At 42.8% G+C, this 144,179-nt stretch overlaps 6 protein-coding genes, 1 long non-coding RNA gene and 1 pseudogene across 11 annotated transcripts; all 8 read left to right on the forward strand.

Moving 5' to 3' along the window:
• The first annotated feature begins 25,325 nt into the window (after positions 1–25,325).
• Positions 25,326–27,600, forward strand: LOC306942705 (gap junction beta-4 protein-like; annotated as a pseudogene). Its single transcript, XR_013792576.1, has 2 exons — positions 25,326–25,455; positions 26,161–27,600. The product of XR_013792576.1 is annotated as a gap junction beta-4 protein-like (transcript).
• Positions 27,601–27,716: 116 nt separating this feature from the next.
• LOC306942695 (beclin 1-associated autophagy-related key regulator-like) lies at positions 27,717–37,282 on the forward strand (the record flags this gene model as incomplete). The annotated part of the gene is made up of 7 exons (XM_079528704.1): positions 27,717–27,733; positions 28,245–28,477; positions 31,363–31,480; positions 32,557–32,640; positions 35,203–35,374; positions 36,293–36,398; positions 36,915–37,282. 7 exons carry the CDS (start codon positions 27,717–27,719, stop codon positions 36,965–36,967), a joined length of 783 nt encoding a protein of 260 aa, XP_079384830.1. The 3' UTR covers positions 36,968–37,282.
• Positions 37,283–38,802: 1,520 nt separating this feature from the next.
• Positions 38,803–46,771, forward strand: LOC306942059 (targeting protein for Xklp2-B-like). 4 transcript variants are annotated; one of them, XM_079527757.1, is made up of 16 exons: positions 38,803–38,937; positions 39,200–39,310; positions 40,092–40,179; positions 41,123–41,254; positions 41,337–41,446; positions 41,542–41,690; positions 42,059–42,230; positions 42,456–42,721; positions 43,359–43,505; positions 43,655–43,769; positions 44,208–44,392; positions 44,611–44,680; positions 44,910–45,175; positions 45,816–45,962; positions 46,112–46,226; positions 46,574–46,771. In XM_079527757.1, exons 2-16 carry the CDS (start codon positions 39,229–39,231, stop codon positions 46,579–46,581), a joined length of 2,052 nt encoding a protein of 683 aa, XP_079383883.1. In that variant the 5' UTR covers positions 38,803–38,937; positions 39,200–39,228; the 3' UTR covers positions 46,582–46,771. The 4 variants fall into 4 exon arrangements, with proteins under 4 accessions (XP_079383883.1, XP_079383885.1, XP_079383884.1 ...); XM_079527759.1 differs by having other exon boundaries at positions 44,614–44,680; XM_079527758.1 differs by having other exon boundaries at positions 41,126–41,254.
• Positions 46,772–49,427: 2,656 nt separating this feature from the next.
• Positions 49,428–51,219, forward strand: LOC306942295. Its single transcript, XR_013792273.1, has 3 exons — positions 49,428–49,520; positions 50,721–50,860; positions 51,098–51,219. It is a non-coding gene; the product is annotated as an uncharacterized lncRNA (long non-coding RNA).
• Positions 51,220–64,101: 12,882 nt separating this feature from the next.
• Positions 64,102–65,807, forward strand: LOC306942696 (gap junction beta-4 protein-like; the record flags this gene model as incomplete). Its single annotated transcript, XM_079528705.1, has 2 exons — positions 64,102–64,286; positions 64,975–65,807. The coding sequence occupies exon 2, from the start codon at positions 65,016–65,018 to the stop codon at positions 65,805–65,807; it is 792 nt and encodes a 263-aa protein (XP_079384831.1). The 5' UTR covers positions 64,102–64,286; positions 64,975–65,015.
• Positions 65,808–66,596: 789 nt separating this feature from the next.
• On the forward strand, positions 66,597–76,955 carry LOC306942697 (beclin 1-associated autophagy-related key regulator-like; the record flags this gene model as incomplete). The annotated part of the gene is made up of 7 exons (XM_079528706.1): positions 66,597–66,613; positions 67,070–67,356; positions 68,282–68,399; positions 70,977–71,067; positions 71,862–71,947; positions 73,795–73,966; positions 74,834–76,955. The coding sequence occupies 7 exons, from the start codon at positions 66,597–66,599 to the stop codon at positions 74,957–74,959; spliced, it is 897 nt and encodes a 298-aa protein (XP_079384832.1). The 3' UTR covers positions 74,960–76,955.
• Positions 76,956–79,644: 2,689 nt separating this feature from the next.
• Positions 79,645–87,184, forward strand: LOC306942698 (uncharacterized protein; the record flags this gene model as incomplete). The annotated part of the gene is made up of 5 exons (XM_079528707.1): positions 79,645–79,665; positions 84,233–84,614; positions 84,779–84,877; positions 86,981–87,014; positions 87,163–87,184. Coding segments are annotated over exons 1-5 (543 nt in total), but the record flags the coding sequence as incomplete, so codon positions are not given.
• LOC306942700 (peptidyl-prolyl cis-trans isomerase E-like) lies at positions 87,144–97,107 on the forward strand (the record flags this gene model as incomplete). Its single annotated transcript, XM_079528708.1, has 8 exons — positions 87,144–87,189; positions 87,632–87,713; positions 88,012–88,115; positions 90,243–90,366; positions 93,448–93,633; positions 94,536–94,678; positions 95,585–95,931; positions 97,098–97,107. Exons 1-8 carry the CDS (start codon positions 87,187–87,189, stop codon positions 97,105–97,107), a joined length of 999 nt encoding a protein of 332 aa, XP_079384834.1. The 5' UTR covers positions 87,144–87,186.
• Between the last annotated feature and the right edge of the window lie 47,072 nt (positions 97,108–144,179).

Here is a 144,179-nt window from a genome sequence, read left to right on the forward strand (position 1 = left end):
GGGTTGGGTTAGGCCACTGTATAGCCCACTGTGTTTGATTACTACCCGAGGTGTTGACAACACACACGGAAGAATATTTCACAACTAACTGGCTTAACACAGGCTAAAGCTCCAACAGTGCCACTTTTTGTCCATGAAAATGTATATCTCAATACTTTGCATCATCTAGACTCTAGATGATGAAAAGACAGCCGATTCTGATAGTTGATTTTCTAAATTGTACCCGAGATAATAAAAGAAAATGCATTTACGTGTCAGGGTCCTCCTCGAACGAGGGCTCAATCATGGGTCTGGAAACACACACACACACACACACACACACACACACAAAGTTTTTTTTTCTAATTTCAAGATATTTCCAGGAATGGGAACCCTGAGTTTCATCATCCCCTGTCACATGTACAGGGGATGAAATAAAATAACTGCTCCGTTGTGCCCACATGAGTCAAGGACCAGAAATAAAATCTTACCTGCTGAGCTGTTTGGCTTTCCATTATCTGAGGGGAGAGAGAGAGAACAGGGTTGGGTTTGAAACAATACACACAAACAAAAAACAAAAAAATTTGGGGGTTCAAACCCCACAGTACCCCTGAAATGCATGGAAAACTGCTTTCTTTTTAATACTGTGCCAATAACATTTGGGGTTCAAACCCCACAGTAGCCTACCCCTATATAATATCAGGAATTTCATAATATTATTATTATTACTACCTGTGCTTGGTGCTGGTCCTGCTGCCACTTCTGCCTCCTCCTCCCCAGCTGTCTCACTCTCTGTGTCATGCAACAAACTAACTTTGTCTTTAATGAGATTATCTTCTTCAACTCTTTCCTTTCTCTTAAAGAGCTGAGCTAATGTTGGTTGCATTGCCATTTTGCTTATATATATATATATATATATATTTTTTTTTTAGCGCATTCTGACTTTTTAGTTTACTTCTCAAAACAGTTGCCGCCGGCATTTCATTATTAGTTTCCCGTTTTCTTTTTTATGAACCAATCAGAACTAAGTATTGCGTTGTGCCAGTTTTGTCCATAGATATATTGTCAGCCAACCAGAAACATGGTTTGAATGTTGGTGGATTCGTCGTAGTAGAGCCCGCCTTCTATATCCGGTCATTTGCACGTATACCTTAGGCAGACAAACGTCCGTTTCCGTATCCACTCTCTAGCGAATTTCCAACCTGCAAAGTGAACTGGTACTGCCTGCACTTTTTATTTTGATTGTTTTCCTCTTGGACATGCGTTTTGGCAGGTTATTTAATAATATAGTATTTTGATAGCTCCGGTGCGCTCCGGCCGGTCATGTCTTACCGGGTCGGAGCTCCGGACCGTCCCGGCCCACTTTCACCCCTGTAAATGCATGAAGTGCAAACAAAACGGCTCGAAGTTCCGCCATGACGTCCTCCTCCTCCGACACAAACAAGCATTTAAAGTTTAAATCACTCTTAAACGTCTAAAACCACATAAATCTCCGACGTTATCTACCGTTTGATTGATTGATTGAAGAATTTATTAACAGTTTGCAGAATTACAGTACATTTCAAGCACAAACTCAATACAAAGGCTGTTAACTGTGAGTGGACGACCCAATTAAGCATTACACTTGTTTCCAATAGGGTCCACCATGTTCAAATCATCAAAACATTTAGATTGCCATAGTGTTGCCCTATCCAAACTGTCGAAAGCTTTCTCAAAGTCAATGAAGTTGATGTACAAGGACGTGTTCCATTCAATAGACTGTTCAATGATGATGCGTAGTGTTGCTATTTGGTCTGTGCATGAGCGATCTTTTCTGAAACCAGCTTGCTGGTCCCTTAGCCTCTTGTCTACAGCTTCCTGGAGACGGTTAAGGATGACCCGATTGAAGATCTTACTGGGCACACAAAGTAAGGTAATCCCTCTGTAGTTGTTGCATTTCCTTAGGTCACCTTTCTTTGGCAGTTTCACTATGTGATCACAGAATGCAGTGTTCAATTTACAATCAACCATCAATATGTTTACTGATGAGCCATGTCATGGCACTCCTAGTTTTAGCTACAAATGCTGTGTTGGCTCTAAATGTCTGAGGCCTCATGGATGCGGAGCTTCCTTGGTAACACTTTCAGGGGGAGGGACATGTAGGTCCCAAATGTTGGAAAGACAATATCGGTGAAAGTGTGTCTGAAGGTGTGTAGGTGTGTGTGTTAGAATCAAGGTCAAAGAAGGACAGCATTCCTTTGAGCCAGTCTAGCTGGACCCTGATCCTCTGGACCTTCTGCTTAACAGAGAGTTTAGTGGACACTGCTCCTGTTGAGCTTGCTTTGTAATTGCCATCACGAAACCCTATTATCCAACATCTACCGTGCAACTTCCTCGGGTAACTCTCTTCTGACACGCCAAGTTTCCAGGATGTATGGTCACCAACCTCAACCTCCCAACTGTGAGTCCCTGACTTAAAGCCATCAGAACCTTGGACATAGAGATTGCCACACCTCTCAGGGTTATCAGGAAGCTGCTGTGGTAAACAAAGTTTCACACAGGTCAGGTCTTCAGACAGGCTGAGTCTATCATGGGCAGTGTTTGGATCCAGAATAACAGGAGTCCAAGAGATAATATTCTGCATCTTGGCCCAGACATGGTAGGTCAGGTTGCCCAGGTGTTGGGCAACATCCATCAGTACTCCTGGGACTTGCGGTGGGTTCGGCAGCTTGACTGTGAGCTGGACATTTTCCACTGTGGCCCTGTAGTTCTGCAGGAATAAAATGTCATTGTTGACTTTGGCTGGCTCCTGGCTTGCTCTGGGGACGCTTGCACTGGGGAGGGGGAGGGGAGGTTGCTACAGGTCATACTTACAGGCCTTGGGGGTACAGGTCCTGTACATGTTTTGAATTGGACCTTTTTTGGAGCTGGCTCCTGGCTTGCACAGGTCATGCTTAAGAGTGGTACCTGCTGGCTGCTGGCGCTACTGCTGCTACTGCTGCTGCTGCTGGCGCTTGCTGTTACAGGAACTCTAAATATAGGTTGTGTAGATTTTTCAACTGGACCTTTTTCGGTCCAGCTGGCTCCTGGCTTGCACTGGGGACGCTTGCACTGGGGAGGGGGGTACAGGTCATACTTACAGGCCTTGGGGGTACAGGTTGTGTAGATCTTTTTAACTGGACCTTTTTGGGTCCAGCTGGCTCCTGGCTTGCACTGGGGACGCTTGCACTGGGGAGGGGGGGGGGGGGGGGTACAGGTCATACTTACAGAGTTTGGGTTTGACCCGGGACAACACTTTGACCATATGCTCTTTGATCAGACGCCGGAGGGTCTGCCGGGTGTAGCAAAGAGCTCTGTGGCCACGCCCATGACTCTTAAGGGGGAGGTCTTGTAGCTGCAGTACGGCAAATCCCTGATTTTCCTAGTGGTTAGGATTGGGGGGGGGGGGGGGATTCCAGGTATGACATCAGCTTGAGACAAGCAACATAATGACAACAAAACAGCTCCAGCTTCAACAACAGCTCAATTTTATTTGCATTTTATTTCACTTTTCATTAGCAGCAGCGGCTGCTAATGAAAAGTGGTACAATTTGGGAATCTACATAGCCGTAAATGTGCTGATTCCAGCCTGGTTAAAAAAAACGTACTCAAAAACATGCTTACAGGCCTTGGGGTGCAGGCTGAGTTGCTTTCTTGAAGCGGACAACCTTTTTTGCACTGGAGACACACCAATATTAAACAGTGCAGTTGCAGGTGTTCAATGGTCATTTTAACTTTTTTATAACAATATTGCTATGGTAAATACTTTAACATCATCAACACATCAATTTAACTTGAACAACCAATGTCAATTTGAAGCTATGATTCCCTGCTTTAATATGACATGAAAAATAAAATCCAATGGCAGTCCTTCAGTCAAAGCAAGTGCAGTCCCAACATAGTCCTTTAAGTAAGTAACCCTCAGCTACACACTCCATCCCCCGGGCACAATCCCAACGCCACCGGCTTGTTGGACTCCATGTTGATGTTGGGTAAGGAACCTTTGAATTGAATCTATGTGACCCATTAAAGGGATAGTTGATTTTCTAAATTGTACCCGAGATAATAAAAGAAAATGCATTGACGTGTCAGGGTCCTCATCCTCCGAGGACTCTGATATTACAGGAGCTCTTTTGGCCCCACGGGGTAAAACGTACATCCTGAGGGGAGAGAGAGAACAGGGTTGGGTTAGGCCACTGTATAGCCCACTGTGTTTGATTACTACCCGAGGTGTTGACAACACACACGGAAGAATATTTCACAACTAACTGGCTTAACACAGGCTAAAGCTCCAACAGTGCCACTTTTTGTCCATGAAAATGTATATCTCAATACTTTGCATCATCTAGACTCTAGATGATGAAAAGACAGCCGATTCTGATAGTTGATTTTCTAAATTGTACCCGAGATAATAAAAGAAAATGCATTTACGTGTCAGGGTCCTCCTCGAACGAGGGCTCAATCATGGGTCTGGAAACACACACACACACACACAAAGTTTTTTTTTCTAATTTCAAGATATTTCCAGGAATGGGAACCCTGAGTTTCATCATCCCCTGTCACATGTACAGGGGATGAAATAAAATAACTGCTCCGTTGTGCCCACATGAGTCAAGGACCAGAAATAAAATCTTACCTGCTGAGCTGTTTGGCTTTCCATTATCTGAGGGGAGAGAGAGAGAACAGGGTTGGGTTTGAAACAATACACACAAACAAAAAACAAAAAAATTTGGGGGTTCAAACCCCACAGTACCCCTGAAATGCATGGAAAACTGCTTTCTTTTTAATACTGTGCCAATAACATTTGGGGTTCAAACCCCACAGTAGCCTACCCCTATATAATATCAGGAATTTCATAATATTATTATTATTACTACCTGTGCTTGGTGCTGGTCCTGCTGCCACTTCTGCCTCCTCCTCCCCAGCTGTCTCACTCTCTGTGTCATGCAACAAACTAACTTTGTCTTTAATGAGATTATCTTCTTCAACTCTTTCCTTTCTCTTAAAGAGCTGAGCTAATGTTGGTTGCATTGCCATTTTGCTTATATATATATATATATATATATATTTTTTTTTTAGCGCATTCTGACTTTTTAGTTTACTTCTCAAAACAGTTGCCGCCGGCATTTCATTATTAGTTTCCCGTTTTCTTTTTTATGAACCAATCAGAACTAAGTATTGCGTTGTGCCAGTTTTGTCCATAGATATATTGTCAGCCAACCAGAAACATGGTTTGAATGTTGGTGGATTCGTCGTAGTAGAGCCCGCCTTCTATATCCGGTCATTTGCACGTATACCTTAGGCAGACAAACGTCCGTTTCCGTATCCACTCTCTAGCGAATTTCCAACCTGCAAAGTGAACTGGTACTGCCTGCACTTTTTATTTTGATTGTTTTCCTCTTGGACATGCGTTTTGGCAGGTTATTTAATAATATAGTATTTTGATAGCTCCGGTGCGCTCCGGCCGGTCATGTCTTACCGGGTCGGAGCTCCGGACCGTCCCGGCCCACTTTCACCCCTGTAAATGCATGAAGTGCAAACAAAACGGCTCGAAGTTCCGCCATGACGTCCTCCTCCTCCGACACAAACAAGCATTTAAAGTTTAAATCACTCTTAAACGTCTAAAACCACATAAATCTCCGACGTTATCTACCGTTTGATTGATTGATTGAAGAATTTATTAACAGTTTGCAGAATTACAGTACATTTCAAGCACAAACTCAATACAAAGGCTGTTAACTGTGAGTGGACGACCCAATTAAGCATTACACTTGTTTCCAATAGGGTCCACCATGTTCAAATCATCAAAACATTTAGAGACGTACAAATAGACACTTCTATAGACAGAACAGGAATTCATCAAAAAGGAGGTAAAAAGGGAAAAGAAATATATACAGTGAGGGGAAAAAAGGGGGGGGGCGCGGGGGGGGGGGATTCAGATTTTACGGGGGCCAGTTTCGAATTGCAGCCATCCGTAGGTGCCCTTTGAGAGCGGTTTTGAAGGAGTCAAGGGATTCGCATGTCTTAATGACAGTTGGTAGGGCGTTCCACATTTTGGTGGCATAGGAGCGAAAATAATTTAGTCCCTTGTTTGTGCCGAATCTGGGTTGTACATGGTTCGTTGCACTCCCTCTGGTGTTGTGGGTGTGGACTTCGTTAACATTAAGGAAGTATCTAGACAGGTACATGGGTATCTTGGTGGTGTATCGAATCTTGTGGACCAGACCCATTGCAAGATGCTGTACTCTGTCGTCGACCCTAAGCCATTCCAGCCTGTCGAAGTGGGCAGGGGTGAGGTGGGTTCGGGGGGCTAGATCAAGTAGGAGCCTGACCAGTTTGTTTTGGGAAGTCTGGAGCCTGGTTTTAAGGGCCTTTGAGGTGCTGTGGTACCAGGAGGTGCATGCATAGTCAAAGAAAGCCTGTACAAGGGCTCCTGTTAAGGTCTTCAAGGTGTTTTTGTTGACCAGTGAGGAGATCCTGTAGAGGAATCTTGTTCTATGGTTGACTTTTTTGATTACGTTGGTGGCCATTTTATCACCGGAAAGATTAGCCTCCAGGATGGAACCTAGGTAGGTAATTTCATCTTTACGTGTGATAACATTGTCACCCACTCTAACCAAGAAGCCATTTGCCTTGCTGAGATTACTAATAGAGCCAAAGAGAATGGATTCAGTTTTTCCCAGGTGTAAAGATAGTTTGTTATCAGCGAGCCAGGTGCAGATTCTACCGAGTTCAGAGCTGAGGGCATTTTCAACCTGCAGTTTGTCCCTGTCCGAGACCAGCAGTGCTGAGTCATCTGCGAACAGGAACAAGTTGCAGTCACAGGCTGAAGTCATGTCGTTTACATATATTGGGAACAGTAGAGGCCCTAGTATGCTTCCTTGTGGAACGCCACAGCTCACTGGGAGGGGGGGGGGACAGTGTTCCGTTCACTTCCACCATCTGTTCTCTCCCCTCCAGGTAGGATTGCATCCAGCTCACTGATGTGCTATCGAAACCAATTGCTTTTAGCTTGTTAACCAGTATGGAGTGGTTCACGGTGTCGAAAGCCTTTTGGAGGTCCAGCATGACCATGCCGCAGTATTTGCCAGCGTCCACCTCTTGTTTGATGTGGTCGCTCAAATAGAGAAGGCATGTGTCAGTGGAGTGGGATGTTCTGAAGCCAGATTGGAACTCGTACAATAATTTATTAGTGGCAAGATACTTTTCAACCTGTTCATAGACTATTTTTTCCATCACTTTCGAGATGGAACTAAGAATAGAAATAGGGCGGTAGTTGCCGGGGTCTAATTTACTCCCTTTCTTGTGCAAGGGGGTTACTTTGGCCAGTTTGAAATCTTGGGGGACCTGTCCCTGTTTGATGGAGAGGTTTACTATGTGGGTGATGATTGGAGCTATAGAGATGGCTGAGTCTCTGAGAAATTTGGAGGTAATGTTGTCATGGCCTGTGGCCTTGTGGGGTTGGAGGGCACTCAGTTTCTTAATTACCTCATCAGTTGTTACCATAACTAGTTTAAAATCGTCTTTACAAACACCTAGGTTTTTGTAGAAGGTTGTAATGTGCTCTACACCAAAGTCGGCAATTCCTGTTCTGTTCTAGCCCAAACATTTAGACTCTCGTAGGTTTTTTTCGATTCTGACGAATCTCTCAACGAGAGTCTAAACGACTGAAAACTACGGTCGCTACGGAAGTAATTGTTTTCCGAACACCCGCCGGACATGTGGGGCAATCTTGATTATTTTTAGATTTTGCATTTGTACAAGGTAAGAGTGATTTTGAGGCAGAAAATCTTAAAGGGGACCTAGTCATTTAGACTCTCGTTGAGAGATTAGTCAGAATCGAAAAAAAACCTCTACGAGAGTCTAAATGTTTGGGCTAGTTCTGTTCTTTGCCTGTATAGAAGTGTCTATTTGTACGTCTCTAAATGTTTTGATGAATTGAACATGGTGGACCCTCTTGTAAACAAGTGTAATGCTTAATTGGGCCGTCCACTCACAGTTAACAGTCTTTGTATTGAGTTTGTGCTTGAAATGTACTGTAATTCTGCAAACTGTTAATACATATTTCAATCAATAAAAAACCGTGTGCTCTCCACCCTTTAGATGCTGCTATATGCCTACTGCATACGTGTACTGAGCACTAGCCTCGGAGCGGCGTTTAAAGTTTAAAACCCTTCAATATTAATTAAACCTTACGTAACATTATAGAACACAACCAACCCGTGTGGACAGCTAACATCCGTGGCTTCGGGTTTTAACACTTTAATTAAGGATAGAACTACAAAGTACAAACCCAGTTAGCGGCTAAAACCCAGTGTAGTTTAAGGTTTAAACTTTAGGACAACACCATCTATTTGGAACAGATGTTTGTTGGCAGCGGTGGCCGAACGGATAGCGGCGTGGTCTTGATACCGGAAGGTTCCTAGTTCGAATCAGCCGTCCGACACGTTAAAATTACCACCGCTGAAGTGCCCTTGAACAAGGCATTGAACCACTACGATGAAATGTGTTCTATTAGCAGGGCCTGGCTGGAAACAAGTTCTTGAGCTTAGCCCAGATACCCTGGGTAAATATAGATTTCATTTAATTTCATTTCATTTCATCAAGACTGAGCATGTGTTTTATCGAGTAAGCCCTATGCCTTTTACTTCGATAGATATAGGCTATTGGTGTATAAAAGGTTTAATAGTGTTAAAGATTTGAGTATAAAACATGTCATATTGATATAAAATCAGCATTTACCTCATGTGGCGTGGTGCGTTTCATTCCAAACGGTTCAAACCAACATGCAGTGTTTTTCAATCAAGTCTGATCATCTGCACTCTGTCACACACACGCACGTCACGCACGCGCGTGCGCGCACGCACAACGCACAAGTGAAGACGTGTCGCCGGAACAGTAGACAGCTCGCCGAGATATAAATATGAGAGAAGACTTACTAAAATTAGTGTGTGAATGTGTCTCACAATCTAATGAACTGTGTGAACCAAAAATGTCTCACATGCTAATGTCTTGATGGAAGTAGCCTATTAGACATCATAATTTACCCCAGGCCTATTTGCACCAAAAAAGTCTCACATTTGTAACAGTTTGCAGCAGCAGAATTACAGTACATTTCAAGCACAACTCAATACAAAGACTCTTAACTGTGAGTGGACGACCCAATAAAGAATTACACTTGTTTACAAGAGGGTCCACCTTGTTCAATTCATCAAAACATTTAGAGACGTACAAATAGACACTACTATAGCCAAAGAACAGAACAGGAATTCATCATAAAGGAGGTAAAAAGGGAAAGAACAACTATACAGTGTATATATGATGGAAGATAGAAAATAGCCTAGAAATGAGATGGCTAGTGGTGGAACTTTTTATATTTAATTACATTATAATAAATACAATAAACGTTATGGGGTTTTTAAGTAAAAGTAGCGATACATGATGTAAACATAGCCCATATACCATACGTAAAAGTCTATCTATTTTAATTTTGCTTGGGTTAAAATAATAATAATGCAAAAAAATAAATGTTTTTGGACATCCATCATTCAGCAATGATGTGAGTCTTCTTATAGCAATTCTAGGCTTCATACATTTTTCAATGGTGCATAATGAGACGATTTACATATTTGAATACATTGTCTATTTTAAAACCAGTATGGACACAATGGATGTTTAATAGCAGACATTGTATTGAACTGTACATGTAGTGTCTACTGATGGACACTAGATGGCGTCCAAACAGTTCACACAACTTATAACATAATTTAGTCCAACTATCTGAATGAGCCCACATGAGTCAAGGACCAGAAATAAAATCTTACCTGCTGAGCTGTTTGGCTTTCCATTATCTCCTGTGTGTGCCGCACATACCTCGTTCTCACTAGAGCTGCGATACCCGACCGAAACAAAAGATAATTAGATAATAGGCCTATGTATGGAATTAATGAATAATGCTACGATAATATATTGTTTAATACTAGTGGTATGATCTATATAAGTATTTTATATTATCTATATATTATCTACATCCTCTATATAATCTATCTAATTTCCAGTTAATATATTGGAACAGGTCTAGTCTATATAATACTACAATAATATATTGTGTAATACTTGTGGTATAATCTATATAATACTACAATAATATATCGTGTAATACTTGTGGTATAATCTATATAATACTACAATAATATATTGTATAATACTAGTGGTATAATCTATATAATTATTTTCAATGAGATCTATATTATCTACATCGTCAGCCAGCTCACTCCACAGTGAGGGGGCGGTGTATTGTGTAGCAGGATGGGACCCATTAGAGGGATAGTTGATTTTCTAAATTGTACCCGTCATATATATATATATATATATATATATATATATATATATATATATATATATATATATATATATATATATATATATATATATATAATACATTTACCTGTCCTCAAACGGTTCACGATGTGGCGGCGTCTCCGGATCCGGTGGGACGGCACCGCCGGAGGGTCTGCCGGGTGTAGCGAAGAGCTCTGTGGCCACGCCCATGACTCTTAAGGGGGAGGAGTCTTGTAGCTGCAGTACGGCCAATCCCTGATTGTCCTAGCGGTTAGTATTGCGGGGCCAGGCTGGTTGGCTGACCAGAGAGGCCTGGCCTATGTGGGTCCTCAAACTTTGAAGGGGGCGGGAGATGATAGCTGGGGAAGAAAGATAACTCAAGTAAAGTTAAAAAGCTCCCGCTGGACTCCAGCATTTGAAGACTTAGCCTCTCACTACTAACAATGTTAATGTAGTTACAACAATGACCGGCCGCATAAAAACATTATGTTGGCCCAATACCCTCTACTCTGGCCACAGAGTGGCCACAGAGCTCTTCGGGCCTGGCTGGAAACAAGTTCTTGAGCTTAGCCCAGATACCCTGGGTAAAATATAGATTTCATTTCATTTCTCTACTTTAGTTACACATGATCTCTGATGACGTGGCAATGTAATTGGCTAGCACAACCATAGGGGGCGCCACATATGCAAAGAAAATTAACCGTTAATGATTTTGGGTTGTGTCAGCCATGTCAACATTGACATGGCTTTGTTGCGTAAGATCGAGTAGTATTGGCTTGCAAGATGTGGCAGTATCGGTGTGTTTGTCCAAGTGGAGTACCTTCTGGAAAACCAGTTTGAGCTGGCCCAGCTGTATTTGTTGTATTTTTTGTTTCTGGGTCTGGCAGCTGGCTCCTGGCTTGCACTGGGGACGCTTGCACTGGGGAGGGGGGTACAGGTCATACTTACAGGCCTTGGGGGTACAGGTTGTGTAGATTTTTTTAACTGGACCTTTTTGGGTCCAGCTGGCTCCTGGCTTGCACTGGGGACGCTTGCACTGGGGAGGGGGGGGGGGGGGGTACAGGTCATACTTACAGAGTTTGGGTTTGACCCGGCACAACACTTTGACCATACGCTCTTTGATCAGACGCCGGAGGGTCTGCCGGGTGTAGCAAAGAGCGCTGTGGCCACGCCCATGACTCTTAAGGGGTAGGCGTCTTGTAGCTGCAGTACGGCAAATCCCTGATTTTCCTAGTGGTTAGGATTGGGGGGGGGGGGGGGATTCCAGGTATGACATCAGCTTGAGACAAGCAACATAATGACAACAAAACAGCTCCAGCTTCAACAACAGCTCAATTTAATTTGCATTTTCTTTCACACTGCTGCTAATGAAAAGTGGTACAATTTGGGAATCTACATAGCCGTAAATGTGCTGATTCCAGCCTGGTTAAAAAAACGTACTCAAAAACATACTTACAGGCCTTGGGGGTGCAGGCTGAGTTGCTTTCTTGAAGCGGACGACCTTTTTTGCACTGGAGACAATCTATTTGGAACAGATGTTTGTTTGACTACCATACGTGTTTTATCGAGTAAGCTATGACTTTTACTTCGATAGATATAGGCTATTGGTGTATAAAAGGTTTAATAGTGTTAAAGATATTGATATAAAATAAAATAAATCAAACATCAGCATTTACCTCCTGTGGGGTTGTGCGTTTCATGTTGCATGCAAAGTAAAACCAACCTGCAGACTGAAATTCAATCAAGACTGATTAGACTGATCATCTGCAGTCTCTGCACGCACACGTGTGACGTCACGCACGCACACTCCTGTGCATCTCGCCGGGGCGAAACGTGGAGAGCACTCGCTGCGAATACGAGACCGGTGCTGGTCCCAGCTACAGAAGCAGCAGCAGCAGCAGCGCCAAAAGCATCAGCAGAAGCAGAAGCAGAAGCAGCAGGGATTAAGTAATTTCTGGAGTTCCACTTTGAGCTCTAATGTGGCCTCATCAATGGGTCTAAACCTGTGATTGTTGTGTTTTTTAGAATCCCGACACACGAGACACGTAGGAACTTTGTCTTCCATACAGAAAAGCCTGAGTTTCTGGCCATGTGCAACGCAGACACCGTCCGACCTCTCTGACAAAGCACTATGTCTCTCTTGAACTGGACCTTTTTGGGTCCAGCTGGCTCCTGGCTTGCACTGGGGACGCTTGCACTGGGGAGGGAGGGGGAGGGGGGGGGGGGGGTACAGGTCATACTACAGAGTTTGGGTTTGACCCGGGACAACACTTTGACCATACGCTCTTTGATCAGACGCCGGAGGGTCTGCCGGGTGTAGCAAAGAGCTCTGTGGCCACGCCCATGACTCTTAAGGGGGAGGCGTCTTGTAGCTGCAGTACGGCAAATCCCTGATTTTCCTAGTGGTTAGGATTGGGGGGGGTACAGGCCTTGGGGGTACAGGCTTCATGGCTTTCTGGATCTGGAAGGCTTTATGGATCTGGAAGTGGACCTTTTTTGGATTGGGGGGGGGGGGGTACAGGCCTTGGGGGTACAGGCTTCATGGCTTTCTGGATCTGGAAGGCTTTATGGATCTGGAAGCGGACCTTTTTTGGATTGGGGGGGGTACAGGCCTTGGGGGTACAGGCTTCATGGCTTTCTGGATCTGGAAGGCTTTATGGATCTGGAAGCGGACCTTTTTTGGATTGGGGGGGTACAGGCCTTGGGGGTACAGGCTTCATGGCTTTCTGGATCTGGAAGGCTTTATGGATCTGGAAGCGGACCTTTTTTGGATTGGGGGGGTACAGGCCTTGGGGGTACAGGCTTCATGGCTTTCTGGATCTGGAAGGCTTTATGGATCTGGAAGCGGACCTTTTTTGGATTGGGGGGGGTACAGGCCTTGGGGGTACAGGCTTCATGGCTTTCTGGATCTGGAAGGCTTTATGGATCTGGAAGCTGACCTTTTTTTGATTGGGGGGGTACAGGCCTTGGGGGTACAGGCTTCATGGCTTTCTGGATCTGGAAGGCTTTATGGATCTGGAAGCGGACCTTTTTTGGTATAATTAGATAATAGGCCTATGTATGGAATGAATGAATAATGCTACGATAATATATTGTATAATACTAGTGGTATGATCTATATAAGTATTTTATATTATCTATATATATTATCTACATCCTCTATATAATCTATATAATTTTATATAATCTATATATCTACATCCTCAGCCAACTCACTCCACGGTAACACTGGCTTGCACAGGTCATACTTAAGAGTGGTACCTGCTGGCTGCTGCTGGCGCTTGCTGTTACAGGAACTCTAAATATAGGTCGTGTAGATTTTTCAACTGGACCTTTTTCGGTCCAGCTGGCTCCTGGCTTCCACTGGGGACGCTTGCACTGGGGAGGGGGGTACAGGTCATACCTACAGGCCTTGGGGGTACAGGTTGTGTAGATTTTTTTCAACTGGACCTTTTTGGGTCCAGCTGGCTCCTGGCTTGCACTGGGGACGCTTGCACTGGGAAAGGGGGGGGGGGGGGTACAGGTCATACTTACAGAGTTTGGGTTTGACCCGGGACAACACTTTGACCATACGCTCTTTGATCAGACGCCGGAGGGTCTGCCGGGTGTAGCAAAGAGCTCTGTGGCCACGCCCATGACTCTTAAGGGGGAGGCGTCTTGTAGCTGCAGTACGGCAAATCCCTGATTTTCCTAGTGGTTAGGATTGGGGGGGGGGGGGATTCCAGGTATGACATCAGCTTGAGACGAGCAACATAATGACAACAAAACAGCTGCCGTTGCGGCTGGTGCTGTTGCAGTTACTGGAGTGGTTTGTTCAGACTCTACGTGTACAGGTCGTGTAGATTTTTTGAACTGGACCTTTTTGTGTCCAGCTGGCTCCTGGCTTGCACTGGGGAGGGGGGAGGGGGGGGGTACAGGTCATACTTACAGGCCTTGGGGGTACAGGTCCTGTACATGTTTTGAATTGGACCTTTTTTTTGGAGCTGGCTCCTGGCTTGCACTGGGGACGCTTTCACTGGGGGGGGGGGGGGGGGGGGTACAGGTCATACTTACAGGCCTTGGGGGTACAGGTCGTGTAGATTTTTCAACTGGACCTTTTTCGGTCCAGCTGGCTCCTGGCTTGCACTGGGGACGCTTGCACTGGGGAGGGGGGTACAGGTCATACTTAAGAGTGGTACCTGCTGGCTGCTGACGCTGCTGCTGCTGGCTGCTGCTGGCGCTTGCTGTTACAGGAACTCTAAATATAGGTCGTGTAGATTTTTCAACTGGACCTTTTTGGGCCCAGCTGGCTCCTGGCTTGCACTGGGGACGCTTGCACTGGGGAGGGGGGGGGGGGGGGTACAGGTCATACTTACAGAGTTTGGGTTTGACCCGGGACAACACTTTGACCATACGCTCTTTGATCAGACGCTGGAGGGTCTGCCGGGTGTAGCAAAGAGCTCTGTGGCCACGCCCATGACTCTTAAGGGGGAGGCGTCTTGTAGCTGCAGTACGGCAAATCCCTGATTTTCCTAGTGGTTAGGATTGGGGGGGGTACAGGCCTTGGGGGTACAGTCTTCATGGCTTTCTGGATCTGGAAGGCTTTATGGATCTGGAAGCGGACCTTTTTTGGATTGGGGGGGGGGTACAGTTCTTGGGGGGTACAGGCTTCATGGCTTTCTGGATCTGGAAGGCTTTATGGATCTGGAAGCGGACCTTTTTTGGATTGGGGGGGGTACAGGCCTTGGGGGTACAGGCTTCATGGCTTTCTGGATCTGGAAGGCTTTCTGGATCTGGAAGCGGACCTTTTTTGGATTGGGGGGGGGGTACAGGCCTTGGGGGTACAGGCTTCATGGCTTTCTGGATCTGGAAGGCTTTATGGATCTGGAAGCGGACCTTTTTTGGATTGGGGGGGGTACAGGCCTTGGGGGTACAGGCTTCATGGCTTTCTGGATCTGGAAGGCTTTATGGATCTGGAAGCGGACCTTTTTTGGTATAATTAGATAATAGGCCTATGTATGGAATGAATGAATAATGCTACGATAATATATTGTATAATACTAGTGGTATGATCTATATAAGTATTTTATATTATCTATATATTATCTACATCCTCTATATAATCTATATAATTTTATATAATCTATATATCTACATCCTCAGCCAACTCACTCCACGGTAACACTGGTTTGCACAGGTCATACTTAAGAGTGGTACCTGCTGGCGCTGCTGCTGCTGCTGCTGGCGCTTGCTGTTACAGGAACTCTAAATATAGGTTGTGTAGATTTTTCAACTGGACCTTTTTCGGTCCAGCTGGCTCCTGGCTTGCACTGGGGACGCTTGCACTGGGGAGGGGGGTACAGGTCATACTTACAGGCCTTGGGGGTACAGGTTGTGTAGATTTTTTTCAACTGGACCTTTTTGGGTCCAGCTGGCTCCTGGCTTGCACTGGGGAGGGGGGGGGGGGTACAGGTCATACTTACAGGCCTTGGGGGTACAGGTCCTGTACATGTTTTGAATTGGACCTTTTTTGGAGCTGGCTCCTGGCTTGCACTGGGGACGCTTGCACTGGGGGGGTAGGGGGGTACAGGTAATACTTACAGGCCTTGGGGGTACAGGTCGTGTAGATTTTTCAACTGGACCTTTTTCGGTCAAGCTGGCTCCTGGCTTGCACAGGTCATACTTAAGAGTGGTACCTGCTGGCTGCTGACGCTGCTGCTGCTGGCTGCTGCTGGCGCTTGCTGTTACAGGAACTCTAAATATAGGTCGTGTAGATTTTTCAACTGGACCTTTTTGGGTCCAGCTGGCTCCTGGCTTGCACTGGGGACGCTTGCACTGGGGAGGGGGGGGGGGGGGGGGTACAGGTCATACTTACAGAGTTTGGGTTTGACCCGGGACAACACTTTGACCATACGCTCTTTGATCAGACGCTGGAGGGTCTGCCGGGTGTAGCAAAGAGCTCTGTGGCCACGCCCATGACTATTAAGGGGGAGGCGTCTTGTAGCTGCAGTACGGCAAATCCCTGATTTTCCTAGTGGTTAGGATTGAGGGGGGGTACAGGCCTTGGGGGTACAGGCTTCATGGCTTTCTGGATCTGGAAGGCTTTATGGATCTGGAAGCGGACCTTTTTTGGATTGGGGGGGGTACAGGCCTTGGGGGTATAGGCTTCATGGCTTTCTGGATCTGGAAGGCTTTATGGATCTGGAAGCGGACCTTTTTTGGATTGGGGGGGGTACAGGCCTTGGGGGTACAGGCTTCATGGCTTTCTGTATCTGGAAGGCTTTATGGATCTGGAAGCGGACCTTTTTTGGTATAATTAGATAATTAGATAATAGGCCTATGTATGGAATGAATGAATAATGCTACGATAATATATTGTATAATACTAGTGGTATGATCTATATAAGTATTTTATATTATCTATATATTATCTACATCCTCTATATAATCTATATTATCTACATCCTCAGCCAACTCACTCCACGGTAACACTTGGTTGCTAGTGCCAACATGCACAATTTTGCCCATGATTGTTTCGGTTTGGGATCCACCTGTGTACGTTCTGAATATAGCAGATCTACAAGCTTGTGAGCTTGTAGATCGGCTATTTTCAGCATGCAACCAAGTGTACAATCTGCCATTGCGATGCCATCAAGGCCATTCTAAAATCTTATGGTATTATTTAGTCAACTAAAATATGACAAACTCAAAGGAAGTTTATTCAAAAGACTGACTAAAACCTTTTATTTCAGCAGCCCTGCAGGGGAATTTTACTGAAATCCACCGACAGATTTCTTGTGTCGTCATTTCCCTTTCCCCTACGGCAACCTGAATCATTTTAGTGATCGTGGGACGTGACGTGAACAACACGGTCGCCTACCACTTCTCTCCTGCTTCTTTCTACCGCCGCTGCAATCTACAAAGCCATGCCAGTTATTTGCAACGTTTAAACTGCTAGAACGTTACTCGACTTTGAACTACACGCGGAATGAGCGGCTCCATTTAGCTACACTCCCAAAGTTAGGCCTACATTTCTGTGACAATGACCACCGTGCCGTCAGTCAAATTAAATTATAAATACATACAGATGCAATGACAGTTACTGACAGATATCCATCTATCTATGACTATCTATCTATCTTATATAATATTAATTTTTGTGCCCAAGTTCAACCCAACTTCGCAAAATCATCCGTTAACAATTCCCTCCCAATCAATGTGATCTATTATCGCATTACCCACACTGTACATAATTTCCAGTTAATATATTGGAACAGGTCTAGTCTATATAATACTACAATAATATATTGTGTAATACTTGTGGTATAATCTATATAATACTACAATAATATATTGTGTAATACTTGTGGTATAATCTATATAATACTACAATAATATATTGTATAATAGTGGTATAATCTATATAATTATTTTCAATGAGATCTATATTATCTACATCGTCAGCCAGCTCACTCCACAGTGACACTCTGCAAGAGGAAACGCATGAATTTGAGGGTAGTTTGGACCAGCGGCTGCCCAAAGTCCAATGAGTTTCTTAGGTTATAGTAGCGCTCTTTATCTGGAAATCTCTTTTGTACATTGGTTGGAAGTTATATTTTGCTCTGTTCATGATTTGGGCTGTTTTGAATTTGACTAGATCTGGGAACATTAGGATGCGGGAATTATAGAAGAGAATGTTCGCATGTTCACGGTACCCAGTATTGTGTCTGACTCAGGCCTGACTTTTGTAGGATGGAAAGTGAGTGAATTTCTGTCTTGTATGCCCATACTAATACACCAGGGGTGCCCAAAAGGTAGATCATGATCTACCAGTAGATCACATGATGCCCCTAAAAATATATAATTTAACTAGAATTGCAGTGCAAGTAGGCAACTGTAGTGCCTACTTGCTTGTTGCACACACTAGTGCGCAAGCAGAGCGTGCAACTACTGTAGACCGCTACAAACTTTCAAATCTCAGCCTCTCTGTGAAGGAACGTTTGCAATATTGAATTACTAGGTTTAGCTATTTGCTACGTACCTTGCTTTTGGAGGAGAAAAAGTAGTATTTTGAAGTATGGTAATGATTACTTATGCCTGTTATGGCAGTGGTGTCAGATTACATACATGTATACATAGGGGCATTACCTTTAGTCCACCCGACACTGAAACATGTCATAGTTACGTCACCATCGATAACCAATTATACCCTGGCATTGGTACATATATTCATCACGTCATATGCTATGTATATGTCATTTCTGAGTTGATTAGTGGTATAATGTGGTTACTCGGGTGGTTTGATGCATATGTCCCTTTTTTTTTTTAATCCACCCGACACTGAAACATATCATTACGTCACCATCGTAAACCAATTATACCCTGGCATTGGTACATATCTTCATCACGTCATGGGACATACGCGGAAAACATACCTGCACGGTCTGCTTCCGTATGTCCCGTGCCAGCATTTGACGTCATATATTTTGCTGCTAAGGGACATTGGTACATATCTTCATCACATCATGGGACATACGCTTCGTAGCATGACGTAAAACATACCGGCACGGTCTTCTTTGTGCCAGCATATGACGTCATATCATATGCTGCTAAGGGACATACGCATCGTAGCACCTGACTGATAACATTACTTGCACGCTCTGCTTGCGCAAGTAATTATAAAAAGGCATCTGCCACTTGAATTAAGGCGATTTGACTTGATTGATTGACATAAAAAAGGGCATGTCATCTCAAACCCACAATGCAATGTCTTTGTTTTCAACAGTGTTGCGCACAAATATCAGCATTACAAAGTTATGTACCAAAAGGAAGAAAACAATTCCATTTTTACTCTTCTATTGTATGTAACATCAGCGCCACTAATCCAAAGGTACATTTTTTTTTAAACTATTTTCAGCAATGGAATAAAAAAAAATTGGTGGGTATATCTCGTTTAGCTGGACATTTTGAAAGTAGCTCTGAATTCAAAAAAGTGTGGGCGCACATGTTCTACACAATAGGAGAGGTATGGTAATATCATGGTGCAGTACAGGATATGTAGTGATTTGGGATTGAGGATGTGTTTTGCCTTGTTAACAGAAATGCTCTTTGCTATCTTGACTCCCACAAGCCTTATGTGAGATCTGCAGCAGATTTTGTCGTTCAAAACGGCACCTAATGTACTATTTTCATAAACACGCTATGTCAATGTTGTCCATCTTTAGCTTGAGTTCTGGTGATTCTTTGCATGGTTGCCAAAGACCATGAACTTTGTTTTGTTAAGTTTAAAGATGTATTGTTGTCGAACCACTGTTTATATTTACTTTATTCTGTTATGGTTTGCAAATGCTGCTGGATAGAGGGACAGCGAGTGCATTTTCCGGCAGTGGCAGGCGGTAGTGTTTCACGCGGCAGGACACTCTAATCCAAACCCTCACCATAACCGCAAGCACGGCGCAACGAATGTGCAACGGCATGAGCCGAGGAACACCCTTACCGTAACCAAACCCTTACCTTAACCGCAAGCACGGCGCAACGAATGTCTTCACCGCCGCGGTTGTTGGCGGCAGTTAGCGGCAGTTTACCAGCTACTGCCGAACAGACCGAAACCCCCCGCAGCAGCTGCCCCCCCCCCCCCCCCCTGGCACCGCCGCGGTTGTTAGCGGCAGTTTACCGCTACCGAGATGAAGCGGCAATGGAGTGACAAATCCCCCGCGGCAACTGCCACTGCCACACTCATTTTGATCAATGACATGCTCATGTCGTTACAATCTGATACCTTATTTTTTAATTTGGCCACCATTTCAAGGACGTCCTGCTCCTCCACATCTCTCAAGTATATTGAACGTGGATTAGTAAAGCCTAGGTCTATCTGCCGTCCACTGTTATCAGGTTGTGTTGTGATTTTGTCTGCAAGTTCAGGTCCTATATTTACAAAAAAAACTGAAACAGTTTGCAATATCTTTCATGCTATCTATTTTTCGTTCTTGGTCAATTAATTGCTTTGGAAAGCCTGTTTGGGTTGAATTTTTCCTTATGATCCCATTTAATATATTCTATAGTCCTTTGGTGTTCTTTTTTTCTAGGATGATGTTAGTTATTTTTACTGGCTCATAATAGTTATTAACTTTTTGTATAATTTATAAAAAATGTCAGTATTTATAGTCCTATTGTTTATAAATTGCTTATCTAAATTATTTTTTTACAAACGTTTTTTTGTCCCTTTGTCATCCAGGGTTTAGTTGTTTCAGGCTTATTATCTTTATATTTTCTAACGGGGCAATTCTTATTATATACACTACTGAGTATTTGAGTATTTAAGAATGTGTTGTGTGCTTTTTTACGACCCTTTCATTCAGTACACTGCTCCAATTCTGCCTAGCGAGATCCCTTCTGAGGGCTTTGATGGAGTTTTCAGTGATTAAGCGTTTGAATGTGCATGTTTTTGTGTCTGTCCTCTCTCAATGTTGCCTTAAATATTATTTGTAATATTAAATGCCAATTAAGGTCACTGTGTTCCTTGTTATTCTACTAGGTTTGGATATTAAACGGAATAAATTCATACTATACATTCTATTTATGAAGTCATCTGTTTATTTGAGTTTGTGTGGATTCAAAAGATCTTGGTTGAAGTCGCCACAAATGCATATCATCATCATATACTACTTATAAATATAGTTTCCCTGGTAGCAGAGTACAAATCCAGCTTGCAGCATGCTACAGCTACATACTTTAAAGGAGAATTCCATACTAAAAGGCTTTCTTACCTTTCTTTGTAGTTGTTACGTCCCCACCAAAGAGGTCCAGGTGTTATTTTGTGCAAAATCTCCTTGCCTATTTCCCCTAATAAGCACTAAATGAATTGCATTGAATTGAATGGGGCTATGGGGTGTTGTGCTAATTTGCTTATTTCCTTCGCTCAAAATAATTTTTTTGTATATATCCTCTCTTCATAATGTAAATAATATCCCAAGCGGCACACTTTACTACTTATTTCGATGGAAATAAGCGAATTAGCACAACACCCCATAGCCCCATTCAATTCCCATTCAATACAATTCATTGAGGGCTTATGTTAGGGGAAATGGCCAATAAGGAGTTTTTGCACAAAACACCTGGACCTCTTTGGGGACGTAACGACTACAAAGAAAGCTAAGAAAGCCTTCTAGCATGGAATTCTCCTTTAATCTCTCACTCTCATAATGGCAAATTGATTAGCAGGTGAAAAGAAGAGTCACCTTCACGACAAACTGTACATTTCTGTCGACTAAGGTTTTTGATATTTTGTCGACTAAGACTAGACTATAAGACAATCATTTCAGAAGACTAAAGACTAAATGTGTGTTCAAAAGACTGTTTTTTGAGTATTGTTGGTTGAATTACTTGAACATAAGTACAGTTCATTGAAACTAGGGATGCACGATTATGAAATTATGACCGATATCGAAAAGCGTAGCTACGTTATCCAGGGGTTTATATTCTTTAATCCATGTTTTGATCCGATCTCATCTTTAGCCACAGTTCATTAGCAAAACAGTCAAAGTGGGACAGTGGCCATGGCCATTTTGAAAATGCGCGCGCATCATTAGTCTAGATGGAACGGGGGGTTCATGCACATAGGGTCGATTTTTTAACGCCACCTGTTTTCTCGGAATCCTTGAAGGGTCTATTTTAAGATTCTGCCAGGTAACAAGAAAAATATTGTCCAAAGGGGTTAATTTTTAACCCTTTCTTACACATACCCTACCTAAATGAAGAGACAAGAGAAAACAGCATAACTATTGACAAACAACCTACAGGGACAAATGAATGTACCTATACTTTGAATGAATGTTTCCATACAATTAGGACCCAAGGAATTCAAAAAAATGGTTATTATGAAGATTCAAACACATCTTGACTATTTCAGGGCAAAAACTGCACAAAAATAGCTGAAAATGTTAGGATCTATATTTCTTTGTACTAAATTCTTAGGTGGATTTTTATGTTCCAACAGTTATTTTCTCAATCCTTGAAGGGTGTATTTTAAGATTCTGCCAGGTAACCGGCAAGAAAAAATGTCCCATGGAGTTAATTTTTAACCCTTTCTTACACAATCCTACCCAAATCCGAAAATGGAAAAAAACAAAACAGTAACTTTTGAAGGAAACAACCTACTGAGACAAATTAACCAACTTTTCTATACAGTTTGGACCAAAGGAATTAATTAAAGTGGTTATTATTAAGATTCAAGCACATCTTGACTCTATTGTAGGACAAACTGCAAAAGTATTGCTGAAAACGTTCAGATCAGATCTACACTTCTCTTTACACTAACTTTTTGGAGTGGACTTTTTGACATAACCTGTTTTTTCTTAATCCTTGAAGGGTGTATTTTAAGATTCTGCCAGGTAACCGGCTAAAAAAAGGTCCCATGGGGTTCATTTTTAACCCTTTGTTACACAATCCTACCCAAATCCGAAAATGGAGAAAACAGCATAACTATTGAAATAAACAAACTACAGGGACAAATTAACACATGTGTCGATACAATTAGGATCCAAGGAATACATATAAATGGTTATTATTAAGATTCAAGCACATCTTGCCTCTATTACAGGACAAAAACTGCCAAAAGATTAGCTGAAAACGTTCAGATCACATCTATACTGTTTTCCTTATTCTGCCGTGAACCCCTTTTGGTGTTTTACCCCTTCAGGCCGGGAACCCATTTTGGGGTTCTGTACGGTATGTACAGTATATTTTTCAGAAAACTTAGATTTAGAGGCGATTTTAGAATCGGCCTCAGGCCTAAATGGGTTAAGTGTGTATTTTAAAATTCTGCCAGGTACCAAGCTGAAATAATGTCCCATGGGGTTCCTTTTTAACCATTTCTTACATTGTTCCAGTCTCTGGAACAGTGGAGGTAGTCACTGTGAAGGCTTTCGGTCACCTCAGTTTTTTAGGCTGGTGATTGGCACAACCAGCAGCACATTCACACACCGATGGCGGAGGAAACCATGCAAGGCAGCAACCAGCACATCAGGAGCAATTAGGGGTTCAGAGTCTTGCTGAAGGACACTTTGACACTAACTCTGGGGGAGCCCGGGTTCGAACTGGCAACCATGGTTACCATCCGGCCACTCTACCCCTGAGCCACCACCGCCCCACTGTAGAGCATCTGTGTGCAACTGTGCATGGACCTCTTGGATGAACTTTGTTCATTGTCACGCTAATGACAGGCTCTGGTGCCACATGTGCCGGGCCGGTGATTCACTGCACTTATTGGTAGACATTGCCTCACCCAACTCTTTTGTTTCTGATGGTATAAACCGATGTAACACCCAGTCCCATTCAGGTATGTGGTTAGGCGCAAGCTTGGCTCAGGGAGGAGGACGCCCCTGCCATGCAGAGTCCAAGGCACTTTGGATAATAACATCATATCCTCTGTTTGTAAAACAGAGTTAAAGATTTATCTGGGGACCATCTGGAACCCCCTCAAGGACCACTGTTGTAACCACTGTTGTACTGGTACTAATGCAATTTTTCCTATATTTGTCTCCACCAGGCCGAAGGCATGGGGAGAGAGTAGTGACCACTGACCACTACGTGACACTGAAGACCATTTCCATTACTTTTTTGCTGGACTTTGAAACTAACCATGACCCTATGACACTGAACTTTTTTTTTCTTCTAGTATTGAAGTAGCGTTTTATATATATTTTTTGTTCAACTTTTTTTAAAGTGGCGTCTGTATATATTAACTTGACCTGTTAATTTTTTCACTCAAATAAATGGTTACATTTCTACAGTTGATCTGTTGTAGTAACGACCCAGCACAATCAAATAAAAGGGGCTGATGACCCCCCCTTGGGCCCCCTCCACTCACTATAGCTAGACACTTTACCTCCTCCTCTGTCTAGCCCCCAAAAGTACAGGTAAAAATCTCTCTCTCTCTCTCTGTTTAAAAGTACAGGAAAAATGTTACCTCGAATACAACGGTTTTACGGGGCGACTTGTCCGGACTTTTGGGGGCGACTTCGCCGGAGATTTTTAGCGTGGTCGGGGTGACCGTTCTTCGCGGTTTGGGGCAAGCAGTTTTGTATTCATATGTAAAACTGGGAGAATGCAAAACAAATTTTCAAAACATCACGTGTGGAGTACCGCAGGGATCAATTCTGGGACCGAAACTATTGATCATGTATATCAATGACCTGTGTACAGTATCAAATATAACAATGTACTTTTTACAGATGACAAACACCTGTACAGCAGCATGTGCAAACCATGACAACAGAATTAATTAAATATAAACACTGCTTCGACAACAATAAACTATCTTTAAACTTAACAAAAACAAAGTGCATGGTCTTTGGCAACCTTGCAATCACCACAGAACTCAAGCTTAAGATTGACAACATTGACATGGAGCGTGTTTACGAAGGGGAAAAAAGTAGATGTTGTCTTGGACCACACAATCTGCTGGAGACCTCGCATGTTGCAACATATATGGCTTCTTGGTTTACTGTATGTGCTTCGGACAGTTGGCCAACTTGCCCTACTACTCTTCAACCAGTAGGTGTCCTACCCGGCCGTCACCACAATGTCTCAGTGGATGATCAAGGGAGAGTAGTCAGCTCCGTGATCACCTCCACCATGGCATGATGCCAGCGGCAGCCACTACTTTTACTTTACCATGACTGCCGATGCGCTGCTAGACTAGTTATATTATATTAACATATAAGTACGCTACAAAGCTTTAATGGACAGGATTTGTATAAGCCCCAATATGTTCCCTCAGTCCCTACGCTCATTCTGTAGATGATCGAGCGTAGGAACATATTGGGGCTAGATTTGTATGAACAGAACGGCATGAACATTGAACAGTCAGTGGAGACTACTGGTCACTGCGTGGAGAGTACTAGACCTGCAGGCATGTTGCCACAATGCCACACCTGGACAGGTCCGTACGAAGAACTAAACATGCCTGGCTGGATGGATTTGCATCAACTCCACCCACCCACTGTCTGCGCCTCCTCCGTTCGTTCGTTGTTGACTGAGAAACTCCTGAGATTCCCCACGGATCGGATTCGGTCTGCTGCCCGTTCCTCCGCTTCCTTCCACGCAGATCGGAACGAAAGAGCGTCTTTTGTTAGTTTTGTAAGTATATTAAAGGAAATCTACATCGGCTGTTGTGTATTATATCGTTTTGTTGTTATTTGCAACATTTCGGCAACGTTGATTTATGGATACGCGCTATTACGCATGGAATATAGCCTATTGTAAAAGCCAGTAAGCCTATGATTATCTCTAGCACAGCATTTGCTAGTGGCTGAAAAAGCTGTTTGATTGTTTGTTCGTACTTCGTAAGTTCGTAGGCCTAATATATGTTTGTTTGTTTGTATCTTATCATGTGTGAATCTTGTGTGAATGAAAGTTAGTCAACCACGGTTTTCTTTACTAAAAAATGTTTAAACGATATTGGGGGAGCGGAGCCCGCTGGACAAGTGGTTGTGGTCCAGGCGTCATGCTCTGGCCAGACAGCGCGTCGCGTGTTCGAGTCCCCTTCATGCTCCGTCCGTCCTTTATGTCTCTCCCCTTCTCTCTCTCCCACTTTCCTGTCTGTCAACTATCAATAAAGGCCAAATGACAAAAACAAATCTTTAAAAAAAAGCTAATTGCATGTTTAAATAATTTTATACTAATTTCTTAGTTTTTTGAGGAGATATGTAACATAACTGCAATGCATGTATCCAGTCCTATCTAACATTACTTACCCGTTTATTTCTTGTCTTAGCTTTATTAAACACAAGAGGTTTGACTGTCAGGTTAATAAATTGTTACTGTATTCCATCTGTCTTCCAGAAGAGGGAAGGCAGTCTAGTCTGTGAGTCCAGCTCACCACCATGAACTGGGCATTCCTCCAGGGCCTCCTCAGTGGGGTGAACAAGTACTCCACGGCCTTCGGACGCGTGTGGCTCTCCATAGTGTTCCTCTTCAGGGTGATGGTGTTCGTGGTGGCCGCGGAGAAGGTCTGGGTGACGAGCAGAAGGACTTCAAGTGCAACACGGCTCAGCCGGGCTGCCACAACGTCTGCTACGACCACTTCCCCGTGTCTCACGTGCGGCTGTGGGCCCTGCAGCTCATCTTCGTCACCTGTCCCTCGTTCCTGGTGGTGATGCACGTGGCCTACCGGGAGGACCGCGAGCGCAAGAACCGCCTCAAGCACGGCGAGAACTGTCGCCGCCTCTACAAGAACACGGGGAAGAAGCGCGGCGGCCTATGGTGGACCTACGTTCTCACCCTGGTCTTCAAAATCGCAGTGGACGTCACCTTCGTCTACCTGCTGTACCGCATCTACGAGGGCTACGACTTCCCCTCGCTCATCAAGTGCGAGCAGAAGCCGTGTCCCAACCAGGTGGACTGCTTCATCGCCCGGCCCACCGAGAAGAGGATCTTCACCATCTTCATGGTGGTCACCAGCCTGGTGTGCGTCCTGCTCTCCTGCTTCGAGATCATCTACCTTGTCGGCAAGCGCTGCCGCGAGTGCTTCACCGCCATCCACCACTCGCGACACGTCATGGCGACGGCCAGCGGGCAGACTGGAAGCCTCGTGGAGGCCAACACGCTCAGGCTGACGGGGAAAGGTATCCCCGAAACACCGGCCCCTTCGTACAGCGTGGCCATCGCTTAATACCACCCCCCGACGGTGGGGCAAAGACTTTACGAAACTTCATGAGGAGCGAAAGGGAAGGCCGTGTTGATCGGCCTATGGAGATGACAGACATCGTCTTTCTCCAACCTCACGGGCACTTCTCTTTGAGACATACTGTACAGTATAGTGTGTCTGTTCAAAGACTGAACTAATGAATAGATTTGCTATAATCACTATTGCTTTATAATAGTGTTTATTGCCACATGGTTTAACCAAATGAACCCTACCGTCCCTATTCTGGGGCAACCATTTGGCAAAAATAGCAGATCTACAAGCTCACGTTGCGTTGTGAGCTTGTAGATCAGCTTGTTTTTGCCCAATAGATATGGTAGAGGCTGGGATATTGTGGGAACTACCGGATCAAGTATAGAGCCCTGTGGAACCTCGTTTATAGGGTTTAAGTTCTCAGTTCAGCCCATTAAAAAAGAAAAGCAAGTAGATGTGATGCATTGAGTGTGAGAACACCTCAAACTGTGTCACTGTGTTTTGTAAATTATTTGTTCAACTTTGACCATGGCTTGAAACTCGCAGGACTTTGGACTTGTTGCTATTTTTGAACATTTTGGAAAAATCTTGAAAGTTTGAATAATTTTGAAATAATTTAGAAGGCGTTTGTAGAATTAGCCTCAGGTCTTAATGGGTTAAAGGTTAACATCATGTCCATCAGATGTCCACAATTGAACCATTATTAGGCCTTTTCATAGTCATGTTGTCAGTGAAGAGGTGACCACCAAAACGGTGGTTAGTAAAAACAGACGTGTTGTGTGAGCGGTGACCACCGCAGCATGACGTCATGTTGTAGTTTTCGGTGGTCACCTCTTCACGGAAAAATGGAATATGAATAGGCCTTAAGACCTGAGGACCTGTTTCTACAAATGTCTAACAGTTTTCTGAAAAACCTATGTCAGTCGTTCTCAAACGTTTTCATGTTAAGGACCCGCAGAATTATGTGAATTTGGCCGCGGTCCGCATCTGAAAATGTTGTTCCAGGGACCCCCAGAAGCAAAGATTTGACATAAAAATGTTTGCTGTGAAAGAATATGATTTGTGACACATCTTCACAATCTTTCACAAACAGAAGATCTACATGCTCATATCAGCTTAGTTTTTATTTAGTTTTTATTTCGTTTTTGTCAGTGGAAAAAAGGTAGTCGACGAACATTTTTCGTCATAGTTTTAGTCGACGAAAACAACACTGCGTAATACGTCCCCGTCCACTCTTCCTGTCCCTCAGAGACCCCGCGGACGTGCTGGCGGAGTGCGACCCGGCGCTGACCTCCAGCACGGTCAGCGAGCTGGCGGAGGCTCGTCGGACCACGTACCTGTCTGGCCGCTGGGTCTGGGACGACCAGAACGGAGAGACCAGCATCAGCATCACGGGGACCCCCGTCACCCTGCCCAGCAACGGGGACTGCTCCACCTACTACAGCTGGGTGGAGGAGAAGAGCAGCAGCCAACAAGGACCAGGTGACGACACCCGACCCACCGTCCGTCCTACACAGCACGAGGGCTGTCTTTAACCCATTTTTTCATGACCCCCATTTTCATGTCAAGGACCCCCAAAAAGATATGTAATTGGCCGTCGACACCCCCCTCCCCCCCATCTGAAAATATGTTGTTCCAGAACGTTTGCTCTGAAAGAATATATAGTCAAAGATTTGCACCACATTTTCATGATTTTTCAAAAATAGCAGATCTACAAGCTCGTAGCGCAGCACTCGGTGCCGCACTATGAGCTTGTAGATCTGCTATTTTTCAATAGCTAATATATAACGTATATTAACTGAATGGGTTAACTTCATGCTGGCCTGTCACGATGATCACATGATCGTCTAATCGCAATCATTGGAGATAATTTGCAATTATTGCATAATCGTCTAAATAAAATAAAAAGCAGAAATAGCAGATCTATAAGCTTATATGCCAGATAATTGTTTTGGAAGTATAACATTATTAAATGTCATTTATTTGTATATTTATATATATATATATTTCAACCAAGATTTATGTTTTAGGTTAGAGGGAAAGTAAAAGAGGAGTGTTCATTTTCTATTTTTAGCTATTTTTGACAGGGGGGGTGGGGGCATTCGAACATGGGGCTAAATATGTATTTGTTTACAAAATGACCCCAGAAATTGCATCTGGCCACAAAAGATTCAGGATCTAGTGAATTTGAAGGGGGGTACTGTAGGGGGATGCCATGCTGTATTGTAGGTTCAATATGTCAGTTTGTCATCTCCTTCTCATTCAATAGATCCTGTGATCTTTTGTGGCCAGATATAATTTCCTGGGGTCTAGTAGGACTATAGTAAATAATAAATAAATAAATTGCTATAAAAGTTTGTAAAACAAAATATATAATTTTAGCCCCATGTTTCAATGCCCCCGCCCCCCTGTCAAAAATAAGCTAAAATCGCTAAAACGAGAAGAAAGCAGCAAATGAAAATACATGAACACTCATCTTTTACTTTCTCTAATAACAACCTAAAACATAATCCTTGGTTGAAAAAAATCTAAAGTTGTCCTTTATCTAAAGTTGTTTGTCATCTCTGCCACGTGCAATGTTTGATACTCAAGCCTTAAAGGTAATTGGAAATGTAATTTTGTTCCAATGTTCAATGCCAAAAACACAATTGAATCGTGAATTCAATTTGTAATCGTGACAGCCCTAGCTGCACACTATAACTTCCATGTGTCCACATAAAGCTTTTTGTGGTGCTCTGAGCTTTAACCACATGATCCATATTCTGGAGGTGAACATTCTGTGAAAATAGCCCATCTACAAGAGCTTGTAATGTAGAGTGCCTATTTTTGGTGAGGATATTCACTGTAGAGGGGGTCAAAGGAAGAGAGGCAATGCAGAGTCGGACTCCAGTCAACTAAGGTGGTCTTTACACGAGAACGGTGCTCATAGGAAACGGCAAAATCAAGTATCGTTTGCTGGGGTCCCTTTAGACGAGAACAGCGTTTTGCGGAGGTGAAAACGCAACAAAGTGAAACCACCTTCCAGTGTGGAAATCTTTGAGAACGCCGTTTCCTCAAGTCTCCATCTAAATGTATTTTGTTCCTCTCATACTCCTTATTTATATTTATACTTCATTGCTTATTTTTCTATGTATTATATACTACTGTACATACTGTACATTCTGTACATTCAACAAGTGTATTTATTCCCATTACTGCATTACTGTATTGCACTCTGGCTAGACGCCACTATTCATTTCAGTGTCAAAGTATTTGTATACTATGTGCAGTAACAATAAATTGAATCTAATCTAAAAAAAACAGGCAAAACGGCGAATCCGCAAAACTTATGACATCATGGCTCACGTTGAAGCCTCCCTCCTAACAAGCGCCGCTCATCAGCGATGGTGAATGTAAAACCATGATGTAAATGAAATGCCTTGTGATAGGTGGCACCGTGGCAGCAGCGTTTATGTAGCCTAATGTATTATAAAATATATAACCATCCCGTAGTGCGCTCTGCCTGCATGCTCTGGGCTGCCTGTCAGCCTGTCTGTCTCTCTGCCTGCATGCTCTGGGCTGTCTGTCAGCCTGTCTGTCTCTGCCTGCATGCTCTGGGCTGCCTGTCAGCCTGTCTGTCTCTCTGCCTGCATGCTCTGGGCTGCCTGTCAGCCTGTCTGTCTCTGCCTGCATGCTCTGGGCTGCCTGTCAGCCTGTCTGTCTCTCTGCCTGCATGCTCTGGGCTGCCTGTCAGCCTGTCTGTCTCTGCCTGCATGCTCTGGGCTTCTTGTCAGCCTGTCTGTCTCTGCCTGCATGCTCTGGGCTGCCTGTCAGCCTGTCTGTCTCTCTGCCTGCATGCTCTGGGCTGCCTGTCAGCCTGTCTGTCTCTCTGCCTGCATGCTCTGGGCTGTCTGTCTGCCTGTCTGTCTCTGCCTGCATGCTCTGGGCTGCCTGTCGGCCTGTCTGTCACCTCAATGTGTTAGTATAGGAAGCAGGCAGCGAGTGACGGCCACAACCCCGTCGTGGTCTGGAGGCGTCATTCAAAACCCTGATAGGGTTGCGTGAAGGGGGGGCTACCTGGTTCTTCTTCTTGTACGTGGGTGACTGGTCTATTTGGCAGCCCGTTAGCGCCACCTAGCGACATTATAGTGTCTTCATAAAGTGTGCGTTCTCTGAGGCCTAAGTAAACAGTGTTTAACATGTTGACCCTAATTATTGTGTGTGTGTGTGTGTGTGTGTGTGTGTGTGTGTGTGTGTGTGTGTGTGTGTGTGTGTGTGTGTGTGTGTGTGTGTGTGTGTGTGTGTGTGTGTGTGTGTGTGTGTGTGTGTGTGTGTGTGTGTGTGTGTGTGCGTGTGTGCGCCTGCGTGCGTGCGTGCGTGCCCAACAGAGCTGGACCATATCAATCCTGCTCACACCATCAGCGCCGCGCTGTGCTACGCCACCCAGCTAGCTAACATCCTGTCTCACATCCTGGATGTCAACCTGCCCAAGAAGCTCTGTAACAGGTACACACCTGTCCCAATTAACCTACACCTGCCCAATTAACAACTCATTAAGAAGCTCTGTAACAGGTACACACCTGTCCCAATTAACCTACACTACCCAATTAACAACTCATTAACTCATTATGAAGCTCTGTAACAGGTACAGTACACGTTAACCAATTCATTTGTCATGCACAGACAAACGGCAAACCAACACGGACGCGCTGCGACGTCAAGCCTTCCTCAGCATGTATGAACTCGAAAAAAATACATGAACACTCATCTTTTACTTTCTCTAATAACAACCAGCCTGTCTGTCTCTCTGCCTGCATGCTCTGGGCTGCCTGTCAGCCTGTCTGTCTCTGCCTGCATGCTCTGGGCTTCTTGTCAGCCTGTCTGTCTCTGCCTGCATGCTCTGGGCTGCCTGTCAGCCTGTCTGTCTCTCTGCCTGCATGCTCTGGGCTGCCTGTCAGCCTGTCTGTCTCTCTGCCTGCATGCTCTGGGCTGTCTGTCTGCCTGTCTGTCTCTGCCTGCATGCTCTGGGCTGCCTGTCGGCCTGTCTGTCACCTCAATGTGTTAGTATAGGAAGCAGGCAGCGAGTGACGGCCACAACCCCGTCGTGGTCTGGAGGCGTCATTCAAAACCCTGATAGGGTTGCGTGAAGGGGGGGCTACCTGGTTCTTCTTCTTGTACGTGGGTGACTGGTCTATTTGGCAGCCCGTTAGCGCCACCTAGCGACATTATAGTGTCTTCATAAAGTGTGCGTTCTCTGAGGCCTAAGTAAACAGTGTTTAACATGTTGACCCTAATTATTGTGTGTGTGTGTGTGTGTGTGTGTGTGTGTGTGTGTGTGTGTGTGTGTGTGTGTGTGTGTGTGTGTGTGTGTGTGTGTGTGTGTGTGTGTGTGTGTGTGTGTGTGTGTGTGTGTGTGTGTGTGTGTGTGTGTGTGTGTGTGTGTGTGTGTGTGTGTGTGTGTGTGTGTGTGTGTGTGTGTGTGTGTGTGTGCGTGCGTGCGTGCGTGCGTGCGTGCGTGCGCCTGCGTGCGTGCGTGCGTGCCCAACAGAGCTGGACCATATCAATCCTGCTCACACCATCAGCGCCGCGCTGTGCTACGCCACCCAGCTAGCTAACATCCTGTCTCACATCCTGGATGTCAACCTGCCCAAGAAGCTCTGTAACAGGTACACACCTGTCCCAATTAACCTACACCTGCCCAATTAACAACTCATTAAGAAGCTCTGTAACAGGTACACACCTGTCCCAATTAACCTACACTACCCAATTAACAACTCATTAACTCATTATGAAGCTCTGTAACAGGTACAGTACACGTTAACCAATTCATTTGTCATGCACAGACAAACGGCAAACCAACACGGACGCGCTGCGACGTCAAGCCTTCCTCAGCATGTATGAACTCGAAAAAGTGCCCCCTTCGGGGCACAAGTCTCGGGGCAGGTCAGGTTGTGGCCTCCTGGTGGCGCTATAATAGGCCAATGTGAAAAGGGTGCCATTTCTTCTTACGCCCTGGATGGCAATTGGATGATTTGAGGCATTTTGTCCCAAAAATGTGTGTTGCAAAAAATCCACCTGTTGGTGGCGCTATAACAGGCCAATGTGAAAAGGGTGGGATATATTCCTCAGCCTAGTAGGAAAGTCTGTGAAAGATTTCATGTAAATTGCATGCTGCGTTCATGATTTGAGGCTTTTTGTTCAAAACGGGCAAATCCTGCAAACTTTGAAAGCCAATGTTAGACAATTAGGATGAAATATGAAATATCAGACAGATCCGCCTTGAACACATTACTATAGAGATAGTGTGTAACGATTTGCGGGATTTTTGGACTGAATCTGGAGAAGTAATATAAAGAGGTTCATCGTTTGCATCCAGGGAGTGTGTGTGCAAATCTTGGCATCGACCGGGTTAACGGTGCCGGAGATTAGCTGTACACAGACGGATGGACACACACACACCTGGACGGAGGGACGGACTCACACACACACACGGACGGAGTGCAAAACATACTCTCTCCCCATGCCTTCGGCCTGGTGGAGACAATAATGCAAACTATTGTGACAGCTTTATTAGGGCGGACCTGGGTGCAACACTGAATCACGGTCAGTCTAAAGTATTTTTAGTCTAAAAAGTATTTTTTGAAGGATTGCTGGCTATTTTTCTTACAGTGACTTATATAAGCACATGAACACTAGCATCCCAATTCTCACACTAAAGGTCTCCACACACCGAGCACGTTTTTCGGATTTTTAGCTGCGTTTCTCCATCGGGTTTCCGAAAAACGCGTCCAGTGTGCAACCACCTTAAGATCCTTAAACATATTTAGTCTAGGGTGAAAACAGTGTAGAGTTTTAACTGGTTGAGATATTAAACGATACCGAAAGTCTACCTAGTCTAAGATCATACACCTGCAACCTTGTTGTACCAGCTCAGTGGCCTTGTGGTTAGAGTGTCCGCCCTGAAACTGGGAGGTCTGGTTTCGATCCCCGTCCGGGTCATACCAAAGACTGTAAAAAATGGGACCCAATGCCTCCCTGCTTGACACTCAGCATCAATGGGTTGGATTGGGGGTCAAATCTACTAATCAAATGATTCCCGAGCGCGGCGCACGCTGCGGGTCACCGCTCCTTGGCTGTGGCTCACCGCTCCAAGAGATGGGTCAAATGCGGAGAACAAATTTCACTGCGGTAACGTGTGTGACAAATTGTACGACTTTGACTTTGACTTTGACTTTATTCCTGAACATGACATGACCATTTATACTCTAAGACTTAGAGTATAAATGGTCTGTGTCTTTGTGTTCTAGTGAGTTCTGTGATGAAGGTGTCTGTGTGTGTGTTTGTGTTGTAGTGAGTTCTGTGATGAAGGTGTCTGTGTGTGTGTTTGTGTTCTAGTGAGTTCTGTGATAAAGGTGTCTGTGTGTGTTTGTGTTCTAGTGAGTTCTGTGATGAAGGTGTGTGTGTTTGTGTTCTATTGAGTTCTGTGATGAAGGTGTGTGTTTGTGTTCTAGTGAGTTCTGTGATGAAGGTGTCTGTGTGTGTGTGTTTGTGTTCTAGTGAGTTCTGTGATGAATGTGTGTGTGTTTGTGTTCTATAGAGCGTCGCAGTCCCGCCCCCTACCATGGACCAGGAAATGATTCTCCGTTAATTTTCCTCATAGACATTTCAGAAAGTATTTATTTAAAGCCGTTTACACCGCGGACAAAGCCAACTCGAGTCGTGACAAATCATGACAATTTTTTGGGCCGAACAAATAATTAGAAAGAAGAAAAAAACGGCAGGTTACAACACTTTTTTTGTTGTTTTTCTTTGTAATTATTTGTTTGGTCCAAAATATTGTTTGTGTTGTCATGAGTTGTCACGACTCGAGTTGGCTTTGTCCGCGGCGTAACCGTCTTTAAATAAATACCTTTTGAAATGTCTATGGGAAAAATGCATTGGGATTCATTTCCTGGTCCATGGTAGGGGGCGGGACTGTGACGCTCTATTGAGTTCTGTGATGAAGGTGTCTGTGTGTGTGTGTTTGTGTTCTATTGAGTTCTGTGATGAAGGTGTGTGTGTGTGTGTGTGTGTGTGTGTGTGTGTGTGTGTGTGTGTGTGTGTGTGTGTGTGTGTGTGTGTGTGTGTGTGTGTGTGTGTGTGTGTGTGTGTGTGTGTGTGTGTGTGTGTGTGTGTGTGTGTGTGTGTGTGTGTGTGTGTGTGTGTGTGTGCGCGCGCGCGCGCGTAAGGACGGGTCCGTTCGAGGTGAGTCCAGACCTGGAGGAGTCGATGGAGTTTGTGCTGCCAGAGGAGGGTGGAGCGGAGGAGAGCGGAGAGGACGAGGTGACTGACGACGAGACAGACCTGGGAACAGACTGGGAGACGGTCCCCAGCCCACGCTTCTGTGACATGCCCTCACAGGTACTGTAATACTGTACACCTTCATTATATTTATACATGTGACATGCCCATTGCCCTCACAGGTATACTGTAATACTGTACGCCTTCATTATATTTATACATGTGACATGCCCTCACAGGTACTGTAATACTGTACGCCTTCATTATATTTATACATGTGACATGCCCTCACAGGTACTGTAATACTGTACGCCTTCATTATATTTATACATGTGACATGCCCTCACAGGTATACTGTACTACTCTACGACTATATTTATACATGTGACATGCCCTCACAGGTACTGTACTACACACCCTCGTTATATTTAAATGGATGGTAAATGTGCATTTATATAGTGCTTTTATCCAAGGCGCTTTACATAGATTGTGCATTCACACACAGCATTCATATACCGATGGCAGAGGAAACCGTGCAAGGCACCAACCTGCACATCGGGAGCAATCAGGGGTTCAGAGTCTTGCTCAAGGACACTTCGACACTAACTCTGGGGGAGCCCACAGGGATCCAACTGGGAACCTCACGGTTACCATCCGGCTGTTCTACCGGCCATGAAGCTTGGCTGTTTTCAGTCGGTTATTCATTTGATCATTGTTTGTGAATTGTGTCATTGTCGGTTCATTGCTTATGTAATAGTAACAGTGTCCTGTAAGTTCATATGGGCTGGGCTTCCTTGGAAGCATTACACTTCAATCAATCAATCAATCAAACATGTACTATGATTAGATCTGAACCCGTGTGTGTGTGTGTGTGTGTGTGTGTGTGTGTGTGTGTGTGTGTGTGTGTGTGTGTGTGTGTGTGTGTGTGTGTGTGTGTGTGTGTGTGTGTGTGTGTGTGTGTGTGTGTGTGTGTGTGTGTGTGTGTGTGTGTGTGTGTGTGTGTGTGTGTGTGTGTGTGTGTGTGTGTGTGTGTGTCAGGTCACTGAGAATGCAGATGCTACACCACAGACTGAGTCCAGTGAGGGGATTGTGAACGCTCTCATGCTGGTGATGCAGAAGAGGAGTAAAGTAATTCACTCCTCAGGTAATCACCATATAATTCCTTAGACTCCTTACTAATACTTATTATAAGAGATGGCACAATTTCCGTCTACTCACTCTGTGTCTCATTGGTGGGCTGTCGACGGTTCTGAAATCTGCGTCATCATCGATGGAGATTACAGCCCCAAGGCCTATTCATAGTAGTTTTAGGTGATAAGGTGATCACTGAAAACGTCACGCCGCGGTGGTCACCGCTCACACAAACACATCTCTCTGTTTTTACTACCCACCGTTTCGGTGGTCACCTTATCACCTAAAACTGGAGTATGAATAGGCCTTTAATCTGGCTTTTTATTAATAAAAACTAAAGTTTGAAATCTTGTTTGAAATGACAAAACCTGCTTACCGATGATGTCATAGGAAAGTTTCTGAGAACCACAGAAATGTCTATTTGGTTAAATTTGTCTCTTTGAGTTACAAATGGATAAATTAACACTGATATTTAATTGTAGCACAGAGCTTCCTATGGAGGATTATTTCTCAATCTCCTTTTCTTTAGGTGACGAAGAAGATGATGCAGTTGATGAGGAAGATGACGAGGAGTGGGACTGAATTCCCTCAACTATTCAGTGTATTTACCATGACAACAATGATATTGCAGAATGCAGGCTGTTTTGTGAAAAGATGCATGTACAGTAAAGTTTACATGTGTGGGAGGAGTGCAGACAATATAAGCTTGGAAAGCAGAGAAATGTAATAAAGTGTTTTCCATAATATCCTTTATCCCGGTCACAGTGCTGATAAATTAGCAAGTGGAATGGGAAATAGATGAATAGATTGTGGAAGTCGATTAATTAATTATTTTCCTTAAAAGGGTATTTTCCTTAAGGACGCTAATAAAGTTTTTATTGCAGTGGTTCTCGAAGTGGCCGGTCCAGAGACCCCCAGGGGTTATTGAGGGGGTCGCCATAATAAAGGACCACTACAGGACTGAAACTCACAGTAATAGTCCAGTAATAATGTAATTTGACCTCTAACTAATTGCAAAAAAAACAAACTCAACTGATTTTGCATCTTCAATATATCCTGAATAACAGAAAGAAAGTTGCCTGGAATTGTCTGAGGGGAAAGTGTTGAAAATGGCCTGTACAGTATGGCCACCATTGACATCCTATTATAAGGCAATATTTTCTAAATTTCCTTATGCTTTAAGTAGCATGTGACATATCAAACTAGGTTGTTGTCATGATGCTGAAGCCATTCCAAGCATTAGTTTTGCATAAAAACACTCATTGGGCTAAATTTGGCCATAGCAACTTGCCAAAATGTAATGAGGTCAGCACATTTGGGCAAGTTGCTATGGCCAAATTTAGCCCAATGAGTGTTTTTATGCAAAAATAATGCTTGGAATGGCTTCAGCATCATGACAACAACCTAGTTTGATATGTCACGTGCTACTTAAAGCATAAGGCAATTTAGAAAATATTACCTTATAATAGGATGTCAATGGTGGCCACACTGTACAGGCTATTTTCAACACTTTCCCCTCAGACAATTCCAGGCAACTTCTTTTCTGTTGTTCAGGATATATTGAAGATGCAAAATCAGCTGAGTTCGGTTTTTTTGCAATTAGTTAGAGGTTGATCCTGTATTTTCCATAGATTTCCTGTACTATAAAGGCCTATTCATAGTTTAGTTTTCGGTGAAGAGACCTCATCACCGAAAACTCAACTATGAATAGACCTTAACTCCCGTGGCCTAAATGCAAACCAATCTGGGGGTCCTTGAAATTTTAAACTTTGATAACTAGTATAACTAGTAATCATGCACCGCCCTCTGGTGGATATCTGCAATTCTGCATCACATGATGATGATACAACAACAACAACATTGAAATCAGGGGTGTGCCCTATGGGTGTGCCTGGAAAGGAATGTCAAGTGAAAATGTTCAAAAATACAAAGTGTAATTTAATGTTAAGTGCTGAATGTCCGTGAATCCTAATATTAAAATAAAGTTGTAATAATTCAAACGTTGCACGTCACAATACTTGGTTGACATTATATTATATATATTTCAGACTATATGACACACAGGTGTGTGTGTGTGTGTGTGTGTGTGTGTGTGTGTGTGTGTGTGTGTGTGTGTGTGTGTGTGTGAGAGAGAGCGTGTACAGCATCGATTGTTCATTAATAAAAACAAACAATGTTAATGTTATTATGAAACTTTTCGGGTCGTGTTATGACAGGAAGTGCATTCTGAAATCCTAAAAAATGCTCCGGGCCGTCGCACGACGGTGTCGCGCACCGAAAATAGCAGATCTACAAGCCCACAACGCGTCGCAGATGCACCGTCATGTGAGCTTGTAGATCTGCCTTTGTCGGAAGCTTGAATCGGGCTTCACGTGACTCGCGTGAACCAATGACCGACGAGCAGGTCAGCTGGTCAGGTCAGCTGGTTCAAACAATCAGCACCATATTTTAAAACGGTAACGTGTATCCAGTCAGTATCACACTTTCTGCCAGGCAGCCGCATAATCTACGTCCTACTGATCGAGAAACCTTTTTTTAACGAACATTCAACGGTAAGATCATTTAATAAGCTGATTTACTTTCTATTGATTCGTCATACTAGTAGTATGCATGATAAAAGCGGCTGTTTGTTCGTGCGTAGCTTGATGGTACTTTGTGGATAACAAACGTTAACTTGCCGCTTGTGGAGCGCCTTAATTTCAACTACTTGCATGGCCAAACGGCTGTGGTGTTAAGAAGACGTGGCGTAACAAACAAACAAGTTTCCGCATGCTCTCTAACCCACGGCCGTTCTTCTGTTCACACACCATTTAGGTGGGTTTGAGGTCCGCTTTCTGCTCATCATGACCAGTTATGAGTTCGACGCTCCTTCGCATGTGATGGACTTCAACCAACCTGCCTTGGACGCGGCGGACCACTGGTTCGGTGAGTTATTATTATTAAACGGTGCACTGACTGCAGTTTTTAATTGTTTGACCGGTCGTGTTAAAAAGATGATAATCCTTAGTACGGCGGTGTCGTTTTTAAAATAAATGAACGAACTGAACTGCTGGTCGAAGTTACAAGCTAAGCAATGCGCCTTGCAACTCCCGTAGTCCGTTAGCTTGTTCGGTTCTTGTGTAAAATAAATACAAATACTTGTATCGCTTGAAATGCTAACTTCACCAACTAAACCCACTATCGAGCTATCATCCGAAATTCGACATTGTTTACTACATAAGGCTGTGGCCACCGCCATTTTGTTGCTGCTGCTGCCTGCTAGTCCAGTAGCCATCCGGCGGCTGGTCTTGTTAACGGCTGAAACAACCCTGTACTGTTTTTTTTTAAGCAGAACGTGGCAGGCTGCTACAAGTTACAACTGGGTGTACAAATCAATCCCTGCGGTCCATTGTTTGATTCCATTTGTACAGATGGGTAACGTCACAAAAATATTTTGCTGGGGGACCCCCTGGCATTCCCTGAAGGGTCCCTGGCTCCCACTTGAACACCATGATGTAAGAAACACATTTGCAGCTGAAGTGATACAGGTGTCAATATCCAAAGATTGTATCGGGGTACATCTAAAACACACCATTCGTTTTCTTAACTGTCTGCCATGTTTTTAACCTGCCATAGTTTAACCTGTACTAGAAAACTATGCTTATGGTTTCATGACATGTTTCTTTTAAATCTGTTTATTAACTACTGATTGCATCTCTATTAACAGATACACAGGCTAGGAATCTGGCCACAACACCTACCCTTCCCTTTTACCTTTTCCGCTTTCCCTTTGGAATGTCCCCAGAAGCCCGCAGGTATGTCTTGTGATAGTTAATAATATGGTCCCATGGTTAGTCTCTTTAGCTGATTCTGGTTTTACTGGCTACTATTCTGGGGTTCATGTAAGGCAGTGGTTCCCAAACTGTGGTGCATGCACCCCTTGTGGTGCGTGAGCGCCTATTATGGGGTGCGTGACATGAAAAGGCTAATTAATGGTGGTACTATGGGTTTATTTTAAATGTATTAACCTTATATGGCAAGTATATGCAGAATATAGCCTATGCTGCATATATATGCCATATTCAGGTTCATATATGTGGATAAATAGGAAATATGTCTATATAGCTTATGCAATATAGACATTTCCATGTGGGGGGTTCGTCAGCTAGGTCGCGGGGTGCATGGCCAAAAGGTTTGGGAACCGCTGATGTAAGGCACACTTTTGGTGATTAATCCATTTCTGGTTTCTCTGAAGGGTTTCAAAGCGTAAGCACGACGAGAGTAACATGGTTCCAGACAAGAAGGTGAGACCTGGCCTATAATTTGGTTCAGGCCTTGAGGATATCAAATTTCACACAGTGCAGTAAAGTTATAATTTTCTTGGCATTCCAGGGTGGCGAATACAGTCACTGTGCGGCCACGTATAAGGTTAATAAATAATATGGAACATATACCCTTGGGACGTGTCTTTGCTCACATAGGTCAATTTTCTTGACTAATTGTCACAACTAGTGGGTGTCATGGCTTAGGACTGGAAGACTTGTATGCTTGTAAATGTTCACGTGTTCGATAACTCTGTCGTTGGTTTGCATGATTGTAATCACATTTTATAGACTTCATTATTGGTGCTTAATCAGCAGTGCAAACTTCCTAACTGTTCATGGCACAGAAGCATAACAAAAGATCACTTGTGTGTATGGTGCTGCAAAACGCAACCCATGGCAACTGGGTCCTTAATAGTTATTTTTTTTAATCTAGTAGCCAGCCAGCCAGGCGGTCAGGTCCTACTCCTTGCAGAGGCAAACGTCCAGTCAGACGATCAAGTACTATCAGGAGTGGCCAGAAGAAACAAGCGGCTGCCCGGAAGACGCAGGCAGCAGCGCCTGTACAGTGAGTAAAAGCATTTTGACAACATGTAGTTGGAAATTCTGTGGGAAACTGTTTGAATGCAATATATATTCCTCCACTTCAGACCAAATAGCTCTGAGCAGCAGGAGCTGGAGCACATCAAACGGTTCCAGATGGAAGTGGCTGAACATGGGAAGAAAAATGAGGCTAGCTACAAGGCAGCGTTGAGTGGCAGTGAGTGACTGTTTGGGAATTCAGTTATGTCAAAATCTTCAAGTTTGTGACCATGTAAGACTTTTAATTTCTCCTAAACCATTTCCTGATTTCAGGTCACCTGCCAAAAAGGATGGCCCTGTCCACCACTGTACCCAAAGAGTTTCACTTCAGTACGGACGGCAGAGTTAAAGCAGACAACCCATCTGACTCCCACAAGGAAGTTGATTTTGTGTCACAGCTCCGCAAACACGCAGCCTCTCCGGTGAGTGACGACTTTCACTGCGTCTGTCAGCATCCAGCCTCGGTAGTAGGGTACCCAGGCTTTTATTTTCGTTCGCGTTCGGCTAAAAAAATGAGAACCTGAGTGAACGTGACGCATTTCCTGGTCTAGGAGAGTGGGAGTGAACTAGAGTGCAGAGGGGTGTCTTTCCTTCGCTGATTGTGGGGGTGGCTCTGATCGGTGAACCAATATTCTCCAGCGGTTGCTCCAAGCGTGCTCACCCTTCTATACCAGAAAGCACGCTGGCCAGGCTAGTCAGCATCTAGCAATAACCAGTCTAAGTCTTGCTGCCTAAGTATGAATAGAATGTTGTGTAGGCTGCCACTGTAATTAATTCATTGTTGTTTCAGGCAAAGGCCTCTAAAGGTACCACCGTGCCGAAACCATTCAACCTCTCGCAAGGGAACAAGAGGAAGGGGGAGGAGCCTGCTCCATATGTGTCCATAGCTCAGCAGGTTGAAAGGTTCCACACACGCACTCCTGAACGCTACCATCTGCATAGCCGTCAGAGAGAAGAAATGGGTAAGCATGCATGCAGCGGCGATTCAATTTCTCTTATCTCTTGACTTATCCTGCATCAGTACTAGTACTCTTCCAATGTAACAAAATTCACAGCTGTGCTTTTAATCACCTGTACCATCTTGATATCTTATCCCAGTAAACCAAATTGCCACTCTAAAGAGTTTTAAATATGTTGCCACTGCTATTCCAACTAACAAGTCTGTGTTGCACTGTTCATTCATGAAGGGCCATCTCCAAAGAAGGCCGAACAACTAAAGATGACTCGGCCCCACACCCCATGTCCGATGACCCGTCAGAGGAACCGCCCCACGACCGTCAAGAGCAGTGACACCCCTGTGAAATCCAACCCGATGCCTCACTTCGGTTTGCCCTTCTATCCTCGTCCCTCAGACAAGAGCGAGGTGGAGGTGTGCCCGTTCTCATTTGAGGAGAGGGAAAAGGAGAGGAGGACTCTGAAGGAAAAGAGACTAGAAGACCTGAGAAATCAAGAGGTGGGGAGAACAATACGGAAAACGCATTAACCAATGTATAGTAATTTCACAGGATGGCACTGGGACATGTTACACAAACATGTTCCATGTCTCTTCGCTAGTGGTGGACAGTTACAATTTACAAAGTAGTAGTGCACTTAAGTCAGAAGTACATTATGTGTGACTTACTCTACTACATTTCAAAAGACAAATATTGTACTTTTGACTCTGACTCTGATTTCTAAGAATCGTATTAAGACTACTTAAGCCCTTTTAAGTGCAGTGAAAATGGCAGTTCTACATGCTCTCAATGAGTTGTGTGTGTATATAGCCATGCAGCATTGAATGTGAGCTTATAGATCTACAAGAAAATGTACCTTTTTTAAGTAGTATGTACTTTGCATAACCTATGTTTCAATTTGAGAGTTGCCTCCATCTCTAAAGGGATGAAAGAGTACTCTAGCACAAATTCAACAGCAACTTTGACTTAAGTAATATTTGACCAGCAATATCTATCTACACAATGAGAGTACAGCTCCTCAATAGAATATCAGTTCTCCTTATGTCAGGCTGGTGTTTCTTCATGGCTGGAGAAAGTGTTCTGTTGATGACGCTGTAACCTCAACTTGATGCGGTTTCTTTGGCCTTAAACTCCCAGGTGCAGCAGTTCAAGGCCCAACCCCTGCCAGATTTCCACGAGGTGCACCTGCCCAAAAAGATGGTGCTTGAGCCCACCAAGCCAGAGCCTTTCAAGCTGCAGATCGACGAACGAGCAGCAGCTAAGACCGTTCGTTGGGAGTGTATGGTGCGTTGTGACGTAAAACAAGTGTAACAAGACTTGACGCATTGGTCATTACTAGTAACTAATAGTTGGTTGAACAGTCATCATTCATTTTAAGATATTGACATGCCGAGTTTGGGGTTGCTAGGGTGGTTAACATTATGCTTCTGTAGGTAAATGAGGAACAGAAGCAGAAGCGACCGTTTTTTTCCAAAGCACAGCCCAGCAAAGTTGTCCACAAAGGAAGTTGCCCTTCCTGCCCAAGAAGGAAAAGCCACTCTGTTCTTGGTGAGTATAACCTATTAAGACCCTGGAACCTCATTACAGGGAGCAAGACAAAGGGGTAGAAGTGATTATTATCTGGTTGAAATCGGTAACGGGGGGGAAGTCTCTGGATCTTTATCAAATGAAGATAACATTTTGAATATTTGTAAAAGAAATTATGACTAGTGTAGTCACTTGCTAATCAGAAGTGTCTGCTTTAATTTGTCCCACCTGACCTATCGGGTATTTTTCTAAATGCAGATTGCGGAAATGTGTTTCTGTAGTGGCAAATTGACTGGCCTCACATAACATGATGTTTGATAACAATATTGGGTAATGACTAGTACCCTCCCTGTACAATAACTAAAACGGGAATTTGAGCAGAATAACTGAGCTTTCCTTGGCACTATGTAACATTTTTCTTACACTCTTCTGTCTCTTCAATCTGTTGCTACAAACTAGGCATGAACACTTCCACAGTTCCAGAGGCCTTTGAGCTCGCCACAGAGCGCCGCGCCCGGGAGCGGCAGGAGTTTGAGAAGGAGCTGAGCGAGAAAGAGACCCTCAGGGCCTGCATGGAAGAGAGGCAGCACCAAGAGCAAGAACAGCGAGAGAAGGACGAAGTTGCAAAAATGCGTCAGGACCAGGTAACGACATGCTTTCATACTGTATACCATCCGGGTGACCTGATCAATGATAAATACAGACTCAACCACATTGACTTTGTGGGTTTTATAAATTGATTAATGCGCTTTGACTTTCAAACATTTTCCAAAATGGCTTATTTTATAAGCTCGCAACGCTTCAAGCTTGCTCTATTTTCGATACTTATTTTTCGATAAATGTATTATTGGGCTTTTTTCAGCAGGTTGAAAGGTTCCACACACGCACTCCTGAACGCTACCATCTGCGTAGCCGTCAGAGAGAAGAAATGGGTAAGCAAGCATGCATGCAGCGGCGATTCAATTTCTCTTATCTCTTGACTTATCCTGCATCAGTACTAGTACTCTTCCAATGTAACAAAATTCACAGCTGTGCTTTTAATCACCTGTACCATCTTGATATCTTATCCCAGTAAACCAAATTGCCACTCTAAAGAGTTTTAAATATGTTGCCACTGCTATTCCAACTAACAAGTCTGTGTTGCACTGTTCATTCATGAAGGGCCATCTCCAAAGAAGGCCGAACAACTAAAGATGACTCGGCCCCACACCCCACGTCCGATGACCCGTCAGAGGAACCGCCCCACGACCGTCAAGAGCAGTGACACCCCTGTGAAATCCAACCCGATGCCTCACTTCGGTTTGCCCTTCTATCCTCGTCCCTCAGACAAGAGCGAGGTGGAGGTGTGCCCGTTCTCATTTGAGGAGAGGGAAAAGGAGAGGAGGACTCTGAAGGAAAAGAGACTAGAAGACCTGAGAAATCAAGAGGTGGGGAGAACAATACGGAAAACGCATTAACCAATGTATAGTAATTTCACAGGATGGCACTGGGACATGTTACACAAACATGTTCCATGTCTCTTCGCTAGTGGTGGACAGTTACAATTTACAAAGTAGTAGTGCACTTAAGTCAGAAGTACATTATGTGTGACTTACTCTACTACATTTCAAAAGACAAATATTGTACTTTTGACTCTGACTCTGATTTCTAAGAATCGTATTAAGACTACTTAAGCCCTTATTTTAAGTGCAGTGAAAATGGCAGTTCTACATGCTCTCAATGAGTTGTGTGTGTATATAGCCATGCAGCATTGAATGTGAGCTTATAGATCTACAAGAAAATGTACCTTTTTTAAGTAGTATGTACTTTGCATAACCTATGTTTCAATTTGAGAGTTGCCTCCATCTCTAAAGGGATGAAAGAGTACTCTAGCACAAATTCAACAGCAACTTTGACTTAAGTAATATTTGACCAGCAATATCTATCTACACAATGAGAGTACAGCTCCTCAATAGAATATCAGTTCTCCTTATGTCAGGCTGGTGTTTCTTCATGGCTGGAGAAAGTGTTCTGTTGATGACGCTGTAACCTCAACTTGATGCGGTTTCTTTGGCCTTAAACTCCCAGGTGCAGCAGTTCAAGGCCCAACCCCTGCCAGATTTCCACGAGGTGCACCTGCCCAAAAAGATGGTGCTTGAGCCCACCAAGCCAGAGCCTTTCAAGCTGCAGATCGACGAACGAGCAGCAGCTAAGACCGTTCGTTGGGAGTGTATGGTGCGTTGTGACGTAAAACAAGTGTAACAAGACTTGACGCATTGGTCATTACTAGTAACTAAGAGTTGGTTGAACAGTCATCATTCATTTTAAGATATTGACATGCCGAGTTTGGGGTTGCTAGGGTGGTTAACATTATGCTTCTGTAGGTAAATGAGGAACAGAAGCAGAAGCGACCGTTTTTTTCCAAAGCACAGCCCAGCAAAGTTGTCCACAAAGGAAGTTGCCCTTCCTGCCCAAGAAGGAAAAGCCACTCTGTTCTTGGTGAGTATAACCTATTAAGACCCTGGAACCTCATTACAGGGAGCAAGACAAAGGGGTAGAAGTGATTATTATCTGGTTGAAATCGGCTCTATTTTCGATACTTATTTTTCGATAAATGTATTATTGGGCTTTTTGCCTAGTACAGTGAAGAGAGTCCAAGCGTCATGCAGCAAATCTGCCGTCGGGACTGAGGTGCACACTGTTGGGGATCAAAGCCTAAGTGGTACCCCACATACCACCTGGTCATCGGTTTGGTCCCCCCTCCTTTCCCTACACTACGGAGTCAAAACACAGATGCAACAAACTATCCACTGCAAAAAGGTTTTTGACATTATTCTCCTCCTCAGGTTCATAAAGCTCGTCCAGTAAGACATTACAAACCTGTGGTGCTGAAGAAGTCGGATCTGCCTCTGACTGCCCGAGTCCCCACGTTTTTCCGTTTCCTGTGTCCGTTTATTTATTTTTTAATATGTTATATTTTGGGTTGTTGGTTTTAAATGTCTTAAACTTGGAGAATGTTTTGGTAATAAACTTTTACTAACTAAGATTTGTTTTGTGGCAAGTTTTTATTGGTATGTGTATTGTACTGTGAAGGCAAAAATCAAGGTTTTGGCGCCACTAATGGGCATAAGATGGCACCATAACCCTTCTCTCAGAGAAGGGATATGGACATTTCAGAACTACATCACCTGCCTACTGCTTTCTCTGGTAGGCACGTTTCTAAACTGTCCACAGTGGAAAATGTTACCTTTTAAAAAATGTAGAGGACCAATCCAGGAAGACGTGGTTGGCTGAAAATTGAGTACACTACTTTAAAGTAGCTGTATGTACCGATGAGACATTTTGGCTGATATCCGATATAATAAATTGCAATTATGGCCGATAACATGTCGATATGATCATTCTGTATTCGAAAAATTATATCTGCTAAATCCGATATTTTACCGATTAACTGGTTTAAGGCCAATATCGATGGGGTTGCCGATTAATCTCTCAAGATGTTCCACTTGACCAAGGGGTTAATTTACATTTTGCTATAAAACTGCCTGAATTGATCACAACACAGCACTATAGAGCGTATTTAGATTATTTAAGATTGACAGTCATGGCTTCTTGGAGAATGTTTAAGGTGCATATTAAAATGTCCACATTGTGGCTGTTCCTACAGGGGAAAATCGAAACCCATAGACCTGTAACCCATATCTTCCCATAATACAATAGTGGGTGATTGGATTTTGTGACCAGTCATGTGACAACCATATTTGATGGCAACTTGAGAAATTGGAAAACCCATGGAGCTATGAAGTCCTGTTAAACATTTCACTATCCATAAACTGGGTAATTTATGTAAAAACTACATTTGTAATCTTGAATGATAGGCCTGTTATCGTCAAATAGGTTTTCTAAATATGAGCCTTTCTATAACTAATGCTAACATTGTATATCAGATTATTGTAAGCAATAATTGTACGCCATAAACTATTTAATGTGTGCTCTCTGACGTCTGTCCACTGCCTGGCATACCTTATGCTTATCTGGTACTATTCTAATCTCTACCCTTCCCAAGTCCTGCTTTTCCTCTGTACCCCTTGTCTGGCTATTTCTGGATGTGGGGCTGGAAGCCAAAAGAGATAACTGGTCCAAAGCAGTGCACTGGACTTTCCAAAGAGTAGCCTACTGCCTGCCCTGCAACCCTTGCATATGGGCTTTGCCTCTTCCATTCACCCATCTGCACTTTTAGGCACAGCATTTTAATTCAAACATGGAAACACTGGACCCGCAAATTTTAAAGAATGGTGGTGAAGATCGTTTGGAAAAGGAGATCATCCCTAAAGTGTCAGAGTCTTGGAGCACACTGTCTTCTTCAACCTCCAACGGTCTGAGTTTGTCATAGAATCAGCTCTTCACATCTTGTCATAGAATCAGCTCTTCACATCTTGTCATAGAATCAGCTCTTCACATCTTGTCATAGAATCAGCTCTTCACATCTTGTCATAGAATCAGCTCTTCACATCTTGTCAAGATCTTTTGAAGCCCCTCTGCAGGCCCGTATTTATATTTATTTTTTGGAAGTCCCTTGAGGAGCCGTCTACCATGGTCTCGCTGCAGGGCCAGGTATCTGCCGCTCTGACAAGCCTGGGGACATTGGAAGGCAAAGTAGACAGCCTGGCTCATAAACTGGAGCTAGTCCTGGGAAGAGGGGGACATGCAGGTGGCTGTCCCGTGTGCGTTACCTGCAGTATGCATGCTCGCCAGCAGGAGGCGACAGAGAGGCAGCTGGTAGCCCAGTCCAGGCTGCTGGAGAAGATGGACCTGAGGATTGCTGAAATGCAGACAGCCCTGGAGAGGATGGAGAAAGGTTGGTGGAACGATAGAACTCCCTACGCCTGGTGCGCCAGTGAATAACGTGTCAGTGGTATTAAATGTTGTTCATCATTCATCATCTCTACTATAGATCCATAGTACTTTAGTTTAAGTATCTGAGCTACCAGGGCCCCTATGAGTGAGTCTACTGTATTGCAATGCAGACATGTTTATGTGAATCCTTTTGCATTGGATGGGTCGTCTCACCTTTGTTTCATTATTTAGAAAGCTGTAATACAAGTTTGAAAACCTGAATATTTCCCACTTCTTAAAGAGCAGAACTTTGTGTAAAAATGTAAAATGTCCAACATTGTTTGTCTTTTCCTTCCACTGATGTATTTTAGTAAGACAGGGGAAATGCACACCTGAGAACATCTCAACATAAACTGGTATTAATATGGAATGACAGTTTCACACAGCTTAGATACCAATACCATTTCATTATGCTGTTTCTGGTGAAGGTGGTCTTGAAGGAAAGCATGTTTACACGAATCAACAAACAAGTCAACATATGAATGTGGTCCTTCAATCACAACCACAAGCAGCTGCCACTCCAAAGACTGCATCATTACTGGCAAAGACGCCACTCATCACTGTCAACAAGGTACTCGCTTTTATTTTTATTGTCATCCTGTTATTTACCTTTCTCCTCTGAGATGAGAAAGGTCTGGGAATGTGGCTAGCTATTGAGCCTACAATTAAAATGTATGGGCAGGAATTAAACATTTATTTGATGCCTTATGACAAATAACCTTCTTGTTGGAGAGAGAGAATCAATGACCAAAAACCATAATGTAATACTAATTATTCCCCTTAACAGAACGTATTGTATTATTACCGTCCTATAGAGTCCAGATGGTTGCGCGCAGCCAGAAAGCAGTAAACAACAATACATCAAATCCCAACATCCTGCCATTTCTCCTCAGAAAGGTACCAGCTCATTTCTATTTCAGATAAATGTACAGTATCACTGTTATTCCGACACCTGTTCACTGACTGAACGTTTCCTTTTAGAAAATGACAAACCAGCTTGAATCTGTTATGTTTACTTTACACTTTTTCCTCATTATTGTGTGGTGACGATTGTCGTCACACGTGGCGTTATGCTTACTGTAGGCTTTTCACACAGGCTTGTTGTTTGACCAGATGAAGAGCCTTGGCTCCAAACATCGTCAATAAATAACCTTTTGGAGTGTGCGGGTTCCCTTCTCTTTTCCTATGTCACTTTTTGAACCCAGCACCTCCACGAAGTGATGTGCGTATTTTACTATAGTTTCTGTATGATTTTCACACAGGCTGACATCATGGATTCAGCTTTTTGCATTAGGGCTGCTCGATATGGACAACATGTCATATCTCTGTATTTATGCCAAATATTGCGATATCGATACGATATACGATATTACCGTAAAAATGATATTCTATATTTTAAGTGTTGCAACAATGCTATTGGGTTCCAACTTCCCACACTTGTTATTTGATATTCTAAGTTTAGCAACAATGAAAACGTAAAAAAAAAAAGAGGAATGCTTAGTGGGCAAGGACTGTGTGGGGGCACAGTGGTGGTTTATTTTCCGAGGGGCACAGGCTAAAACAGAGGGATGTTGGACGATTTATTGACGATATATCTATATTGCGATACCGTTGCCTTTTTGCGATACTGATATGCGTGTGTTCATCCCTCAATAACTATACGATAACGATATATTGTGCAGCCCTAAAGTGCATGGTGGTTAGATGGATGACAAAGCTTACAGCACTTATACCCAGGCGATCTCACATGCTAGCCTATACTAACCAGACCCAACCAAGTCTGCTTGGCTTCCAAGATTGGACGTGATCGGTCAGGCATGTTCACGGTGGTGTGTGGCCATAACAAGCAGCACTGGCAGCAAATGTTAGGCCCTATAGACAACCGTTGCTGGAGGAGACATTGAAAATATTTTGTATTTTCTATAAAATACGATTTTATAGGACTGGCGATTAATGCAATTGGGGAGGTATAGCAAATGCCTTGACCACTCTGCCGGATATATGCTCTCCACTTCTTGCAGATCAGTTGATAAAAATGACAGTTTCACAGCTTACAGGTCAAATGTACGTCAATTCATGATGCTGTTTCTTGTGAAGGTGGACATGAGGGAAAGCATGTTTACACAAATACACAAACAAGTCAACACATGAATGTGGTCCTTCAATCACAACCACAAGCAGCGGCCACTCCAAAGACTGCGTCATTACCTGCAAAGTCCCCACTCATCATTGTGAAGGTACTCTTTGCTATTATTTCCAAACTTCACTACGTCAGTATATGTGGGCTTTTTGTCCCTTGTCTCCGCAACAATGCCTACTGGACATTTGAGTCTTTTTGTAAGAACTATGTTTAATCCTGTTATTTACATTTTGAAATATGCATACATTAAAATGTATTTCATGCCATAACACTATAGACTTCCTGGTGGCGTGAAAAATAAAATCATTTTGAAGTATTGTGTATTTTCTCCTAGAGTCCAAATGGTTTCTCCCAGTTAGAAAGCAGTAAACAACAATACATCAAATCCCAACCTCCTGCCATTTCTCCCCAGAAAGGTACAGCTCATTTCTATTTCTATTACAAATACATGTAAACGGTGCATTTATATAGCGCAATTATCCAAGATGCTTTACATAGATTGTGCATTACATTCACCCATTCACACACACATCCAATACACCGATGACAGTGTCTTGCTCAAGGACACTTTGACACTAACTCTGGGGAGCTCAGGTTCGAACTGGCAACCTTGAGGTTACCATCTGGCCACTCCACCCCTAGTGGCCACTCCACTCCTGAGCCACCGCCAGTCCGCCACCCCTAGAATGTATCACTGGTATTCAGCCTCTACCTGTTGAATGTTTCCTTTAAGACCCATTTAGGCCTGACCTCAAAATTAAAAAAAAATCTTCTAAATCCTTCTGAAATAAATATTTTCACGATTTTTCCAAAATAGCAGATCTAAAAGCTCGTAGCGCGCCACTCGGTGGCGCGCTTGTAGATCTGCTATTTTTCAATAGCTAAATTATAACATAATGTTTAAAACACCAAAAGGGGTTCCCGCACAAAATGGGTTAAGAAAGCAACAAGCAACAATCTTTTTTTTTAACTTTCTGTCCTGCATACTAAATTGGGTGCTTTTGAACAGGTTGAAAATTTAGGTTAAGCTTGGTTATTTGTTATTTTTCAATTATCAAAGCATTTCAAAGGAAAGGAAAACAACAAAAACCTGAAACGAAGTTTGGGGCAGTTAGATGGATGAAACAGCAACTGGTATTCCCATCCAAGTGCTTGTGAGGCCTGATCCTGTATAGCTTCCGAAATCCGTCAACATTGAAGGAGGTATGGTAAGCAACAGTGACCAGCAACCAGTACTAGATTACAATGGCTGGAGGAGAAGATTTTCAACATTTAAAGTTTCTTTAACGCTTAGCACGTCCAGCTGCTACTTTGCATTAAAGTAGCTATAAGCAGCCAGCAATGAATAAAACGCTCCCCCAAAAAATGTAGTCTCTATAGAAGCTTTGTCATTGGTCGAAAAAAACCTGGTCATTAAAGTCATTCAAATTTTGACATATTATTGCTTATAGCAGCTTTAATTCAAAAATAACTAATGATCCATTTTATTTATTTACTTCTTTTTCTTTTTGAATTACACTTTTTGTCTCCACCAGGCCGAAGGCATGGGGAGAGAGTATGTTTTGCACTCCGTCCGTGTGTGTGTGTGTGTCCGTGTGTGTGTCCGTCCGTCCGTCCTTCCGTCCGTCTGTTACCAGCTAATCTCCGGCACCGTTAACCTGGTCGATGCCAAACTTTGCACACACACTCCCTGGATGCCAACGATGAACCTCTGCCCTGCATTTTCCAGAACGGCCTGTTATAGCGCCACCATGAGGCAGCTTTTCACATTTTTTACCTAAAACTGCACCGATCTGCGTGAAACGTTGCATGCACACTCCCTAGAGGCCAAGGACAAACCTTTGACCTGCATTTTCCGCATCTGCCTTTTATAGCGCCACCAGGAGGCCGACATTTGTAAAACACATTTTTTGATATTACTCCTCCAGATTCTGTCCAAAAATCTCACAAATCGTTACACAGTATCTCTATGGTCATGTGCTCAAGTCGGATCTGTCCGATATTTCATATTCCATCCTAATTGGCTATAATTGGCTTTCACAGTTTGCAAGATTGCCCCGTTTTGAACAAAAGCCTCAATTCATGAACGCAGCATGCAATTTACGTGAAATCTTTCACACATTTTCTTACTAGGCTGAGGAATATATCCCACCCTTTTCACATTGGCCTGTTATAGCGCCACCAACAGGTTGATTTTTGCAAAACACATTTTTGGTACAAAATGCCTCAAGTCATCCAATTGCCATCAAAGGCAAACATGTTTATATTACTCCTAAACATTTTGCCAAACATCTCACACAGTCCTATCCTCCTGGTGGAGACCTGTGCCCAGAAGGGCACTTTTTCTAGTTTGTTTCTGGGTCTGGCAGCTGGCTCCTGGCTTGCACTGGGGACGCTTGCACTGGGGAGGGGGGTACAGGTCATACTTACAGGCCTTGGGGGTACAGGTTGTGTAGATTTTTTTAACTGGACCTTTTTGGGTCCAGCTGGCTCCTGGCTTGCACTGGGGACGCTTGCACTGGGGAGGGGGGGGGGGGGGGGGGGGTACAGGTCATACTTACAGAGTTTGGGTTTGACCCGGGACAACACTTTGATCAGACGCCGGAGGGTCTGCCGGGTGTAGCAAAGAGCGCTGTGGCCACGCCCATGACTCTTAAGGGGGAGGCGTCTTGTAGCTGCAGTACGGCAAATCCCTGATTTTCCTAGTGGTTAGAATTGGGGGGGGGGGGGGGGATTCCAGGTATGACATCAGCTTGAGACAAGCAACATAATGACAACAAAACAGCTCCAGCTTCAACAACAGCTCAATTTTATTTGCATTTTATTTCACTTTTCATTAGCAGCAGCGGCTGCTAATGAAAAGTGGTACAATTTGGGAATCTACATAGCCGTAAATGTGCTGATTCCAGCCTGGTTAAAAAAAACGTACTCAAAAACATACTTACAGTCCTTGCAGGTACATGCTTCATGGCTTTTTTGAAGTGGACCTTTTTTGGTCTGAGACACACACACACACACACACACACACACACACAGTTAGTACCGTAAATCTTCATTTATTATCCGGGGCTTTTATTTGTCTCCGGCTTTTATTGGAAGGAGGCAGCTATAAGAAGGAGGCCTATATTTCTACTTTTCAAACCGATCATAATGAATAAGTCACATTTTGTGTCAGTTAGAACCCAGTCAATACTGGGCTCATGTATTGAAACCAAGTCCTCATGAAATATTAAACAGTGCAGTTGCAGGTGTTCAATGGTCATTTTAACTTTTTTATAACAATATTGCAATGGTAAATACTATAACATCATCAACACATCAATTTAACTTGAACAACCAATGTCAATTTGAAGCTATGATTCCCTGCTTTCATATGACATGAAAAATAAAATCCAATGGCAGTCCTTCAGTCAAAGCGAGTGCAGTCCCAACATAGTCCTTTAAGTAAGTAACCCTCAGCTACACACTCCATCCCCCGGGCACAATCCCAACGCCACCGGCTTGTTGGACTCCATGTTGATGTTGGGTAAGGAACCTTTGAATTGAATCTATGTACCCGAGATAATAAAAGAAAATGCATTGACGTGTCGGGGTCCTCATCCTCCGAGGACTCTGATATTACAGGAGCTCTTTTGGCCCCACGGGGTAAAACGTACATCCTGAGGGGAGAGAGAGAACAGGGTTGGGTTAGGCCACTGTATAGCCCACTGTGTTTGATTACTACCCGAGGTGTTGACAACACACACGGAAGAATATTTCACAACTAACTGGCTTAACACAGGCTAAAGCTCCAACAGTGCCACTTTTTGTCCATGAAAATGTATATCTCAATACTTTGCATCATCTAGACTCTAGATGATGAAAAGACAGCCGATTCTGATAGTTGATTTTCTAAATTGTACCCGAGATAATAAAAGAAAATGCATTTACGTGTCAGGGTCCTCCTCGAACGAGGGCTCAATAATCATGAGTCTGGAGACACACACACACACACAAAGTTTTTTTTCTAATTTCAAGATATTTCCAGGAATGGGAAAGAGTTCCCATCATGCCAATGGGAACCCTGAGTTCCCATCATCCCCTGTCACATGTACAGGGGATGAAATAAAATAACTGCTCCGTTGTGCCCACATGAGTCAAGGACCAGAAATAAAATCTTACCTGCTGAGCTGTTTGGCTTTCCATTATCTCCTGTGTGCCGCACATACCTCGTTCTCACTAGAGCTGCGATACCCGACCGAAACAAAAGATAATTAGATAATAGGCCTATGTATGGAATGAATGAATAATGCTACGATAATATATTGTATAATACTAGTGGTATGATCTATATAAGTATTTTATATTATCTATATATTATCTACATCCTCTATATAATCTATCTAATTTCCAGTTAATATATTGGAACAGGTCTAGTCTATATAATACTACAATAATATATTGTGTAATACTTGTGGTATAATCTATATAATACTACAATAATATATTGTGTAATACTTGTGGTATAATCTATATAATACTACAATAATATATTGTGTAATACTTGTGGTATAATCTATATAATACTACAATAATATATTGTGTAATACTTGTGGTATAATCTATATAATACTACAATAATATATTGTATAATACTAGTGGTATAATCTATATAATTATTTTCAATGAGATCTATATTATCTACATCGTCAGCCAGCTCACTCCACAGTGACACTCCGCAAGAGGAAACACATGAATTTGAGGGTAGTTTGGACCAGCGGCTGCCCAAAGTCCAATGAGTTTCTTAGGTTATAGTAGCTCTCTTTATCTGGAAATCTCTTTTGTACATTGGATGGAAGTTATATTTTGCTCTGTTCATGATTTGGGCTGTTTTGAATTTGACTAGATCTGGGAACATTAGGATGCGGGAATTATAGAAGAGAATGTTCACATGTTCACGGAACCCAGTATTGTGTCTGACTCGTACGGCTCTTTTTTTTGTAGGATGGAAAGTGAGTGAATTTCTGTCTTGTATGCATTTCCCCATACTAATACACCAGGGGTGCCCAAAAGGTAGATCATGATCTACCAGTAGATCACATGATGCCCCTAAAAATATATAATTTAACTAGAATTGCAGTGCAAGTAGGCAACTGTAGTGCCTACTTGCTTGTTGCACACACTAGTGCGCAAGCAGAGCGTGCAACTACTGTAGACCGCTACAAACTTTCAAATCTCAGCCTCTCTGTGAAGGAACGTTTGCAATATTGAATTACTAGGTTTAGCTATTTGCTACGTACCTTGCACTTGGAGGAGAAAAAGTAGTATTTTGAAGTATGGTAATGATTACTTATGCCTGTTATGGCAGTGGTGTCAGATTACATACATGTATACATAGGGGCATTACCTTTAGTCCACCCGACACTGAAACATGTCATCGTTACGTCACCATCGATAACCAATTATACCCTGGCATTGGTACATATATTCATCACGTCATATGCTCATATGTCTATATATGTGTATGTCTATGTATGTCATTTCTGAGTTGATTAGTGGTATAATGTGGTTACTTGGGTGTTTTGATGCATATGTCCCTTTTTTTTAATCCACCCGACACTGAAACATATCATTACGTCACCATCGTAAACCAATTATACCCTGGCATTGGTACATATCTTCATCACGTCATGGGACATACGCGGAAAACATACCTGCACGGTCTGCTTCCGTATGTCCCGTGCCAGCATTTGACGTCATATATTTTGCTGCTAAGGGACATTGGTACATATCTTCATCACATCATGGGACATACGCTTCGTAGCATGACGTAAAACATACCGGCACGGTCTTCTTCGTGCGAGCATATGACGTCATATCATGTGCTGCTAAGGGACATACGCATCGTAGCACCTGACTGATAACATTACTTGCACGCTCTGCTTGCGCAAGTAATTATAAAAAGGCATCTGCCACTTGAATTAAGGCGATTTGACTTGATTGATTGACATAAAAAAGGGCATGTCAGCTCAAACCCACAATGCAATGTCTTTGTTTTCAAGAGTGTTGCGCACAAATATCAGTAGCATTACAAAGTTATGTACCAAAAGGAAGAAAACAATTCCATTTTTACTCTTCTATTGTATGTAACATCAGCGCCACTAATCCAAAGGTACATTTTTTTAAAAAAAAACTATTTTCAGCAATGGGATAAAAAAAAATGGTGGGTATATCTCGTTTAGCTGGGCATTTAGAAAGTAGCTCTGAATTCAAAAAAGTGTGGGCGCCCATGTTCTACACAATAGGAGAGGTATGGTAATATCATGGTGCAGTACAGGATATGTAGTGATTTGGGATTGAGGATGTGTTTTGCCTTGTTGACAGAAATGCTCTTTGCTATCTTGACTCCCACAAGCCTTATGTGAGATCTGCAGCAGATTTTGTCGTTCAAAACGGCACCTAATGTACTATTTTCAAAAACACGCTATGTCAATGTTGTCCATCTTTAGCTTGAGTTCTGTGGTGATTCATTGCATGGTTGCCAAAGACCATGAACTTTGTTTTGTTAAGTTTAAAGATGTATTGTTGTCGAACCACTGTTTATATTTACTTTATTCTGTTATGGTTTGCAAATGCTGCTGGATAGAGGGACAGCGAGTGCATAACCAAACCAAACCCTTACCTTAACCGCAAGCACGGCGCAACGAATGTCTGCAACGGTATGAGCCGCGGAACACCCTTACCGTAACCATAACCATAACCTAACCCAAACCCTTACCTTAACCACAAGCACGGCGCAACGCATGTCGTCACCGCCGGCAGTTAGCGGCAGTTTACCAGCTACTGCTGAACAGACCGAAACCCCCCACAGCAGCTGCCGCCCCCCCCCCCCCACTCATTTTGATCAATGACATGCTCATGTCGTTACAATCTGATACCTTATTTTTGTATTTGGCCACCATTTCAAGGACGCCCTGCTCCTCCACATCTCTCAAGTATATTGAACGTGGATTAGTAAAGCCTAGGTCTATCTGCCGTCCACTGTTATCAGGTTGTGTTGTGATTTTGTCTGCAAGTTCAGGTCCTATATTTACAAAAAAAACTGTTGAAACCGTTTGCAATATCTTTCATGCTATCTATTTTTTGTTCTTGGTCAATTAATTGCTTTGGAAAGCCTGTTTGGGTTGAATTTTTCCTTATGATCCCATTTAATATATTCTATAGTCCTTTGGTGTTCTTTTTTTCTAGGATGATGTTATAGTTATTTTTACTGGCTCATAATAGTTATTAACTTTTTGTATAATTTATAAAAAATGTCTATTTATAGTCCTATTGTTTATAAATTGCTTATCTAAATTATTTTTTTACAAATGTTTTTTTGTCACTTTGTCATCCAGGGTTTAGTTGTTTCAGGCTTATTATCTTTATATTTTCTAACGGGGCAATTCTTATTATATACACTACTGAGTATTTGAGTATTTAAGAATGTGTTGTGTGCTTTTTTACGACCCTTTCATTCAGTACACTGCTCCAATTCTGCCTAGCGAGATCCCTTCTGAGGGCTTTGATGGAGTTTTCAGTGATTAAGCGTTTGAATGTGCATGTTTTTGTGTCTGTCCTCTCTCAATGTTGCCTTAAATATTATTTGTAATATTAAATGCCAATTAAGGTCACTGTTCCTTGTTATTCTACTAGGTTTGGATATTAAACGGAATAAATTCATACTATACATTCTATTTATGAAGTCATCTGTTTATTTGAGTTTGTGTGGATTCAAAAGATCTTGGTTGAAGTCGCCACAAATGCATATCATCATCATATACTACTTATAAATATAGTTTCCCTGGTAGCAGAGTACAAATCCAGCTTGCAGCATGCTACAGCTACATACTTTAAAGGAGAATTCCATACTAAAAGGCTTTCTTACCTTTCTTTGTAGTTGTTACGTCCCCACCAAAGAGGTCCAGGTGTTATTTTGTGCAAAAGCTCCTTGCCTATTTCCCCTAATAAGCACTAAATTAATTGCATTGAATTGAATGGGGCTATGGGGTTTTGTGCTAATTTGCTTATTTCCTTCGCTCAAAATTATTTTTTTGTATATATCCTCTCTTCATAATGTAAATAATATCCCAAGCGGCACACTTTACTACTTATTTCGATGGAAATAAGCGAATTAGCACAACACCCCATAGCCCCATTCAATTCCCTTCAATACAATTCATTGAGGGCTTATGTTAGGGGAAATGGCCAATAAGGAGTTTTTGCACAAAACACCTGGACCTCTTTGGGGACGTAACGACTACAAAGAAAGCTAAGAAAGCCTTCTAGCATGGAATTCTCCTTTAATCTCTCACACTCTCATAATGGCAAATTGATTACCAGATTAGCAGGTGAAAAGAAGAGTCACCTTCACGACAAACTGTACATTTCTGTCGACTAAGGTTTTTGATATTTTGTCGACTAAGACTAGACTATAAGACAATCATTTCAGAAGACTAAAGACTAAATGTGTGTTCAAAAGACTGTTTTTTGAGTATTGTTGGTTGAATTACTTGAACATAAGTACAGTTCATTGAAACTAGGGGTGCACGATTATGAAATTATGACCGATATCGAAAAGCGTAGCTACGTTATCCAGGGGTTTATATTCTTTAATCCATGTTTTGATCCGATCTCATCTTTAGCCACAGTTCATTAGCAAAACAGTCAAAGTGGGACAGTGGCCATGGCCATTTTGAAAATGCGCGCGCATCATTAGTCTAGATGGAACGGGGGGTTCATGCACATAGGGTGGATTTTTTAACGCCACCTGTTTTCTCGGAATCCTTGAAGGGTCTATTTTAAGATTCTGCCAGGTAACAAGAAGAAAATATTGTCCAAAGGGGTTCATTTTTAACCCTTTCTTACACATACCCTACCTAAATGAAGAGACAAGAGAAAACAGCATAACTATTGACAGACAACCTACAGGGACAAATTAATGTGCCTATACTTTGAATGAATGTTTCCATACAATTAGGACCCAAGGAATTCAAAAAAATGGTTATTATGAAGATTCAAACACATCTTGACTTTTTCAGGGCAAAAACTGCACAAAAATAGCTGAAAATGTTAGGATCTTTCATCACATCTATATTTCTGTTTACTAAATTCTTAGGTGGATTTTTATGTTCCAACAGTTATTTTCTCAATCCTTGAAGGGTGTATTTTAAGATTCTGCCAGGTAACCGGCAAGAAAAAATTTCCCATGGAGTTAATTTTTAACCCTTTCTTACACAATCCTACCCAAATCCGAAAATGGAAAAAAACAGAAAACAGTAACTTTTGAAGGAAACAACCTACTGAGACAAATTAACCAACTTTTCTATACAGTTTGGACCAAAGGAATTCATTAAAGTGGTTATTATTAAGATTCAAGCACATCTTGACTCTATTGTAGGACAAACTGCAAAAATATTGCTGAAAACGTTCAGATCAGATCTACACTTCTCTTTTCACTAACTTTTTGGAGTGGACTTTTTGACGTTTTTTCTTAATCCTTGAAGGGTGTATTTTAAGATTCTGCCAGGTAACAGGCTAAAAGAAGGTCCCATGGGGTTCATTTTTAACCCTTTGTTACACAATCCTACCCAAATCCGAAAATGGAGAAAACAGCATAACTATTGAAATAAACAACCTACAGGGACAAATTAACACATGTGTCGATACAATTAGGATCCAAGGAATACATATAAATGGTTATTATTAAGATTCAAGCACATCTTGCCTCTATTGCAGGACAAAAACTGCCAAAAGATTAGCTGAAAACGTTCAGATCACATCTATACTGTTTTTCCTTATTCTGCCGTGAACCCCTTTTGGTGTTTTACCCCTTCAGGCCGGGAACCCATTTTGGGGTTCTGTACGGTATGTACAGTATATTTTTCAGAAAACTTAGATTTAGAGGCGATTTTAGAATCGGCCTCAGGCCTAAATGGGTTAAGTGTGTATTTTAAAATTCTGCCAGGTACCAAGCTGAAATAATGTCCCATGGGGTTCCTTTTTAACCATTTCTTACATTGTTCCAGTCTCTGGAACAGTGGAGGTAGTCACTGTGAAGGCTTTCGGTCACCTCAGTTTTTTAGGCTGGTGATTGGCACAACCAGCAGCACATTCACACACCGATGGCGGAGGAAACCATGCAAGGCAGCAACCAGCACATCAGGAGCAATTAGGGGTTCAGAGTCTTGCTGAAGGACACTTTGACACTAACTCTGGGGGAGCCCGGGTTCGAACTGGCAACCATGGTTACCATCCGGCCACTCTACCCCTGAGCCACCACCGCCCCACTGTAGAGCATCTGTGTGCATGGACCTCTTGGATGAACTTTGTTCATTGTCACGCTAATGACAGGCTCTGGTGCCACATGTGCCGGGCCGGTGATTCACTGCACTTATTGGTAGACATTGCCTCACCCAACTCTTTTGTTTCTGATGGTATAAACCGATGTAACACCCAGTCCCATTCAGGTATGTGGTTAGGCGCAAGCTTGGCTCAGGGAGGAGGACGCCCCTGCCATGCAGAGTCCAAGGCACTTTGGATAATAACATCATATCCTCTGTTTGTAAAACAGAGTTAAAGATTTATCTGGGGACCATCTGGAACCCCCTCAAGGACCACTGTTGTAACCACTGTTGTACTGGTACTAATGCAATTTTTCCTATATTTGTCTCCACCAGGCCGAAGGCATGGGGAGAGAGTAGTGACCACTGACCACTACGTGACACTGAAGACCATTTCCATTACTTTTTTGCTGGACTTTGAAACTAACCATGACCCTATGACACTGAACTTTTTTTTTCTTCTAGTATTGAAGTAGCGTTTTATATATATTTTTTGTTCAACTTTTTTTAAAGTGGCGTCTGTATATATTAACTTGACCTGTTAATTTTTTCACTCAAATAAATGGTTACATTCCTACAGTTGATCTGTTGTAGTAACGACCCAGCACAATCAAATAAAAGGGGCTGATGACCCCCCCTTGGGCCCCCTCCACTCACTATAGCTAGACACTTTACCTCCTCCTCTCTGTCTAGCCCCCAAAAGTACAGGTAAAAATCTCTCGCTCTCTCTCTGTTTAAAAGTACAGGAAAAATGTTACCTCGAATACAACGGTTTTACGGGGCGACTTGTCCGGACTTTTGGGGGCGACTTCGGCGGAGATTTTTAGCGTGGTCGGGGTGACCGTTCTTCACGGTTTGGGGCAAGCAGTTTTGTATTCGTATGTAAAACTGGGAGAATGCAAAACAAATCTTCAAAACATCACGTGTGGAGTACCGCAGGGATCAATTCTGGGACAAAAACTATTGATCATGTATATCAATGACCTATTAATTAATTCTGTTGTCATGGTTTGCACATGCTGCTGTACAGGTGTTTGTCATCTGCAAAAAGTACATTGTTATATTTGATACCATATACCAAATATAACAATGTACTTTTTGCAGATGACAAACACCTGTACAGCAGCATGTGCAAACCATGACAACAGAATTAATTAAATATAAACAAGGCAAATGGCAAATGGCTTCTTGGTTAAAGTGGGTGACAATGTTATCACACGTAAAGATGAAATTACCTACCTAGGTTCCATCCTGGAGGCTAATCTTTCCGGTGATAAAATGGCCACCAACGTAATCAAAAAGGTCAACCATAGAACAAGATTCCTTTACAGGATCTCCTCACTGGTCAACAAAAACACCTTGAAGACCTTAACAGGAGCCCTTGTACAGGGTTTCTTTGACTATGCATGCACCTCCTGGTACCACAGCACCTCAAAGGCCCTTAAAACCAGGCTCCAGACTTCCCAAAACAAACTGGTCAGGCTCCTACTTGACCTAGCCCCCCGAACCCACCTCACCCCTGCCCACTTCGACAGGCTGGAATGGCTTAGGGTCGACGACAGAGTACAGCATCTTGCAATGGGTCTGGTCCACAAGATTCGATACACCACAAAGATACCCATGTACCTGTCTAGATACTTCCTTAATGTTAACGAAGTCCACACCCACAACACCAGAGGGAGTGCAACGAACCATGTACAACCCAGATTCGGCACAAACAAGGGACTAAATTCTTTTCGCTCCTATGCCACCAAAATGTGGAACGCCCTACCAACTGTCATTAAGACATGCGAATCCCTTGACTCTTTCAAAACCGCTCTCAAAGGGCACCTACGGACGGCTGCAATTCGAAACTGGCCCCTGTAAAATCGGAATCCCTCAAACACGAACGCAAGGACAACACAAGAGACGGTCACGGCCACACAGCCAACTCAAGGTACGGCCACGGAGCCGACTTGGGGACCCAACGCAGCTCCTCCAAGGAAAATAAACAAATTAACGGAGCTGAACGTGAATCCCCCCACCGCCCACCCCTTTTTTCCCCCTCACTGTATATGTTTCTTTTCCCTTTTTACCTCCTTTATGATGAATTCCTGTTCTGTCTATAGAAGTGTCTATTTGTACGTCTCTAAATGTTTTGATGATTTGAACATGGTGGACCCTATTGGAAACAAGTGTAATGCTTAATTGGGTCGTCCACTCACAGTTAACAGCCTTTGTATTGAGTTTGTGCTTGAAATGTACTGTAATTCTGCAAACTGTTAATAAATTCTTCAATCAATCAATCAATCAAACACTGCTTCGACAACAATAAACTATCTTTAAACTTAACAAAAACAAAGTGCATGGTCTTTGGGAACCTTGCAATCACCACAGAACTCAAGCTTAAGATTGACAACATTGACATGGAGCGTGTTTACGAAGGGAAAAAAAGTAGGTGTTGTGTTGTCTTGGACCACAAAATCTGCTGGAGACCTCGCATGTTGCAACATAATGGCTTCTTGGTTTACTGTATGTGCTTCGGACAGTTGGCCAACTTGCCCTACTACTCTTCAACCAGTAGGTGTCCTACCCGGCCGTCACCACAATGTCTCAGTGGATGATCAAGGGAGAGTAGTCAGCTCCGTGATCACCACCATGGCATGATGCCAGCGGCAGCCACTACTTTTACTTTACCATGACTGCCGATGCGCTGCTAGACTAGTTATATTATTATATTAACATATAAGTACGCTACAAAGCTTTAATGGACAGGATTTGTATAAGCCCCAATATGTTCCCTCAGTCCCTACGCTCATTCTGTAGATGATCGAGCGTAGGGACTGAGGGAACATATTGGGGCTAGATTTGTATGAACAGAACGGCATGAACATTGAACAGTCAGTGGAGACTGGAGACTAATGGTCACTGCGTGGAGAGTACTAGACCTGCAGGCATGTTGCCACAATGCCACACCTGGACAGGTCCGTACGAAGAACTAAACATGCCTGGCTGGATGGATTTGCATCAACTCCACCCACCCACTGTCTGCGCCTCCTCCGTTCGTTCGTTGTTGACTGAGAAACTCCTGAGATTCCCCACGGATCGGATTCGGTCTGCTGCCCCCGTTCCTCCGCTTCCTTCCACGCAGATCGGAACGAAAGAGCGTCTTTTGTTAGTTTTGTAAGTATATTCAAGGAAATCTACATCGGCTGTTATGTATTATATCGTTTTGTTGTTATTTGCAACATTTCGGCAACGTTGATTTATGGATACGCGCTATTACGCATGGAATATAGCCTATTGTAAAAGCCAGTAAGCCTATGATTATCTCTAGCACAGCATTTGCTAGTGGCTGAAAAAGCTGTTTGATTGTTTGTTCGTACTTCGTAAGTTCGTAGGCCTAATATATGTTTGTTTGTTTGTATCTTATGTGTGAATCTTGTGTGAATGAAAGTGAGTCAACCACTGTTTTCTTTACTAAAAAATGTTTAAAAGATATTGGGGGGGCCAAGTGGTTGTGGTCCATGCGTCATGCTCTGGCCAGACAGCGCGTCGCGTGTTCGAGTCCCGTTCATGCTCCGTCCGTCCTTTATGTCTCTCCCCTTCTCTCTCTCCCACTTTCCTGTCTGTCAACTATCAATAAAGGCCAAATGACAAAAACAAATCTTTAAAAAAAAGCTAATTGCATGTTTAATAATTTTATACTAATTTCTTAGTATTTTGAGGAGATATGTAACATAACTGCAATGCATGTATCCAGTCCTATCTAACATTACTTACCCATTTATTTCTTGTCTTAGCTTTATTAAACACAAGAGGTTTGACTGTCAGGTTAATAAATTGTTACTGTATTCCATCTGTCTTCCAGAAGAGGGAAGGCAGTCTAGTCTGTGAGTCCAGCTCACCACCATGAACTGGGCATTCCTCCAGGGCCTCCTCAGTGGGGTGAACAAGTACTCCACGGCCTTCGGACGCGTGTGGCTCTCCATAGTGTTCCTCTTCAGGGTGATGGTGTTCGTGGTGGCCGCGGAGAAGGTCTGGGGTGACGAGCAGAAGGACTTCAAGTGCAACACGGCTCAGCCGGGCTGCCACAACGTCTGCTACGACCACTTCTTCCCCGTGTCTCACGTGCGGCTGTGGGCCCTGCAGCTCATCTTCGTCACCTGTCCCTCGTTCCTGGTGGTGATGCACGTGGCCTACCGGGAGGACCGCGAGCGCAAAAACCGCCTCAAGCACGGCGAGAACTGTCGCCGCCTCTACAAGAACACGGGGAAGAAGCGCGGCGGCCTATGGTGGACCTACGTTCTCACCCTGGTCTTCAAAATCGTAGTGGACGTCACCTTCGTCTACCTGCTGTACCGCATCTACGAGGGCTACGACTTCCCCTCGCTCATCAAGTGCAGTGAGAAGCCGTGTCCCAACCAGGTGGACTGCTTCATCGCCCGGCCCACCGAGAAGAGGATCTTCACCATCTTCATGGTGGTCACCAGCCTGGTGTGCGTCCTGCTCTCCTGCATCGAGATCATCTACCTTGTCGGCAAGCGCTGCCACGAGTGCTTCACCAACATCCACCACTCGCGACACGTCATGGCGACGGCCAGCGGGCAGACTGGAAGCCTCGTGGAGGCCAACACACTCAGGCTGACGGGGAAAGGTACCCCCGAAACACCGGCCCCTTCGTACAGCGTGGCCATCGCTTAATACCACCCCCCGACGGTGGGCAAAGACTTTACGAAACTTCATGAGGAGCGAAAGGGAAGGCCGTGTTGATCGGCCTATGGAGATGACAGACATCATCTTTCTCCAACCTCAAGGGCACTTCTCTTTGAGACTTGTCAGACATACTGTACAGTATAGTGTGTCTGTTCAAAGACTAATGAATAGATTTGCTATAATCACTATTGCTTTATAATAGTGTTTATTGCCACATGGTTTAACCAAATTAACCCTACCGTCCCTATTCTGGGGCAACCATTTGGCAAAAATAGCAGATCTACAAGCTCACGTTGCGTTGTGAGCTTGTAGATCAGCTTGTTTTTTCCCAATAGATATGGTAGAGGCTGGGATATTGTGGGAACTACCGGATCAAGTATAGAGCCCTGTGGAACCTCGTTTATAGGGTTTAAGTTCTCAGTTCAGCCCATTAAAAAAGAAAAGCAAGTAGATGTGATGCATTGAGTGTGAGAAGAATTGCCTTCGGGTATGATTACAGTAAAATCAAACAAGTTTTAAATGAAATATTTGTTCACCACTGCCACACCTCAAACTGTGTCACTGTGTTTTGTAAATTATTTGTTCAACTTTGACCATGGCTTGAAACTCGCAGGATATTTTTGAACATTTTGGAAAAATCTTGAAAGTTTGAATAATTTTGAAATAATTTAGAAGGCGTTTGTAGAATTAGCCTCAGGTCTAATGGGTTAAAGGTTAACATCATACATTGTCCATCAGATGTCCACAATTGAACCATTATTAGGCCTATTCATAGTCATGTTGTCAGTGAAGAGGTGACCACCAAAACGGTGGTTAGTAAAAACAGACGTGTTGTGTGAGCGGTGACCACCGCAGCATGCCGTCATGTTGTAGTTTTCGGTGGTCACCTCTTCACAGAAAAATGGAATATGAATAGGCCTTAAGACCTGAGGACCTGTTTCTACAAATGTCTAACAGTTTTCTGAAAAACCTATGTCAGTCGTTCTCAAACGTTTTCATGTTAAGGACCCGCAGAATTATGTGAATTTGGCCGCGGTCCGCATCTGAAAATGTTGTTCCAGGGACCCCCAGAAGCAAGATTTGACATAAAAATGTTTGCTGTGAAAGAATATGATTTGTGACACATCTTCACAATCTTTCACAAACAGAAGATCTACATGCTCATATCAGCTTAGTTTTTATTTAGTTTTTATGTCGTTTTTGTCAGTGGAAAAAAGGTAGTCGCCGAACATTTTTCGTCATAGTTTTAGTCGACGAAAACAACACTGCGTAATACGTCCCCGTCCACTCTTCCTGTCCCTCAGAGACCCTGCGGACGTGCTGGCGGAGTGCGACCCGGCGCTGACCTCCAGCACGGTCAGTGAGCTGGCGGAGGCTTGTCGGACCACGTACCTGTCTGGCCGCTGGGTCTGGGACGACCAGAACGGAGAGACCAGCATCAGCATCACAGGGACCCCCGTCACCCTGCCCAGCAACGGGGACTGCTCCACCTACTACAGCTGGGTGGAGGAGAAGAGCAGCAGCCAACAAGGACCAGGTGACGACACCCGACCCACCGTCTGTCCTACACAGCACGAGGGCTGTCTTTAACCCATTTATTTCTACAAAATGTCTTCCAAGTCCTGACAGTTTTCTGAATAACCCCCATGTCAGTCGTTTTCATGACCCCCATTTTCATGTCAAGGACCCCCAAAAATATATGTAATTGGCCGTCGACACCCCCCTCGTTTGCTCTGAAAGAATATATAGTCAACGATTTGCACCACATTTTCATGATTTTTCAAAAATAGCAGATCTACAAGCTTTTTTTGGAAGTATAACATTATTAAATGTCATTTATTTGTATATTTAAAAGGACAACTTTAGTTTTTTTCAACCAAGATTTATGTTTTAGGTTAGAGGGAAAGTAAAAGGAGTGTTCATTTTCTATTTTTAGCTATTTTTGACAGGGGGGGTGGGGGCATTCGATCATGGGGCTAAATATGTATTTGTTTACAAAATGACCCCAGAAATTGCATCTGGGCTGCCTGTCGGCCTGTCTGTCACCTCGATGTGTTAGTATAGGAAGCAGGCAGCGAGTGACGGCCACAACCCCGTCGTGGTCTGGAGGCGTCATTCAAAACCCTGATAGGGTTGCGTGAAGGGGGGGCTACCTGGTTCTTCTTCTTGTATGTGGGTGACTGGTCTATTTGGCAGCCCGTTAGCGCCACCTAGCGACATTATAGTGTTTTCATAAAGTGTGCGTTCTCTAGTAAGGGTCAATAAATAATTAGAACGCAACTGGACTTTGCCGTTTTATCTGGAGATGGTCGCCGTCTAAAAGAGGCCTAAGTAAACTGTGTTTAACATGTTGACCCTAATTATTGTGTGTGTGTGTGTGTGTGTGTGTGTGTGTGTGTGTGTGTGTGTGTGTGTGTGTGTGTGTGTGTGTGTGTGTGTGTGTGTGTGTGTGTGTCCAACAGAGCTGGACCATATCAATCCTGCTCACACCATCAGCGCCGCGCTGTGCTACGCCACCCAGCTAGCTAACATCCTGTCTCACATCCTGGATGTCAACCTGCCCAAGAAGCTCTGTAACAGGTACACACCTGTCCCAATTAACCTACCCCTGCCCAATTAACAACTCATTAAGAAGCTCTGTAACAGGTACACACCTGTCCCAATTAACCTACACTACCCAATTAACAACTCATTAACTCATTATGAAGCTCTGTAACAGGTACAGTACACGTTAACCAATTAATTTGTCATGCACAGACAAACGGCAAACCAACACGGACGCGCTGCGACGTCAAGCCTTCCTCAGCATGTATGAACTCGAAAAAGTGCCCCTCGGGGCACAAGTCTCCACCAGGGCAGGTCAGGTTGTGGCCTCCTGGTGGCGCTATAATAGGCCAATGTGAAAAGGGTGCCATTTCTTCTTACGCCCTGGATGGCAATTGGATGATTTGAGGCATTTTGTTCCAAAAATGTGTGTTGCAAAAAATCCACCTGTTGGTGGCGCTATAACAGGCCAATGTGAAAAGGGTGGGATATATTCCTCAGCCTAGTAGGAAAGTCTGTGAAAGATTTCATGTAAATTGCATGCTGCGTTCATGATTTGAGGCTTTTTGTTCAAAACGGGCAAATCCTGCAAACTTTGAAAGCCAATGTTAGACAATTAGGATGGAATATGAAATATCAGACAGATCCGCCTTGAACACATGACTATAGAGATAGTGTGTAACGATTTGCGGGATTTTTGGACTGAATCTGGAGAAGTAATATAAAGAGGTTCATCGTTTGCATCCAGGGAGTGTGTGTGCAAAATTTGGCATCGACCGGGTTTTAACGGTGCCGGAGATTAGCTGTACACAGACGGATGGACACACACACACACCTGGACGGAGGGACGGACTCACACACACACACGGACGGAGTGCAAAACATACTCTCTCCCCATGCCTTCGGCCTGGTGGAGACAATAATGCAAACTATTGTGACAGCTTTATTAGGGCGGACCTGGGTGCAACACTGAATCACGGTCAGTCTAAAGTATTTTTAGTCTAAAGTATTTTTTGACGGACCGTTTAAGTACCAGAAGGATTGCTGGCTATTTTTCTTACAGTGACTTATATAACCACATGAACACTAGCATCCCAATTCTCACACTAAAGGTCTCCACACACCGAGCACGTTTTTCGGATTTTTAGCTGCGTTTCTCCATCGGTTTTCCGAAAAACGCGTCCAGTGTGCAACCACCTTAAGATCCTTAAACATATTTAGTCTAGGGTGAAAACAGTGTAGAGTTTTAACTGGTTGAGATATTAAACGATACCGAAGGTCTACCTACTCTAAGATCATACACCTGCAACCTTGTTGTACCAGCTCAGTGGCCTTGTGGTTAGAGTGTCCGCCCTGAAACTGGGAGGTCGGGGTTCGATCCCCGTCCGGGTCATACCAAAGACTGTAAAAAATGGGACCCAATGCCTCCCTGCTTGACACTCGGCATCAATGGGTTGGATTGGGGGTCAAATCTACTAATCAAATGATTCCCGAGCGCGGCGCACGCTGCGGCTCACCGCTCCTTGGCTGTGGCTCACCGCTCCAAGAGATGGGTCAAATGCGGAGAACAAATTTCACTGCGGTAACGTGTGTGACAAATCGTACGACTTTGACTTTGACTTTATTCCTGAACATGACATGACCATTTATACTCATTTATACTCTAAGACTTAGAGTATAAATGGTCTGTGTCTTTGTGTTCTAGTAAGTTCTGTGATGAAGGTGTCTGTGTGTGTGTTTGTGTTCTAGTGAGTTCTGTGATGAAGGTGTCTGTGTGTGTGTTTGTGTTGTAGTGAGTTCTGTGATGGTGTCTGTGTGTGTGTTTGTGTTCTAGTGAGTTCTGTGATGAAGGTGTCTGTGTGTGTGTTTGTGTTCTAGTGAGTTCTGTGATGAAGGTGTGTGTGTTTGTGTTCTATTGAGTTCTGTGAAGAAGGTGTGTGTTTGTGTTCTAGTGAGTTCTGTGATGAAGGTGTCTGTGTGTGTGTTTGTGTTCTAGTGAGTTCTGTGATGAATGTGTGTGTGTTTGTGTTCTATAGAGCGTCGCAGTCCCGCCCCCTACCATGGACCAGGAAATGATTCTCCGTTCATTTTCCTCATAGACATTTCAGAAAGTATTTATTTAAAGCCGTTTACGCCACGGACAAAGCCAACTCGAGTCGTGACAAATCATGACAACAAACACAATTTTTTGGGCCGAACAAATAATTAGAAAGAAAAAAAAAACGGCAGGTTACAACACTTTTTTTGTTGTTTTTCTTTGTAATTATTTGTTTGGTCCAAAATATTCTTTGTGTTGTCATGAGTTGTCACGACTCGAGTTGGCTTTGTCCGCGGCGTAACCGTCTTTAAATAAATACCTTTTGAAATGTCTATGGGAAAAATGCATTGGGATTCATTTCCTGGTCCCTGGCTCAATAGAGCGACTGCAACGCTCTATTGAGTTCTGTGATGAAGGTGTCTGTGTGTGTTTGTTTGTTTGTGTTCTATTGAGTTCTGTGATGAAGGTGTCTGTGTGTGTTTGTGTTCTATTGAGTTCTGTGATGAAGGTGTCTGTGTGTGTTTGTGTTCTAGTGAGTTCTGTGATGAAGGTGTCTGTGTGTGTTTGTGTTCTAGTGAGTTCTGTGGAGAGAACCTGAGTCGCTACCGTTTCACCAGAACTCTGACCAAACTCAACACCAACATACTGCATCTCTGCTTCTCTCAGGTAACACTGCTCTGTGTGTGTGTGTGTGTGTGTGTGTGTGTGTGTGTGTGTGTGTGTGTGTGTGTGTGTGTGTGTGTGTGTGTGTGTGTGTGTGTGTGTGTGTGTGTGTGTGTGTGTGTGTTCGTACACAATGTATCTTGTCTCTTCATCATTGTAGCATATTGCTGTTTATGTATGTTGCCATTTCATTTGTTTTTCTTTTTTGTTTTGTGTCTTGTGCTTTTTTTGCAAGCTTGAATTGTTCCCGTCTGACCACTGTATAATATGTAGGCCTCCGTCCGAATAAAGCCCCAGGGCTTTACAGTAGCTGGTGTTTATTTATTATCTTCTTATATGTGCACTGTAGCTCTACATTGAACCAGCTCAGTGGCTTCAATCCCCCGGCCGAGTCATACAAAAATAAAGCGTTTATGTCAAGGCTGTATCACAGGCTGCATCATAGGCTCTGGATCTTCTTTTTCTTTTTTTTTTAAGCTCCCTCTGACTACTCGGGCCTTTACATGGATGGGGTATTTCCTTCATATATACTCTAAGGGTATTTCCTTCCTATATACTCTAAGGGTATTTCCTTCATATATACTCTAAGGGTATTTCAGGTATTCACCTTATTTATTATGCCTGAAGAAGAATGTCATACGACCGCAAGCTCACATGTTGCTGCTTTCTGTTGTTCCCCATGGGGTTAGGGTTGGAACATGGCAAACAAAGATTTAAATGTAATTTTTAATTAAACATTCCTTGTGTGTGTGTGTGTGTGTGTGTGTGCGCGTGTGCGTGTGTGTGCGCGTATCTAGCATGTTGACAGTGAGAAGCTCCACCCACAACACACGCTGAGGAACCTCATGTTCCTGGTCGCCTCCGACAACCCCAGTCTGGGCAGGTAGGTTGGATGTAACTAACACCAGAGCCATAGAGTAAGACAGAGTTACGCCATAGAAGGTAGGTTGGATGTAACTAACCCCAGAGCCATAGAGTTAAGACAGAGTTACGCCATAGAAGGTAGGTTGGATGTAACTAACCCCAGAGCCATAGAGTAAGACAGAGTTACGCCATAGAAGGTAGGTTGGATGTAACTAACCCCAGAGCCATAGAGTAAGACAGAGTTACGCCGTAGAAGGTAGGTTGGATGTAACTAACCCCAGAGCCATAGAGTAAGACAGGGTTACGCCATAGAAGGTAGGTTGGATGTAACTAAACCCAGAGCCATAAAGTAAGACAGGGTTACGCCGTTGAAGGTAGGTTGGATGTAACTAACCCCAGAGCCATAGAGTAAGACAGAGTTACGCCATAGAAGGTAGGTTGGATGTAACTAACCCCAGAGCCATAGACTAAGACAGAGTTACGACATTGAAGGTAGGTTGGATGTAACTAACCCCAGAGCCATAGAGTAAGACAGAGTTACGACATTGAAGGGGCAGAGAACTGAGCACCCGAGACGAGTGCTGTTCATGCAACCTGGAGAGTGATGAGCTGGAGTTTGAAATACATTGTTTTCAACGAGGGCGGCACAAATATCAGCAATTTTAGGCATGTGTGCAACATGACAACTGTTATAAAGTTTTGTACAGTGACAACTGAAGTCTCTGTAATGTTCATGTTTTTATTACTAAAAACGATCTACAAGATCTACAATGATCTACAAGCTCACAATGCAACGCATTGTGAGCTTGTTGATCGGCTATAGGGATTTAAGATCATTAAAGCTGGGCTGTTGACTGAGTCCAGTGCATTCTGCCAACTTCCGGTCCACTCCAGGACATTGTCACTCTTCGCAATGCTCTTCGCCAATAGAAGTCTATGTAGAAGAGACTGGCCCCATGAAGTGAACGGAGTTGTCGTACCTCTTGTCTTACTCTATGGCTCTGCCTAACCCTAACCCCCGACAACCCCAGTCTGGGCAGGTACTGTAGGTTGGATGCGGGTGTCGCTCGCAATATACTCTGGGCAAGGCAGCGTTTTCTTCTTCACTCTATAGTCTACAAAGATGACCACAACATGTCTGTTCAGCCATTTCAATTTGCACTGTAAGCCTAGGAGGACAATATGGAACACATACTTTAGAAGAAGGTGAAGATAATGAGGTGAAGAGGCCAGAGTAGGGCAAAACAGATGCTGTCTGTTCTGTGTGCAGCAACAGCGACACACATTAAGGCACTACAAAATGGCATCAGAATGTACTCAGGCTTTTGTGAAAACCCCAGACCGTTTTTATGTTGCTTGATTCAGCATTTAGATATTTGATATACATTCAGTCAGTCACCAGAACCAAGGACCATTTTAACTATTCAAAAATGTTTAGCAAAATAGTAAAAAAAAAAAAGACGTTTAGGGATAATAAGGGGGTCTAGCGGTGATGAAAATGGAGCCCTAAATCTACAATGCCTCATCCTCGCAACACCGATAAGCATACACCTACAACCACACTCCCTGGCTATGCATCGTGGACCCCTGGACCCACTTTGAGAACCGTGGGTCTAAGGCATATCAATCCGGGAGTCAAACAAAAAAAAGGTTAAGAATTGATGTTGTACTGTGTGTGTGTGTGTGTGTGTGTGTGTGTGTGTGTGTGTGTGTGTGTGTGTGTGTGTGTGTGTGTGTGTGTGTGTGTGTGTGTGTGTGTGTGTGTGTGTGTGTGTGTGTGTGTGTGTGTGTGTGTGTGTGTGTGTGTGTGTGTGTGTGTGTGTGTGTGTGTGTGTGTGTGTGTGTGTGCGCGCGCGCGCGCGTAAGGACGGGTCCGTTCGAGGTGAGTCCAGACCTGGAGGAGTCGATGGAGTTTGTGCTGCCAGAGGAGGGTGGAGCGGAGGAGAGCGGAGAGGACGAGGTGACTGACGACGAGACAGACCTGGGAACAGACTGGGAGACGGTCCCCAGCCCACGCTTCTGTGACATGCCCTCACAGGTACTGTAATACTGTACACCTTCATTATATTTATACATGTGACATGCCCATTGCCCTCACAGGTATACTGTAATACTGTACGCCTTCATTATATTTATACATGTGACATGCCCTCACAGGTACTGTAATACTGTACGCCTTCATTATATTTATACATGTGACATGCCCTCACAGGTATACTGTACTACTCTACGACTATATTTATACATGTGACATGCCCTCACAGGTACTGTACTACACACCCTCGTTATATTTAAATGGATGGTAAATGTGCATTTATATAGTGCTTTTATCCAAGGCGCTTTACATAGATTGTGCATTCACACACAGCATTCATATACCGATGGCAGAGGAAACCGTGCAAGGCACCAACCTGCACATCGAGAGCAATCAGGGGTTCAGAGTCTTGCTCAAGGACACTTCGACACTAACTCTGGGGGAGCCCACAGGGATCCAACTGGGAACCTCACGGTTACCATCCGGCTGTTCTACCGGCCATGAAGCTTGGCTGTTTTCAGTCGGTTATTCATTTGATCATTGTTTGTGAATTGTGTCATTGTCGGTTCATTGCTTATGTAATAGTAACAGTGTCCTGTAAGTTCATATGGGCTGGGCTTCCTTGGAAGCATTACACTTCAATCAATCAATCAATCAATCAAACATGTACTATGATTAGATCTGAACCCCTGTCTGTCTGTCTGTGTCTGTCTGTCTGTCTGTCTGTCTGTCTGTCTGTCTGTCTGTCTGTCTGTCTGTCTGTCTGTCTGTCTGTCTGTCTGTCTGTCTTTCTTTCTTTCTTTCTTTTCCCCCGTCATGCATTGCAGACAAATAAAACTGTGTGTGTCTGTCTGTCCTCCCTCCCTCCAGCCCATGGATGTGTCTCAGAGTACTCTGATGCAGGTCTCTCAGCCAGCAGCCAATTCTGGAGGGATGATTTCATCCGCCACCGCGTCCGTTTCCTCCTGGTTCCGAGCTTACACTGGACAGCGCTGACACACACACACTTAAAAACATATATATAAACTAGCGTTTGGAATGGACCTGTACTGTTTTTTCTGGGGAACAGAGGACTGGTTGTTGACGAAACCAGTAGTTCTAATAAATAAAAAATAAACTTTTTATTTTAATATTAAGGATGTCCCCCAGTGTGGTGTGCAATATTAGGGCCATGGATCCTAACTATGGATAATTTAGCTGGGGGACCGCCTCAGGGACTCCCAGGGGGGTCCCCGGACCCCACTTTGAGAATCACCGGGGACTGAACTCTGGCCAGACTGGAGTAGAACCTTGACCTGTCTGTCCATCAATAAGGGAAGTCTAGTTTTGATTTAGTTTTATTTGTCTGCAATGCATGACGGGGAAAAAGACTTTGTCACCATGCGTCTCCAGCTGTGCTCCACATCCGTTCTTGTGTCTAGCTTGAGGTCGTCGCTGTCAGGCAACGACGTTAAGACGTGCATTAAGACGACCGGATTAAGGTTGGTGAGGGGTGCGTTAAGGGTTGGGAGAGGGTTAAGGTTAGGTTTAGGTGTGCAGCCCCATTGGGAGGTGACGGTTTGAGATGGGTTATAGGACTAATGACTAGTCTAAACTAAGTATTGCACTTTTTGGCAGTGGTTCCCAAACTTTTTCACATCAAGGACCCCCAAATTGACACTAATTAGCCCGAGGACCCCGATTTGAAAATATTTTACAATTTATATTGTAAAATCATTGACTGTTTATTTAACTCTGCGAGTGTACAAATGTTTGTACACTCTGAATTACAGACCCATAAGGGTCCATTTGGTTTATCATTTAGCTGGGGACCACCTGGAACTCCATCAAGGACACCTAGGGGTCCCCAGACCCCACTTTGGGAAACACTGCATTGTGAGACTTGTAAGACAGTGTCACGCAAACTAATGTTTCGACGATTTTGTTGCCAACAGTGGCATTGGCAAAAATAGGGAGGCTGATGCCGACAATAAGCAACTCCCGACCTACATATATATTTCCTCAAAAGCGACGGTTTTGTTCATACAACGTTTCCACCTGACAGTGACGACTTGTAGTTTCATATTTTAATGTAACCACGTTATGAAGTGTCTTAGTTAAGATCATCCATGTCAAATTGTACATGATAAAACAGTGATTCTTCTAAGCCTCTTTTTTATTATGTTATTTCAACGACTCCCAATTTGATATGCACCAGGCCGCGGACCCCCATTTGATACCATTTTCTTATCAAATCCTCGGTGTTCATTTAACTCTTGAGAGTGTACAAATGGAACCAAATGGAGCCACAAGCGTCCAGTTGGTTATTTTTGTACACTCAGAGTTACAGACCCACAAGAGATCAATTTGGACCCGCAGTGGGGGGTTTTCCAACCCAACGTTGGAAAAACGTTGTTCACTTCACAGCTGCTTGCTTTCTTTGCTGGGCGACCATGATGGCGCTTGTTGCTATGGATACCGTAACCAACAATGGTTCTATGGTTCCAAATCATAAAATCTAATAAGACATTACATCAACGTTACCGCCATATTGGCAGGGGACACTTGCCATAACTCCACTGCAAGACATATGCTTGCCTCGAGTAAGAAAGTGTGTTTTGGTCCACATGTTTTACTTGAACCACTTTGAAGCCTAAAACAAACCTCCCAGGGTACCAAGGCTTCTTGAACCCTAGCATCCCTAGTAAACAACCCTAGCATTGGACCATAAGCTAAGCTCTCACTAAGTTATACGACACGTGAGTTTGTAGATCGGCAATGTTTGGTAAAGATTGCCGACATTATGGTGGCCATGTTCACACATGATCCACAGCGGACAACCAGCGTTGTCTACTACATGTACAGTATGTTTCTGGCTGCTATTTTGCAATTTTGTACCATATCTGTTTGGTGGCTAAGGATGCAGATAGTGCAGATGGTTTCTTTTTAGTTAAAAGTTTTGTTTTAAAATAGATTCGTATGCACATCTTTGTTATTAAATAAGTTAATTATCCTGTGTAATTCCAAAATTTGTTCATATTGTGTTGTACTTTGAATGCATGAAGAACGTCTCAGCATTCCAGACACTAGTCGGTAATAGAGCTTAATGCCATGCCATGTACCCTCCCCAGCGTCAGAGGGTATGCGCATGCATGAAGTGAGTTTAACATCATTTAACATTGTTTAATGCTATCATATAGGACTTTTCTGTTTGGATGTTTGGGCTGTCGAAGCCGGAAAGTCATTTTCAGTAGGCGTTTAATAATTTCCGGTGTTGATGATGATGTCACGTGCATGCCCTCTATTCTCTGGGGCAGTAGTTCCCAAGCCTTTTCATGTCAAGGACCCCCAAATTGACACTAATTAGCCTGCGGCCCCCATTTGAAATCACATGCCAGGGACCCCCATAAGAGATAAGAGAAGATTGTTACAGCTCTACCAGAGATTCTCAACTCGTTTAATTTCAAGGACCCCCGGTTTGACATGCATATTTGTCTACAGACCCCCATTTAATGACATTTCTATCTCTGGGACCCCCAATTTATATTGTAAAATCAATTTACAAATGGAACCATTTGTACACTCTCTGAGTTACAGACCCACAAGGGTCCATTTGGTTCCTAACCATCATTTAGCTGGGGACTCTTGGAACTCCCTCAAGGACCCCGGGGGGTCCCCGGACCCCACCTCGGGAACCACTACTTACTTACTCCTCTTCGTTCCCGGTGGAACATATATAAGGATGCGACTATCTGCTTCCATCTGGTCCTATCCTGTGCAGCATGTGCCTCTCAGTGGGAACCACTGCTCTGGGGCAAACATCCGGTGTAAATTGTACATATGCAAGCTCACCGTGGCGCAACAAGGTCTTGTAGGGCTAAATGTAAAACAGGATAAACAAACTGAGATGACAGATGGGGAAAAGGAGGCCTACAGACATGGATTTGATGACTGTAGCAATGTAAGATCCATCTTTAATAACCATTCATTACTTAAGTGAACATCTCTGTAGCCTATGATTGTTTGCAATGCGATTTCTGCCCATATGATTGAATGCACTGAAATGTCTGGGTTTTCACAGTAGATGTAATCTCCTGTGTTCTGATGAATTTTGGGAGAGAAATCCAGGAGTCTGCCAGGATATGACACATGACTCCTGCAGGATCCAGGGGTCACCAGGTCCACTCCTGCTCTCACCAGGTCAGGCCCTGTGCGTTGCACCAGACTCCCAGCACCAGGCACTTTATTCAGGAATGGCGGATTCTCGAGCCGCAACGGTTCCACAGGCTCCACCTTGACGAGACAATACTTGAACAACTTCTGTTGTTTATTAAAGCAGTTCAGCTCCAATCAAAGTTCCTTTTTATTTATTTAAATGTATTATTTTTACATGATTATCATTTTACCGTATACTTTTCTACATATTTCATAAAAAAAAGAAAAGGAGCAGGAAGAAGATAAATCGTATTGATATCTGCCCCTATCTATCATTAAAAACAACTAATTGATGCTCTTCTACCAACCATTAATTTTACTTCACCATGATTACATCAAATAAAAAGGAGAGAGAAAACAAACTAAAACAAAAAATCACCCGTGTGAAGTAAGTGGTGCAACTCCGTGTGGGGGTCCCGTCCCCGGAACATCCAGACCCCTAGGAACACGCCCAGAGGGCCGGGCCGGTTCCGGCGAGCCGCCCCGCGTCAGAAACCTTTGAGAAATGACAGTTACCATGTGAGGGTTCCCAGGCCAGGGGTCCCTCTACTGTACTGTACTGTACTGTACTGTACTGATTTGATACACCTGAAATACAGTTCATATGTACATGTTTGTGTATGTTAGGCTGCACAACAGTGACAGTTGGTTTTGAAAACCAACCAAATGCAATTTCCGTGCTCAGACACTGAGACACAGCCACCCACCCAGCCAGGCACACACAAAGCTACTTAAGAAAGTGGTTGCACCACTTAAAAAAAAAATATATACAGCCTATATATGAGAGCACAACAACAAGAGAACAAAAAACAAAGATGAGAGAACGAAAGAAGGAAAAAAAAACGTAACCCTCTAATTCATAATATTTTTTTCCCTTTTTTAAACACTTTCTTAAACTGAAACACTGTTGTACAACTCTTCAAACTCCTGGTTTTGAGAATTCCATTACTTAATATCTGTAACAGAAGTGCACATTTTGTGTTGGCCGAGCGAACAGATGTTTAAAATCATGTCTTCTTCTATGGCCCTCATTCTCTGAGTTAAACTCAAATAACTGCTGTAACTGTATTGGTAACAATCTGTTTTTCTAGGCCAAAGTGCTAGCTAGGCCATATGAGGCCAACATGTACCAGTGCAATTCAATGCAATCCAATAGTGTGCATCATTTAATAACAATATACGTGTGTCACAGTCGGTCACAATTTACCTGGGTGACAGTAATGAGTTAAACAAAATGTTTTAATTAACTAATATAGACATTTCGAATATATTGTTCAGTACAGTATACTGTATTTGACATTTCTATCCATTTGACCATTATATCAACACACCAAAGCTTATAGCTACTTTAAGTATTTTATACCGCCAACAGCAGGAGGCGCTGTGACAACCTTGCCTCCCACCATCCATCCTTTGGTAGCAAACCAATGACGTCACGCTGCTGATTGAGGTCAAAGTTGAACGCTGTCGATCCAACATGGCGGGGACCAAACGAGTGCTTTATGTTGGTGAGGATCTTAAAAACATTTATTTTTACCCAACACACATTTAAAGCGTTTCTTTACCCAAGACGCGTGTAATACATGTTTCAGTGGTGTTACATTACTTGAGTTATTCAGAAATGTGATTTTTATGTCACGCTTTGTCTTAGAGACTCACGTAGGCTTTGTTTTTCATTCTCCCGTTGGGTTGGCTCCTCCGAATTATATCGAATCTATAAGCTCAGCTCCACTCACAAAGCGACGCGTTGTCGACTTGTAGATCGGCTATTTTTCTACGCTCGGCTGGACACCGTCATACGACGAAATAGCCTACTATTTAATCGGGCGACGCTACAGACAGACTAGCCCTAGCCGCAATTTGCAACTCTAGATTTTTTTATAATGGGATGAATCTAGAGTTGCACATGCAGTACCCTCCATTGACTCCCCACTCAGCGGTGGCCGAACGGATAGCGGCGCGGTCTAGATACCGGAAGGTTCCCAGTTCGAATCAGCCGTCCGACACGTTAAAATTACCACCGCTGAAATGCCCTTGAACAAGGCATCAACCACTACGATGAAATGTGTTCTATGAGCAGGGCCTGGCTGGAAACAAGTTCTTGAGCTTAGCCCAGATACCTAGCTCCTTTCGGAACCCTACGTTAAAGTTTCTGACATTTTGATAACTTTATGTAGGGTTCCTTCTCACCGGATTCAAGCGACATGGGATGCAATCTGATTTCCCCTGACTTAGCCCTGTGCTGCGGTGTGGGTGTCACGCTGACATATTCCAAACGAAGCATATGGACGCTATAGGATACAACGAACCCTCTCACCCCCCCCCCCCGAACGGCACAGAAGCCGTTAAGTATTTTTAATGTTTGTACGACCGTTTTGCCAGCTCTGAAATTCTCTCTTCGGTCCCTCCTTGTTGACATCTCGGTTGGCTAGCTGCGCCTACGAGGCGCGTAGGGAGGCGCTGCTAGCCAACCGAGATGCCGAGAGGCGGTACAATGGGATGTCAACAAGAGAGAATTTCAGAGCTGCCAAAACGGTCGTACAAACATTAAAAATACTTAACGGCTTCTGAGCCGTTCGCGGGGGGGGGTCAGATGGTTCGTTGTCTCCTATAGCGTTCATATGCTTCGTTTGGAATATGTCAGCGTGACACCCACACCGCAGCACAGGGCTAAGTCAGGGAAAGTCAGATTGCGTCCCATGTCGCTTGAATCCGGTGAGACCGGACCCTACGTCGTAGGGGTCCAAAGGAGCTCAACCCGGGGGGTCCGGAGACGGGCTACCCAGATACCCTGGGTAAATATAGATTTCATTTCATTTCATTTCATCCAATTTGGTTTGCGATCTGCTTGTCTTAAACGACGTTAGCTCTGATTCTGATCCATAGCTCTAAATGCGTTTCAAGCTATGGATCAGAGCTAAAACGGCGTTAAACTCACCAACATTGCAGCTGTAGTCCAAGCTTCAATTATCCTCTTTCAATCTGCCGATCAATACAACTAAACAGGGCTTGTTTAGTTTTAGCAGTGCTTCCCAAACTTGTTCATGTCAAGGAGTCCTACCCCACGGACCCCCATTGGAGTCCGTACCCCACGGACCCCCATTAGAACATATATACAAATATGTGTGCAAAGTATATATATATATATGTAAATATCTTCTCTTATGGGGGTGACGGGACCCCCTGTCAGTCGGGGGTGACTGACAGGGGGTCCTGTCACCCCCATAAGAGAAGATATTTACGACTATAGCTGTGATTTTCAACTATTTTCATTTCAAGGGCCCCCGGTTGGACCTGAATTAGGCTACGGTCCCCTATTTAATGGCATTTCTATCTCTGGCACCCCAATTTATATTGTAAAATCAAAGTTAATTGAACTCAGAGAGTGTACAAATGGGGCAGTGATGTAAATAGGTTTTCAATGTAATGAGTCCCTGGATGCAGGGATGGTCTTTTAGATTATTCTCAGGGACATTTTTTGAGTCCCACTTCAACAACATTAGGAGTCGTATTTTGCCATTTTTTACAAATTGCAGCATTTAACTCCCATTTCATTTTATATGGTTATACTTATAATGTGGTTATATTCATGTAGAAAACAGAAGAAGAAATGATTATTATAACTAAAGCTAGCAAAATAAACTAGAATAAAAAAAAAATCTGATGGGGTCTACTTGATTCCATTTGTACACTCTCTGAGTTACAGACCCATAAGGTTCCATTTGGTTCCTAATTATCATTTAGCTGGGGACCCCCTGGAACTCTCTCAAGGACCCCTAGGGGTCCCCGGACCCCACCTTGGGAACCACTGGTCTACAGAGTACAGACAACAATATAGGTGTGAGTTCACATTCAAACGCGTATATCTATTCTACATCCGAGCATAGACATGGTAACGCCCCGTCTGCCTCTGATTGGCCTACCGACACTGCCCGTCTTGCCCCCATGGTCTCACCAGACTGTCCTCTGAGATGCGATGTTACTCCGTGGTGGGAAATAAGTACAAGAGACAGCTTGAGAGACAATGACAGCTTGGCACGCGCAACAGTAACTTTTATTTTTGAGTGGTGCAACCACTCCATTAAGTAGCTATGTGTGTCTGTCCCTGGCTGGCTGGCTGGCTGGGTCTGAGCACAGAAATTGTGTTTGGTTGGTTTTCACAACCAAGTGTCACTGTTGCACAGCCTAACACACATACATATTAACTGTATATATGATGATTTGGGGTGGTACAGTACAGTAGAGGGACCCCCTGGGGACCCCCACACGGTATCTGTCATTTCTCAACCGTTTCGGAAGCGGGCAGCTCACCGGAATCGGCCCGGCCCCCTGGGCACGTTCCTAGGGGTCTGGATGTTCCGGAGACCCCCGACATGGTAACTCTCATTTTTCTACCGTTTTTGGACGTGGGGCGGCTTGCCGGAACCGGGCCGGTATCCTCGCCACGTTCCTGTGGGTCTGGAATGTCCGGGAACCCGGAGTCCGGACACAGTGTCAAAGAGTTGCACCACTCACTTCACACAGGTGTGATTTTTGTAGAAGAGGCAAACTAATATTATTTATGCCATTTGCTTTGATTGAATGATTGATTGAACACGTACGTTTATGATTTGATTTGGATGTGTTCTACATTAAATGTTAGTGTTGATTATCGTGTATTAATCTACCGGTAATTATAGTAAAACTAATACTATTATACTAAAAAAAGATAAAGATCAGGGAAAAGAGACATTTTACATTACAATAATGTTTCAAGTTTACACATACTACAAATAAACGGCATGAACAATATTAGTTTGCCTCTTCTACAAAAGCTCAGTGGCCTTGTGGTTAGAGTGTCCGTCCTGAGACTGGGAGGTTGGGGTTCCATCCCCGGCCGGGTCATACCAAAGACTCTAAAAATGGGACCCAATGCCTCCCTGCTTGACACTCAGCATCAAGGGTTGGATTGGGGGTAAGTCCCTGCGACATACTAGCGTCATGTCCAGGGGGTGTACTTGTACATCAAGCTGCCTCATCAGGCTACAGAAACAGGAGATAGGCTCCTGCCCTGTGGGCCTCATGGCTCGGCAAGGCTACTCTTCTACAAAAAGATCCAGCATAGCTATATCCACCATGAGGACAGTCAAGACGTCACGGGCAGTGTCAGTAGGCCAATCTGAGGCAGGCGGGGCGTTACCATGTCTATGCTCGGACGTAGAATAGATATACGCATTTCAAACATGTCTGTGCTGTGCCATTTAACTGCTAGAATAAACTGACAGTTGAAACCAAGGCATCTTCACCAAACCTGAAGTGTGGGAAAGGGTAAAGTAAATAGATGTTGATAAAGTTAAGCTAGTACTAAGTACGGGACGGGATGTCCTTCTTTCGAGATAACAAAATATGCGGATAGTGATGACATTCAATATCAAAAAAATATATTTATGGCAAATGGCATATTTTAAATTGAGATGATTTTATGGTGGTTGGAATTATATTTAGCTACCAATTTGTCATTGTCTATTATTAAATATTGACAGCTTTATGTTAAAGCTGCACTGTGCAACGTTCTACTCTGGATTTGAACCCGGTTACCCTGCACAAGTGCTGACATTTTTTTTACCAGAGCCTGCCTGCTTGCTCAGGGGATAAATTGATCAGATCCTGTGTCACCGTCTCCACACCTTAGCGCAAAATGGTCTTAAACTGCGCACTTCTTAAGCTGCGCGCAGCTTAAATTCTGAGTTTTTAGACAGCTGGTGGATGGAAATTAAGCTCCACCTCCGCGGAAGACTTGAGCGGAGGAGAGCGTTTCCGGGAATCTGGCCGTCACGCAAGAATTCCGCGGAGGTGGAGCTTAATTTCCATCCACCAGCTGTCTAAAAACTCAAGCTTTAAGCTGCGCGCAGCCGAGAACGTGCGCAGCTCTTTCGATGGTGTGGCAGCGCCTTGTCTAGGTGAGATTAGGGGTTCAGTGACAGTGTCTTGCTCAAGGACATTTTGACACTTAAGGTGGTTGCACACTGGACGCCTTTTTCGGAAAACCGATGGAGAAACGCCGCTAATAATCCGAAAAACGCGCTCTGTGTGCAGGGATCCAGCTGCTCTACCGGAGACAACACGCTCTGTGTGCAGGGATCCAGCTGCTCTACCGGAGACAACACGCTCTGTGTGCAGGGATCCAGCTGCTCTACCGGAGACAACACGCTCTGTGTGCAGGGATCCAGCTGCTCTACCGGAGACAACACGCTCTGTGTGCAGGGATCCAGCTGCTCTACCGGAGACAACACGCTCTGTGTGCAGGGATCCAGCTGCTCTACCGGAGACAACACGCTCTGTGTGCAGGGATCCAGCTGCTCTACCGGAGACAACACGCTCTGTGTGCAGGGATCCAGCTGCTCTACCGGAGACAAAACACGCTCTGTGTGCAGGGATCCAGCTGCTCTACCGGAGACAAAATACAACCACCCCAATTGTATAAGTTATATTGTATTAACATACCATACAGAAAAGATTAATTAATTAAAAAAAAAAAAAGTTGCATAGTGCCACTTTAACCAGCTTTTTTCCCCCCTTTTTTAAAACTTTTCTTTTGACAGTTTTGATACATTTATGTAAGATATTTGTTGTTTGTGACAGGTGGCCTGGCCGAGGAGGTGGATGAGAAGGTGATGCATGCAGCATTCATTCCATTTGGTGACATCACAGACATTCAGATACCATTAGATTATGAAACGGGTAAGTCATCAATTAGTTATGTTGTATAAGTGTGATAATAGTGCCACTATTATTAGTGTATGTAACACAATAATAATAACAATTATAATTCATCAAATGAAACTTATTTTTTAGCACTTTAATAGATACAGATTTAGAATCACTATTTTGTGTGTCATTCATTACTAGGGGAAGTTTTGGCCGAAACCGAATATAGGAAACAGTTGGCCGAGAACCGAATATGATTATTATATATCTTTTTACCTACCATTGCTGTCATGGCCGTACCTTAAAGCTACCTGATTTATGGCAAAATAAATAGTTATGGCAAAACTTAACTTAAATAATAATACTGGGTCCATAAAACATTTATTCGGCTCCTTTGAATGCATTAATTGCATACACTGTTCGGTGATATATTTTCTGCCTATTTGGGCTGAAACCGAATAGTCAGAAAATGCATTTTTAGCCATTTTCTGCCGAATATTTTCTGCGGACGAATATTCGGTGCATCACTACAGGAAAAACCTCTCTCTCAAAAAAGTGACATTTATGGAGATTACGTATAAAATTGGGCTTAAACTGGTTAAAGCAAAAAATTAAGTCAAACTACAAGAAACGGCTACAAATAGAATGTTAAGATTTGTTTTAAAAAATATTAAGATTTTTTATTATCGTGAGAACGATGGCTTCCATTATCGCATTGCAACTTTTCAGGAATAGAAAGCCTGCAGTTTCTATTAGCTTGGATTCCCCATCGATGATGTCACTGGTGGACGGCTACTTGGTGGGGGTACTCTAAAAGCTAAAGTTTAGAGCCTTGTAGGTGGCGAGGAGTGTTTTGAGATGTCTATGCATGTCAACTGGGAGCCAGTGAAGTTGATGCAGGACTGGCGTGATGTGATTGTGGTCACGGTTGCATAAATCACAACGGCAAAACGCAAAAGTGTCTCTACTTCTATGGAAGTCATGGCTGAAAGACGTCTGTGTTACTGTTGACAGCCACCATCTTTGTTTGGTGATCTGATAATGACCATAACCGATGCTTCTTCACATGGAACAGATGCATGTGGATTGCTTACTTCCTCTGTGTAACAGGATAGGTGGGCAGTGCACCAGTGTTGTTTTTGGCAGCACATTTTGGTTTTAGTCATAGTCTTAGTCACATTTTAGTCACCTGGAATATTTTAGTGTTAGTCTAGTTTTAGTAGACTACATCTATAGTTGATTTAGTCGACTACAATGTGTTTTGGCGGTGCCTTGATGCTGTTGTAAAGACTGATTTTTGCACCTGCTGAAAATAGCCGATCTATAAGCTCACAAAGCGTCGCAGTGCGACGCATTGTGGGCTTGTAGATCTGCCATTTTCAGCATGTAACCAAGTGTAAAATGACTTGTACTGGATTTCTTGTCCACTAGTCCCTTCCTAACATTTTAGTCTAGTTTTTATTTGTTGACGAAAATTGTCAGTATATTTAGTCTTAGTTTTAGTCATCATAGCTTAGATTTCATTTAGTTTCCATTTAGTTTTCGTCAGTGAAATAAGTTATAGTCGAAAATATTAGTGCAACTTCCGTTATTTTTTTACCCCTCTATCACACAGAACTATGGTTTTTTTTGTGTCTATCACTACGCCCAAAAAATAGTTCCATGTGATAGAGGGGTCAAAGTTGAACGGAAGTCGCGCTAATATTTTAGAAATAGGTCAACAATACAAATTACGTTCGTTTTGTGGATTCATTTACTTTTACTGCGTGGCCCCAGTGCCCCCCACAAAATGACCAGAACTACTTAATATTGACCAAAACCAGAGCAGAACTCCCATGGGACTCGGGCAATCAATTAATACAGTTGCAACCACTATATTAATGGCAAGTATTTCATACAACTTAAGTTCAAAAAATCTGAACTATCCCTTTAATTATATAATTCCATGTTGAAAATGAGCATTTTTCAACACATTACATGTTACATTTGTTTTAGTTTTTCTTTTTGACAAAAATACACATCGTTATTGTTCATCGAGGTGCCCTGGATGTCCCTAGTGCCGACCTATCCTGTATCCGTTTTATATGCATGACCTTTTGTTGTAGATTGTTGACTTCTTCATTGGTTGTTTTTCAGAGAAGCACAGAGGATTTGCCTTGAGCTGGCAGAGGTAAGTTACTGATACTGTGTGCAGTGACTTGTGTTGTTGTACTGTAGATTGCCACCTTGTGGACGTTGTTGGTCATAGCTTTGTCACAGAGTATGAGTTTGATCTGCATTTGTGATTGACATCTCTTTCTGAATGTTGTCTTCCATAGGATGCAGCGGCTGCCATTGACAACATGGTGAGTTGAGTTCACCTGACTCGCTTAAACCACTTTGAAGCTGGCGTCCCTGTTTTGGGCATGTCAATGAACAGATTTATAAAGAAATATAGCTTTATTTACTTTTTATTTTTTCCATAAATAGATTCACCATATATTAGCTATTCTACTTGGCATAAATGGTAAATGGTGCATTTATATAGCGCCTTTATCCAAGGCGCTTTACATAGATTGTGCATTACATTCACCCATTCACTCACACATTCATACACCGATTGCGGCGGAAGCCATGCAAGGTACCAACCAGCACATCGGGAGCAATTTGGGGTTCAGTGTCTTGCCCAATGAAGTACATTATATGTGGTTAAGCGATGACAAGTCCACAATGTCCACACATACAGTATGTGTCAAATTTCTAGTATAGTGAAGAAATGACACTGGGCCTCTGCTGTTTTCTCCCCAGAACAAGTCTGAGCTGTTTGGACGAACAATCCGGGTAAACATCGCCAAACCGATGAGAATCAAGGAGGGCTCATCCCGACCAGGTGATTATTAATGTATAGAAGATGTGTCATACAGTGCTGTTGACTTGACTGGACTGGGGGTGCAGTACTTAGTTTAGACAGTTTTTGGTTTAGACTAGTCATTAGTCCTACAACTACAACCTATCTCAAACCCTCACCCTAAACCTAACCTCCCACGGGGCAGCACACCTAAACCTAACCTTAACCCATGTCTAACCAATGACTAGTCTAAACTAAGTATGCCCCCCCTGGAGTGTATGTACAGATCTAAACTCTGTGACCGTCCTTCATCCTGGCTCCCTCTGTCTTCGTCCCTCAGTGTGGTCCGATGACGACTGGTTAAAGAAGTTCTCTGGGAAAACCGCCGAGGAGGGTGAGACGGAGGAGTCCGCTGGGGACGCCGCCAGTACCACAACGCAAGATGTGAGAATGCAGTCTTTTCAATTCACCCTTTGTCAGTAGTGCTGCCAGAATTGGCCAAAAATGATATTCGAATATTCCTTTTATATTGTATTCGAACAATTTTCGAATGATTTCGAATGTCGAATGTATATGATTTTAATATGAATATTGCAGCCTAATATGCTGTAAAACCTTATCTTTCTTTATCTATATGGTCCGGTCCTGTATGGGCTGTGGTTGGTGCTGAGAAATGCACTCTCTTGAGTCTTGCAATATCAAATGAATGATTCATAATTATCTTAATAGCCTAATTTTTGTATAATGTTTTAGTTTACGTGGCACAGTAAGTCTCGGCAGAACTCGCACAGCAATTTTATTGTTATTTTTTTAATTCGAATCTTAATTTAAAATATTCGATTGTTCTTTTATTTTTTACATTCGAATATTCATTTGAATATGGAATATTCGTTGGCAGCACTATTTGTCAGCCTTCTGATTGGTCCCTGACTGAATAACCTTGTTTCTGCCTTGTTCATGTTGAATTTGCTAAAACATCATTGTTGGGGAAAAAACAAAAAACAAACATGACATGCCGAGTCACCATGTGATGTTCCTTTTTACTGACACCAAGTTTAACCCATTTTGGGCGGGAACCCCTTTTGGTGTTTCAAGCATTATGTTATACTTTAGCTATTGAAAAATAGCAGATCTACACTGGGTGCCGTGCTACAAGCTTGTACATGAAAAAGGTTAAGCACCACTGACATAGAAAACTAGGTTTTTCAGAAAAATCTTAGAATTTAGAAGCCTTTTTTAGAAGGGTGAATTGTGTGTTGACATGGTCTGGTCTGTCTTTTTTTATTTTATTTATTTGGCAGGGACAGTACAAAACTAGAAAAAGTGCCCTTCTGGGCACAGGTCTCCACCAGGAGGATAGGAGTGTGAGTGTGATGTTTGGCAAAATGTTTAGAAGAAATATAACCGTGTGTGTGCGCGTGCGTGCAGCGTACATGCATGCGTGTGTGTGTGACGTGGCTTGGCCTGTTGTAGCGCCACCATGAGGCTGATTTGAAAACTGTCAAATGGCATTTCTTCCAAAGCCTAGTGGGAATATGCATGCACAGTTTCACCACAATCGGACGCTGCGTTGAGTAGTTGTGGCGATTTGTACAAAACGGGTACAAAGCGGGCTACTCCTGAAAAGTTTAGAAGCCAATCGTAGCTCTAGAGAGACTGTGTACCAATTTGCGTGATGTTTGGACAAAATCTGTAGGTGTACTGTCCAAAAACTTGTTTTGCACAAATCGGCCTCCTGGTGGCGCTATAACAGGCCGTTCTGGAAATTTTGGGGCAGAGGTTCATCGTTGGCATCCAGGGAGTGTGTGTGCAAAATTTGGCATCGACCGGGTTTACGGTGCCGGAGATTAGCTGATTACAGACGGACGGACGGACGGACGGACGGACGGACGGACGGACGGACGGACGGACGGACGGACGGACGGACGGAGTGCAAAACATACTCTCTCCCCATGCCTTCGGCCTGGTGGAGACAAAAAAACAATGCATCGAGTTATAAAAACATGAAACCGTTGCGTTGGTTTATAGCCATGGCTAATTTGCAACCCCAGTCCATGGTTAGGCCTTTATATACAAAATATGATCTACCTATGCTATGCTAACCATAATCGTTTACAGAGAATACATGCAAATGCATCTGATCTAATAATATACTACTGGTATGCTAATTATAGTTTACAACAAAATTACAGTACACATTACATTAACCTACAAAACAGAGCAAACATAATCACTCCGATAACCAGTCAGAGACTATACATGTGAGCACAGTTGATTTGATTTCTACCATAGTTTGAGTCCTTTGTAGAACACGTTACCGTCCGTCTCTAGTTTTAGTGCCGTAGGTAAGGCGTTCCAAAGGTTTGGCCCCTTTACTGAGAAGGCAGACTGTCTGAATGAGTTGTTGCACCTGGGAACAATACAGTTAGTTACCACTCGTGGAGGCTTGTGTAGTTGCTCTACCAGAGCTCGTCTTGTGGATTATGGTCTGTCTTGTGGGTCAAGACAGTATGTTGTTGTGATTGTCTGTTTGAGATGGTGATAATATTGTCTTATTATTCTTGTTGTCAGGGTGAGCCCCCAGCCAAGAAGGGCAGAGTCAACCCTCAGGTCTACATGGACATCAAGATTGGGAACAAGCTGGCAGGAAGACTTCGATTCCTACTGCGAGCTGACATCGTTCCCATGACTGCAGGTCTCTCTCTCTCTTTCTGTCTCTCTTTCTCTCTTTCTATTTAATACAGCTTTCCGTTAGACTCTGCCAGAAGGTTTTTTTTTCATTTTTCTTTTTTTTCTTTATTTATTTCGAACATATTAAAACATAAAAGAACAGGCAATGGAAATAAAGGAAGAACTAGATTTAAAATAATAATAAAACAAGGTATATCTAATATTCTTATATTTTATGTTCGAAAAAGGGATAGGAAGAAGTTTAGTTAAAAACTTATCGGGTCCCACCCCTTCTTTGTGTATCAAAAAATAACATAAAATAAATAGTCAAGCATATACTGTATACAAGACAGTCAAGGGTCAAGGTTGACTCTTGAGGACATACATTTATACACTCACAAAAACATATGCGTACACACTGTACCCAGCTATTCTATCCTATATATATATATATATTTATTATATATTTTTTAAACATTTTTTTAAACTTATTCCATGTTTCACATCGTTTCAATTCATCTTTGCATTTATTCCACAGGATAACCCCTTTCACTGAAACACAGTGGTATTTTGCATTGGTCCTCACTAACGGCTGATTAAACATACATACCCCTCTCAAATCATAATGACTCTCTCTCTTCTGGAACAACCTCTGGATGTTGTTTGGTAATAATTTGTTTTGTGCTTTATACGTTAATTGGACTGTTTTCATGTCAACCAGATCTTTGAATTTTAATGCTTTTAAATTGATAAAGAGTTGGTTTGTTGGTTCTCTGTAGGCAGTTTTATTTACAATTCGTATTGCTCTTTTTTGGAGGATAAATATTGATTTAGTATTTGTTTTATATGTGTTTCCCCACACTTCCACACAGTATGTTATGTATGGCAATATAAAAGAATTGTATAGCATATATAGTGAACTTTTCTTTAAGAAATCTTTGACTTTATATAGTATTGCTATAGATTTGGCTATTTTAGTTTTTATATAATTTATATGAGGCTTCCAACATACTTTATTATCTATTATTACTCCAAGGAATTTGACTTCATCCACTTGTTCAATTTCCATTTTGTTTATTGTAAGTTTTTTATTTGTATTAGTTATACGATTTCCAAATATTATGTATTTTGTTTTACTTAAATTTAGTGTCAATTTATTAAAATCAAACCAACTCTTTAACCTTTTTAGTTCCTGTTCCACCGTCTCCAGAAGTTGTTCCAGGTTATCTCCACTACAGATCAAATTAGTATCATCTGCAAATATTATTGTTTTCATTAGTTTTGAAACCTCACACATATCATTTACATACAAGATGAAGAGCAATGGACCCAACACGGAACCCTGAGGAACCCCACATTCCACATCTAATAATTGAGATTTATAATTATTTATTTGTACATACTGTTTTCTGTTTTGCAAATAACTACTTACCCAGGAGAGGGCTAACCCTCTAATTCCATATTTTTCTAATTTATATAATAATAAGTCATAATGTACCGTATCAAATGCTTTACTAAGATCAAGAAAAACTCCTATTGCATAATCTTTATTTTCTAGTGCCGTAGTTACTGTCTCAACAAATTCCATTAGTGCATGAGATGTTGTCCTATTTGCCCTAAAACCATATTGTTGTTCACATAATACTTTGTGTTTGGTAATGAATTCTTCTAGCCTCTTATAAAACACTTTCTCCAAAATCTTGGAAAACTGTGGGAGGAGTGAAACTGGTCTGTAATTTGTGAGTTCGTGTTTGTCTCCGGTCTTGAATATCGGCACAACTTTTGCTATCTTCATCTTGTTTGGGAATATTCCTTTTTTTAATGATTGATTACAAATGTATGCTAGAGGTTTCGCCACATATTCGATAATGCTTTTGACTAATGCCATGTCAAATCCGTCATTGTCTGTAGACGTCTTAGCCTAACGCCAGGGCTCCACCGGACGCGTTGCGTCTCCGTCGCGTGCGTCAAAAAACGCACCGGTTCAATTTTAATGCACGCGTCGCGTCTCCGTCAACGCAACGCAACGCGGGCAGTGGAGCCACCCTTCATTGATTAAAAGGGAACATTCCCTGACGGTGACGGTGACGCGACGCTGACGGAGACGCAACGCGCCCGGTGGAGCCGGGCCGTTACACTTATTGACAATGTCAATTATTTCTTTTTCATCTGTTCCTTTTAAAAACATAGAGTTTGACACCTTTATGGTTTGGCTCTCCACAGTATTTTTATTGCCAGTCTTTGGGATCTTCCTTGCCAAACCAGGACCAACCTTAACAAAAAAATTATTGAATTCATCTGCCACTAAATTCATTTCATTAATAGTTGTGTTATTCATTGTCCGAAAATAATTTGGGTATTCTATTTTCCCATCGCCCTTTTTTATAATTTGATTAAGTACCTTCCATGTATTTCTAATATTACTCTTATTTTCATCCAATATTTTACTGTAATAGTCCCTTTTACGGCTTCTCATTATTCGTATCAGTTTATTTTTATATATCTTATACTTGATTTCTGCCTCTACTGTACTCTTTTTTTTAGGAATTCTTTATATAGTTTATTTTTCTTCTTACATGCTTTTTGTATTCCCTTAGTTATCCATGGTTTTCCACCAAATTTCTGCTTGACAGTTTTCTTCACTAGAGGACAGTTCTTATCATAGAGAGCAGTTAATATGGACAAAAAAGTATAATATGAGTCATTCACATCCTCAATGTAAACGTTATTCCAGTCCTGGTTCTTTAACTCTCTTTTAAAGGACTCAACTGTCTTTTGTGTTTTTATTCTACTTAATATTTGAGTTTTTGTATCCTTGTTGGTCCTGATTCCGCCCCTAGTGACCACAAAGACTGGAAGGTGGTCAGTTGCATCATTCATAATTATTCCACTTATTATTTTCTTATCAATAACGTTAGTAAAGATATTATCAATGAGTGTAGCACTATGCGTTGTTGTTCTAGTAGGTCTTGTGATGGTGGGATACAAGCTCATACTGTACATGGAGTTAATAAAAGGTAGATTTGAATGAATTGTTTGTGTAATAACAGGTTGAAACAATCCTGATAAAGGCAGATGTATGATGAAAATATGTCTTTTCTTCTAGAGAACTTCCGCTGCCTGTGTACACATGAGAAAGGCTTTGGGTTCAAAGGCAGCTGCTTCCACCGTATCATCCCTCAGTTCATGTGTCAGGGAGGCGACTTCACCAACCACAACGGAACCGGCGGAAAGTCAATCTATGGTCGCAAGTTTGACGACGAGAACTTTGTCCTCAAACACACGGCTCCAGGTGAGACCTGAGTTGCTTAAGTGCACACTAATATTCCAATTGCTGGTATTAATCAGGTTGTGGCATATATTTGATTGATGTTTTTACATGCATAATTGGGGTGTCGTGTTACAACGTCGAGCAAGACATTGTTATTTATTCATGTTAAAATCCCGACCGAAATCGGACAAGTGTCAGAAGATTGTGTGATGAGAAAAAACATGGTGATTTTGGATGTACAGTCATTTTAACCTGAGACCAGATTCTACAGAATGTGTTCCAAATCCTGACAGTTTTCTGAAGAACGTAACAGTGGTGCTCAAACCTTTTCATGTCAAGGCACTTACACCCGCCTTCTAATGAGAGCGCAAAATCTGTCTTGGAAGAGCCATCCATCGACTAATCTAATATACGGCAACCTTCCCCGTGTTTCTTCACTGGTCCGATCCAGAAGAGCGCAGTTTGCCGGCCACTGCTACAGAGCTGACAATGAGGTTATACAGTATCTTCCCTTCTTCTCTGGAGTCCTGCCTCAGGGCGGACCAGAGGTAGAAAGCTGTCGTTCCCTGATGTCATCGCTAGGGACACATGCTTCAGTAGGCAGGAACTGGGGGTGGCAATGAAGGACCGGGAAGTCTGGCGTAGCATTGTGGAATCCATGATCTCGACCGCGGTCAAAAAATGATGATGTCAAGGAACCACAGATACTATCTGTATTTACAAGCTTGTAAGCTGTATGCCGCGCCACAAGCTTGTACATCTGCTATTTTTCAACAGATTGTTTAAAATAAAGTAATGGTTAAAGTGGTTTAAAGCTATAAGGTGACACAGATGCGTCCTCTGGTCTAAATGAGCTAAATTAGGGTAAGATCAGCGTATTTGTTGCCTAGTGTATTAACTAGGCTTCTCTTTTGGTCATATAGCACAGCTCTCCATGGCCAATTCTGGTCCAAACAGCAACGGCTCTCAGTTCTTCATCACAACGGACAAGACGGACTGGCTCGATGGCAAGCATGTGGTGTTTGGAGACCTGATAGAGGGCATGGAGGTGGTCCGTGCAATGGAGGTAAGATCTGGTGTATGTTGTTATTGTATACAGTATCATTTTCAACAATCATCACAATTAGCCCTTTGCTAAATCCCACCCGAAAAAGCCATTGTCCAATGCCAATCCAAATAGTTTAGCAACTGTTGCTATGCAGGTCAAGCTTTCGCCACCTCATAGCTGTCAATGTTATTTTGCATGGCTGAGTTGTTGAACATATACACGGCTTAATGTCGAGAAAGTTACACGACTGACCCACCCAGGTGATGGCAATAATACTAATGACAGTAGTCTACCGTGCAACATGAAAACTCCTGTCGGGTGGTCGTTAAAAGTTGATTTCTCCCTCTGTAATTTCCTCATATTTCTAGTTTATTTAAATAGTGTCATGCACATTTGTCCAGTGCATAGCCTACTACAGGCCTGGTAAGACATTTTGATGCTCTTGCTACTGAAATGATCTATTATGGAGAAATCCCATTATTTTACATGCATCTCAATGGGGGAGAAGGAGAGCTTGCCCTGTCTCCTCACTGCTAACGTGCCTATTGGACAAGGACGGGTTGGGAAGGGACTTAGCAAAGGGCTGCTTGTAGTTTCTTCCCCCAGACCATCAGAACCCTGAATGCTCGCCATATACTCGCCCCAAAACAAACCTCTTGAGATGAATAGCACTTTATCTATATTGCACTTTGGATGCATCAGCACTTTCTGTTACAAATGTGACAAGCTAAGTTGTGGAGAACAGTATTGCTCCCCTGTATTCCTAGTGTGTATTGTGACAATAAAAAACTGATTCTGATGCATGATTAGTAATTGAAACATTTGTACCATGTGCATTTTATTTAGAGACTGTCCAAGCAATGGCGGTCGGTTCCAAAGCTAGTCTTGTAATCCTCAGCATGACCCTGTCTTGTGTCCGTACAGGCTCAAGGAGCAAAAGATGGCAAGCCCAAGCAGAAGGTGATCATCTCTGACTGCGGAGAATGTGTGTGTGTGTGTGTGTGTGTGTGTGTGTGTGTGTGTGTGTGTGTGTGTGTGTGTGTGTGTGTGTGTGTGTGTGTGTGTGTGTGTGTGTGTGTGTGTGTGTGTGTGTGTGTGTGTGTGTGTGTGTGTGTGTGTGTGTGTGTGTGTGTGTGTGTGTGTGTGTGTGACATGACAGATGGGGATGACAGAAGTGGAGTTTTTTTGTCTCTACTCTATTTTGAACTTGTGTTCTCTGTCAATATTTCAATAAACCTTTTTTTTTTATTATTAAGAATTAGAACCAAATTGTATCTTTGTCATGGCTGGTGTGCAGTTTTATTTGTTTTTTGTGCAACTATGTCAAATTTGTCTCATAAAATTGCCAACAATTTTTATGTGGTTTATATGGTCCACTGATTCCCCACATTTTGGCACGAAGAGCTTCAATCTGAAAGAAAACCATCAGTGTCTGATATAATTGTACAACACTGTTGTTAGAGCTATTCTACTAAAGGCAATATGTGTTCCCTTTCATTCTCATATGACATTCCAAATAGGTCATTGAGGTCACATCCAACGGTAAAGTCTTGTAATCCTCCTCAGCACGTCTTGTTTACATTCAGGTTCAAGCACGCAGAAAGCATGCATGTGTGGACAGGAATTAAAACAAATCTTTGGGCGTCAGGTTCTACCTACTCCGCTCATCAGGCACTTCAAAAGACCTATAACCAGAACCAAATTGTATCACCACGTTTGCATTTTAAAATTGCATATTTTATCCTCATCGATTTGACAATTTCATGTTTCATTTTATTAATACTCTTGACTAGAGTAAAGACCCAGCGTAGAGTTTCTGTTGACCGTTATGGAGATTATTATATTTTTTTCTGGCATACATTAATCTATTTACAGAGAAACGAGTTGGTAGAAAAAAAAGTGTTAATGGAACTTCTATTTGTTCACTGTCATATCAAGCCGTTGACCCATTTAGACCTGAAGACGATTCTACAAATGTCTTCTAAATCCTGACCGTTTTCTGAAAAACACATGTTTCTATGTCGTTCTCAAACTATTTCATGTCAAGGACCCCAAATGATATGTTATGTTGTTCCAGGCACCCCTCCAGAAGCAAAGATTTCAGTAAAAAACGTTCGCTCTGAAATATTATATTCAAAGATTTTGCCACATTTTCACGATTTTTCAAAAATAGCAGATCTACAAGCTTGTAGTGTGGCACTCATGAGCTTGTAGATCTGCTATTTTTCAATAGCTAAAGTATAACATAATGCAGTTAAAACACCAAAAGGGGATCCCGCCCCAGTTAGGGGTTTAGTGTCTGGATTTGAACCCCACATTATTTTTTTCACTGTCCAATCATGCTCCTTTTTGTGAACCCGGCCAGCAAGTGAACTCTGTGAAAGAAGGAACAAAGAAAGTGAAATGTGTCAACCATGTGTTGTGTTGTGTAGGACAGGCTACCTTAGGCCAGGGGCTCTCAACCAGTGGCTCGCGACCCAAATTATTTTGGGGTGTCCCCAGATTTTATTCTTTTGTTTCAACTGAATGTCTGGTAAATGGAAATGTCCTTAATGATTATATCTGGTTTCAGTATTTATTTATGATGAAATGAAATGAAATCTATATTTACCCAGGGTATCTGGGCTAAGCTCAAGAACTTGTTTCCAGCCAGGCCCTGCTCATAGAACACATTTCATCGTAGTGGTTCAATGCCTTGTTCAAGGGCACTTCAGCGGTGGTAATTTTTTTGGACGGCTGATTCGAACTGGGAACCTTCCGGTATCAAGACCGCGCCGCTATCCGTTCGGCCACCGCTGCCACTATTTTTTCTATTTCTATTGCCATGTATTTTCTCTATTATTAAGGTTATTGCAGCGGTCAATTTGTATTGGGGAGGGGGACGGGGCGCGGGTCACGAGACATGGTCAAAGCATTTCCGGGGGTCACGAGCCAAAAGCGTTGAGAAGCCCTGCCTTAGGGCTACATGAAACTTGATCGAGTGCTCTCATCAGTGTTTTAAAAGCCCTGATGAATCATTTTGGACTATTTGATGTGCATATACATGGTTCATATAATGTAGCCTATCTTGCCTCCATGTAGACTCATTTTGTTAGTTTAATTTAACAATTATTAATGTAACTTTCTATTTTGATTATTTTAATTTAGCAGCAGTTTATAAGACATAAAAGCAATGGTGATTTTCAACAATCTTTTGGAAACGTATGCCCAAAAGACTATAGACTATAGGCCTATAGACTATACAGAAGGAACAGGCCAGGGGCTCAGACTTTGCCTGCATCATATTCATAAAATAAATGGATCAGATTCTGAGATTATTTTCTGGAGGGCTCCCTTCACTTTTATTCGGGGATCCCCCACAGTAGTGTCAAAGTGTCCTTGAGCAAGACTCTGAACCCCTAATTGCTCCCGATGTGCAGGTTGGTGCCTTGCATGGTTTCTGCCACCATCTGTGTATTGTGAATGGGTGAATGTTATGTAATGCACAATCTATGTAAAGCGCCTTGGATAAAGATGCTATATTAATGCACCATTTACCGTTTCACTTGAGTAAATGAAAGTGCTATGCATGCAAGTGTTGCGTGCTACCTTCATGTGATTAGTTAAATATTACATTGTATCGAAAATCCTCAAAAAAGTTGATAATCAGGTGTACCACACATGTCTTTGTGTCTTGGTTTCATTCAGGTAGTTGCCGTTGGACTAAATAATCTTAAAATTGTGTGAACTGTTTGGACGCCATCTAGTGTCCATCAGTAGACTACATGCACAGTCAAGCACAGTTCAATAGCAATGTCTGCTATTAAACATCCATTGTGTCCATACTATAATACTATACTATAATATGTAAATCGTCTCATTATGCACTATTGAAAAATGTATGAAGCCTAGAATTGCTATAAGAAGACCAAGATCATTGCTGAATGATGAATGTCCAAAACCATTTATTTTTTTTGCATTATATTTAACCCAAACAAAATGAAAATAGATGGACTTTTACGTATGGTATATGGGCTATGTTTATATCATGTATCACTACTTTTACTTTAAAAAAAAAACCACAGCGTCTACTTTATTTATTATAATGTAATTAAATATAAAAAGTTCCACCACTAGCCATCTAATTTCTAGGCTATTTTCTATCTTCCATCATATATACACTGTATAGTTGTTCTTTCCCTTTTTACCTCCTTTATGATGAATGAATCCCTGGATGAATTGAACAAGGTGGACCCTCTTGTAAACAAGTGTAATGCTTTATTGGGTTGTCCACTCACAGTTAACAGTCTTTGTTTTGAGTTGTGCTTGAAATGTACTGTAATTCTGCAAACTGTTAATAAAAATGTCAATCAATCAGACAGACAGACATGTGAGACTTTTTTGGTGCAAATATAGGCCTGGGGTAAATTATGATGTCTAATAGGCTACTTCCATCAAGACATTAGCATGTGAGACATTTTTGGTTCACACATTTCATTAGATTTTGAGACACAATCACAGATCATTTTAGTAAGTCTTCTCTCATATGGATATCACGGCGAGCTGTCCACAGATTCCGGCGAGCTGTCTACTGTTCGGCGACATGTCTTCACTTGTTTTAAAAAAAATTCTTCTAGTATTGAAGAAGCGTTGTATATATATTTTTTGTTCAACTATTTTTTAAAGTGGCATCTGTATATATTAACTTGACCATTTTTTCACTCAAATAAATGGTTACATTTCTACAGTTGATCTGTTGTTGTTGTTGTAGTAACGACCCAGCACACTCAAACAAAAGAGGCTGATGACCCCCCTTGGGCCCCCTCCACTCTCACTATAACTATAACCTCTTCTCTCTCTCTCTGTTTAAAAGTACAGGGACAAATCTCAAAGTAGGCCTACAGGTAAAATATAGTACAGGTAAAAATCGCTCTCTCTCTGTTTAAAAGTACAGGAACAATCTCAAAGTACAGGTAAAAATATAGTAGGCCTACAGGTAAAAATCTCTCTCTCTGTTTAAAAGTAGGCTACATGTAAACATCTCTCTCTCTCTGTTTAAAAGCACAGGTAAAAATCTCTCTCTCTGCTGTTACCTCGAAAATACAACGGTTTTACGGGCGACTTGTCCGGACTTTTGGGGGCGACTAATATGGAATTTTGGGGGCGACTTCGCCGGGCTTTGGGGCGACCGTTCTTCCCGTTGGGGCGAGTTGGAATTGGGGCGAGCAGTCTCGTATTCGCGGCGAGTGCTCTCCACGTTTCGCCCCGGCGAGATGCACAGGAGTGTGCGTGCGTGACGTCACACGTGTGCGTGCAGAGACTGCAGATGATAAGTCTAATCAGTCTTGATTGAATTTCAGTCTGCAGGTTGGTTTTGGTCCAATGACAGGGGGCATTTTAAACCTCCAGAGATAACGACAGATAGACCGGCAGGGGCCCCTACACAGGAAAGAGAACATCTCACGCCCTTTAGGCCTAAGTCTACTTTTTGTCCTCCTAGATATAGAAACCAGTCTTTAGATACGTATTGCAGACTTGTAGAAAGAGATGTCACCAACATTATGAGTAAAAGCAGGGAATATAAGGTGTACAACAACCTCCCAAAATCCCAGAGAGAAGCTTTATCAGAACTTAAATGTGATACCACAGTAGTGATTAAACCAGCAGGCAAAGGGGGCGCGATATGTATTCTAAATCGCACTGATTATGAAAAGGAAATACATAATCAACTGGCGAATACTATCTTTTATGAAAAATTGAATAGAGACCCCACCCCTGTCTTCAAAAAAGAAATTGACGAAACATTAAAAACTTTATTTGAAAGTGGGGAGACCACGAAGAAAGAGTATGAGTACATGAAAGTAGATCATCCTGTTATGCCTGTTTTCTATACTCTGCCCAAAATCCATAAAAGATTGGATAACCCACCGGGGAGACCTATAGTCTCAGCCATAGATTCTCTTACTGAAAAGATTTCGAGTTTTGTTGATTATTTTCTAAAACCATATGCCACTGCTTTACCGTCATATGTACGTGACTCTATGGATATGATTAACATCTTGAAATCCATCCATGATCTAGATCAAAACAACTATATCCTTGTAACAATGGACATAGAAAGTTTGTTTACCAATGTTGACCACCAGGGGGGGTTAGAAGCCATCACACATTTCCTTAGTCAAAGAGACCCTGATGTTCTACCCAGTACCAAGTGTATTAGGGAGCTGGCTGAAATAGTTTTGAAGAAAAATGTCTTCATGTTTCAAGATACTCACTATGTTCAGCGTAAGGGGACCTCTATGGGAAGCAAAATGAGCCCCCAATTCAGTTCCCTATATGTTGCACTGTTTGAGGAAAAGTTTGTGTCTAACACAGAAAATCCTTTTCAAAAACACATTAAACTATGGAAACGTTATGTAGATGATGTATTCTTGATATGGCAAGGTCCTGAGAACACTCTTATGGAGTTCTTTACCTATTTGAACAGTTGTCATGAACACCTAAAATTTACTATCTGTCATGACCTGCAGGAAATCAATTTTCTGGATATACTCATAAAGAGAAAGGGTAATGGGTTTGCCACTGACCTCTACAGAAAGAAAACAGACAAGTGTTCCTATCTACAGGCCGATTCCTTCCACCCTACTCATCTAAAGAAAAGTCTACCAATCAGCCAGTATAGTCGGATCCGCAGAATCTGCAGCGATGAGGCTGTTTTCAAAAAACAAGCAGACGAACTAGATTTGAGATTTAGGCAAAAGGGTTACCCAGAACAGTGGATAAAATCAGCCAGAGACAAGTATATGGATATCACGCAGGAAGAGTGTCTCACAAAAAGACAGGCAAAACCAACTGACACATGTTGTTTCCTGCAGTACTCTCCTGTGGGTAAGGAACTTGAGAGCATAATTAAAAAACATTGGCATATAGTAAGTACAGACCCACAAGTAGGTAAGGTGTTTAAAGATTCCCCTAGGGTGGTATACAAACGTCCTCCAAATTTGAGAAATTTATTGGTGAAATCAGATCTACCTCCCCTAAGAAAAGGTACTTTTCTAGATGTCCCAGATGGGAATTATAGATGTGGAGCCTGCACACAGTGTAATTTCACTACTAAGTGCACCACCTATAACCATCCTCACACAGGGAAGAAAATAAAAATTAGAGGGCTCATTACCTGTAATCAAAACAATGTTGTGTATCTAATATCATGTCCCTGTGGTCTCGCCTATGTAGGAAAGACCACCAGAGCTCTCAAAACCAGGATTGCTGAACACCGGAGCAACATACGCACCAGGGATCAACGCAGTCCAGTGGCCTTACACTTTGCTGAAGCACAACATAGTGTCTCCTCCCTGAGATACATTGGCATAGAACATGTTAAAACTCCAAGAAGGGGAGGTAACATTGATAACCTCTTATTAAGAAGAGAAAGTTACCACATTCATACTCTTCAAACCATGATGCCGAGGGGCTTAAACCAGGAAGATGAAATTAGACACTTTCTGTAGAAAACTATTTTTGGTTTGCTTGGAGTCAAGCTCTACTTCTCCAACTGACTTTTAATTTAAAAAGTAAAAATATGGTTCTAAAATATATTTTTCTAAAATATATTTTTCTAAGCTTTAAAAGGTGGCCTCCTGCGTTGAACAAATCCAACCTGGTACATGTTGTTGCATGCATTTCTTGCCGTAGTTTCCTTCCTTTTTTGTTGTTTATCATGATTGTTCTTCATCTTTTTCTTGTTTCACACACAAGGAAAAACATTGGAAATGTAAAAGCCCACAGACCTAGTAGGATTTGTGAGATCTTTATTTTGATGTATTGGTGAAATGAGTATAAATATACATGTATGTTTTTTAAAATGGTTTTAAATTGTTTTTAATTGTTGCACTAAAGTGTCTGAACAGTTTATTTTTACATCAATGTCTGGGTCCCCACCCACTCACTCAGGGGTGACGAGTCACACCTGTAGTGATGGGAGGGGCACCAAAATGTGGTGTTCTGATTGGTTAATGGGGGCACTCCCTGAATATAAAAGTACAAACTTTTGTGTATGTTCACATGACCTGATGAAGGATGAAGGAGGTAAATGCTGATGTTTGATTTATTTTATTTTATATCAATATCTTTAACACTATTAAACCTTTTATACACCAATAGCCTATATCTATCGAAGTAAAAGTCATAGCTTACTCGATAAAACACGTATGGTAGTCAAACAAACATCTGTTCCAAATAGATATTGTTGTCCTAAAGTTTAAACCTTAAACTACACTGGGTTTTAGCCGCTAACTGGGTTTGTACTTTGTAGTTCTATCCTTAATTAAAGCATACATTAATGTGTGTAGTGTGTTAAACCCTGGATGGTAGAGATCAGCGGATGAGCTTTTTTGTCACCCGAATCCGAGTGTGCATATTTATAATCCGCCCGTTATCCGACCGCATTAATTAATTAATCCAATTTATATATCCGCAACCACCCGAAATCCGCTGCAGGGATAGCCAATCTACAAGCTCACAACGCGTCGCTGGCTCGCTGCGACGCGTTGTGAGCTTGTAGATCGGCTATTTATAAGTTGTGTCACTCACCACTGCCGACAGTTCACTAACGTTACGGTTGTATATTCCCATTTCCATGGCAACAAGGCTGCCGTCCGTTCAGTCAGTCACGTTCGCACATCGCAACGAACGTGTTTTCATGTGGCATATATCCAGCCCTCGCTCCCATGCAGTCCCATGGCACCGAGTCCCACGCCAAACTTATATTCTTCCCTTCTGTTTCAGTTAGTTGTAAGTTTCTTTCATACTCTCAGCTGCCTGTTAGCCTAGCAACTAGCAGCCCACTCGTTGTTGTGGTCCTTCTTAGCCAATATAGGCGTCTAATTTGTGCCTGATGGAAAATATTAAAATACTACTAACGCACGCATGCTGAGATTTTGTGCCTTTTAAAAACTATATTATAAGACTATAGATAGATGCCATTCATTTATTTCCAGCATTATTTCACCCGCGATTTATCCGATATTAATTTATAATATATTGAATTGACCCTAATCCACCCTAAACTGCGGTTCACCCGCGGCAACCGCTGCTAAATCCGCCACCCGCTGGTCTCTATGGTCAAGAGACACCCAGGGATTGTAGCCTATTATACATTGAGATGTTTTGTTTGCTCAGTACACGTAGGCATATAGCAGCATCTAAGGGTGGAGAGCACACGGTTTTTGATTGATTGATTGAAAAATGTATTAACAGTTTGCAGAATTACAGTACATTTCAAGCACAAACTCGATACAAAGGCTGTTAACTGTGAGTGGACGACCCAATTACGCATTACACTTGTTTACAACAGGGTCCACCATGTTCAATTCATAAAAACATTTAGAGACGTACAAATAGACACTTCTATATAGACAAAGAACAGGAATTCATCATAATGGAGGTAAAAAGGGAAAAGAAACCTATACAGTGAGGGGGAAAAGGGGGGGGCGGTGGGGGGGGATTCAGATTTTACTGGGGCCAGTTTCGAATTGCAGCCATCTGTAGGTGCCCTTTGAGAGCGGTTTTGAAGGAGTCAAGGGATTCGCATGTCTTAATGACTGTTGGTAGGGCGTTCCACATTTTGGTGGCATAGGAGCGAAAATAATTTAGTCCCTTGTTTGTGCCGAATCTGGGTTGTGCATGGTTCGTTGCACTCCCTCTGGTGTTGTGGGTGTGGACTTCGTTAACATTAAGGAAGTATCTAGACAGGTACATGAGTATCGAATCTTGTGGACCAGACCCATTGCAAGATGCTGTACTCTGTCGTCGACCCTAAGCCATTCCAGTCTGTCGAAGTGGGCAGGGGTGAGGTGGGTTCGGGGGGCGAGGTCAAGTAGGAGCCTGACCAGTTTGTTTTGGGAAGTCTGGAGCCTGGTTTTAAGGGCCTTGAGGTGCTGTGGTACCAGGAGGTGCATGCATAATCAAAGAAACCCTGTACAAGGGCTCCTGTTAAGGTCTTCAAGGTGTTTTTGTCGACCAGTGAGGAGATCCTGTAAAGGAATCTTGTTCTATGGTTGACCTTTTTGATTACGTTGGTGGCCATTTTATCACCGGAAAGATTAGCCTCCAGGATGGAACCTAGGTAGGTCATTTCATCTTTACGTTTGATAACATTGTCACCCACTCTAACCAAGAAGCCATTTGCCTTGCTGAGATTACTATTAGAGCCAAAGAGACACAGCATCATCATCATCGTAGCATCATTCTTTATTTCAAGTTGTCAGTCAGTCTCAGTACAGCATCATGGTAGCATGGTCCAGCAGCACTCTCCCCCAGTTCCCTCATCAATGACATACAACCCCCTTTTATTGTCAGGCAAGCCCCAGTATACAGGAAATAGATAGTCAATAACAGGTGGTCATACAACATCTCCGTTTATGGTCGGAGTTAAGCAAGCAGGGAAGCAGGAAACTACCTATTCCAAGTGCTCTAAGATGAGAGCACACTATTAGTAAGTGAGCATGGGAACTCCAGCTGTCAGATTGACAGCTGTCGTTGGTGGGTGTTTGGGAGAGGAAGACATAGGTGTCAGTCTCCTTTCTGTTCTAAATAGGAATAGTTACGCAAATACACGTTTGCTGACAGAGTTTATAGTAGGCATGGAGATTCAGCTGTTCGAATGCGTATTCATGATGGCCCTTTCAATTTGACTGAATGGGAGAACTTATATATTTAATAGTATAATTGACATTCTAAAATTGCCATTACAGGCAGTAGCAGCAACAACAACAACACCGTCGCCGCCGCTGCAGCAGCCAGCAGCAGCCAGCAGGTACCACTCTTAATATTTTACTTAAGTAAAAGTATCAAACACTGTTAAAAGTCTGGCATTTTCCCTCTCTCTCTCTGACAGTCCGTAGTAGCTAGTGATGTGCGGGCCGGCCCTCACATCACTCCTTGTTTTTGGCAGTGCGATTGATTGATTGATTGAAGAATTTATTAACAGTTTGCAGAATTACAGTACATTTCAAGCACAAACTCAATACAAAGGCTGTTAACTGTGAGTGGACGACCCAATTAAGCATTACACTTGTTTCCAACAGGGTCCACCATGTTCAAATCATCAAAACATTTAGAGACGTACAAATAGACACTTCTATAGACAGAACAGGAATTCATCAAAAAAAGAATTCATCAAAAAGGAGGTAAAAAGGGAAAAGAAATATATACAGTGAGGGGAAAAAAGGGGGGGGCGGGGGGGGGGATTCTGATTTTACGGGGGCCAGTTTCGAATTGCAGCCATCCGTAGGTGCCCTTTGAGAGCGGTTTTGAAGGAGTCAAGGGATTCGCATGTCTTAATGACAGTTGGTAGGGCGTTCCACATTTTGGTGGCATAGGAGCGAAAAGAATTTAGTCCCTTGTTTGTGCCGAATCTGGGTTGTACATGGTTCGTTGCACTCCCTCTGGTGTTGTGGGTGTGGACTTCGTTAACATTAAGGAAGTATCTAGACAGGTACATGGGTATCTTGGTGGTGTATCGAATCTTGTGGACCAGACCCATTGCAAGATGCTGTACTCTGTCGTCGACCCTAAGCCATTCCAGCCTGTCGAAGTGGGCAGGGGTGAGGTGGGTTCGGGGGGCTAGATCAAGTAGGAGCCTGACCAGTTTGTTTTGGGAAGTCTGGAGCCTGGTTTTAAGGGCCTTTGAGGTGCTGTGGTACCAGGAGGTGCATGCATAGTCAAAGAAACCCTGTACAAGGGCTCCTGTTAAGGTCTTCAAGGTGTTTTTGTTGACCAGTGAGGAGATCCTGTAGAGGAATCTTGTTCTATGGTTGACTTTTTTGATTACGTTGGTGGCCATTTTATCACCGGAAAGATTAGCCTCCAGGATGGAACCTAGGTAGGTAATTTCATCTTTACGTGTGATAACATTGTCACCCACTCTAACCAAGAAGCCATTTGCCTTGCTGAGATTACTAATAGAGCCAAAGAGAATGGATTCAGTTTTTCCCAGGTGTAAAGATAGTTTGTTATCAGCGAGCCAGGTGCAGATTCTACCGAGTTCAGAGCTGAGGGCATTTTCAACCTGCAGTTTGTCCCTGTCCGAGACCAGCAGTGCTGAGTCATCTGCGAACAGGAACAAGTTGCAGTCACAGGCTGAAGTCATGTCGTTTACATATATTAGGAACAGTAGAGGCCCTAGTATGCTTCCTTGTGGAACGCCACAGCTCACTGGGAGGGGGGGGGACAGTGTTCCGTTCACTTCCACCATCTGTTCTCTCCCCTCCAGGTAGGATTGCATCCAGCTCACTGATGTGCTATCGAAACCAATTGCTTTTAGCTTGTTAACCAGTATGGAGTGGTTCACGGTGTCAAAAGCCTTTTGGAGGTCCAGCATGACCATGCCGCAGTATTTGCCAGCGTCCACCGCTTGTTTGATGTGGTCGCTCAAATAGAGGAGGCATGTGTCAGTGGAGTGGGATGTTCTGAAGCCAGATTGGAACTCGTACAATAATTTATTAGTGGCAAGATACTTTTCAACCTGTTCATAGACTATTTTTTCCATCACTTTCGAGATGGAACTAAGAATAGAAATAGGGCGGTAGTTGCCGGGGTCTAATTTACTCCCTTTCTTGTGCAAGGGGGTTACTTTGGCCAGTTTGAAATCTTGGGGGACCTGTCCCTGTTTGATGGAGAGGTTTACTATGTGGGTGATGATTGGAGCTATAGAGATGGCTGAGTCTCTGAGAAATTTGGAGGGAATGTTGTCATGGCCTGTGGCCTTGTGGGGTTGGAGGGCACTCAGTTTCTTAATTACCTCATCAGTTGTTACCATAACTAGTTTAAAATCGTCTTTACAAACACCTAGGTTTTTGTAGAAGGTTGTAATGTGCTCTACACCAAAGAGCCCAGAGTGGGAGGGCAGTTTGTTAACCAGAGTTGTTGATATGTTTGTAAAGAAGATATTCAAGTAGTTGGCCACATCAAGGTTGTCAGTGATGAGAGTGTTGTCAGATTTGATGTTTATGTTCGAAAATCTGGTTTTTAGTTTCTGACCATAGCTTAGTTGATTGTTTAGTAGCTTCCAGAGCTCATGAGGATTGTTTTTGTTTTCCTGAGCTTTATCATTAATGAAGTTACTTTTAGCTGATTTGGTCATGGCAGTTACACTGTTTCGTAGTTTGATTCGTTGTGTATTTAGGTTGTTCAAACGAGCTTGGCGAACACTGTCGAAGCGCTTGGCTAGCTTTGACTTGCATTTTAGAACTTCAGAGCATTTTTTGTCTCTGGCTTTCATTGCAGCCAGTATGTCCGAATTCATCCATGGTTCCGAGCGGGTTTTGCCCCTGGTGGTTCTCAAAGGAGCCATGTTGTTCAGTACTGATGTAAATTTGGTTTTGAAGCCAAGCCAAGCTTCTTCGACATGTGTGCTTTTAAGCTCATCGGACCAATCCAGACTCTCCAATACTTGGTTAAAGACCTCACTAGAGTAGGTTTTGAGGTCCCTTGATATGACTGTTTTGTGGCAGCCGGTCTTAAGTTTTTGTATTTTGCGGGTACAGAATATCATAAAATGATCACTAAGCCCACATACAATAACCCCTTTCTTGGAGATTCTGGATTTGTCCGAGGACAGAATGAGATCAATGACAGTTTGAGTAGAATCACACACTCTAGTGGGTTGGGTAATTAGCTGACTGACACTATGTAGATCACAGAACTTACTGAATGACTTAAACACAGGTGCTTCCTTTCGTTGCATGTCTGTATTGTAGTCGCCAATCAGGATTTTCTCTACACATTCCTCCTCAGCTAAGCACCCCTCAAGTATATCATAGAACCCATGTTGGTCAGGCGGTCTGTAGACGGTGCCCACTAATACTGATTTAGCTTTTTTGAAAATTAATTCAACCCACACAGTTTCAATTTCATCATGCTGTAAGTCAGTACGAGTAACATATTCAGTGTCTTTGTGAATATACATACACACGCCACCACCATGCCTGTTTCTGTCGTTTCTGATCAAAGAATAGTTCTCTATGAGACTGTATTCCTCTCTCTCTCGTTCCCTCTCTCCCCCCCTCTCTCTCTCTCTGCGAGCGCACGTGCACACACACACACCCACACACACACATAAACACAACAAAGCACAGCACAGCCTACTATAAGTGTTGCAGCCACTGAGATAATGGATGGTGTATGTGAGAAATCACTCGTTAGTACCTGAAGTTGCATGCGCTGCCCCCCGCTGCCTCTGTGATGCAGATCTGTTTGGCTGAAGAAAGTTGAGATATCCAATAGGCTACTATGCCTACATGCCATTATGGTTTAAGTTTAGTGTGCTTCAAGTCAGAGTCGGACCAGCTCCGCTCCGCTACAGCTATAGTTGACCCAGTTTCACGTCTTTTGCTAGTGATGTAATCAATTCATCATTTGGAACCACCTGTGTAAAATTACACATTAGCCTATTTAACATTATAAGTAGCTTGCATGCCATGTACTCTTAATATTTTTCATTGTATAATGTATATAGATATTTAATATAATCTTTCCATTGCAGGAGGGTACATTGAGGGTAAAATGTGAAAGCTGAATTAATAATAAATAGTATAAAGACGAGACGACTCAGACAACAAGGGTTATTAATTACTAGCCACAAAATAAGCTGGAAATCAATCAACTCCGACAGCTGAATTGGCTCTACCATTCAGTAGGCTTACCATAGCATTGCTAAACAGACACAGTCCAACTTGGACTGTATCAAACTTGGACTTAAATAATGTATGAGAGTTTTAGACGTGCACAAACACAAAAGTAGACCTAGACCACTGGGTACTTTGTGCGTCTTGGAAAGTCTGGTGACGCAAGGTTGATTAGGTGCGTCTTCTCTTGAATCTAGGGCCGGGGACGCGTTCTAGCGTGCACGCACAATCGCACATGCACCGTTTCGTTCCGTCCCTGCGCGTGCACGTCAAAAAATTACTGGTACAAGTATAGGCTAGTTGCATTCTCGACGGGAGATGGAAGATAGTGTAGGGCTGTAGCCTGTAGGCCTACACACACAGCAGCGTTGTAACAGTAGGCCTATATCCTATAGCAGGTGCGCCCACACTTTTTTGACTTGAGAGCCACTTTCAAAATGCCCAGCTAAACGTGATCTACCCACCCAAAAATGTGTTATCCCATTGCTGAAAAATGTAAAAACAAAATTACCTTTGGAGTACGGACGCTGATGTTAAACATAATAGAAGGGTGAATTTGGATTTTATTTTTTTGCATATTACTTTGTAATGCTACTGACATTTGTGTGCAGCACTCTTGAAAACAAAAAATATATTGTATTGTGAGTTTGAGCTGACAAGCCCTTTTTGATGGCAATCAGTCAAGTCAAGTTGCCTTAATTCAAGTGGCATATGCTTTTTTTAATAAATTATATATTTTTAGGGGCACCATGTGATCTACCTGCACAGCCTTTGTGATCTACTTGTAGATCACAATCTACCTTTTGGGTACCCCTGGCACCCTTCTGCTCACCTTCTCCACTCTGCATGGGTCATTTCCCCCATCAGAAAAGTTGAAGTCAAACTGCTCTGCTGCTTCATTAACGAAACAAATCCAATACATATCCATACATCCAGTGGCGACCTATATGTTTCAATCGTTTCAATTGAAATGGGCCTCGAGCCTCCAGTGGCCTCCCTGTTAAAAAAAACCCAACAAAAACAGTTCAGTGTGTTTAAAGGTGGGAGGGAAGAATGCGTAAAAGTGGGGAAACACATGATGATTATTAATAATAATAGGGTTAGCTGTGTGTATAATAATAATGTATTATTGAGTGGTGCAGCCACTCCAAGGAACGGCAATGTATGTATGTATGTATGTATGTATGTATGTATGTATTTGGTTAAAATGGGTAAGGTTTTAAAAAAAGGCAAAACCATGCTCTGTTGCACTGGCCTAAAAGTGCCGGGTCCTCTAAAACTGCTTCAAATTCTGAGAATGTGTTTGGTTCATTAGCCACCAGATGGCATACCTTGTATGTATGTATTTGGTTAAAATGGGTAAGGTTTTAAAAAAAGGCAAAAGCATGCTCTGTTGCACTGGCCTAAAAGTGGGTCCTCTAAAACTGCTTCAACTTCTGAGAATGTTTTTGGTTCATTAGCCACCAGATGGCATACCTTATAAGTATGTATGTATTTAAAAGGGGGGCTTTTTTGTAAAATCCCAGCCTACAATACCTTCATATATTTAAAATCCAATGTAAGGTTACCAGTGAAGGGCAACCTGCCTATTCACTGGGGACTATGCAAGGCAGAGGCGTCCACCCCCCTGAGTTCAAGTTAGACTAGACCGCATACCTAAACCATCCTCTAAAACACAATGGTAAAATGGATATACTTGGTAAAAAATGGACATTAATAAAACAACCTTAAAAGAGTAAAAGTTCACAGCAAGGCCTGGATACAATTTATTTAATTGAACAGAAAGATGAACATAAAAATGAATGAGGTGTGAGTGTACTATGTAGGTGTTTGATAGTCAGCTTCTTTCATTTAGACCAGTGGGTGTTACAGTTTACAATTTTTTAATCCATCTATGCTCCATTAGTTTCCGCTGTCCACTGGTCCATCGGACTCCACATTCCAGACCTGAAACGATGAGGTTAGCGATGGGATGGGATTGAAAGTGTGTGTACAGGGTAGTGTGTATGTCTGCTCGTTTGATGTGATATAGGTGTTGTTTGAGGCGTGTTTCTAGTGTGTGACTGGTTTCTCCTATGTAATGTTTATGACATTGTGTGCAGGTGATGATATAAACTATATTGGGGGTGGTCAGAGACAGGGGATCCTGAATCGGGGAGGAAGTGTGACTATGGGGGTTGTTGATGAATTTGCGGGGCTTAAAATGGAGTGTATGTGGCTGTGGGGGCTTGGGAGGTAAAGTGGAGAATCTGGAATGCACAAGGAGGTCTCCCAGGTTCCTGTTCCTTCTGAGTGCAGAGATGACCTGATGTGTTTGTAATGGGGGGTAGGATTGTTGTGTAGTGGCGAAGTTCTGTTTGAATTTATGGTGTAGTGGTTGGAGAGTATGTGAAAATGTAGTTATTAATGGGACTAGTGTTGTAGTGGTAGAGGAGCCGGTGGACTGTATAGAGTGAGAAGAAGAGTTGGAGAAGGGAGGGCATAGAGGAGAGGGTAATGTGTGGGCCCCGTCCAGGTCCGTCCCTGTCCCCGCGCCAGAGAGAGGCCTCTGCTCCTGCTGCATGCTCTGATGTTGCTGGGGAGGAAAGCTAGGGCTGAGGTTAGGGTTAGAATTAGGGGTGGGAGGGTTAGGGGTGGGCGGCAGAGTGTCCGAGAGTATGTTGGTGGAAAGTGACCAGGTAGGGGAGAGAGAGGCCAGGGCATTGCTCTTGATTGTCCGCAAGAACCTCTTGCTATAGCATCTCCTACGGAGGACTGTGAAAATTGATTAAAATGTTCCCTATTTGATGAAATCCTGAAAAACCGAATGATTTGTGATTTGATGATTCCTGCAAAGGTGTGCTTTGGGTGGTAGCTGTGTTTATGGAGTAGTGCGTGTGTGTCTGTGTCCTTAAAATATATTTTTGTCAGTAGTCGTTTATGTGTATGATCTATTGTATGAAAAAATACGGTGGTGTCCAGGAAGTTAATCTCTGTTGGATGAATGATGTGTTTGATGGTTATGGAAGCATGGTGTGTGTTCAAAATCTGTAAAAATGCATCAAACTGTTGTAAGGTGTGTGGCCTGAGCCCTATGATGTCATCTAAAAATCTGAAATACATGATGGGTTGTAGTGGACACTTTGCCAAGGCCTCTCTCTCCCACTCACTCATGTAGATGTTTGCATAAGCGGGTGCAAATTTCTTGCCCATAGCCGTGCCCTCCATCTGTAAGTAGTGTTTGTTATTAAAGGTGAAATCATTGCAATTGAGACTGAGTTCTAATAGTTGTAAAATGGCATTGTCTGGTCTAGTGTTGTCCGGGTGTGTCTGGAAAAGATTTCTAACTGCCTGTAAACCAGTGGCTGTATGTATGTTGGTGTAAAGGCTGTCAATGTCTATGGTGAAAATGTATGTGTGTGGTGGCACGGCTATGGGCTTGATTTTTTTCTAGGAAATCATATGTGTCTCTTAAATAACTGGCGTGTATAGTGGAGAGGGGGTTGAGGAAGTGGTCTATGTATTGTGCTATGTGGTAGGATTCACTGCTGCAGTCTGACACTATAGGTCTGCCGGGAGGCACCTCGAAGGGAATAGTCCAAGTCTGTGGATCCTTGTGGATTTTGGGTAGTAGATAGAATATTCTAGGTCTGGGGTTATCAGGTCCATAGAGGAAGTCGCGTTGTTTGGATGTGATGTAGTTTTGGTAGAGTGTTGTAATGATTTGTCTGAGTTTGACCTGAGTCTGTGGCTGTATGCTGGCTGCTATGTGAGTGTAGTATCTTGTGTTGGATAGTTGTCTGTTGGCTTCATATGTGTATTGGAAATTATCTAAAATTACTATTTTTGAGCCTTTGTCAGCTGGTTTAATAACTATTTGTGTGTTCCGCAGTGTTGTGATGCTGTTCCGTTCGTCTGTGGTCAGGTTGTCAGGTCTGTCTGGTGATGGGTGGTACTGATTGAGTGTATGGTTATCTAGCTGTATGAGGCCTCGTATCCTGCCGTCCACCTGGGAGAGTTTTGGCTCCCAGGTGGAGGGCAGGACAAAAGGTGTATGTCCGTCTGTGTGTGTCTTTGAAAAAGTCTATTAATTTAAGTCTCCTATGGTATCTGTGGGTGTCCCTTCGAAGTGCCTCCCAGTCTGTCTTTGTGGGTCGAGGAATGTAGGCGAGGCCCCTCTCCAGCAACTGGGCCTGTGCGGCCGTGAGACGGACAGACCTGGACAGGTTCAACACATTGGAGTGGGGGTCAGGTGCTAGTCGGAGGGACTGAATGGCTGTTGGAGGTTGAGAGGAAGAGGAAGAGGGGGGAAGAATGGTGATGGGCGGTGGGGGAGGAGGAGGAGGAGGAGGAGGAGGGGAGCCTGTTGGGAACAAGGTAGGTACCAAAGGAAGAGGAGAGGTAGGACAGGAATCCAGGCTTCGGCTCCTGTTTAGGGAAAATTTAACTGTGCACCAATGGTTAAAAATTGTGACTGCTGTGGTGTGTGTCCAGTGTATGTTGTCGGGTTCTGTGTGAAACTGGCCGGGGTCAACTGGTGGAATGTATGGGAAATGTGTTGATATGTACTGGTTCAGGAGTGTGATGTTCTTTTTCTGGTTGGTTGTTAGGAACTGGGAGAAGTTGATGAAGGGAATATGGATGGTTGCGTTCGGAAAAGTCTGTTGTGCCTCCTTGTGCATTCCATTCAGCTGCCTATAGGAGGTCTGGTCCGTATCATTGTCCTTGCAGTTGATGCCCACCGAGATAATCACTTCTTCTACCCTGGGGTGAACCTCCGCCTTTTCAAAGACCTTGGTCAGGTGGTTGAAGGTCGCCCCAGGGTAGCTGTCTATTTGCATAGTAGTGTGGTGGGATTCTATTTAAATTGGAGTCCCCCAAGAGGGCCACCGGCTTTCGGACCACAATGTTCCAGTCCTGCACCTTTCTCTTAGGCCTGGCCTTGTGATATGTAGGTATGCAGGGAAGTTCTGGGGCCGGAGGGGGTGGTGACGTGTGTGGCTGTGAGGCGCCAGTAGTGAGAGGCTGCGGGATCGGGTGGTTCTGACAGGGTTCAGAGGGGCCTGTTTGGTCACGGTTGTTACCGTATAGTGGCCTACTCATCATTACCCGGGATCCTAGGGTACCGATCCCGCGCTTCACACCGGCGCCTCCTGTGGGGGAAAGGGAAATGGAATTGAATTCAATGACTGATGCTGGGGTGTGCTGGGGAGTGGTGGGTGTGGTGGGAAGGACTAGTGAGGTGGGTTGGAGTGGGCTTGGGGCTGTGGACTCCTCACAGGTGGAGTACTCTGGGTTGGAAACGGGGAGAGGTTCCAGTGGTCCTGTGGGTAGGCTTGGGTGTCGAGGAGGCAGAAGGAAGGGGATGGGGTGAGCTGCCCGCCACCTCCACCTCCCGAACCCCGTTAGGGGGTCCGGGTGCAGAAGAGGAAGGCAGTGTTGAGTCCTCCGGGACCGGGGGGAGGGGGGTTGTGGGGGGAAACCGGGAGCTGGTCCTAATGGGTTTTGCTCTCTGTGGCTGGGGGGGCGCCAGAGTAAAGGCCTCCGGACGTCTCCCCAGGGACAGAGCATATGGGTCTGGGTAGTGGGCGGGGGGCACTGGGGATGACAGGTCGCTTGTCTGTGGGGGTCCTGAGGAGGGGTGGAATGGCCGGCCGCCTGGTTGTAGTGATGGTGAGAAGGGGTGGGATGGAAGGCGTTGGGAGTAAGGCTGGTGGCGAAGTGTTCCTGCCTAAAGGAGGGGGGAACACTTGGGCTGGGGTCCTATGGTGTGGGAGAAGGCCAGGCCGAGCACTAGCAGAGCTACTGGGAGGTATCGAGTGAGGTGGAGGGGGGGCGGTGTGTGTTGAGTATGTGTTTGCTTGTGTATGTATGTTGTAACGGTTTGTGTGTGTGTGTGTGTGTGTGTGTGTGTGTGAAATGTTGCTGTGTATTGAGTTGTGTCGGTGTATGTTGTCTGTGTTGTGTGTGTTGTGTGGTTGGCTGTCTATGTTGTGTGGTTGGCTGTGTGTGTTGTGTGGTTGGCTGTCTGTGTTGTGTGTGTTGTGTGGTTGGCTGTGTGGTTTGCTGTGTGTGTTGTTTGTGTTGTGTGGTTGGCTGTGTGTGCTGTGTGGTTGGCTGTCTATGTTGTGTGTGTGTTGTGTGGTTGGCTGTCTATGTTGTGTGTGTTGTGTGGTTGGCTGTGTGTGTTGTGTGTTGTGTGGTTGGCTGTCTGTGTTGTGTGTGTGTGTTGTGTGGTTGGCTGTGTGTGTTGTGTGGTTGGCTGTGTGGTTGGCTGTCTATGTTGTGTGTGTTGTGTGGTTGGCTGTGTGTGTTGTGTGGTTGGCTGTGTGTGTTGTGTGGTTTGCTGTGTGTGTTGTGTGGTTGGCTGTGTGTGTTGTGTGGGTGTCTGTATCTGTAGTATGTTGCTAACCCGGGTTAGGGTTGCATTTGTCAGTCTCTGTGTGTATCGTTTATGTGCCCATCCTATGGCAATGGTATAGGCCATAGGGTTATGTGGGTGTATGTCTGGTGTGAGTGTCTATGGTGTCTGTGTAGTGTGTTTGTAATATATGCATGTTTGTGTTCATCCAGTGGTGTGTGTTGTGGGCCACCTGCGTGGTGGTGGTCTCAGTGGGGCAGGCAGGCTTGATGAAGGTGGTGAGTTTATTCACCTGTCTCATCATCCCAACAGGGAAGGACCCTGTCCGGAGCGCCCTCTCAGCCACCTCTCCATGGTGTACAGCTTGAATTAATTTAAAATACAGTTTGGCTGTCTGCCTGGTGGCTTCATCGGGAGGGTGACCAAGGGGGGGCTGGCTGTTAGGTACAGGGTGATGGGGGCGTGTAGTAGGGGTATGTGAAGACAGGGGTATAGGGGGATATCTGTTGGTGAAGGGTGGTCTAGCTACTTGGGCATATGTGGGTCTACGGGGAAATCTGTGTGCAGAGGGATGTTGCATGGTGAGGGTGGTGGCTAGGTCCTAACAAAAGGGAATGGGGTTAAGTGTGGAAGCACTTCAATCAACAAATTAAAATTAAAAACACAATCACACAAACGGCTGTAGTGTGTGCTGCCCAGGGTTGGGCCCTTACCACATGTATGTATGTATGTATGTCCGTTCGTCCGTTTAGGGTACCAACAGGTGACAAAGTGGCGCTGTTGAGATTCACACCGTGCACAGGTGCATGATGGGAAGTTGAGATTTTTTTAGTGGAGTGTACTGTAGCCTACTGTACTGTACTGTACTGTACTTTGTAACACGCAGGGCCCCATGACTATTATAAAAACATTTCGTCTCTGGTGGAGGGTATTGAGCCAAAATAAGAATGTTTTTGCAACAGTTACATTTTTTGCATTTGTGGCGCCCCTTATGGATGAAAATATAATTGCTTTTGGCTCTGTGTTGATGCCATCACCCACAACATATCATTAAAATTTGGGATTGATTGGACATTCCTTTCGTGATTTGTGGCCTGTGGTGTTTTCATCGGATAGGTCCGGAGATTATCTGATGTCGTCAGCAGCAGCAGCCGTCGCTGCCGACGCCTTCGCAACAGCCGCAACGGCGGCGGCGGCAGCAGCAGCAGCCGCAGCAGCCGCAGCAGCCGCTACAATCACCAAAGCAGCAGCCGTCGCCACTGCCGAAGCCACAGCAGCCGCAACGGCAGCAGCAGCCGCAGCAGCTGCCGTCGCCACCGCCCTCGCCGCAGCAGCAACAGCCGAAGCAGCAGCCGTCGCAGCCGCCGACGCAGCAGCAACAGCCGCAACGGCAGCAGCAGCCGCAGCAGCCGGCGTCGCCACCGCCCTCGCCGCAACAGCCGAAGCAGCAGCCGCAGCAGCCGCCACCGTCGCTGCCACCACCGCAGCAGCCAGCAGGTACCACTCTTAATATTTTACTTAAGTAAAAGTATCAAACACTGTTAAAAGTCTGGTATTTTCCCTCTCTCTCTCTCTCGTGGTCCGCCTCCTTCTCTTCTCTTTATGTGTATGTGTGTGTGTGTGTATATGTATGTATGTGTATATATATATGTATATGTGTGTGTGTGTGTGTGTGTGTGTGTGTGTGTGTGTGTATATATATATATATACACACACACACACACACACACACACACACACACACACACACACACACACTCAAAACTAAAATGAGCATATAACATTCATTCATCTCGAGCAGAGAGATACACTGCTGCAGTGTGCACAAAAACCACTCCGAGACAGATAGTATTAGTATACGTCATGTAACGTATGTGTATACTGTTCATTCAAATAATGTGTTAGACTTGCGCAGGAACGAATAGACCGTCACCTCTCTCTTTCTCTGTCAGTCCAGTGTCATTTCACAATTTTCCTTGTTTTTGGCAGTGCGATGAGACGGTATTCCTCTCTCTCTCGTTCCCTCTCTCTCTCGCTCTGCGAGCGCGCACGTGCGCGCACGTGCGCACACACACACACACACACACACACACACACACAGCACAGCCTACTATATTGCTGAAAATCTCCCATGCAAATAAAAAGTACAAGTGTTGCAGCCACTAATAAACACCATAATGGATGGTGTATGTGAGAAATCACTCGTTAGTACCTGAAGTTGCATGCGCTGCCCCCCGCTGCCTCTGTGATGCAGATCTGTTTGGCTGAAGAAAGTTGAGATATCCAATAGGCTACTATGCCTACATGCCATTATGGTTTAAACTTGAAGCCGTTTCACGTCTTTTGCTAGTTAGTCCATGAGCCAGACCCCCCCCCTAATTTGCGCGTTAATTACGAAATGGGTGGGCAAATTCTTGTTTGAATTTTTGACTAGCTGTACATCTCTACTTCACATTTTTGTATGATAACAATCGCAGACTAGCAGCTTAGTGGTTGTTATCATGCATTGAATACATGCACCCCTATATTGCCACATGCAAATTGTGACAACACATATATGATCAACTTTTGAACCTTACTTTGTGCAGAGACCAATGAAACCACTTTTCTGCATAATTCAAATATGGGGAATTGATTGGAATGGTTATTTTACTTCCACAAAACTTCCATATATGCTTAAATGGGCTTTTAATGCAGTATTTTGCACACACATCTAAGAAATTTAAAGTAAGGCTTGCAAATATCCCCATTTTGGAAGTTTGTGCTAAGAACCAACATGTTCCTAATGGCTATAGAAAACTGCTCACCATTCTAAGCTTTAATATGAGTGGTAACATGTGTTTATACGTTTTGTAACTCTAGAGATATAATCAGAAACACTATTATAGTGTGATAACACGAGCCAGGGCCATAGCTATAGAATCAAATGGGTGGGCAAAGCTGGTGTGATTTTTTTTTTTTTTTTTTTTTTTACTTGTTGTGCATCTCTACTTCACAATTTGGCATGATAACCATTGCAGACACATAGCTTAGTGGTCGTTATCATGCATTGAATATGTGGACACCTATATTACCACACACATTCTTACAAAAATATATGATCAACATTTGAGCCATTATTGTGTAGAGACCTATAATCACACCTTTCTGCATAATTCAAGTATGGGTAATTGATTGGAATAGTCATTTTACTTATTAAATACTTTCATATATGCTTAAATGGCTTTTTAATGCAAAATTCTGCACACAAATGGAATAATTAGAAAATAAGTCTTTCCCAATTTGAAAATATATGCTGAATGAGGACATCAACACATTACGCCACCAGCTTTTCTGTGCACAACGTGGGGCACTTGAGTCGAGCCAGCTGACACCATGCAAGGAGTGTCTTTTCATGCATGCCATGCGTGCCAACTACCAGGCTGGCATTTGGAGAGGGAGTCTTCAACAACACCTGCAAGTCCCAAGCCTAGTTCAGCATGGCTGGGCCAGAAATGTCGAATGGATGCTGGGATCTCCAGCCTGGGCAGAGGACTTTTGTGGCGGTTCTGGACAACCGTGGGTCTGACCGACTCGACACCTTATATTGTAAGGACCTCTTTAAAAACATTGCTGATAAACTGGCACTTCTTGTTTGTCTCTTCATCTCGAGCAAGAATGCCTGCTTGATTTGCTAACCCTACTGGCCGCCACATAGAACTGGCCATGGCTGAAGAAGTCCCTCATGCAGAAGACCCCAACACGGTGTAGTGTCTGGCCCTGAGACTTATTGACAGTCATGCCGAAGCAGGGTCTCACTGGAAACTGTTGGCGGGGCAGAGTGAATGGATAGATGATGTCGGTTGGACACAGGGTGATGCGTGGACTGATTGTGCATCCCGCATTGACACCAATCACAGATCTTGCAGCTTTAGGCGTGCATCTCGTGCTTTGTCTGACTCAGCTCTCCGTGCACGTTGGTGTGCGTCACGCATCCAGTTGCGGTAGGCTCGGGTACCTTTGGGCATATTGGCATGTAAAAAAGGTGATCTGTAACTGCCATCTATTAGCCAATATATAATTCTGTTGAGCTGGTCAAGTCATGGTGATGTCAGCGGTATCACCTTTTATGCCCATCTTTGTCAGGCATGCCCAAATATGGAGTCTATGCAGATGTCAGAAGTCGGTGGGACGAGCCCGTATTTAGGCATGCCCAAATATAGAGTTGCAGAGGCCTTGTGATGTCAGCTGTGGCCCGGGCAGAGGCCTTTTGTGGCGGTTCTGGACAACCATGGGTCCGACCAACTCGACACCGGGCACTGCACTCCCTGTGGGGGTGTGGAACGCGTGTGTCGAATTTGAAGTAGGTGGGGCGAACGGTTCTCGTGTTACATGGATTACAGACGTACAGCTGTACAGACACAGAGACTTTTATATTTACATTTATAGTTAGATGCATACATACATACATTGGCTACTACCGGTATATGGACATTGAATATTCCCTCGTTTAAAACCTTTGACTTTGACATGTTAACAAAATGAAATAATGTTGACTCTGTCAATACAATATTCAATCCAATATTTGGATTGAATATTGATTCGGGAAAGTTAGGCAAAATCAGGCTTATTTTCCTATATAATGCCTAATTTGCATATTTAAATATACAATTTCAGAAAACTGACATAAAAACAATAAATCATTGTTTGCATGTAATTAATCAACTAGGGAAGTTTCATGGTGATCACTAGTTCTTAATTTTTTTCATCCTATTCACCCATCATGTATATAGGTGAAAATAACAATGTGTGATAAATATGAAAAAGCTGCTCCTGTGGAAGTGTTATCATATATTAATTTACTTATATTGACCTTCTAAACAATTTAATATAGGTATGGTTTTGCCCACTCATTTCGTAATGAACTTGTCCGGCTCATGGACTAAGTGATGTAATCAATTCATAATTTGGAACCACCTGCCAAAAATTCCACATTAGCCTATTTAACATAAGTGGCTTGCATGCCATGTACTCTTAATATTTTTCATTGTATAATGTATATAGATATTTAATATAATCTTTCCATTGCAGGAGGGTACATTGAGGGTAAAATGTGAAAGCTGAATTAATAATAAATAGTATAAAGACGAGACGACTCAGACCATAAGGGTTATTAATTACTAGCCACAACATAACCTGGAAATCAATCAACTCCCACGTCTGAATTGGCTCTACCATTCAGTAGGCCTACCATAGCATTGCTAAACAGACACAGTCCAACTTGGACTGTATCAAACTTGGACTTAAATAGTATATGAGAGTTTTAGACGTGCACAAACACAAAAGTAGACTACTGGGTACTTTGTGCATCTTGGAAAGTCTGGTGACGCAAGGTTGATTAAGTGCGTCTTCTCTTGAATCTAGGGCCGGGGACGCGTTCTAGCGTGCACGCACATGCACCGTTTCGTTCCGTCCCTGCGCGTGCACGTCAAAAAATTACTGGTACAAGTATAGGCTAGTTGCATTCTCTACAGAGAGGAGAGATGAAAGATAGTGTAGGGCTGTAGCCTGTATGCCATTGCCTACACACACAGCAGCGTTGTAACAGTAGGCCTATAGCCTATAGCAGCCGGTGCGCTCACACTTTTTTGACTTGAGAGCCACTTTCAAAATGCCCAGCTAAACGTGATCTACCCACCCAAAAATGTGTTATCCCATTGCTGAAAATTTTAAAAACAAAATTACCTTTGGAGTACGGACAGCGTTTTTTACTTGCTACTGACATTTGTGCGCAGCACTCTTGAAAACAAAAAATATATTGTATTGTGAGTTTGAGCTGACGAGCCCTTTTTGATGTCAATCAGTCAAGTCAAGTTGCCTTAATTCAATTGGCATATGCCTTTTTTTTTTTATAAATTATATATTTTTAGGGGCACCATGTGATCTACCTGCACAGCCTTTGTGATCTACTGGTAGATCACAATCTACCTTTTGGGCACCCCTGGCCCATAGGTTTTTGTTCTTCTGCTCACCTATTCCAATCTGCATGGGTCATTTCCCCCATCAGAAAAGTTGAAGTCAAACTGCTCTCCTGCTTCATTAACGAAACAAATCCAATACATATCCATACATCCAGTGGCGGCCTTATATACAATGTTTCAATCGTTTCAACTGAAACGGGCCTCGAGCCTCCAGTGGCCTCCCGGTTAAATCAACAAAAAAACAGTTCAGTGTGTGTAAAGGTGTGAGGGAAGAATGCGTAAAAGTGGGGAAACACATGATGTGGTGACCCATTTTATAGTAATAATAGGCCTATTATTAATAATAATAGGGTTAGCTGTGTGTATAATAATAATAATGTATTATTGAGTGGTGCAGCCACTCCAAGGAACGGCAATGTGTGTCCCTATGTCTGTCTGTCTGTCTGTCTGTCTGTCTGTCTGTCTGTCTGTCCGTCCGTTTAGGGTACCAACAGGTGACAAAGTGGCTCTGTTGAGCTTCACACCGTGCACAGGTGCATGATGGGAAGTTGAGATTGTTTTAGTGGAGTGTACTTGTAGCCTACTGTACTGATACTGAACTTGTACTGTAGCCTACTGTACTGTACTTTGTAACACGCGGGGAGAGGGGGCGGGCCCCCATGACGATTATAAAAACATTTAGTCTCTGGTGGAGGGTATTGAGCCAAAATAAGAGTTTTTGCAACAGTTCATTTTTTTGCATTTGTGGCGCCCCCTATGGATGAAAATATAATTGCTTTTGGCTCTGTGTTGATGCCATCACCCACAACATATCATTAAAATTTGGGATTGATTGGACATTCCTTTCGTGATTTGTGGCATATTTTCACCACTAACTTCAGAAGCCGATTACGGCCTAACGATACTATCAAAATTCTGCCTGTGGTGTTTTCATCGGAGAGGTCCGGAGATTATGTGAGGAAATAAGAATATTAATTAAAATAAAAAAAGTTTCCTTTTCAAGAAAAAGTGGAAATAGGACAGCCAACAGCATCCAACTGGTCTTCTACTGCAGGCACATGTCAGGTTTTATTTAACAAATTTTTCTCTAAACTCATGACATTTCCACACCTGTTTTATTTTAATTTCCATCATTTTGTAAAAAAAAAAAAATCATCTTCCAGTTGATTCAATTATATTTATTATGATGGACACATTGAGAGATTGAATGCTTTTAAGTGTTCAGTAGCTTGTATACACTTCTTTTTTTTATATATATGAAATAATGATGATCTTCTGTCTTAAATATGTTCTGTGTAAAGCAACACTGTCCACAGTAGAGACCTACAAAAGAGACCCATGTAATAGACCTACCATAAGCAACTGTGGCGACGGGCAGGTGTCACGGCTATAGGATTTAGATCAAACAATAGTTCTACCAAGAATGTTACTGTATGATTTAATGCTGTCTGTCTCTGTGGTACAGACAGACACCGGGTTCGTCTCTGGACGGACACAGTTTGTCTCTTGAAGACAGACATGTTTGTCTCTTGTGGGACAGACAGAGGTCTGCATGGGTCCAGAAAGTTCGACCCGTTCTGAAACTGACCTCTGGCTTTCTTACCTGAACCCTATTTGCATTTTATTTTTATTTCTCTCTCTCCTTTTTTCTTTTTTTCTTTTTTAGAATCACGATGGACTAGAGAATCACCAGACACGGACCTAAACGGGACTAGACCCGATCATTCTGGACCTGATGCACAGGGTCCTTGGTTCCGATTTCAACAAGCTTTATTACACAACAAAGAGAAATGATATCCAAGTGACTTTATTACAAACAAAATCTTTACAAATCTTATGATTTGGCGGCGGCTGCGATGGCAGCTGCTTCCGTGACGGTGGCTGCTGCTGCGGCTGCTGCTGCCGTTGCGGCTGTTGCTGCTGCGGCGGTGGCGGTGGCGATGGCAGCTGCTGCTGCTGCCGTTGCGGCTGTTGCTGCTGTGGCGGCGGCAGTGGCGACGGCTGCTGCTGTGGTGATGGTAGCGGCTGCTGCGGCTGCTGCTGATGCTGCTGCTGTTTCCGTTGAGGCTGTTGCTCCTGTGGCGGCGGCGGTGGCGACGGCTGCTATTGCGGTGATGGTGGCGGCTGCTGCGGCTGCTGCTGATGCCGTTGCGGCTGCGATGGCTGCTACTGCTGTTGCGGCTGTTGCTGCTGTGGCGGCGGCTGCGATGGCTGCTGCTTCCGTGACGGTGGCTGCTGCTGCGGCTGCTGCTGCCGTTGCGGCTGTTGCTGCTGTGGCGGTGGCGGTGGCGATGGCAGCTGCTGCTGCCGTTGCGGCTGTTGCTGCTGTGGCGGCGGCAGTGGCGACGGCTGCTGTTGTGGTGATGGTAGCGGCTGCTGCGGCTGCTGCTGATGCTGCTGCTGTTGCCGTTGCAAGTCTCCACATTGTACTGAGGAGTAACGACAGCCCTCTCCTCTCCTCTCCTGTGGGAGTCTCCACATTGTACTGTGGAGTAATGACAGCCCTCTCCTCTCCTGTGGGAGTCTCCACATTGTACTGTGGAGTAACGACAGCCCTCTCCTCTCCTCTCCTCTCCTGTGGGAGTCTCCACATTGTACTGAGGAGTAACGACAGCCCTCTCCTCTCCTCTCCTGTGGGAGTCTCCACTTTGTACTGAGGAGTAACGACGGCCCTCTCCTCTCCTGTGGGAGTCTCCACATTGTACTGAGGAGTAACGACAGCCCTCTCCTCTCCTGTGGGAGTCTCCACATTGAACGTTGTGTGGAATCCAGCAGTCTTTCCTTCCTTTTGTTGAGAAGGTTGAACGTTCTCTTATTTGCTCTGGTGACTCAGAAACCCCACCGTCCTCTCCTGGTCCAACCTCCTCACCTGTCCCGTCTCCAGCTTAATTAATGATGACTTGCTGACTCACATCAGGCTACATTATCTATGTTTTCAGCCAGGCTTCTTAAAACAATGACCACAAAAGTGCTCCACACAGATGATGATGTTCCTGGTGGCTTTTTTATTTTATTTGTGCACTATACTTTTCTCTTGGTAGTTTGCGTTTTCACCTGGCTAAAGAATACCTCTGGTGTTCAGGCTCACACTGCACTGCCACTTGAGATTTGTGGCTGTGTTTGAATCGCCTGTTAAGTTAACGGCTCGTTCAATTTGTGAGAATAGATTAAGGACATAATTACAACCCATATGTCTGTTTTTTTTGTTTGTTTTTTTAACTGAAGATTAAATCGTTTAATAATTAGGAAAAAAAGCTGATCGGATCCTCGCGTGTCGACGCAGGTTACTCCGTTTCAGCCTCACTTAACTCCATACCGCAGCAATTATAAGAGTTATGACACGTCCCCTAACCTTGACAATATTTTGAACCCGGACCCGCTCGGGTCTCAGGTTTTGGGGTTTGGGGTGGATCCATGAAGACCACTATTCCGTAGGACAGACAGACAGCATTGTCTATCGGTCGGACAGACTGACAGAATGGGTTTGTCTCCCTCGTTCTTTCAATTAAATAAAACTTCTTTGGACTCTGTTCTGTTCTAAATTAACCCAGCTGTATCAAATCACTTTCTTAACTTTTGTTTCTGTACATAGCTTCCAGAAAAGACGAAAGAAATACAAATAAAATTAAAAAAACAACAACCATGTATTTGAGAAATACATTTTACACGACTGTAAAGAATGATTTATATTAGTATTCATAGGAATAGGAAAAAATGCCCTTTGTACCATTATGTTACAATGAAATGAATGATTTTGAGTTTGTTTCTCTATGTGCTGTTGGGGTGGAGAGTAGAGGGCCGTGTAAATACAAAGCTGGGTAAGACATTTCTATACTTTCTAACTGGTCTGCTGGGTTCAATGTGGAGATATATGTAAAGGCAGGCTGGGTTAAGGCAGAGATTCCTAGCTATAAAAGGAGTGACACAAAGTATTGAGGTATTCTCTGTTGAGTAAAGCCATTGTTGTATGTTTATGTAAGATAAAGCAGAGCTCTCTTTGTTTCTAATAAAGTTATAAATAAATAATTAAATATATTCTTGGTGTGTGTGTGGTTATTTATTTGTCACCTGGACAGTGGACCAGTGTTGTTTTTGGCAGCAATTTTGGATTTTAGTTTTAGTCAGTCTTTTGAATAGTTTTCCTTTATTTTTATTCACCAGGAATGTCTTGGTGTTAGTCTAGTTTTACTCGACTAAATGTCATAAGGTTTTAGTCGACTAAATCTACAGTTGATTTAGTCGACTAAAATGTATTTTGTCTAGCAATGATGCCGTCGTAATGACTGATTTTTACACTTGCTGAAAATAGCAGATCTACAAGCTCACAACGCGTCGCGCTGCGACACGAGCTTGTAGATCGGCTATTTTCAGCATGCAACCGCAAGTGTAAAATGATTTATCCACTAGTCCCTAACATTTTAGTCTAGTCTTTTATTTGTTGACGAAATTGTCAGTATATTTGGTCATAGTTTTAGTCGTCATAGCTTAGTTTATATTTAGTTTCCATTTAGTTTTCGTCAGTGGAAAAAGGTATAGTCGACGAAGATTTTTCGTCTTGCTTTTAGTCGACGAAATCAACACTGCAGTGGACATGGATTAAAGTTCTCATGCGGTCGCCACAACTGATTTCATTTGTATTCCATATATAGGTCAGCATGATGTTGCACAAGCTCTTGCTTGTATAAGTAGCCTTGCCGAGCCATGAGGCCCATATAGTAAGAGAAATCTATGAAAATCTGGGAACTAAATCGTTACCAAGAAATTTCTTCACCAATGTGTTTCTAAAGGTGTCTAATAACATGTACTAAAAGTTTGAAATTCAACTCCTGTGGGAAAATTGAGTTATTAGCATACTATGTGACCATACCCATAACATCCTATATAAGGCAAAAGTCAAAATTTCATAATTCTTTAAGTAGCATGTGACATATGAAACTAGGGTGTTTGCATGATTCTGAATACATTCCAAGCATTAGTTTTGCACAAAAAACACTCCTTGGGAGGAAAACGGCCACACAAACGTGATGAGGTCAGCACATTTGGTCAACTGGATATGGCCTAATTTAGCCCAAGGAGTGTTTTTTGTGCAAATCTAATGCTTGGAATGGATTCAGAATCATGAAATCACCCTAGTTTCATATGTCACATGCTACTTAAAGAATGATGAAATTTGGACTTTTTTGCCTTATATAGGATGTTATGGGTATGGTCACATATTATGCTAATAACTCAATTTTCCCACGGGAGTTGAATTTCAAACTTTTAGTACATGTTATTAGACACCTTTAGAAACACATTGGTGAAGAAATTTCTTGGTAACTATTTAGTTCCCAGATTGGTCAAATACCTGATAAAATGCCCTTACTTAATAGGGCAGGAGCCTATCTCCTGTTTCTGTAGCGTGAGGCAGCTTGATGTACAAGTACACCCCCTGGACATGACGCTAGTATGTCGCAGGGACTTACCCCCAATCCAACCCTTGATGCTGAGTGTCAAGCAGGGAGGCACTGGGTCCCATTTTTAGAGTCTTTGGTATGACCCGGCCGGGGATCGAACCCCGACCTCCCAGTCTCAGGGCGGACACTAACCACAAGGCCACTGAGCTTGCTTGTAGATGGTATATGTTCGATTTGATTAGAGCATTTGAACTTGATCAAATCAGCGATAATATGTTCAGAAGTATCTTCTATATAAAATCTTAATAGTCTCTGATATATTTCACATGGAAGCAAAGGTTAAAGCCTCAATCTGTAATGTATTCACCTGTTGGTTGGCAGTAGGCCTATGTAGAACAGCAGGAACAATATTAGGCTACTAAAACATCATATTGTGTTAATTGTTTAGGAATCAGTGCTAGCTATAGTGTTGGGGAGAGTGGGCTCTTTTCACAAGTGTGTGTGTGTTTGTGTGTGTGTGGTACACGTACACACAATGAGTAATGACAGTATATTTTGATGCCACTTTTTGAGTTACACAATGTGAGTAGGCCTACAGGACTTTTGTAGCTTGTAACGGTATATTTAATTGATGTCATTGCTGCTTTAACAACTCTGAATACTTTTACATTGCTGGCTATGAAGGTCTCCTTCAGTGTAGTCTCTCGAGACAGACTGTTGACTAAACATCAAATCCATAGGAAAGGAGGGCGCTGTTTTTCCTTTATTTTTTCACGATGGGTTCTCGGATTGCTTTCAGTGGGACCTTTCAATTGCATTGAGTGCATCTTTGTGGACTTAGACTGCCATCTACTGGATAGAATTGGTAACTGCTGTTCTGTATGTGACCTTAATGGTAACAGATGATGTACTATAATTATGGCCGTGTGGCTCTTGCATGTATATATTACATGTTATATTACATTTTCTGGGTGATCGTTTTCTCGATTTATTTTGCCAGTGTTTGTTTCTAGGAACCACACACAACTCCTTTCAATGCCTGCTCGTCAGTTTGTTTAAATGGCTGGATGGAATGGAAACAATAACACAGTATGAACTAAGAAGTACTTCACAGTCTTGGCTTCAAATATGCTCTAGTTTAAAAAAAATACATCAACACAGAACAGACTCAGACATTTATTGCTTCAAAAACAATGCTTGCTAACTACTTTATTTACGGTATGCAGAATGGGTACATTTCAGACGAAAGCATGACACCACATAAAAGCATTACACTTGTTTACAACAGGGTCCACCATTTTCAATTATCAGAACATTTTTAGAGACGTACAAATATACACTTCTATATTTTAAAAAAAACAGGAAATCATCATATAAAGAAAGTAGCCTAAAAAGGGGGAAATACAGGGGAAAGGGTAAACTTGTGTATGTCGCACACTCTAGTGTAAGTGATTATATTTGGTTGAAATAAGTGTTAACAAGTACATTATGGTGATATATAGTAGGCCTACTCTAGTACAATATGGTGATATATAGTAGGCCTACTATAGTACAATATGGTGATATATAGTAGGCCTACTCTAGTACAATATGTGATATATAGTAGGCCTACTCTAGCACAATATGGTGATATATAGTAGGCCTACTCTAGTATTACTAGTGTTGTTTTTTTCCCTCAGTAACAGGAGTCTCCAAGTCTCCAGCTTTTTATTAAACAGAAATTGCATTTTCAGAAACTGAAACTGGGATAAACATTTTATCACAGTCAGGATACAGAATAAACAAGTGTAAATGTAAGTGATGACAAAGAAACGAGCAGACAAAATTGGAACTGGAACATATACAACATTGACCTAAGCTGATGGCTACTCTCGCCTGATTGGCTGAAATGTTGTCACCTACCTGAAAATATATTTTCTGGTTATTAATACTTACCCTGCCTTTTTAAGATTCAAACTTAGGCCTAAGACTTTGTCACAGTAGAGTTTTAAAACACAAAATGTGATCATGATTGCAGGTATATGGCTCTATGGACTGTAAAGTTTTATGAGACTATGCCTCTTCTCATCTGTCTCTGTCTAACCCGACTCTCCTCATCAGCACAGCTAACTTCAGACGGGGTCATCCCTATGTTGATTGATTGAAAAATGTATTAACAGTTTGCAGAATTACAGTACATTTCAAGCACAAACTCAATACAAAGGCTGTTAACTGTGAGTGGACGACCCAATTAAGCATTACAGTTGTTTACAACAGGGTCCACCATGTTCAATTCATCAAAACATTTAGAGACGTACAAATAGACACTTCTATATAGACAAAGAACAGAACAGGAATTCATCATAATGGAGGTAAAAAGGGAAAAGAAACATATACAGTGAGGGGAAAAGGGGGGGGGGGGGGGGGGGATGATTCAGATTTTACTGGGGCCAGTTTCGAATTGCAGCCATCTGTAGGTGCCCTTTGAGAGCGGTTTTGAAGGAGTCAAGGGATTCACATGTCTTAATGACTGTTGGTAGGGCGTTCCACATTTTGGTGGCATAGGAGCGGAAATAATTTAGTCCCTTGTTTGTGCCGAATCTGGGTTGTACATGGTTCGTTGCACTCCCTCTGGTGTTGTGGGTGTGGACTTCGTTAACATTAAGGAAGTATCTAGACAGGTACATGGATATCTTGGTGGAGTATCGAATCTTGTGGACCAGACACATTGCAAGATGCTGTACTCTGTCGTCGACCCTAAGCCATGCCAGTGTTCCCCAGGTTCTATGTTCCCCACTTACCTTAGGGTTAGGTTTCTGGTTTAAGGACTTCAGTTTTTTGTACTATACAATTATAAGTACAGAACTGTGTTAATTTTTAGTTGGCTAAGACTAGATAGTTTAAGTAGCCTAGGCAGGCCTAAAGTTCAATGGATTGTTCAAAGACCGAGGTTAAACCAGAATTTGCTACTAAAAGTAACACTAAGACTAAGTTGCTAAAATACTTTGTCTTATTAGAATTACTAAAATTACTAGGTTAGGTTTCTGGTTTAGGTTTATTCTAAGTGGGGAACAAAGAACCCTTTTTTGCATGGTGGGGAACATAGGTACACTCCTCTCTCACCCAGAGGTCCGGACCGGGACCATCAGTGGTCCACTTGGTTTCATTTTTACCTTCTCAAGAGTTACATTATTGTTAATCATCTGCATTACTAAATGTAGGAGTCCATACAATTAGATATGTAATATAATTGTTATTTTGATTAACGTTTGCCTCCTAATGGTACCAACTCAAACAATACAGCATGGAATTGTGGACAAAATCGTCTCGAGTCTGAGAGGCTAAGGGTGCCACCATAAACGTATATGCTTACTTATATTTACAATTTTGATAAAATATCTTAAAATAGTTCAACTATCATTGACACTTTGAGCTTGAAGATCAGCCATTTGAACTATTTTAGAAGGTTTTTCAATTCTTTTTTTAATAAGGCATAAAGTTTAGGGATACGGGGTGGCGCATCGTGGTTCATGTCTCAAATGCTGAATAAATAAATAAAATAATAGACCTTTTGATATGAAAAGAGGTTGGAAAAAACACTGGGTTCAGAATTTCAGACAGACACCAATGTGTCACAACATGTTCACCCTACTCCCCGGCTCCAAAAATGCACTCTTGGAGTGCATTTACACCTGTATCACACACCTGTATTTACACCTGTATGTCCACTTGTCGTTGTCACGTGCGTCAAGGGACCCACAGACAGCCAGGGTGCATTGAGATGTAAAGTGTGACCAGGTCTGTTCTGTGAACAACAACATTCCTGTACAGTACACAACTACTAGGTCGGTGGTTCTCAACCTGTGGGTTGGGACCCCCAGGGTGGTCCACACAATTGGGGGGGGTGGGGGGTCGGTCTCCCAGGTGACGGTGAAGTGACAATGCCAAAAGAAATAAATGGAAAAAGACCAGTACTGCATCAAATGTATAATCAACCAACAAAACAGTATTCAAAACTGGTCAAACATTGGCCAAACTGTCAAATAATATAAGAAAAGCAAAACAAATTGAATGAAAATAGCAGATGCGAGTCGTTGTGAGCTTGGAGATAGGCTAACCGAGTCAAACTAAATGTAATGCCTCAACTCCTACACACTTCCAAGTGTTTGTCAGGGTGGGGGGTTACCAGTGTCCAGTTCAAATATGAAGAGACAGTAAATCTAATATTTTGTGTGGCCTTAAAAGGTTGAGAAGCAAAAAGGGAAATGGTTGATCAAACGTATGTAGAGTGAAACGTTTCACTAGAATTAATTTGAAGAAAGGAAGATAAGCACTCAGTTGAGTAGTTCAAAGTAATAATGTGATGGGTTCACGGTTCTGGTAGACACAGTCCATAAAGAAAAGAATACCAGCACTCACGTTATATTCTTGTTTACAATTTACAATTTAGGCATTTAGCAGACGCTCTTAATCCAGAGCGACTTACATTAAGCAAGAACAAAAAGCATGGGAATACATCACATTATGTAAAATGCATTTATCGCGAAACATGCGTAAGCTAAGAACGTAACTAGAACATATCTATATAATGACACTATACATATAAACTATACATATATGCTATACTATGCTGTACATATATACTATGAAGTGATATGACTACATACAATGCACTTATTGTGCTGTCTACATGACATGCTATAAGTCTGTTTCAAATGCTATATAAGTCTAAGAAGTGCTGTCTAAGGGGGTAGGGTAAGTGCTATGGGCCATGATGGAGTCTGAAAAGGTGGGTTTTCAGACTACGGCGGAAGATCGGGAGTGTTTACTTTTCCATTTTCCATCCAGCAGCAAAGCAACATTATGTTGCTTTGCTGCTGGATGGAAAAAATAAACAAGAATCCTATTGGATATAACGCTATCGAGCAGAAACCTATACAACGCTAACCCATAGAACCTGGGGAACATAGAACATGGGGAACATAGAAGATAGAACCTGGGGAACATAGAACCTGAGGAACATAGAACCTGGGGAACATAGAACCCATGGGGAACATAGAACCTGGGGAACATAGAACCTGGGGAACATAGAACCTGGGGAACATAGAACCCATGGGGAACATAGAACCTGGGGAACATAGAACCTGGGGAACATAGAACCTGGGGAACATAGAACCCATGGGGAACATAGAACCTGGGGAACATAGGGAAGACCCTGCATTGATGTAGACTGTATATGATCATATATATAGGGCCTACTCGATCACACTACAGCATCACATGAAAGCATCAAAAATCAGCAGATGTTTGGACATAATGAGATATAGTGAGCAATGCATAACAAGTATATAGAATACACAGAGGGGACCAAAATAACGTGGCCTACATTAATACATGCATGTTACAAAAACACAATGCTGAGATGTACCAATTCTGGACAAGATGCTGTATAAAAACACTAGCATATGCAAGAGAATTGTCTCTGCTCTGTTGTTAGTATGTAGAGTTCTTCAAGACGTGTGTGTTTGTGCTAATCTCCTCCATGTGCAGTATGTGACCGTGGCTGCTAAATGCTAATTGATCTCTCTCACACACCATATTCCTGTTCAACGACCTTGATAAGTATATCAGAAGATTAACCTGATGCCCTCAACACCTATTATTTGTTATTTTAATGTCACTGGGTACGTTTACATGAGGTCTTTCAACCCCTCTTAATTCCGAATAGAAGTTAAATCCTATTAAACGTTGTCATGTAAACACCTAAAAAAACTTAAATCCGAATGAAAATGCTCGATGCGATTTAAAAACCATTCCGATGTCACTGGCCGGATTATTCCGATGTTCAATGCGATTGAAAGAAAATTGGACTCATGTATACACTGCTTCGGATGTAAGTTAATTCTGGTCTTTCTGAGCATGCTCATTTCCAAGGCGCTCCAACTCCAAGGCGCTCATATCCAAGGCGCGCCGAGGAGTTTGCACATAGAGCGCGTTATTTCGTGCATTTTGCAGATCCGAAATCCACACAAAAAAAACGTGGAGCAGCAGCAGCAGTGGTGATGATCCCCCTGATCTGTGAATGTTCAAAGATCCAACCGTCCCGAGTTGGGTATCACTCTGATAATTTTCAAACATGTTTGATAGGCCTATAGGTTATATAGCCAGCCTATATGTATCTGGATGCTTCATGCTACTGTAGGCTAAGTGCATCGGGGGACTCACAGAAAGACAGAGGAGAGAGAGGACGAAATGCCGTCAGTCCGCTGTTCAGTAATCTCTCTCTCTCACACACACACACACACACACACACACACACACACACACACACACACAGTCCCAAGAATACGCTATTATCGCTATCGCTATGCCCATCCTATCCCTTTAAACTTTTATAGGCTATAACTTGCCTATTCCAAGTTGCAACCAAAACGTCATGAAACATAACGGCTTTGCAGTTTAATTGTATTGATGAGCAGCTGCCTGCAATCAATCTAGTATTAAACACCCAATTGGTAGCCTACTTTATGCCATAATGATGCGGCGATGGTGTATCGTGCAGATAAGCTATGCATTATATGCTTTATGCGATGTACAGATGGGACACGTTGTCAGCCTGTAGATCAGCGCTTACAACGCTTGGCGTGTGTGTGTGTGTGTGTGTGTATGTTTTCTCATGCCAATAAAGCCATTTGAATTGAATTGTGTGTGTGTGTGTGTGTGTGTGTGTGTGTGTGTGTGTGTGTGTGTGTGTGTGTGTGTGTGTGTGTGTGTGTGTGTGTGTGTGTGTGTGTGTGTGTGTGTGTGTGTGTGTGTGTGTGTGTGTGTGTGTGTGTGTGTTCAACAGTCTCTCTCTCTCTCTCTCTCTCTCTCAAAAATAACGAGCGACCCTTGATACAATAATAATCAATGTGTTGCGTGCCCTGGCCGTGATAATAAAGTACAAATAAAAACGAGATGATCACCTTTAGACGGTAAACATATATGCCCGCCCCTATCCAACCAGCTTTCAAAGTAGCGGCCATTGATTCTTGGTAATTTCACATCCCCTGGTTGATTGATGCTTCTACATATCTGCCACCCAAAACAATTTAAACTATACAGACAATCCAAAGTTCCACTTTATAAAAATAAGAATAGGCCTACATAATCAATTATTTGTCACAAGCAGTAAAATACAGATGAATGGCTTACATTTTGCTAAGTAAAAAGGATAATTTAGTTCAATAACAGTTTTCCAAAACGAGGTTGAATTATAGTGAAAATAAATGCTGCAATGGTGACAATCTATTTATTGTTCACTCATTATCAAGGTTATTATACCGGTCGTCTTTTGCATTTTTATTATTTAGCTTTGACATTATATTTTCAATTCCAGTTTAGTTTTATTATTACCGAATGTGTTTCCAGTTTGGGTTTAATTTACATTTTTTAGTTTTTCTTATTGCGATATCCAAAAAGGTTCTAAAAAGTATTGTGTAATTATGAGCTGTAAATGCATTTTCTGTTTAGTGTTGGATTGATGTGGAGACCCCCTGTTACTGAATACACACCCATAGCAATGATTACTATCAACATATAGAGCTAGTTGTTTTAACAAGAATAATATCACATACAGAATAACCTTTTTTAACTTTGGGCCTCACACATTGAAGTGGAGTTTTGGAGGGGGGGGGACATAAATGTATATGTGATGATGATGATGGCCTCATCAAGAGACTCACAAAAGAATCATTAGGGACCTGTGTTGTTCACACATGCCATTAGTAGCCTCATTTACATGCCCATTGAGTGTGTCCGGCGACAGGCTAGGGGAGGGCATCATTGACCATGGTGATGGTAATTAAGTTGTCAAGGGGGTGTGGTCAGACCCAGGTACAACAGCACATATAAGGCCTTCAGTTCATTTAGTCGGGGCTCAGAGTCGGCTCCACTATGCTACGCCAACAGAGAAGACCACGCGTGCCAAGCCGCTTCAATGACTTCGTGGGCCTTCCGCCGCCGATGAAGAGGACACGGAGGACTGTGGAAGAACACACCTCTGAGCACCACAGTAGCAGCCCTGATGGACGGCACAGGCCCACCCCCAAGGTAGAGGCCTACTTCAGTTTTGGACTTATTAACAATATAGCCTGTTTTGTGTCAGATTCGGTTTACAATATAGATATACATGCAATAGGCCTACATACATTGCATGTATGCTATAACATATATGCCTATATAATAATGATATAATAATGTCATGTGAAAAAGCTACCCCAGAATCACAACTTGCAATAATTAAGTTTACACTTAATTATTAATTCCTAGTCACAACCATTCCCATTTACAGTGATCTCATCTATATGTTGTTTTTGAAGCAAATCACAATGCATTTTCATGCTCCTCCTATTTCAGCATCACTCACGATTGATGGTTTGTACTTTTGGTTTCGCCCAGGTGCAGCGCAGCAAACACGTGCATAAGATGGCCATGGACTTCTTCAAGTCGTCTGCCGGGCCTGACCGGTGTGGTGGTGTGGTGACCGTGGAGTCTCCTCTCTGCCCGCGTCTCCCCGTGGAACGTGTCTCCACAGAGCGGCCCGGTTCCATCCTGGACCGTGATGACAAACTGCACTGTGCCTCTCCAGAGAAACAGCTCTCCCCGCCCGGCTCAAAGCGCGCCGTCGGGTGGTATGTGTGTCCAGAGGAGATGGCCTCTCTGTCCGGCCCGGAGCGGATCGAATACCTGCTGAAAAAAATGGACGAGGACCATGTTTCTCCATATACATTTTCGATATTGTATTATCCCGTGGAACGTGTGGAACGTGTCTCCAAAGAGCGGCCCGGTTCCATCCTGGACCGTGATGACAAACCGCACTGTGCCTCTCCAGAGAAACAGCTCTCCCCGCCCGGCTCAAAGCGCGCCGTCGGGTGGTATGTGTGTCCAGAGGAGATGGCCTCTCTGTCCGGCCCGGAGCGGATCGATTACCTGCTGAAAGAAATGGACAAGGACCATGTTTCTCCATATACATTTTCGATATTGTATTAGTTTTATTCAAAGGTCTGTTAGTTTTTGGTTAAATCAAAACGTGAAAGCTCTGATAATAATCAGTCATCATCAAGCAATAACCATTATATAAAGTGTTTGTTCAGTAACAAGGTCTCCCAGTCTGCAGCTCTTTAGTACGCTCAACAGAAAATACACTTAAGTTATATACATTATGCTGTTATGCTTTAGGTATTGAAAAATAGCACCGAGTGGCGCACTACGAGTTTGTAGATCTGCTATTTTTGACTGACATAGAAACATAGCTTTTTCAGAAAACTGTCAGGATGTAGAAGACATTTTTGTAGATACAACCACAGAAGTTCCCTTTTTATATATATATATTTTTTTTATATAGGCCTAGATATTTTTTTTTAAATAATCGAATATCCACATACGTTCTGTACATATAGAAACAAGTTGTGTTGTAACCTTTTGCTTCAAATGTCTGACTAGCTCATGCCATTTACATTTTTGCAAAGATGAAATGTTACACAGGCTCTGTTTAGGCGTTCTGGCTGCATGGATTGTTACTTGTATTCAGCTTGTTTTGGCCATGACTAGGCCTACAATCTGGTCGCCAGAGGATGAAATGTATTTCCTGTGCCAATAAAGTCCCTTTAAATTGAATTGATGTGATGATTTGATTTGTCACCTGGACGTGGAATTCATTTGACACTATTGTAGCGAATGTGTCTATTAAACTATCAATAAAATGACCTACATTTTAAATATATTTTGGACAGCATTTTCTACATGCCTATTCAGAATACAGCCTATAGGCTAGGTATGCTATAACCTAATCTAAAATGTTAATTCATAGCCTAGTTAGTAGTTGGTTACAATATGGTAAATGGTGCATTTATATAGCGCCTTTATCCAAGGCCCTTTACATTGTGCATTACATTCACCCATTCTCACATACACATTCATACACTGATGACTAAGGCCAAACGGAATCTGCGGGTTTTTTTCTGTTTTTCTGCGGTGACTCTGGAGGAAAATCTGCGGGATTCTGCGGAGTGTTTTTTTTTTCCTTTTAAGGTTTTAGACAGTTATCCAGGACTATAATCAATGTGTTTAGAGCAAAAATAACTCTAAATATGCGAAATAAACCTTAAAGTACCACAACAAAGTAATTAAGATCTATTAGTCAAATGTTCGACTTCATCCATTTTTATTCAATAATAATTCACTCCTTCATGAACATCCTTTAGTAGAATTCAAATAACAAATGTGAAATTAAATTACAATGGGTCCATGAACATACAAGCCAGCCAGCCAGCCAGTCCATTAGCCAGCCAGCCAAAAAGCCAGCCAGTCAGTCAGTCTGTCAGTCAGCCAGTCCGTTAGCCAGTCAGTCAGTCAGCCAGCCAGTCAGTCCATTAGCCAGCCAGCCAGCCAGCCAGCCACTCAGTCCGTTAACCAGCCAGCCAGTCAGTTAGCCAGTCAGTTATAGCCAGCTAGTCAGTCAGTCAGTCAGTCAGTCACTCAGTCAATCAGCCAGCCAGATAGCCAGGGGCCAGCTTGGGGGCTTCCTCAAGAGGAATATCTGCCTCAACCAGAGCCTTTATAAAATCCAACACAAACTTCTTCCTCTCAGCAGTACATGGGTCTTGGAGAGGCAGGCAGCCAGGGTTTCAGTCCTAGATCGTACTGCAAAACAAAGACAATGTGTTAAAACCCTAGCATCCCTATTCTGAGGGTAACATTAGTTGAAAATAGCAGATCTACAAGTTCCCAAATGATGCCTCATGCTGCGACAGTGCGACTAAGTGGGTGTCTAAAAATACTGAACATGAATCCAACACAACACTGCACTGTTTGACATGGTGCTGTCTAGGGGACTAGGGCACCAAAACAGAGTGGGCACTAGGAAACGGTGGGCAGACTGGGCACCAGGGATAGGTGGGCACCAAAACAGAGTGGGCACTAGGGAAAGGTGGGCAGACTGGGCACCAGGGATAGGTGGGCACCAAAACAGAGTGGGCAGCAGGGATACAGGGATAGGTGGGCACCAAAACAGAGTGGGCACTAGGGAAAGGTGGGCAGACATGGGCACCAGGGATAGGTGGGCACTAGGGAAAGGAGGGCAGACTGGGCACCATGGAAAGCTAGGCACCAAAACAGAGTGGGCACTAGGGAAAGGAGGGCAGACTGGGCACCAGGGCAAGCTAGGCACCAAAACAGAGTGGGCAAGCTATATTTAAGCTATATTAAAAAGTTGAATCTGCAACACAATTTGATATGGGGTCCCTGGCTCCTGCTTCATCTCTCTCAGCTAAAGGTTTTCTCTCAATTCAATTCAATTCAATTCAAATCAAAATAGCTTTATTGCCTGGCATGAGAAAACATACGTTTACATTGCCAAAGCAAAAGTGAAACGAGACAAGAAAACAATCTATGTACAAATAAATATGAATATAAATAGGAATTAAATAAAGGTGTACCGTGTAACTGTAAACAGATGTGTTACATTAACATTTTGAGTAATACTATCTAAAAATATTTCATATTCTCTCACACACACACACGCACGCACGCATGCACTCACTCACTCACTCACTCACTCACTCACTCACTCGCACGCACGCTCTCTCCAAACACACACACACACACACACACACACACACTTTCGCTCTCTCTCGCACGCACATCGCATGCAGTCTCTCCAAACACACCCACTTTCTCTCTCTCTCAGCTCTCTCTTGCCTCTCGGAGCGATCGAAACGCAGCAACGCTGCCCAATTTTTTTTAATTTAGTTCAGCATGTTAACCAAACCAGCTAAGCTACAATAGTAGCCTAAATGTAAATGCTACTTACCCAAATCACTCGCACTCCTGTTGCTTCAGACGCGCAGTGAAATACCTGTTAGGTAATCCATTGTGTGTTGGCAAACAAGAAACAACACCCCCCGCGGCCCCCATCCGAATAAAAGTTATTGAATGACGACGAAGACGCGTGTCACTCAGCAGTCGGCTCCTCTGCAGTAAATCAGACAGGACTTCCGACAGCTTTTGAAGTTTTGATAAAGTTATATTAAATATTCTCGTCCAGAGCCTCCAACATATTAGTCAGCAGTAGAGAATGAGGGGAGGAGGGAGGGGCGGGTGCGTCCACTGGTTAATATTATGCTGGCCTGGGTAAAGTAAACTACAACATGAACGTGTTAAATTTCCGCGGAAATTCCGCGTCGTTTTCATCGGAAACACCGCGGCCGCGTATTCCGTTCGGGCCTGGACTGATCATCTCTGACTGCGGAGAGTGTGTGTGTGTGTGTGTGTGTGTGTGTGTGTGAGATATGACATGACAGATGGGGATGACAGAAGTGGAGTTTTTTTGTCTCTACTCTATTTTGAACTTGTGTTCTCTGTCATGTAAATATTTCAATAAACTTTTTTTTTTATTATTAAGAATTAGAACCAAATTGTATCTTTGTCATGGCTGGTGTGCAGTTTTATTTGTTTTTTGTGCAACTATGTCAAATTTGTCTCATAAAATTGCCAACAATTTTTTATATGGTTTATATGGTCCACTGATTCCCCACATTCTGGCACGAAGAGCTTCAATCTGAAAGAAAACCATCAGTGTCTGATATAATTGTACAACACTGTTGTAGTAGTTGTAGCTATTCTACTAAAGGCAATATGTGTTCCCTTTCGTTCTCATATGACATTCCAAATAGGTCATTGAGGTCACATCCAACGGTAAAGTCTTGTAATCCTCCTCAGCACGTCTTGTTTACATTCAGGTTCAAGCAAGCAGAAAGCATGCATGTGTGGACAGGAATTAAAACAAATCTTTGGGCGTCAGGTTCTACCTACTCCTCTCATCAGGCACTTCAAAAGACCTATAACCAGAACCAAATTGTATCGCCGTGTTTGCATTTTAAAATTGCATATTTTATCCTCAATTTCATGTTTCATTGTATTAATACTCTTGACTAGAGTAAAGACCCAGCGTAGAGTTTCTGTTGACCGTTATGGAGATTATTATATTTTTTTCTGGCATACATTAATCTATTTACAGAGAAACGAGTTGGTAGAAAAAAAAGTGTTAATGGAACTTCTATTTGTTCACTGTCATATCAAGCCGTTGACCCATTTAGACCTGAAGACGATTCTACAAATGTCTTCTAAATCCTGACCGTTTTCTGAAAAACACATGTTTCTATGTCGTTCTCAAACTATTTCATGTCAAGGACCCCAAATGATATGTTATGTTGTTCCAGGCACCCCTCCAGAAGCAAAGATTTCAGTAAAAAACGTTCGCTCTGAAATATTATATTCAAAGATTTTGCCACATTTTCACGATTTTTCAAAAATAGCAGATCTACAAGCTTGTAGTGTGGCACTCATGAGCTTGTAGATCTGCTATTTTTCAATAGCTAAAGTATAACATAATGCAGTTAAAACACCAAAAGGGGGTCCCGCCCAGTTAGGGGTTTAGTGTCTGGATTTGAACCCCACATTATTTTTTTCACTGTCCAGTGTCCAATCACGCTCCTGTTTGTGAACCCGGCCAGCAAGTGAACTCGGTGAAAGAAGGAACAAAGAAAGTGAAATGTGTCAACCATGTGTTGTGTTGTGTAGGACAGGCTACCTTAGGCCAGGGGCTCTCAACCAGTGGGTCGCGACCCAAATTATTTTGGGGTGTCCCCAGATTATTTTTCTTTTTTTTTAACAATGTCTGGAAAATGGAAATTTCCTTAACTCTGGGCGGGAACCCCTTTTGGTGTTTTACCCCCTCAGGCCGGGAACCCATTTTGGGATATGTTGTACCCATTTTGTACAGTATTCAAAAATGTAACTTTTTTTATGCTGCTATATAAATATTTGAAGTTTTTCAGAAAACTTAGGTCAGGATTTAGAGGCGTTTTTAGAATCGGCCTCATCATTAATGGGTTAATGATTATATCTGGTTTCAGTATTTATTTATGATGTATTTTCTCTATTATTAAGGTTATTGCAGCGGTCAATTTGTATTGGGGAGGGGGATGGGGCGCGGGTCACGAGACATGGTCAAAGCATTTCCGTGGATCACGAGCCAAAAGCGTTGAGAACCCCTGCCTTAGGGCTACATGAAACTTGATCGAGTGCTCTCATCAGTGTTTTAAAAGCCCTGATGAATCCTTTTGGACTATTTGATGTGCATATACATCATGGTTCATATAATGTAGCCTAATTGCCTCCATGACTCATTTTGATTATTTTCATTAATAGCAGCAGTTTATAAGACATAAAAGCAATGTTTTTTTTCCAACAATCGTTTGGAAACGTATGCCCAAAATGCCCACTCAATCTAGACTATAGGCCTAATCTAGAGACTATACAGAAGGAACAGGCCAGGGGCTCAGACTTTGCCTGCATCATATTCATAAAATAAAATGTATGTGGGCCATTTTTGGATCAGCTTCTGAGATTATTTTCTGGAGGGCTCCCTTCAATTTTGTTCAGGGATCCTCCACAGTTAGTGTCGAAGTGTAGGCCTACTGTGTCATTGAGCAAGACTCTGAACCCCTATTGCTCCCGATGTGCAGGTTGGTGCCTTGCATGGTTTCTGCCAGCCACCATCGGTGGATGAATGTGTGTGTGAATGGGTGAATGTAATGTACAATCTATGTAAAGCGCCTTGGATAAAGGTGCTATATAAATGCACCATTTACCGTTTCAGTTGAGTAAAAGAAAATGATACGCATGCAAGTGTTGCGTGCTACCTTCATGTGATTAGTTAAATAAATATTACATTGTATCGAAAATCCTCAAAAAAGTTGGTAATCAGGTGTACCACACATTTCTTTGTGTCTTGGTTTCATTCAGGTAGTTGGACTAAATTATGTTATAAGTTGTGTGAACTGTTTGGACGCCATCTAGTGTCCATCAGTAGACACTACATGCACAGTAGGCTACAGTTCAATACAATGTCTGCTATTAAACATCCATTGTGTCCATACTGGTTTTAAAATAGACAATGTATTCAAATATGTAAATCGTCTCATTATGCACTATTGAAAAATGTATGAAGCCTAGAATTGCTATAAGAAGACTCACATCATTGCTGAATGATGGATGTCCAAAACCATTTATTTTTTTGCATTATTATTATTTTAACCCAAGCAAAATTAAAATAGATAGACTTTTACGTATGGTATACGGGCTATGTTTACATCATGTATCGCTACTTTTACTTAAAAACCCCATAACGTTTATTGTATTTATTATAATGTAATTAAATATAAAAAGTTCCACCACTAGCCATCTCATTTCTAGGCTATTTTCTATCTTCCATCATATATACACTGTATAGTTGTTCTGTTCTGTTCTTTGGCTATAGTAGTGTCTATTTGTACGTCTCTAAATGTTTTGATGAATTGAACAAGGTGGACCCTCTTGTAAACAAGTGTAATTCTTTATTGGGTCGTCCACTCACAGTTAAGAGTCTTTGTATTGAGTTGTGCTTGAAATGTACTGTAATTCTGCTGCTGCAAACTGTTACAAATGTGAGACTTTTTTGGTGCAAATAGGCCTGGGGTAAATTATGATGTCTAATAGGCTACTTCCATCAAGACATTAGCATGTGAGACATTTTTGGTTCACACAGTTCATTAGATTGTGAGACACATTCACACACTAACTTTAGTAAGTCTTCTCTCATATTTATATCTCGGCGAGCTGTTTCGGCGACACGTCTTCACTTGTGCGTTGTGCGTGCGTGACGTGCGTGCGTGTGTGTGACAGAGTGCAGATGATCAGACTTGATTGAAAAACACTGCATGTTGGTTTGAACCGTTTGGAATGAAACGCACCACGCCACATGAGGTAAATGCTGATTTTATATCAATATGACATGTTTTATACTCAAATCTTTAACACTATTAAACCTTTTATACACCAATAGCCTATATCTATCGAAGTAAAAGGCATAGCGCTTACTCGATAAAACACATGCTCAGTCTTGATCCAACAAACATCTGTTCCAAATAGATAGTGTTGTCCTAAAGTTTAAACCTTAAACTACACTGGGTTTTAGCCGCTAACTGGATTTGTACTTTGTAGTTCTATCCTTAAAGTGTTAAATCCCGAAGCCACGGATGTTAGCTGTCCACACGGGTTGGTTGTGTTCTATAATGTTACGTAAGGTTTAATTAATATTGAAGGGTTTTAAACTTTAAACGCCGCTCCGAGGCTAGTGCTCAGTACACGTATGCAGTAGGCATATATCAGCATCTAAGGGTGGAAAGCACACGGTTTTTTGATTGATTGAAATATGTATTAACAGTTTGCAGAATTACAGTACATTTCAAGCACAAACTCAATACAAAGACTGTTAACTGTGAGTGGACGGCCCAATTAAGCATTACACTTGTTTACAAGAGGGTCCACCATGTTCAATTCATCAAAACATTTAGAGACGTACAAATAGACACTTCTATACAGGCAAAGAACAGAACTAGCCCAAACATTTAGACTCTCGTAGGCCTACAGGTTTTTTTCGATTCTGACGAATCTCAACGAGAGTCTAAACGACTAGGTCCCCTTTAAGAGTGCTCGTGTTTACGTTTCTGCCTCAAAATCACTCTTACCTTGTACAAATGCAAAATCTATATATATAATCAAGATTGCCCCACATGTCCGGCGGGTGTTCGGAAAACAATTACTTCCGTAGCGACCGTAGTTTTCAATAAAAAAAATATTTTAATCCACTCCGTCCATACTAAAGTCCATACTCTGTCTCGGAATCTGGCGGCCATCTTGGTTTTCTCTCCATTGTAAATGCGCAACAGAACCCTGGCCACTAGGGGCGCGGCCAATGTTCTGTTGCGCATTTACAATGGAGGAGTATGGACGGAGTGGATTAAAATATTTTTTTTATTGAAAACTACGGTCGCTACGGAAGTAATTGTTTTCCGAACACCCGCCGGACATGTGGGGCAATCTTGATTATTTTTAGATTTTGCATTTGTACAAGGTAAGAGTGATTTTGAGGCAGAAACGTAAACACGAGCCCTCTTAAAGGGGACCTAGTCGTTTAGACTCTCGTTGAGAGATTCGTCAGAATCGAAAAAAACCTCTACGAGAGTCTAAATGTTTGGGCTAGAACAGAACAGGAATTGCCGACGGTAGATAACGTCGGAGATTTATGTGGTTTTA

Source organism: Electrona antarctica, assembly GCF_951216825.1.
Source record: "Electrona antarctica genome assembly, chromosome: 18".
Lineage (NCBI taxonomy): Eukaryota > Metazoa > Chordata > Actinopteri > Myctophiformes > Myctophidae > Electrona > Electrona antarctica.

Excerpts from the sequence above, each read along its gene's own strand:
- LOC306942059 (XM_079527757.1), top strand. The coding sequence starts at position 39,229 with ATGACCAGTTATGAGTTCGACGCTCCTTCGCATGTGATGGACTTCAAC. Across the intron at positions 41,255-41,336 it reads CAGGCAGCAGCGCCTGTACA|ACCAAATAGCTCTGAGCAGC; the intron begins GTGAGTAAAAGC and ends CCTCCACTTCAG. Across the intron at positions 43,770-44,207 it reads GAAAAGCCACTCTGTTCTTG|GCATGAACACTTCCACAGTT; the intron begins GTGAGTATAACC and ends GCTACAAACTAG.